The 110,577-nt window shown below is 40.3% G+C and overlaps 2 protein-coding genes across 21 annotated transcripts in view; both read right to left on the reverse strand.

Moving 5' to 3' along the window:
• Window positions 1-7,358, reverse strand: part of LOC126635764 (uncharacterized) — a 59,743-nt gene extending 52,385 nt beyond the window's left edge. For 7 of the 13 annotated variants that reach the window (XR_007627791.1, XR_007627786.1, XR_007627785.1 and 4 more), the window contains exons 1-3: window positions 4,673-7,101; window positions 887-4,167; window positions 1-194 (exon numbers count right to left, since the gene is read on the reverse strand). The exon at window positions 1-194 is cut by the window's left edge and continues 15 nt beyond it. The gene's annotated coding sequence lies outside the window, so the exon portion shown is untranslated. Of the gene's footprint in view, window positions 195-818; window positions 4,168-4,672; window positions 7,102-7,146; window positions 7,175-7,237 lie in introns of those variants that run through there. The other 6 variants (XR_007627787.1, XR_007627788.1, XR_007627789.1 and 3 more) reach the window with 6 other exon arrangements.
• Window positions 7,359-22,999: 15,641 nt separating this feature from the next.
• On the reverse strand, window positions 23,000-97,218 carry ZNF644 (zinc finger protein 644). 8 transcript variants are annotated; one of them, XM_050307275.1, is made up of 9 exons: window positions 71,665-71,771; window positions 54,885-54,940; window positions 42,903-42,975; window positions 39,828-41,871; window positions 38,831-39,386; window positions 38,056-38,661; window positions 35,385-35,507; window positions 28,043-28,145; window positions 23,000-27,548 (listed from the first exon to the last, which is right to left on the reverse strand). In XM_050307275.1, exons 4-9 carry the CDS (start codon window positions 41,838-41,840, stop codon window positions 27,356-27,358), a joined length of 3,594 nt encoding a protein of 1,197 aa, XP_050163232.1. In that variant the 5' UTR covers window positions 41,841-41,871; window positions 42,903-42,975; window positions 54,885-54,940; window positions 71,665-71,771; the 3' UTR covers window positions 23,000-27,355. The 8 variants fall into 8 exon arrangements, with proteins under 8 accessions (XP_050163232.1, XP_050163227.1, XP_050163225.1 ...); XM_050307270.1 differs by lacking the exons at window positions 35,385-35,507; window positions 71,665-71,771 and adding an exon at window positions 97,069-97,218 and having other exon boundaries at window positions 38,831-41,871; XM_050307268.1 differs by lacking the exon at window positions 35,385-35,507 and having other exon boundaries at window positions 38,831-41,871.
• Window positions 97,219-110,577: the final 13,359 nt, after the last annotated feature.

Raw genomic sequence — 110,577 nt, forward strand, 5'->3', positions numbered from 1 at the left:
AGCGCCAAGCGCTGACACGTCTGTAGAACGAGCGTTTACGTTTACAGTGCTGGGACTGGAGGGACATTTACAACAAAACAGTCCGGATTCCTGAGGACATTTTCTCTTCCAGCTGCTTTCTAAATATAGCACACGGCAATGCACTATCCGGCACCTCATCCTTGTTCTGGCACTTAAGGAAATTCAAAGTCAAGCTGGAGAAAAAAATACGGAGATAAAGACAAGATATTTTTAAGAAAAAATTAAAATTAGCATCGAGTATTTAAAATCCACGTCTGCATTAAGGTCACCCGAATAGCGAGAAGGACCGACTACTCGTATTTTAAAACCAGCTGTCTTTTCCACGGAGACAGTTGCTTGCCTCATGACCCATCGATAGCTTGTTAATACAATTTAATTCTGCAGTTGTTTCTGTTTAAAGAGTGTTTGGAGCGAATTGTTTCTTTTGTTTATGATCAAACAAACGAGGTCTGGTAATCTTATGTTTTATCTTCCTAACATATGGAAAAGCTATTTATCCCAGCCAATCACAATAAAGTGAAGAAAACCCCATTTTATGGAAAGGTATATATCACAAGTTTGTTCATCATTAAAGATATGATTACCAGTGAAAACCCTCCGAAAGTGGCACATTTATGATTCCAGGAACAGATGGGGACATCCATTTTCCTTGCAAATACTTTTGAAATTGCTCTACTGGTAGCAGTATAAAAATGATATACAGATGCCAGTGCCAACGAAGCCGGGACAAGAGGTCCAGATTTACACAGTAAAAGCTTCACATGCGCTCTGTCAGCTTTGATTGATCTGCGCTATACCTCAGAAACTTGTTGACTGGGAAAGGAAACAGCGCAAATAATTCACTGCAACAAGGCAGATAATTCACCCGGCCAATCGCTCCGCTCCGCTCCTCCGGGCGGTGACATACGAGTCCTCCTGCCGCACAAAGAAGCATCATTCTCCAGCGTGAGCAGCGGTCGGTGTCACGGAGAGGGGGGAAGAGGGGGAGAGAGAGAAAGAAAGGTGGGAGCAGTGCACACAAAAGAAGCGAGAAAGGAGAAGTTGCTTTTAGGCTATGGGCACAGCCATCTACCTTTTCCGTGCCGAGCCCAGGCCGAGCCATTCAGCCCCAATTGTCATTATCATATTGATTAAGTTCATCAGAGAGCAATTTTAGGTTTAACGCCAGCGGATTGGGAGAGGGAGCAAAGAATTATCTAAGAACAGCACAACATTCTTACCTCAGGGACGTTTCCCTGTTCCAGTTCATTGAGGGAGTTGATTAAGTTTAAATGAAGCAGACACTGGATAAAAGTAAGGGTATTGACCACTGGGCAGCACGGTCTGCGCTTGAAAAGGCCTGATACATGCAGAAAAGCAAGATTTGCTAAATGCTCTAATCTTCAATCAAATCTTACATCAATACAGACAAAGTTTGGTAATGAGAGATTCAATGAAGCATGCGGGAGAAAGAATTAATCCTCTTGGTCTAAACTGGGTTCAACTTTGAAGCCTGCTCCGAAGGAAAGACAGTTATCTAAATGCTAAATAAGAAACTTATTGTACTTTTCATGGCATGCTAATCTTTTGTCTATTTCATCTCTATTATTTGTATGCTTATAGGCGGCAGTTGTCATGGTGATTATATCAAACCACTTCTGTGTGGATGGCTGCGAGGAATCAGGGCCTCCCTCCAGCCCTCCGCCGAGGCCAGCCCGCCCGCCCGCTGCTCTGCGCGCCCGCGGCAGCGCCCCGCACCCGCGGCCGGCCCCGCACCAGCCCCGCCGCTCGGCCCGCAGGGACACGGGCGGGACAGGAATCGCCTCCCTGGCACCGGCGGCATTTTGTCAGTACCGGCCCCTTCCTCCTCCCCCGCATCACCCAAACCGCAGCGACCTCCCTCCATGAAGAGGTGCTTTTTTCCCCTTCCTTTTTTTTTTTTTTTTTTTTGCTTGCCTTGATAAGCTTTTGATGTCACAAATCAAACACTCGCCAGGAGGTAGATAATGGGGAGTGTGATCTCCTCTGTTTGTACGTAGACAGCGCTTTTGCACCGGCGCTGCCGTGAACCAGTGTCAAACTCCCCGGGCTTTGTTGGACTCTGCCCGCCGCCCCCCGGCCCGGAGCCCGGCCCCGCGGGGGCACCGCCCCGCTCCCCGCCCGGTCCCACCGGGAGCCGCGGCTCCCCCGGGCCCGGGCAGCCCCTGACAAGGGGAATTTAGATTCGTGTTATGCAAATGCCGAGGTGAGCGCAGTCTAATCGCACAAGGTCTGGAGAAAAAGAAGAGGGGCGGGAAGAGAAGAAGAGCGCAAGGATTTATATTTTCGGGGGGGGGTTGGTTTTTTTTTTTAACTCCACGTTGCTTACTCTTGAAGGCAGGCAACGGGCTCCGGCCCAAGGGCAGCGCTGCGGGACGTGCTGGGAGGACCGGCCGCCCCGGCAGACCGCGCCCAGCACAGCCAGGTAGAGCTTTCGTGGGAGGGTGTGGAAATTCCCAGGATATCAACCAGACTCCCTAATTTCTCTTCTGGTACCCGTGAGGGACTAACGGAGCCTTTTTGAACAGCTCCGGAAGGAGGGAGCCAACTCAAATAGGTGGGTGCGGGATAGAGGGAGCCTTCCACCGGCTTGTCCCCTGACATTATAATCTGAGCGCACAAGGGTGGCACCCGAGCTTTTATGTCTTTTACAAAAGTTGCCAAATTAAGGTCGGATTAGGGCTCCCTTCAGGATTTGTGGGCTCTTTAAAGGCTGGGAGCTGGCCGTATAGCTCGCTAGTGCTTATGAAAAGCTTAAAAAGTAATAAAAGGGGGAGTGATCCCGAGAGAAAGTAACATGTATAACTCTTATTAAAGGAGCAGCGAGTGGGGCTGTGAACTTGAATAACTGTTTGAACTTTAATTTGTTCATTAACAGGATTTGCCCCTGACTGTGAATGTTATTACTTCCCTTAAAAGCGAGGTGCAAATGCAAAGCCATAATGAAAGAGTCTGGCAAAAAGTTAAACGCCTCGTAATTACACTAGCCTCATTGAAAACTTAAAGTAACACAAAAGTGAAGAAAACGGGATCTGGGCTGATATTCCCAATGCCCCAGCCTCGCACAACGGTGGCGGCGAGCTCCGGGCCCCAGCTCCCGACCCCATCAACTCCCGATAGCTCCCTATATCCGTATGTGAAACGGTTGTGTTTAAACAAGTTTAAATCACCTTTAAATCATTAAAAGAAAATTCCATGTTTTCCTCGGTGGGGGAAGCCTGGTTTATTCCTCTAACTGTTCTTAAGTCTTGAGTGAAACACGGTGTCTGAAGCCTGATCTAATCTGCATGTTTGTATCCTAAACAGGGCACATTAGCTCCTCTCTACCCCATCACACCGACAGTAGATAAAACTCTGGAGAACCGGAATAAAACAAACTACTACTCCTCTCAAAAGGTATCTGACTTTGTACCGATGCGTTTGCCAGTTAGCTCCGCGCTGACTGTCGTTTCATCTGTCAGTCATCCCTTTCCCGGGCTTGTCAACTGCGTTTTTATAGATTCGCTTGTGATCTGCATCCTTCCTCAACAGGAACATGCAGCCAGGTCGCAATTAAATATACAGATACACGAGCTGTTAGCAAGATTCCACCCTCCCATCCGCAGCCAAGTCGGGGAGATGATTGCCCTGTCACTTCTCCTTTAGACTTGAAGCGCCTTAAAACTCGCCGGCAGAGCGCCGCGTTCGGTAGCCCGGCGCTTGCTTTGTCCGCCTCTTCTCGCCACCGACGGCTCCTTTCAAGTTCTCACTCCAGCAGCTCCCGGCGGCGCCGAGCCCGGCGCTCCGCACCGCCGGCGCGGGGTGCGCTCCTCGCCCGCGGGAGCCTTTGGCCGGCTTTGGGGGTTCCCCACACGGGGAAGGGACCCCGAAAGCGAAGGACAGGAAAGGTAGACATACCCTGGCAAGGCCTGGAGCAGCCGCACACGCGGGGCTCTGCCAAGACCGCCGGCAGCCGGCAACGCCTCCGGCCGTCCGGATTTGCCTTCCAGGTGGACATGGAGACTCCCGATCGAGCCAGGTTTGCAGTCTTGTTTCAGACCAGACGAAAAGCAAGACGGCGCTTCATAAAGAGACCATGTGTGAAAAATCTTCTGCTAGTTTGAAGTACTTTCCTACTTCTGCAGTTGCCTGCACAAAAAGATTACACTACCTTAACACTAATAAGGGGAACATCTTCAATTAGATCACTATATAAAAATAAATGTCCTATTTTATAGGTCTAATTATTTACTTTTTACATTTTCAGCACCGTTATACTCATTTAACAAACAAACAAACAAAAAAACCCCCAACAAAACCCCAAAACCCCAAACCCAAACTATTTAATGGAACTGATACTCAGAAAAAAAAATTATTCACAAAGTAAATAACTTCAGCTCTATCTGTCCATTCCTGCATGGACAGTCAGCGCTGTCACCCCAGGGAAGATCTGCAAACCCAGCAAATCAAGCTACCATTTGAGAAGCAATAAATACAGCCTAGGCTTGACCAAGAAGACATCAGAAAGGACAGGGGTACCATTTTCTGTACATCAGCTCATCAGAATCGTTGTACTAACTTAGAACTGGAAAGAAACTTTATAAAACAACCAGGTCCCAAGACAGTAGCATCTTAGTGAAAAAAACACAAAAACCTTCCTCTGCACCTGGAGATGAAGCAGCAGGCTGGGCAGGGCATGAAACATGGATGGAGTGTGTTTTCTGCAAGAAATAGGGCCAAGTCACACAGTGCCATTCAGTGCCACATCTGAGTGGCCTTCAGCTCCCATCGCCCTGCCACTGTATCACAAAAACTCTGCGCACACGTGACAGGACACTTATCTGATAGTGCCCCTGAAGGAAGAGTCTCAGCCTTCTCACCAGGCAGACGAAAAGCGTTCCTGGCAAGGGTTGCTAAGTAATGCGTACCCAAGCTGTAATCTGGTTACTAAACAGCATGAGAGCGTCCCGGGAATAGGAGACTTACCATGGCTTTGGCCTTGCAATGACCACACACGGTACAGGCTGCTGTGCTCACGCTGCTGTACTGTGATGTCACTGCACAGCATTTCTCGCAGGATCAAGGCAGCAACTACCACTATGTCGTTAGTGCCCCCCATCTAACCTCTGACGATTGCTTTCTATTTGAAGATAATGTGATATAGCTCAGATATATCCAAGGCTTCATCACGCACTGATTAAATTGTCCAACTTGAGCAAGTAGACTTGATTAACTGCAAACCTGGAACTGGATGTCACCTTCACATGAGCACCACAGGCCTACCTACAATAGGAAAGACTATCCACAGGCTGGCAGGAGGACAGCAAAATGAAGCCTGCCAGAGCCCCCCAGAGTCCCCTTGGCTGCAGAGGCTACTGAGGCTTGTCAGAGAGCAACTGTATATGGGAAAGCAACACCCTCAGCAGTTCGTAGGCCCGAAGATGTGTCACCTGCTGGTCAGGAGCTCATCAAAGTCAGAAAAGATTTTAAAAAATGAGTAGGCATCTATTTGGCTCACAGGAGGCATTCTTCACCCTGGGCAGGGCAGGGCAGGGCAGGGCAGAGTGCTTACTGCTCCCAGCAATGCTGGGGTGAGGGTCAGGCCGCAGGGGTTTGTTATCAGGGTACAGGAGTGCTTTGCCACAGCTTCTCCAGGCTGGGGTGGGTTGAAAGATGGACCTTCTAGCTTCTGCTCCGGTACATCACTGGCACCCTCACCTTTGGAGACAACATGAATTCTGTTTTAAAATAAACACTGCAGATCAATCCTTTGTGTATTTCAGATCATATAATGCATGCAATTCAACCTGCAAGACACATGAATTGTAACACTTTCATAAATCAGCATTTTACACAGCACATCCTGATCCTGTGAGCTAACCTTGTCTTCAGAGCTGACAATTCCCAGCATCATCGCTTTGAAGCATTGAGATGGTGAGTTGGCAATCTACTAAGCCAGAATGTACGTCTGAAAATAAGTATATAAATACTGTACAGTGCATCAGGAGTTGATTTATGAAATAGTCAGGAGTTAAATTCTTGATATATTAGCAAAAATAACTAGAGCTTTAAAGCCAAGAGGCCCTTAGGCTGTAGTGAAAAATCATTGATGTAGGAAAAGCATCTGTATTTTGATGACAGTGCTATCTCACAGAAAAAAAAAATCATAAACCTGTTTTACCTTTCCCGTAGATAAAAAATAAAAATGATTTTGCACCAGCTGCGTGAAACGCTTCCTAGTAAAGCGTTTGCATTTTAACTTTTTTTTTTAAATTATTTTTAACTATTTTTTTAATTTTTAACTGTTATTAGAGATCCAACTTTATACCGCCGCATGAACCGCCTGCTTCTTCGCAAAGAAAATAATGAGAACAAACAAAAGGAAGTCCCCGTCCGGCAGGGTCTAGAGCCTGCGCGGGGGTTCCCCGTGCCCCGAGGGTGCGCCAGCCGGCGGGGCTCCCCGGCGCGGCGGGAGCGCTGCCCGCCGCAGGGAGGGAGGCCCGCGGTGCCCTCCAACCTGCGGGGCCGGGGTGGGACGGTGCGGGGCCTCGGCACCGCCGCTCGGCACTTCGCTACAGATTTACCCCTGCGCCCTCTGTGCGTACAGCCTTTTTTTTTTTTTTTTTCTTATATATATATATATATATAAAAATATATTCATGAGGTCGGTTGTATAATTAAAATTCCTTTTATGGGAAATTTTTTATTTCCACTCGGGGACTGCAGTCCGCAAGTAACCGTAGCAGCAGGGTGGCACCTGCGAGCATCTCCGGCGCTGCCTCACCGCGGCTCCAGCGCCGTGGCTGCCGGGGAGGTGTCCGCGGCCATCCGAGTCCCCGGTCTAGCTCAACAGAGACATATATTTATATGCATTTAATAGGTATAAGGAACCAATCCATTTTTCTCCTTAGCAAGGTTCCTGAGCAGGTTGCGGAGACACGGGGAGCCTGGCGGGGCACCGAGCGGCGGAGATGGCGCTCCGCACCGGCTCAGCGGCCGCAGGGAAGGGCCGGGCGGGGCGGGCAGCAGGACGCGGTGCTGGCGCCGGGGCAGGGGAGCGGTACCCACGGAGCCGGGGCCTTGCGGAGGCGACGCGAGGCGGGTGGGGCCGGGGGAGCGGTACATCACGGAGCCGGGCCCCGCCGGGGGAGGGGGCCGGGGAGCGGTACTCACGGAGCCAGCCTCTGCTGCACGAGGGGGCCGGGGGAGCGGTACTCACGGAGCCGGGCCCCGCCGGGACGCGGGGAGGGTGCGGAGCGGCCGCCGCGCGGGAGCAGCGCCCCCTGGCGGCCGCGGGCGGGGCCGCCGCCGCCCCCCCGTGTCGGTGCCGCCGCCGCCGCCGAGGCGGGTCCGTCCCGCGGGCCCCGCTTGTCCTTTCCGTGGCCGCCACTCGTGCCGCACCGTCCTCGGGTGGAGGCGATCAATTAGCGCCGCCAGGTCAATCGCTTCACGCCGCGTCACGGGGCACACGCGCATCAGGCGCCCGGGAGGTGCGCCCGCCGGCCCGCTCCTGTCCCCGCTCACAGCTCCCCGCCGGGATCCCCGTCCGGGCATGGCCCAGCTCACCTGGCCCGGTCGCCTCCCCTAGCTCGGCTCGACTGGGCTCTGCCCGAGCAGAAAGCCGCCCGCTTCCCCCTCGCCCCCCGCATCTGGAATCTGCAATCAAGAGCCCAATTTTGTCATTTGGAAACACTAATTATCTAATCACGCCACGCTGCAGAGCGTACTTGTCTGCCCAATTAGCTAGGACAATTATTAAAATTCGGGGGCCTAATTATGTCTCAATTTAATGCTGGCAAACTCGCGCACAGCGCAGTAATTAAAATCCTCCCCTCGCCTCTGCCTTTAGGGCAGCGGCTGATGGGACCTGTCAGGGGCCGCGCCGCGCCGAACCAGCCGAGCGGATTGTGCTACATGACCCCGCATTGTTAAGTGTGTCAACATATTAACCTGAATTCCCTTCAGCCCCCGTAATCACATTTGGAAGGAGGAAGAAAAGGGCTGAAACATGAAGCATTTTATTAAAAAAACATAAATTCTTTTTAATTAATGCTGTAAGAGATCTGACGCGGCTTGAGCTACCAAATGCTGCAAGTCATATAAGACTGGTGCTTCTAATTACCAGCAAAGGAAGGTTTGCTCTTCTCTGTTAAAAAGACTTCCCTCTCCTCTCATTTAAAGCAAATGATCTTTCTTTTGGGTAGTGTATTTTTTAAAACCCAGCTAGTTGGCTTCCAGTGATAAAGTTGATTACCAGTTTTTTGTTTGATGATGGAGCACAAGCGAATATTGACTTCTGCAAGAATCAAACAGACGACCGGAGGCATAAATAAAACGGTCAGGATTTAACACTTGAAAGAAGTTAATAAAGTTGAAAATTAAAAATCATAATATTGGGATAATTTCTAAATATTTATTTTTGCTCCACTCTCAAATTTGATAGGAAGTCAGCACTAAAACATAGACAAGAACTGGAATTAACCCTGTCATCTGCATTCCTTCCTAATGTGGCACAAGCACCTGCCATGGACAAGAAGTCCTTGAGCTCACATCCCTCAGTGATGGCCACTGCAGACACAAGACCGGTCCTCTGGCCTTGCTAGCAGAAGCCTTCCCTTTTAGCACATCTCTTTTTGGCTGCCAAAGAAGGTGGTTTCCTCATCTCCAGTTAGTGAGTTCTCTCATGTTTGGGAATACGAAAACAAACCTTAATTCCCTGGGCAGGGAAGGCCCGTTTGATGTGTGGGAGGGAGGGAGAGAGGCGGCTTCGTCTCCCACAGTGCATGCCCTACATCTTGGAAAAGGCCCTACTCCCAGTCTCCTCGGATGGTAAACTGAAGTGCAAATCTGTGTTCTGGCTTGTTCCATTGGCTGTCAGTGTGTTTTCTTCTTGTCAGCAGCAATTGACTGGTCAGGTTCACCCTTGTACAGTGATTGTAACAGCTCATTGACAGACTAGTGACCCAGCCGGACCTGATAATGGAAAACTATTGATTTCTCTGGGCTCAGCAGTTCTAAAATGAATGCCCAATATAATGGCATCAGCTGTCTTGGACTCAGATATCCCTTGGACTTGGATAAGGAGACAATTGCCTATCCTGACAATTTACTTGCAAAAAAACATACTGGATACAAACAATGAAGTGGCCTCTCTCAGTTTCTTCCCGATAAACAACAAGCAATCAGTGCCTGGGAAAAATTCAAGAAACTGCAGCCCAGATGTGGTGGTGACTCCAACTGTCCCTTTAACCAAGGAGGCCCATGACTGCCTCTCCAGGTTTTAAATGCTTACCACTAAAGAATAAGCATGTAGGTGAGTGACACTACACTCCACAGCCATCCACCAGCCCCAGAGAGTGGGGAAGGCAATGGGCAGAAAGGCTGCTAGGAGATGTAACCCAATAGGGACCAAAATTAACTCCCACACCTGCAGGAAAGCAAAAAGGTCTGAACCAAGGCCATGATGCTTAAGCTAATCACACCTCCTCCTATGTCCCAACAAATGCTCAGGGCTGAGGAGGATGTCAGTTAATAGTGATAAATTCTGGTTAAGAAAATTTGAATAATGCAAGGTGAAATTTTAAATTTGTACAGCAGTCCTCATACAGTTGAGATGCTTTTGGATAAAAAAGTACTGCAAGTCCAGTTGAAATTTTGGGAGGGAAGAGATCAACGTTTAAAGGTTTGCAGAATTGTATGGACTGTTTGCCGTAAGCAATACCATATATAAGTTTAAATAGAAAGAGACATGAGTATGACAGCCTTCCTGGAAAATGTTTAACTTTGGTGGGAAAAGCAAGAGCTCAAAGATTCAAAACTCAAACAATTTTTTGGTCTTAGGGAGCCAAAGTGTGGTCTGTCCTTCCTTAGTAGATCATTCCACACAGATAAAGCACCTGTCATTTCCATGTCCCTGTGGCTGACTGACAGAGCTCAAACCCCACTGACACACAAGCACATCAGGAAGTCAGTGGGTTGTTTACCAGCACAAGGTCTGTGGAAATGGGGATCAAACAGATATTGGCTTTCTGTGGGATATCAAGAGCTTCCGGGAGAAGTTTTGCTGTGCCTCAAATCTCTTCTGTGGGGCTTGGAGCCTTCCAGAACTTAACTCCTTCCAGATGATCCAAGTTTCCTATAAGGAGTGGGAGGAGGAAACAAAGATACTTAATCTGGCAGATGCCAGCACACATTTAATTCAAGCTCTAACACCAGTGTTGATTAGAACAGCTTTGTGATCCTGGCAAAAAAATTCAAGTGACCTTGGGGAGATGTATTTTTAATTATGAACAACTGGTCAGTTTCATTACAAAAATAACAGCCCTTCTTGAATGCATTTTCATCTTTTGTAGCCTTCTGCTCAGTGGCTTCTCCCCATAACTGTCTCATACCCCTCGCATCGTTGCTGTCCGTGACACGCACATGTGTGCATTGCCTTAGCCTTCCCCTGACAACAGGCCCAGCTCTGTGATGTGCTACATACACTCGTCAAGAGGAAATGACTGCACGGATTACGTTAACATGACTGCCGCTGAGTACCTTTCAGTTTCTACATCCTTTCATTTTCTACACACTTCCCACTGCATAGCCTTGGCTCCCTCTCCTGAAGACAGCTCCTGAACCCACCTATCTCCACTCAAGCTTTTACTTCGTGTTCAATTTCCATATGTTGCTTTCAAGCATTTCTCTTCTTGGCATCCCCTCAGGGCCCGATCCTGTGAGAGCGACTGTGCCGCACCTGAGAAGTGTTAAACAAGGCTGTGTGAATTGCCAAGTACGCTTTGGGTTTTGCTTTTTAAATTATCATTTTGAATTAAATTAAATGTAAATACTTTCAGATCTTTGTTTTGTTTACCCAAAACAACCACTCGAACATTTTCCATTAGCTAGAATGAGGAGCTTAAATCCCTCCTATCCACCTTGAAGAAGGGTTTTTCAGAGCACCAGAACCTCATGGGTGATGCTCAGCCTCAGATATCTTGTCCTTGGAGAGGTTCAATTCCTCTTCCTGCCCAATTGTAAGAACCCCAAATCTCATGTTAAGCCAAGCGCAGATAACATCTCCATACTACTCCCTCCCTAAGTACAATGAATATATTCAGGCCTTCGGATAGAACCTCCTGAGGCAGGGATTATGCTCTGTAGTATTACTTTTGTCATATTTTCCCTGTTGTAATGTTCCATGTACATTTATGTCATTTATAAAACACAATTAACAGACATAGTGGAATCCACAATGGCCCAAAGAAGGGAATAACAGAAGTAGAGTAACCACGTACATTTTTTTCCTACAACTATGCTGGCTGTGGTGACCCACTCCCAACCAGCAAGTGAGTAGTAAAAATGAAACACAATTCTGAATATTTAAGAAGTATGGCAAAGCTATCCATAGTTCTCTTTCACTTAGCAGAGACTTCACAACAATGCTCAGTTTCTCGCTGCCTGAAGACACTGACCCCTCTGTCCTCACAGCACACCTCACCTCCTTCCTGTGAGTGATAATAAGTCAGAACTGCTATGACTTGCTGGCATCCAAACAGGATCCTCCAAAATGAGCTATGGGAAGGCTCGTACCAGGTCATTAATCTTCCCCAAGAAAGGCCACTTCAGCTTGGACCTAGCTGCACTTCCTTGTGGGTCCCTCCCAACTTGGCATATTCTGTGATACTCACTATGGGACCAGCTACCTCTTGTTTTCAATGAAAAGCATCAACAGAACTTAGACTGCCACTTACTTAAGTTTTTAAATCAATGTAAATATATATTTTACAGTATTCAGTATTTAAGTAGCAAGTACACATACCTGTCTACTCGCAGGTCCAAGCCTATCACACCACCTCAGTGAGCTCTGCCCTTCTGGGAGTTATTGTCACTGGGAGGACTGCATTCTGCCAGTATAGGCTGAGATTTTGTAGGCAACTGTCCTCCAAAAAAGCCCAAATTGTGTTTTTTAACATTACAGATTGGTTTGGGCAAATAACTGATTATACTGTAAAGCAACTGAACGAAACTGAAGTGAGGAAAAAAACCCAACAATCAGATCTATCTAAAGTATTATTTTCCAGTTTTCTTTGCTGAAACAAAACAAATCCCATAAATTTTGCAGTGAGGAAAGTGCTTTGTTTCATCCAAAATGCTTCATTTCGGGCACTTGCAACAGAAAGAAAAAAAAATCCTCAAAGAATATAAGAGATTGGATTCACCACAGCTGCTGTCATTCCCTTTTTATCCACTAACCCAGTAATTAGGGCAGTGACCCAGGATGTGGGAGATCCATGTTCAATCCCTTTTCTGCCTGAAGGGATTTGAACCTCCATCTCTGCATTTCCAAGGAGAGGGTTAGAGCCATGGTGCTGGAGGGCCCTTCTCTGCTGTCTCCTTTCAGCTTGGTCCCTCCTGGACAGGTGCTTCACATCAGCTGGACACCGTGTGTGGCTTGGGTGCCCCCTCTCACCTGGGTACAGCCCAGCTCCCAGAGTCCACCGTTACTGTCCTGTGGCTTGGTGAGGGCAGAGATGCTGTGTGCCAGCTGGAGGACATCAGTAGGTCAGACCACTTTCAACTACACTGCACCAAAATGTTTAAGCCTAAATCTCTTCCTACTTTTCTAACCACACTTTGCTACTATTTTTAGTTACTCTCCTAATCAGGTTTTTCTGTTATTGTAAATTGCCTGTGATGTTAGGGAGGATTGACCTAAGAAGAGTTTAGTAGTATGAATTTATTACTTTTTTCTTCCTTTTTTTGTACCTTTTAACCGTATTTATCTCCATAAGCAGCTTGCACTCATCCAGGAATCAGTTGTACAGTATTTTTATATATATATATATATAACTGAACATGTGAAATGTTCAGCCTTCTGCATAACTTTGCAGGCAGGCTTTGGACATAGTAGTTCACATGCATCATTTTCATGTCACCAATGAGATCAGCTTAAGTTCTTTCTTAATGAGGAAAATTAGGCCCCTCAATGCTATATTTTTGCTAATTTTTAAATTAGAATAATTTTAATAATGCTATATACAATTATTTTCTACTACATTTTTCTACTGAAAAGACTATCTTCCTTTATTTGGTTTTTCCTCTGGTGTTTCCAGAAGGTAAATAAATTATCTGTCACTTCTTATGAGCAGACTTTGATTACTGAGAAGTCTCTAATTTCTTGGTATTTGATAACCTTTTATTAGGGGCTGACCTCTTCATGTGGTCAAGTGGCCACATGAAGTCACAGTCAGAGAAGGGGATTCATGCATCCAAGTGTGAGAAGGACTCCTTTGTAATGAACATTAAAAAACCCCCTCTACTTTCATCTTGCTTTAAAAGCCTCTAGCACAGCATATTTACAGAATAATAAAACAGGACTTCGGGCCTTTTCTTCTCATACATCAGTAACAGGATACTCATATCTCGCTTACATGCTCTGTACACTGTGTAGTTTACTGTATCTCACTTCTCATAGCGAATAGTCTCAAATAACTAAAGTAAATCTTCTGCTACTGTTCTCATAAAGGAATTAAATCAGGGCATAAAACTAGCTGAGAATATCCCTGTGAGATCTTCTGTCCCCTCCTCCTCCTGTGACTTACCCAGTCCCATCCTGGCACGCCCGCTTGCAAGGCTCATTTATTGTTGCCTAGAACAAACAATTGTAAGATTACTATTTATTCATACTCTGAAGAAGAAACTTCAAATGAAAATCCCTAGTATCAAAAGCTATACAGATACAAAGCTAAGATGCTTCCCTTCTCAAAGAGCCAATGCTCTAAAGAGACAGGAGGTGGGAGGAAGGAGCAGGGTATTTTCAAGCAGTCATCAGAGCTGACTGTGTGCACAAATAAAGGGAAGCCACTGCTCCCAGAATTAATGTCTCTCCTTTGCACTGATTTTAGAGATTATAAAAAACTGTGGAGTTACTAGAGTTAGAAATGAAAACAGTGAATGAATGGCTTGTTCTGGGGAAAAACATGAATCACAATCCATCAAGGTAAATGCAGACTTTCATCTCAAAAGCAAGAAACATCTGGGATTTTTATACCCACTCAAGTCAGTGGGAAAATGCTATTGCAAATTATCTGCATTTCATGTGTGTATATATATATATATATATACTCGTTTATTTCATTTAAATTGTATATCAGTCAAAAATATATTAAATGGTACAGAAAAAGTAAGTCTTTCTTCTCATGGTTATTTTAATCTGAACCCATGCAAGAGAGGAAAACCCCAAAGTCTTGTGTTAATTTTTAATCTTTAGGAGGTGTTTTTTTTTTATAATGAAGATTTAGAGAGACTGTAAACACTAAAGGAAGTCACCACAGGTCAGGTGCCCTCAACCCAGAGATGCAGCCCCTGCCTGCAGATGCCCAGCACGAGGAGGGTGCAGCACCCAGCTGCTGGCACAAAGCCTGTGGCCCCAGCGTGGCTCTGCGACATTAAACACACCACAAACCTATGAAAACCAGGTTTTCGTGAGTGCTATTCAGTAAGGGAGAAACAGAGGCACTGAGGAGTCACTGCACAGATTTACAGGTGTCCTGCTGCCTGTGTGGGCCTGTGCCCACCCTTGGCCCAGGGAATGCGGGCAGGGCTCCTGCCTCAGTGCTGGTGCTCCATTGCAAGCTTCCCTTGCAATCATACTGCCAAAGGAAGGAAAGCCCCACTTGTTCTCCCTCTTATGTCTCCATCCATTAGCCCAAATACAGTTTTGATGTGATTCAGGGTCATGGCCCAGGAGTTCATCCCAGAATAATGAGCAATGCGTTCATGTGATCCTCCTGGCATCCCCCTTTTGTGAAATGATAACACTTTCATTGGCTGCCGACAATCCCTGTTAGGAACTCCCCTATCCATAACCTCATATGGGGCACTCTTAATTTAGTCTCACTTGGAGCACCAGATGCTCTAATTACATAGCCCTTGTCTTCTATAAGGAGTGTTAGATGAGCAAATGCCACACCTGTAACAGTGACAAGTACTATTTTTAATCACATCCATGATGGTTTTGTTTCAAAGCTCAAGAATCCTCTCCAGCAGGCCCATTTTATGTTTTTACACAACCCCAGAGTCTCAGTGAGGAATTCCTCAGTTATATTCACTTGTATCTGTTTATGGAAACTTGAAGGCACATAAGGCCATAAACATTTCTTGCCCATCTGCTCCATAAATTTTTTTGTAAGGCTTACTGCAGAGCACAGGAAATGAGTTATAGGTGGTCAGCTTCAGCTGTTGCTTTCTGGTTTTGCCGCAGTTGTTGCTCAGTATGCTGCAGGCAGAGCCCATACCTGCATCAGCCTGCCTGAGACAATCCCTATCCCAATGAAACTGTTAGATCCAGCACCTGATGCACTGTACCTGCATCATCTCTTAATTAGTCATCTACCCCAGTTATATACAGGTGCTGGAAATGACCTTGAGGTCTGTAAGTTATTTTATTAGAATATTATTGAAAACAGATGTTTTCCCCCTAATCCTGATGACATGTTTAAACCCAGCCTGGGACAATTAGAAATACAATGCCCTGGAGACTAATTATCCATCACTGACAATTTTCCAGATTATCCTTTTTTGTTCTCACAGTTGATATTTGTATCATTGCCTGTCTCCATCCTCTTGGAGCATAAAGAAAACTTCTGAAAAGCAGTTCTCTACCAAATTGCTTCAACAACACCAGCAGTAACGTCCAACATTATGAATGACTGTCCAGAAATAACTGATCAACTTAATTTAAATATTTAAATTAAAAATATTTAACTTACAGAAACTATTTATGAAATTGTTATATCTATAAAGCATCCAGTTACTTGTTTACTTTACAGAATAATTTGACTAACAAAACTGTGTGGTCCAAATAGAGCCTTAAAAATACAAGCAACATTATGTCTACATATTTATGGCATGCAGGGAAAAACCCCTAATTTTTTTAAACCTAGGACTATCAGAAGGAGGGAGTTGTAATGGAATGATTCCCTTCAGAGCCAAGTCAAGGGCTGACAAGAAAAGCAGGGAGAGAAGTAACTGAAATCCATTCTCAAAAAAATTGTTTCCCAGGAGGAACACAGAGTAGCTTGGGCTGGGACTCCCAAAAAGGGGAGCTGCTCTATCTGCTGTTAGCAGTGGTCTCTCTTTGAGGACCAATGGAAGACAAATTAATCCATGACGCTTTAAAGAACAGCAACATGCGCTCACATCAGACTTGGGGAACAATTAGTAGATGGCACAGGAAGTTAAGAAGTGGAAGCAAGTAAATTACCCCCCATTAGTCACACACTGATGAGAAGAAACCAGATAACTACCAAAAAAAAAAAAAAAAAGAAAGTTACAGTATGTGCAACAGGAAAACTGGTGCCTTTTTAGAGGACTTAAAAGCACAAGTACTCTGCCACATGGAAGCTGTGGAGGAAGCAAGACCAGCTCCTGCATCCTTGCCACTGCTGGGCTTCTGTAACTGTAACGTGTTACGCCTTTACCAACTCTCTTGAGCAAGAGCACGACACTTCTCCACAGCCCACAGTGCACAGCACACACCTCACCCACTGCACTCCAGAGCAATAAAAATATGTGGAGATGTCTAATAATTTATTCAAAATACCCTGTACCTTCTTCTTTAATCTCTTCTAAGTTACATACTCCCACATGAGGTAAAATTTAGGGCCATATTCAAGCTTTTGTTATGAGAAGATGCTGTGCCTACGTCAAAGCAAATTTGGTGTGTCCCAGCAGGTGACGTGTCCCCTGCCGCGCCACTGCAGCCCAGCCAGATGGCCGGTGCAGAGCCCCTTGCAGGAGCACAGCTCTGCGGAGGAAGATGTCACACTGTACTGGGTGACCAGGCTGTCACTGAATGCAACTCCGTCACGGTATTTAAATCACATTAAATCTTTCTTTTATTACATACTCCCTTGGGATTTTGCCTGGCTGTGGTCTAATTACCAGCCTTGCTGCAGCACACGCGGGTTCCACAGCCTGTCCCCCCTCCCGTTTTATGGGAAATGGCTTATCTTGCACAATCCTAATGAAAATATTGCAGAGATAACTCTCTTCTTTCATCTTGCATTTACCACTCTAGAGGGTAAAATGTTTTTTGTGGGGGAGAGAGACCACAAAATATTCAGGTTTATGTGCATTTTTAGAAACAGCAGATACATCTGTTAAGGCTCCCCAAAGTAGATTAATTGCTTCCGCTATTTTCTTACATAGTACCTGATCTTGAAGTATCTATATATTTTTCCATGTCAGATGTTAGCTGAACCCATGTTTCAAAGATTTTGGTTTTTTTCTTTCTTTTTTTGTTCATTTTTTTTCAAACATTTTGCATTTCTTATGCTCCCCTATTAACTTCTAAAATAAAGGAGATGCATCTCACTATCTTCTGATGACTTAGTTTTTTTCTGAGCAATTCTTTTAGCAGTAGGCACAAATCCTCTCTCCTATCCAATTAGCTCCCAGCACTAATCAGGTCAGAGATCATGTGAACTTTAACGGAGAACTTAATAATGTTCAAGAAAGCTTAAAGACTAGGATGTGGTTTAATTACACGTATCCATGTCTCTAGCCTTGGCTATGGCCTTGCCCTCCCCCATTTTCCACTTCAGCAGTAACCATGCCTAAACACCACAATGATTTTATACTGCCTTGCAGTTGAGTACAGTCAAAATAATTTTGACTGTTAACCAAGGCAAAGTACTGCCACAGTGAAAGGTTGCATTTATACTTGCTATTTCATTTGGTTTACCATAACTCCATATATATAGGTCCATAGTTCCTAGGTACAGATCTGGAGATGGGCCTCATTAACCTGCACGCAGAGACCACCTTTGGGTATGGAAGCAGTTCACATCCGCAGTGTGAAGAGGGATAAGAATCTCACCTTTGTAAGTCTCCTGGAATTAAGACAGAATTTGAACAAAAACCTTTTAAGTTAAAAACAACACAACTAATGCTTTCCTGAGGGCAGAGGAAAGGAACTGATAAAGTCCATGCAGGGAAAGTTAAAAAAATATGGAAAGTGCTCAGATTTGCTCTGATGATAAATGAGCTCCCTGTGACATCAGTGAGCATCAGCTCTGGCTGTGGGCAGCATATGCTGCTGTTTGCTGGCAACAGGAGCATAAAGCAGTTGAAGCTCTGAATACATCTGGTTCAATTTTTTGTAAGTGCTCAATTTTTATTGTGATCCCAAGCCTGTCAGAGCTTTTTTTCTGTGCAACAGTAATAACAGCAACAGCATAACAGATTTGTCAGCTTCAGTCAAATTCTCAGAGACAGAAAGCTGAAATAAAGCACCTGTGGTGGGCTGACCAGGCCTGGTGGACACCAGGTGCCCACCAAAGTTGCTTTGTCACTTCTCGACTGGACATGGGAGAGAAACTATAACAAAGGGCTCATGGGGCAAAATAAGGACAGGGAGAGATCACTCACCAATGGGCAAAAGACTCAACCTGGGGAAATTATTTTAATTTATTACCAATCTAGTCAGAGTAGGATAATGAAAAATAAAAAGATAAATCTTAAAACACTTTCACCCCACCCCTCCTTTCTTCCTGGGCTTAACTTTTTTCCTATGAGGACTGCAGTCAGTTCATCACTTGTTGTCTGCCTTTCCCTCCTCTGCAGGGGAAGGACTCCTCACACTCTTCCCCCGACTCCAGCATGGAGTCCCTCCTCCAGGAGACAGTCCTCCATAGAGTTCTCCAACAGGAGTCCTTCCCACAGGCTGTAGTTTTTCAGGAACTGCTCCAACATGGGTCCTTTCCACTGGTGGATCTCCATGGGCTTCAGGGGCACAGCTGCCTCACCACAGTCTTCACCATGGGCTGCAGGGGAACCTGCTCTGGCACCTGGAGCATTTCCTCCCCCTGCTTCTTCACTGACCTTGGTGTCTGCACAGTTGCTGCTCTCACATATTCTCTCTCCTCTTTCTGGCAGCAGCTGTGCAGTTTTATCCCTGTTAAATACGTTATCCCAGAGGCACTAACACCATCAGTGACAGGCTTGGCCATGGCCAGGGTGGGTCCATCCTGGAGCCATCCAGCACTGGCTCTATTGGACATAAGGGAAGCTTCCAGTGGCTTCTCATAGAAGCTGCCCCTATGAACCTCTACCAAAACCTTGCCATGCAAACCCAACAGAGCACCTAAATTCAAAATCAGCCTTGACTGCTTGAGGATGGGGAGCTCTCACAGGCCATTCAGGCCTCTCTCCAAGATCAGGACACTAGTTCAGTGTCTAGCACTAGATAGCCAGGATTGACAGTTTCAGTCCATTAAGGTAGGAGGGAAGTCTGAAATCTGGAAGATGACAGCAAGATAAGCACCCTCTTCTTCAGAAGAGAAAAAAAAATAAAAATGTGTCCACTGTAATTCTGGGTGCTGCAGTAGCAGGTATCATACACACCCAGATTGAAGATACTGTCCCATAACATACTTGCTGCTTTCAATTTCTAAATTTAGCAAGAAGAAAACAGTCTGGGCCATCACACTACTTCCACAGCCCAGTACACAACAGGAGCAACGAGAAAGCAGAGCTTCCCTCTCTTCTCCCCACCCTGTATAAAATGGGTGCCAGCTGCTCCATATTGCAGGTAATTACAGAAACCTGTAGGCTGCTGATTTTGTTTGCTGCTGGCAGAGGAGAGAGCTGCTCACATACACATACGTTTGTACATCTAAATCTGAAATCACAGGTTAATTTCCTAAGAATGTCATGCCATCTATAGCATTCATCTTTTACCAGTAAATGGGCTGAGATTCTTATCTCCAATATGTTTTTACCAGTTTTCAATAGATACCCCTGTTTCGCTCTGCTCAAAGAACCTCACAACCTGCATATTCACAAAAATCATTCAAGTGCTCCATTTTCTAAATACTTCTGTGGTTTGGAAAGGCTGCCAGAAAAAAAAAAAAAGAAAAAAAAAAGAAAAGAAAGAAAAAAGAAATTTCAGAAAATTTAGCTTTATGCAGACAAAACAGAAAGCTGGCACAAAATGTTCACTTTCCCAGGTGGGCTTATGCCACTTAAGGCAACTTAGGAGGCAAGAGTTCAGCTCCCAGCAGCAGCATCAACTCCAAAGTTCTGGGTTGGTACCAGCTGTACAATGGGATTTTTGTTCCATGTAATCCAAAGTCACTCTAAAATCTAAACATCTCCTCCCTCCTCCCCCCACCACTTAGGTACAGACAGCTACTGTCTCTATATAAAATAAATCATAAATCAGGCCATTAGCTACGCTTTTAAGAATACTGAGCAGTAATACAGCTTATAGGACTTTCCCAAAAAGCTTCATCACTGGTAGCCAGCAGAAAACTAAAGTCCTGAAGAACAAGAGAGATGAAAAATGAAGATGAAAAAGCAAATATGGATATAAGCAAAAACTGAGGAAAGGGAAAACAAACCAAGCTAGGAATGAGGATAATGAAAATGGTCAGGTTAGCAGCCCAGTGAGACACAGCCAAGTACCATCCCCAGATGGGAACCTGGGCCTGAGGGCATAGAAATGAGTTTGGGATACTGGAAGAACACTCACATTCTGGGTCGGGGTCTTTTGTCATTTATTAGCACTCACGGTCACCTGCAGTCAGAGTACACTGGGATTAGGAGTGGAAGTTATTTCAGTGAGAAAAGAATGTTTTAAAATGATGGATGTAGTAGAGAATTTCTGGAGTCAGTGAATGGCAATCCCTACATGAGCAGAACCTGGAAAATCAGATTTCAGTACCAAATTTGTGACTGAGGCCATACATGAGAAAAGCAGCTCCATGACTGTACCAAGTGTCTATGGATTTATACGTAGCGCTTAAAAAGCATCAGTAAATGTACTCCAGATGGCAAAGGGAATGGGTACAGTTGACTTTCAACACAAGAAATTGGATTTAAAGCCTCTTTTCCCTGTCACTGCCTATTTCTTTAACAGTTTGGGGTTACAACTTATTCCTTGGCTGTTCAGCTAAGGATAATATTTGCCCTAATCTCCTCTGTGCCAGGAACCCAAGTGCACCCCTGAAGATTTGGAGGCACAGCAAATGCAGCCATCAGCTAGATTTCAGGGACTACAAAACAAGTGTCAACCTCAGGCTTACACTGTCTTCTCCTGTTTGCAGTTTCTCTTTTAACCTATGGGGGTTTTGTTTGTTTGTTTGTTTTTAGATGATTTTTTCCCCTGCTTCTTTATCCAAATAAGGCTGTTTTCTTTCTCCTACTTTCACACAATTGTTTTTTTCAGGGAAGAGACAGATAAAAGCATTATTTCTTGTCAGCAAGACTTGTACCTGGGTGACACACAATTCCTTATTTGGTTAAAACACGGGTTAATGGTGTTAGCTTCCATTCTGCTCCATCAGTCTCTTCTTTTCCGAAGCTGTTTCAAAGAGCACAATGGGATTCAGAGCTTCAGCATTTGTTGCTACAGCAGCGAGGATGGATTTGGATTAGTTTTGCAGAGAGCTACAAACATGATTCACAGCTGCTGCTGACTTAAAAATATATAATCAAATGTTTACATGTGAAGTTGCCAGTTTCCGATAAAGAGATTTTAAAAAAATGGTTGATTATATTTAGGAACACTTACCAGGAATATCATGTAAGAACATTTCATGTTGCTGGTCTCTAACACAAAAGCAGAAGGGTTACCATCATCACTTTTATTACACTAACCTCAGATCTTACAAGCTAAAAGTGTACTTTTAAATCAAAGTATACGATAGAAAGCCCAACAATGTTGCATTTTATACATGTGTAGTGCAACCACCTTGGAAACTGTGAGAAGGCTCCAAGGCTCCCTTCATTCCCCCACTAAACAGTAAGAGTTGTAATTTTGGGGTTTCTGGGCTTACAGTTACCAAGGATACTGTTTGCTTGGGTTTTAATTGTAGTGAAAAGAGCTTGTGGAGCCTGTGTAAGAAAAGTCTTTCAGGGCTTTTATAATAAACTTTGCCTCCACCTAAGGAAAAGCATCCCCCCCTAGGAACGCATTTATTACCACTTTTATTTCCAGCCAAAATAACACCATGTCAGTCTTCAGGTGACCTGTGCAAACCACTGTCACAGCCACTGACACACGGCTCAAACCCCTCCACCTCCCATTCCGGCACACTGGAGCCACCGGCACGTGAGCTCAGGAAGCCAGGAGGGATCGGGTCCCTGAAGGGCAAGCACTGCCACCAGGCACCAGCTACTTGGCCCACCAGGTTTTTCCACTTAATGGACTCGAGTATTACTAAGCAGTTTTATAAAAAGGCTGTTAGCTGACTTATGTTCAAAGCTTAGTACGGGAATAGGGCTCTAAAATTAGAGAGATTTCTTTTGTTTTGATTTTTAAGTACAAGTTTATCAGCCTATAGTGGAACTAGAAAATGAGAACGAGCAGTGCCGGAGTTCAAAACACGGAAGGGATCCCCAGTCCAGCCCTTATTTAAAACAAACACACCCCAACAGTCCTTTATGCTGTATTTGATCAACCTCTACATTTTTTGCTTATAGTGTGTGTGAACACCCGTGGTATGGCTATGAATCCTTGGTCATGCTGCAGGAGGAGACCGGGAACTTGCAGAGTGTTAGGCAGATTGGGTTTTTCAGTGTATTCTGTGTCCAGGTACATGTGGCAGACACTGCACACCTAGTGCTGCAGGGGAAAACTGCTTCTAACTGGGAAAGAAGGCACCAGTGAAACCAGATTGAACAGAGAGAGAAGTGGGAAGACATGCACAGATGAGAGCCATTGTTACTTGTGACTCAACTTCAGCTTTGGGCCCCTTTCTTTGGTGATGTTCCCTCCACCAGCAATTCTCATTCTTGGTCTCCAATACTGAAATGTAAATACCCCCATCTTGCCTCACCTGTGAATTTTCAGAAGGCTGCAGCCAGCAAAACTGCCGTCTTTGCCTCACCACATAATTGGTCTGGTTGGGGTAGAATTCCCTGCAGAATTAAGTGACACGTGCCATGCAGCTCACCTCCGAACACTGGGAAAAACACCAAGAAGCCTGCAGTGTTAAAAAGGAATATTTTATTGCAAGAGATTACAAACCTGGCACTATGGCCAAATGTTTCCATTACATCACAATTGCTACCCATGTATCAGGCAACAGCACCTACAAAGCATGGTGGATTGAAATATCTGAAATCATAACGCAGTCAGCTTTTTTAAATAAGTACCACCCTAAAAAGTTTGTCTTTTTTTTTTTTTTTTTAACAAAATCAAAACTATATAAACCAAATTTTAAAATATGAAACTGGTGTTTAAGTATCCAGGCATTTAACTACTATGATAAAAAGTGGAAAAGTCTGTTAACCATAGCGTTCAACTAAACAGACTTCATTCACAGCACTTGACCATTAAGTTAAAAGCCAGTACATGTTATCTGCTGTTAATGTTTCCACATTTGTTCAGCTCAATTTACCTTCTGTAGGTTTTCAGAATCAGGTAGATTTAATGCATAACCCCTGTTTAAAGCACTGCAGGAAACCCAGAACCATAACTGGCTCAGAAAAAGCACCATAGTCAAAAAACCTTTGCAGGAACACATCTTCCCGTCTCAGGCCTGTGACGCTGACCTTTGGAACTTTGGGTGCAATTCTCTGAGCCCCAATTCATAACTCACGTTCCTCCTCTGATCTACTTACCTCCAAGACCTTGCTGATTTCCCTGAGCATGGCTGAAAAGGCAGGACTCTGTGCAGGTACACAGCTCAAACACAAACCATGTGGCCCAGGACCTGCACCCGACTGTCTCAGTGCCCATCTCTGGCCCGCCTGGCCCTCGCTCTCCCTCCCCGCAACTCCCGGTACCTATCACTGCTCGGTGCTTCCCCTCCACGGAGGAGTCAGCAGCTCATTTCCTGACACTGCTGGCTGGGTAAGGCGTGCCCTGAGGAAGCAGCAGTTGGATCTGTGGGCAGAGCTGGATGGCCTCAGCTCACAGGAGCAGTGCACCTCATCAGGGTCATCCAACCCACATGCAGCAGTGCAGGGCAAGCAGCAAGAAATGCCCAGGGGTCTCTGTGGGCCAGCACATGGTGTCTGCTTGCCTCTATTTTGCATGCACAGAGCCTGAACACACTACCATGAGCACTTTAATAATATCATCTTTCCAACATTCTGCAGAAATGTCTTTTTAGGAACACTAACAGAGTTTTAATTTTTTAAGGTAATTTGAAAATATCACTGGGATTAGGGAATATAGGCAATCATTTTACACAGAGCATATAGGGGTGGTCTTCAACAATTTCCAAGGCTTCTCTAAGCATTCTGGAAATTCTTTTGTAATTTTCCTGAGGTTACTACTTAAGAGACCTTCACCAGAAACTAGGATAACTTCAGAAACAAGTAAGACTGTGATAAAGAACCAAAATCAACCAAACAAAAATCACTGCACCACTGCAGCCTTTACCCCAAAGCAATCTAAGTCAACCTGAACAGACTAACACTTGTGTTTCTATGTGCAACTCTGGAAGTCCAGCTCTTTAACACAGACTGCCATAGCACCTCTCAAGCCACATAACATGAGTTTGGTATCACAAAGCAATTGATTTAATTTACCATCTTCTAACACATTAGTTAGAATTTCTTTAACTCTGGAAAGGGGGATTTATATTTCCTTGTAGGTAGTCACAGATCTGTATTTCCAAACAACAGAAACCAAGAAAATTAACAGCCCCACTTGAGGACCAGAGGCTAAAGACAGCTAAAGGGTACTCTGATTTTTTTTTTTTAAGTTCATTTAGTTTGTATCAACCATATATGCAATTAATTTAATAATCGAAGAGTTCTAGAACTTCTGCATATATTTCAAACTATATTGCAAGGATCTGATGCAAGTCAGGCCCACAGCTCCAGTGCACCCACTTAGCCTGTCAGTGAAAACTCCCTCATCAACAGAATCTCATTTTGGAAACTTATCAGCCCTAGAGCTCCCTGCTCTTCACACAACCTTGCATTTTAGCATTACACAAAGCAGCTCACTATTAGGGTTTAATGAACTAAATACAATTAACTAGAGTTTTATTATTATTATTATTAACCTAGTAAGAGGTTTTTGCTAACGCGAAATTCCGCACAGTATGGCTTCACCTGACAAGCATTCTTAACAATACTAGATAAATATCATTTGCACTTCATTGATTTGCTCATTTGTTAAACAGCCACAAAATATGGTGCTCTCACAAGCACTTTTTTTGGTGAGAAGGGTAAACAAGCACTCTATTAAAGCATTATAAACATTCAAGGTGATTTGATCACTTCCCTCTATTCTGCTTCAACACATTGCTTTAAATCTTCCATTTTCACAGCGTATAAAAAAATCCCACAAGCATCCACAAATTTAGAAATTTGTTAGTCTGCATACACATAATTTGTCTCAATACACTTCAACATCCCAGTTATCTTTTCTAAAATCTCTAAAGTATTTTTTCCTCCAGCCTTTAAACGTAACAATGTAGATTTTCCAGTTATAAGAGAATAAATTCTGACAAGAAAGCTAAACTTAGCTATAGCAATTTGTACAGTTAAACACCTGATAGCACTAATTTAACGACAGCCTCGAAGAGCTACGATGGCCTTGTCTGAGGACTCTGTCCTGTAGAGCTGTGCATTTTTAGCCCATCTATTTTATCAGAACATTAACAAGCCTCATGTGCTAACTCTGAACTCCGTGCACCCAGGAAGACAGACATTTATTCATATTTTCCACCAATCAAATGTAATGCGTCTGTGAACAATTCAGTTTATTGCAAGTAAATGTACTTTTACTTAAGATCATGTGAAGATTCTAATCTCAAGCAGGACAAATCAATTTCACAAACTTAATTCACACAATGCAAATAAATGCTTCACATTATAGACATTTAGATTTTCTTTAAACCTTTTTATTTAGAGATTTTTCTGGTAAGGAGATATACCATAGGAAAGCAATTTCACTGGCAGTGAGGTATGTATATACTCTACCAAAATACTCCTCTTGCTTTAACTGCTTTTAACTTTATTTACATATAAAGAAAATATCAATGCATATCCTTGGCTTAACTACAGTATGTTACCCTATATGAGTAAAATGAAATGTTACTTGCATACAAAATTGATTTGTAGAGGAATCTAATTGGATTTAAACAAAAATCATGTTTTGAAGACAGTTTAAATGAACAAACACAATTCATCATGACCAAGACACCTGCACCATATTTCCATCCTCACAGCACATTTATTTCAATAATTCTGTAAGTAGGTCCTTAGCATGAGCATAGTGTTACAGTTTTCATACATATAATCACATCCAAAACAAGCTCTAAAATTTAAGTTGTAAACATTCTCTTCATATGTAGAAACAATTCAATTTGTGTTTGAATTTTCTAAAATGATCAATCTTTTAAACAGAATTATAAATGAAAAGTCTACTCTAACTGTGTAGTGAGCAATGCTTATTAGTACATTTCTACAGTGTTAAATAAAATAGTAGAGGCAAACTTCTGTAAGCAAGTCAGACTTTAAGTAAATCATCATAAAAGTAACAAACTTGTTAACAAAAAGATGCTTTGTAATAAAGAAAGTTGGATTGAATCTACTATGATACAAAAACATAAGGGTAAATACCATCTTTGTTGACAAGTAGGAGGTAGCATGGATGCACCACTTTATTGTCAGTGAGAAATGCAACTGAAGTAAAGAATATTTCCTTACCACAAATTTCCAGTATTATGTACATATTTCTCTTAGAAATTTGTTGTTTAAACAAGTTTCCCTCCACTTTTTAGTACAAAAAGCCTCATGTGATTTAAAAAAAACACTTACACACCTAGATAGAATAGTACTAATTGCCCTATTGGAACGAAACAGTCTCTTGAACTATGAAGTACATGGTATTTAATGCCCTAAGTTGAGTAAATTGTATTAGCAGTTCTTGGTATAATACAAAACACTACATACATACAAACAAAATATAATAGTATCTTATTTTACTATGTAATTCTTTTTGGAATAAACAGAGCCTTGATTTGGGTAACACTGAAGAGAACGTGGTTTCTTTGTTTTATTAAAATCTGTCTTTTAAGTACCCATGTGCAACAATTTAAAAATGGCTGCCATACATATAATGGTCTTGTATTGATAGTGAACACAGTAACTGACAAAAACATAATAAACCTTAAAAACACATCTTCCACCCTATATAAAATATAAAGACTACTTACTGTAACTGTTAAGTATTCAATTTCTTTTGATGTTACTGTAATCCACTTCCTCTATTTTTCTGTCTTTAGCATTTATAAACATAATTTAGTGTAGCAATTTATTTTAAAAAATGATGAAGTATTTCAAATTTACACCCAATTAAAATTTAAAATGTTTCCTTGTTCTATGATGCTGCTTCTGCCATCAGTAAAGAAAATGAAGTTTCAGTAATTGAAGCAGGCTTTTTAAGTAGTGATGTGACTTCAACCATGCCAGCTCCAGTCCGTGGAAGATTTGCGTTGACAATGTGTCGCTGCAAGTGCTTTATCCAGTCTTCTTGAACAGACAAAGGTCCTCGAAAGACCAGACCACAAAACCTATGCAAATATTAAAATTAATCCATCAAGATATATCTAGCTCTACTGAAAAATTATAAAAGACAGACAGTAAGTGGGAAGTCTTAATTTTCTTGAAGTTTATTTCTATATATTTTAGCTGAAAAACTTCGTAATTGAGTTCATTAGCAGTAACTGTGAGCACAGAACCCTGCCGTTTATACAACTCACACTCTCACATTTTTAACACTAGCAATAACAATCTGTTGCTCTTATGTAAGGTTTCTTTTGAAGGAGGGAGTATTACTTAGATGTGACCAGTAAGGTTTTAGCTAGAGAAGCAATTGGCAGTCTAACACCCGAGTATGACCGAATCAAATCCTCCTGTTCAATTCAATGAAAATAGGCAATTGCTTACCCTCCATATTATTCAGTTTAATCACAAACATTTATGAGATACAATCCTTTATCTTTTTATGACTAAAATTAGCAAGCTCTTAATAATGTGTTCTTTCAATGAAAATAACACTGTGTACCTGCATCTGAGTATGTAAACTTCATCAGCACTATGAGGTAATGGCAGCATTTTCTTCTTGCTTCCAGATCTTGACCTTGACTTCTTTTGCTTACAGTCTAAAGCTAAGAAGAGAAATTTCCATATGTGAAAGTAATACTTCAATGAGTGTTAACCAAACAGAGATATTCAATAAGTATTCCCTATAGCAGTAGTGAAAAGACATCTACCTCGTTATTCTACGTTTAATTATAATGTAAATCCAAACCAATTACAGTGTATAAGAAACATACTGACAAAACACATGAAGCTAATTTTTTTAGTTTAGCATGGTGCTTGCTCTTTGAAAGACTAGATAATTGACATTCAGCACTAAATTGTTGTTTTAGTATCAGGAAGCACCTACAAATCTATTGCAGAATTATACAGAAGCAAAGCACCACTGGAAATTCCCTTTCATGAATAAAATGCCATCAAAATCTTAGAACTTGTTTTGTAGTTCAAGTCCCATCATAAGACCACTCACATTCAACCAAGCTACAACTTCATAAAGTTGTAGCTTTCAGCTACTACAGTCACGAATGTCTAGTTTGAGTTGAACACCTATTTCAACATAAAGCAAAAATCGGTCTTTTTGTTCTAAGAATTTCAAATGAAGCTTCCCCCTTGCTCCTGTCTGAATTCTAGTGCAGCTTACAAAAAGTATGTATTAGTCCTTGGCAGTGGCAGTTCTTATTAGGACAATCAACAGGGATGGCAAGGTCACTTTTTAAATTCAGTCTAAGCATTTGAAATTATGTATGAAAATAACGTGTGAGAACATGAAACGCATAGCAAATGTGTTCAGTTAGCTCTGAGGTCTGTACCTCCTATAAACAGATGTAATGGGAATCTGTAACAAAATCTGGCCATTCTAAGAAGCAGCCAAAGTGGGGGATGAGTAGATTAAACTGAGTTAATATTGTTATGATGAAAACAGCTGATAAAGCTCAAGAAGTTTGTGACTGCTTGAACTGAGAAGTATATCTAGCTACACTCTTCCAAAACAAGACACCAACAATAAAACTATAACACAAATACCTTTTGTAAACAATCAGTTACACCACTTCATGAAAAACTCAAAAGACAGTACCAGGTGGTATTCTTGATACCAAGAAAGTATAATGCTACACTACTGAAGTATCTTAACAGTAAAATAATAATAAAAAAAAATTGTTACACTTGTCTAAAGTTTTAACTCCTATAATATAAAACAGAAGAATTAACCTCTTAGTGTTCTGAAACATAAGACAACATCTGGCGAGGTAAAACACGTTGTTTTAAAGAACACAGGTCTTGACTGCATCCTTCATTTTTCTCATTGCCTTCAAAGGAACACCTCTCAAGCTTTTACCCTGTAGCCCAGCTTTTAACTTGGTAGATATACCAGACATTTCCCAGTTCCATCCCCAGATTTAAAGATTCCTACAGTATCTAAAATTTTAGAACGAATTTCTGAGGTTTGAAGGCATCAGAGAACCAATAAAATAAATTGAAAGCAGACACCAACCTAAAGAGACTTCCTTCAGACCAAAATCAGGAAAACAAGGCTTAACAGCATTTTTTTCTGGCAGCAACAATGAAAGCAGTCTGGATATAAAGGCAGTAACCCAAGGTGGTGGAGGGAGAGAGAAATGGCCAAGATAACTTCTGGAAAATTATTAAGGATTTTTTGATACTTTATTCTCTCACCAAAAGCATATCTTCATTTAATTAGGAAGAAAAAACCTAAATATTCAGGCTGTAGGAACTACCAAATAGTATAAATATTTTACATACCACAACTTCAGTAACAACATCATCAGAAATGTAAGCAGATAAAATACTGGAACCCAGACACCCATGCTCTGAAGAGAACTATTTGTATGAGGGGTGACTTATCTGAAGCAGTTATTACAGCAAAAGCTTTGCCTTTGATGACTTTGCAGAACATCATGGGAAGAAGGGAAACAGAAGTCAGTATTATCCAAATGCAAAAACGTCCATGAGTTGTATCTGAGGACAGTTAGCTGATGTCAGTTGATATCAGTAAAATAAAAGAAGCAGTAGACAACAGACTACTAGTGAGGCCAACCTGCATTTTAAACAAGAACTGGTTGATTTACTTCATGATGGCAAAGACATTAATTCCCATAAAGAAATTTGATTGTGCTCACACACATCCAGAGCATTTCTCTTTCTTTTTAGACTTGGATTAGTCTTCTGCAACAGAGTTCCCGAAACCTAATAGTTTTGTGTGTGTGTATAACCTACTAAGAAAAAAACCCCTCTGAACTACTGTGCAACCAAACAACAGCCAATACTGTCAGGAACTGTACTAGAAGAGATAGTTTCTGCTTCCTTGAAAGGCACCTTTTCCATGAACATTGAGAAAACAAGAAAAACAAAAGAATGGGCATCTTCTCTGAGCCATTTATGATGGAGGCTCTAGATAGAGAAATTAAAAGAAAGGGCAGAAAATATCACAGTAAATGACATCAAGAAAAAAATATTCAGATTACTCAACACATTATCAGAGCAACTTAGCTAAATTTGAAAGTAGATTTGCCCAGGTAATAAGCTGTTACAAAAGACAGAAAACACTAAGAACACTGAACCCGTGTTCTGTAAAATATTTTTTTGTTCCTTTTGTCTTTTGAGCTAGTGAACATATTCTGTCACAGTTTAGGGAGCTCAAAGCAGCTTTAAGTAGATTTTGAAGTTACTCCAGTGAAGCTGGAAAGTGAGCAGAGAAAGAGTAACATCTGTGTAATTCCAACAGCAGTTATCAGGCACGTGGACCAGTAATTGTCACATTAGTTTCATTCTGTCGATCCAGAAAGCAACAAGTTTAAATGAAGTCACATGCACACACTTGAGTACTCTTGATACAATGCTTACAAGTGGTTGCAGGCATCAAGTAAGTCACTCAACTGCCTCACCCATTGCCTACCCATAAGGTAGCCATGTTCTGACCTAACTCAGTTACTGTTCTTCCTATGCCTTTACTGTAACAACAAAGCATGAACTCCTCAGAGAGTACGTTTTAATCGCTTCCACAAAGACACCAAAGGATAATTGAGCTCCGGTAAACTGCATGGAAACTGCAGCAAATTGCCAGAGAAGCAGGAACTACCTACCTACCGTAACTACTTTGTAGTTATAACAGCTTCCAAACTATCGTCCTTTGTTCTCCATAAAGGCCTACTCCTTTTTGGAAGAAGCCTCCTTTCTTCAAGTTTGGCTACCTGGTGTTTCCGAGCTGCTATTCAAAAAAACTTGTAAAAAACCAGTCACATCACTTCATCAAACCACTGATACAACATGATGGAGAAGCAACCCATTTAAAAGAAAAGACAATCAAACTCTTGGAGGTGCTCAAGCTCAATTTCAGAGCACGTTATTTAGAAAAATATATGCTAGGTAAAAAGGCTGCATATAAAAACGTTCTTTATCTCTGTGGCCACTTACCAAGAAAGACTACAAGTAGTGAGAGATAACAGGTTTAAATGAGCATGCCTAAGACAACATGAATTAGGCAGGTGACAATTGGAAGCCTTTCATGCTATTACATTTGGTCTGCAGTTCAAAATTAAAATGCTCTGCTTCTTGATGTCCACCAACATGGAAAGTTTCTTATTTCAGGAAGACTAGAGCTGAGTCTTTTAATCAGACTTTATGAATTTTGTCATAGTGCATGTAAGTTAACACAAGTTGAATAATTGCACACATGAATGGAGCTAATTAACCATTTGAAAACTGCCAATTAAAAACTAAAAAATAATGAATTATCTTTCTTGTACATTTAGTCACTAATTTTTCAAATTCAATCCCTCGCTATCTATCCTCATCATTACTGCACAGTAAAGTGCATTAAAAAACCCTCCAGTAATGTGTTCCCTGAAGGATTTTATAGGATACTGAAAATTAGCACATTGTGATGGCTGATTGGTTGTAACTGTAACTGCATAGAATAAAGACACGCAAAGCCAGTGGACCTCAGATTTCTGCTGTAGCTGGGTATGCTTCCACCACAAACGTCCCAAAGCTACAATTTTGACAAAACGATATTTGAAATTATTTGGACGTGTAGTGGCCTCGTGAACTGCTACCTCAGGCACACTGTTGGCTTGAAGGCCAGACTCCTTGTTCTGTACTTTATTGTTCCCTCCCAAACTTCTGAAGAATCAGTCTCCATCCACAGAAGCAAAGCCCAAAGAATAAAGTGGTGATTCCCAGAACATGACAGCCCATATGAAGAGACTGAATGTGTGAAAAGAGTCAACAAAAAGAAGATGTAAAAAGCCAGAGTGCAAGAGAGTATCAAGAGACTGGGGGAAAGAGGGGCGGGGGAAGGAAGAGGGGCCTAGAGAGAACAAAAGAAAGGAAGCTGAACGTACAACTATAACCAAGAGGAGTGAGATGCATTTTGAAGATTTTGTGTAGGTCTGTCCAATGCTCTCAAGATAATCAGGAAAAGAAACAAGTCTGCCACATGCTTGGAGAAACACCAATGTGTTGCTATTCATCAAAACGTGTATTAAAAGAAAATTAGCATCTACTCAAGATGAGCAATTCAATAATTACATTGCTCAAAGTTGGACTGAATAAAGGAAAAAAGTTCCAGCCAGTGATCTGAAGATGATTATGCAAGCAATAATACAAAAGCAACTATCAAGTGAATGTAGACAGGTATTTGCTATACACTGGATCTATAATGCATACCTACAGGCACAAATCAGACGTAATGAAGGCTAACCTCAAACAGCCAACAGCCTAGAACTTTCACTTCTAGGATGCTTTTCTTGAGTCCATTCTCCAAAGCTACCATTATGCGTAACTACGTCTACTATACTGCCAAAACCTCAAGTTGCATTTGAAAAAAAAAGAGTAAGATTTAACTAAATATAATCAAATTAATGACTCTGAAGAAGCAGGGCATCTGCTAAAAGAACAATATGATAACAGTCAGTATCAAAACCACGTGTAAATAAATGGAAAATCTGAGAAGACTAATACGTAAGCTGCTGTAGCACTAGGAGAGGTCTCACTGGTGATATGTAGAGATTATTGTATTTCTCTCACTAAACAGTAATGCTTCGATAGTTCCCATAATAATTGCCAAATAAAAGAATCACAACATTCATGTTTACACAGAATTGTTTAATTACAGCAAAATATTGAGAAAAATATTCAACCAATTTGGTTTCTTTCTGGTAGTTATGTTTACTTTAGAAGATCTAAGAAAGGTTTTGTGAAAACAGAAGAAGGAACCTCTATAAACATATCCTCATTGTCTTGATACAACAGCTGAAGGCCATTGAAGGTTCAGCTGTGGCTGAGGCCAAACTGAAGACATCTTGAAATTGCTCTCAACTGCAACCATTTTTTAATAATAAAACCTGAGATCTCCCCAAAACAACACTCATAGCAAAGTTTAAAACTAGTGCGTGCTAGTGAAATCTTACATTAAAATTGTTCTCTTGCTTTATAAAGTGAAGTATCAAATAAAACCACTATTTAAAAGTATGTTTTCTGGTCTACAAGCCTTGCATTGAGCTTGCTTGAACAAAAAGTCAAGGAGCAAAGTTTACAAACTTCACAGAGTTACAGCAGTATAAAGACTAAGTCAATACAAGTATACATTGGTTGCATGTTATAGCTGTAACTTAACATTGACTCTTTAAGTCAGTGGTTTCAGCAAAAGGCCTTTATCCTAATGGTACAGGCTATTCATCTGGCTTAGCTCCAGCTTCTGAGATAAAAGGATTTTTTTTCGAAGTTTTGTTTCTAACCTTTTATTGAAGCTTTGTTTCTAACCTCATTTCATTTCTAACCTTATTTTAAACCAAATTCTAGGTCCAATAATAAAAGACTTGAGTTTTCTCTCAGTTCTTTTAAAAATACGGCAACTGCTCTGATGAGAAGGTAAGTACTTTACTAGTAAAATACACTTCTTAAAGAAAACAAACAAAAATCCCTGAAAGCACCTTAACAAGCTTGCTTCACTTTTCCCATTTAGCAAAAGGGAAGTTAGGTACAAACAGCTAGTCCAGGATTCAATCTCTGTGTACTATCCTGTCTGCCACTGTGGTTCTTTCATTGAATATTAAGTTCTCAATGTCCAATTTAAATAGTACAGCTATTGAAAAATACTTCACCAGTAGGTGTGTAAGAAAAATAATGTATCACAGGGCTAGAGTATTAAATCACAGCAGTGGTAAATGAAGACCACTACCATCACCTTTCTACCCAGCATATATGAAAATTTTCAGAATCACAGACTAAAGACATATTCTCCTACCCATTATACATTACTGCATCTGCTGACTTCCTTCTAAATCTGCTTTGTTGTAGCACTGATGTAGTGTAGCATAAGACCTGGCAGCCAGAGGCCCATTTTGTAAAAATATTTCTTTTAGCTTTCTGCAGAGAAGGCCTGCAAATCAGTTTGTCATTCTTAGCCTAATGAATTACATTTGCAAATAAAAAAAGGACTATGCATTTTCTAAGAGCATTATGTAAAAGTCTGTGCTTGTTAACACAGAAAACTGATGGCTGCCCTTCTTAATTACAGAATATTCCATACTTCATATCTGCCAAATTTCCTCACTATCTCTACTCCTCAATTTGCTGTTGATCAGTGAAGCCCCACTAATCTCAGCAATAATCCAAGTAAATTCAGAAATTTCCTACAGCCAAGCAAGCTGCAGGCCTCTGGAAACAAGTAAAAATATGGAATATTAGATGAATTTCAAACGGAAGTGTGTTTTAATGAAAAACATTAATAGCAGTGCCAAATGCTGTACTACACCTAATGTCAGAGCAGGTAGGTTTTGGGTTGTGAGCCAAAAAAGAAGTGAAACCAACTACATACAGTATGTTGTTAAAAATATGCAAAGTGTAAAATTACTTGCTTTTCCTATTTTACTACAGTATTCTTCATAATTATATGTACTAGACTGTAAAAATTACTCATTGTTTTGTTGCCTTTTTTTTCCCCCGCTCTCATTTTTGAGATACTTTTAAACACTTCATTTAGAAAGCCAATTATCTGGTTTGGAAGTTGTGATATTATAGGAGAACGAATTTAAGCAACCATCTCTTAGTTTTGCTTACATACCTTAAATGTTGGATCCAAAATCAAAGAGTAAGAATGAAAATCAGACATGAGAGTGGACAACAGCAACATACCTTTTCTTACAAGTTGCTGAAGTTTTATGGCAAATAAATTGTTTACCAGCAGAAGCTTCAAAATTATTTTGATTTAACATATGCTTTTGTCCAGTCTGATGAAGAAAATGTATCATAGACAGACTTGCTTTTACATCTGTAACAAAACATACCTGTCCCAGTCAAAAGTCCAGCACTCTTCTTTCGTGCATAAGCGCGTAAGTGGTTGGACAGGCTAACAGCACTTGTAAACGTCGTATTGCAATGCACACACGTTCTAAGCTTCACAGGCATACCTATCATTCAAAAGAAAACTATAATCCAGTTCTCTCTTCAAAAAATGAAATTCTCAAAGCGTTGTAAAAAGTTTTCTGCAATAAAGATGGTTTAAAATATATTCACTGCATTGACGCAATTGTTTAGTATATTAGAAGGATCCATGTTAACCATTATTAGTTTTCCACCTGGTGCTTTAAGCCAAACCATGTTATTGGAAAAATAACAGAAAGGAGGCAACTTGAGCCCATTAGGCTACTCTGCATTTAATACCAACTACCAAGTTCCTACAGATCTCCACATTATGAAGCTCTAATCCAAAATACAATCCTGCAATTTGGGTAGCACAATTCTGTTGAGAAATTTCAGAGCTTTCAACATTTCCAATAGAGAGAATTTGGAAAGTCAAGTTGACAAAGTGGTAATTAAAAGTGTTTCACCCATAAGACTGAAGAGCTCTGTACTAAAATTAGTTTGTTGTTGAAGGCTTGGAGAAAAAGGTGGTAAAACACACCACTGAACAGCTGTTAGACAAAACGTTTTGTTCAGTGCATTTTCTGTTCTTACTTTAGATGCATAATTGGTAACGAAAGTAAATGAAGCTTTTTGCTAAAATCTTTGTGCTAAATAAATGATCAACAAAGCAACATGCTATTTATCACAGGAAAACAGTGAAACAATACTGAAGCCCTCACTTACAGACAAAGAAACCGTTATAACTTATCCCCTGCTCACTTCACCATAACGTTTCTCCCTTCATTTTACGACAGATATATGGTTTTGGTCAACTAATATTTCAGGTTCTCTACAAATAAATTATTAGAAGAATAAATAAAAAAGCTAAAACTACTCAGCTGGAAAGCCTCTGTTTGCAGGAAAGAAAGAATGCTATTCTCCAGCAGCCACAGAAGACATGCTGTTTTTTCAGGCAAGTTGCAGAAGAAGAACACCTGGTTGGTAAAAACCTTTTAAAAACTAAAACCAGAATTAGAAATATTTGCCTTTTATAGGAAAAACGGAAGATTTTCAACCTCAGGTTAAATATTTTTTTATTCAACTGGCACAGTGCGTTAGTTGTCAAATTCTGTTACCTCAGCCACGGAAAACTATAGGGCCCCATTCGTATCTGTTAGTACTATGCAAGCGTATGTTTATATTCACTTGGTTGTTCATCACAACCAAACAGGTGCTACCTAGTATTGAGCAGTAAACATTAAACAGAAAGCAATACACAGTGTCAGGTTTGGCAAGCTATTCCTTGAGCATTGTTTTCCAAATCATTAAGCCTGTCAAAGATACACCTCCTTTATTATAAGCAACCTCCTGTCTTAAGGGACAACCACAGACGTCCAGAAGACATAAAATGTAACTCTGTTCCACTTCTACTATGTCATTTTAGAAAGCCACCTTTGTTAAGAAATTGATTGCCACACTTTTGTCGTCCCCTAAAAGAACTTCCGAGCATGTCAGATTATTGTTTTTATTTGTTTAAAGGAAGAAAAGAATATAGGTGAAAAAGTACTAGGCACTGCCAGTTTTACTAACTTGGGTAATAACAAGGAAAGCAACAGAACAAAAAAAGTCAGGGGTATAAAAATAAGATCCTGCTCCTCAGTCTAAAGAATCCTGCAGCATTATAAGGTGGTGTCCAAACAAGAAACAGGTAAATGCAAGCTCTACATACACATTAAACAGGATGTTGTAAGGGTTCCCCAAGACTAGAAATAACTCTTATGTGACAAGTAGGTTAAAAACATCACTCTAAAAGCCTGCTCTATTAGTATACAGAGTAGCTAGGAAGTTGATTGTAGAATTGTTTCATTAGCACAATCCTCAGTGGAGGGACAATCTAGGTCCTTATCAGTTAGAGGCCGTGCATTAGAAACCTGCTGGCTACAACTGTATTCCAACAAAGCTTGAACCAGCACAGGTCATCACTCAGGATAGAGAGGCCCTAAGCAAGCATGAGTTTCTCAGAGCAGCCGCAATTTTGCAACAAACAGGAATTAATATACGTTGTAAGAGTATGTTTGACTAAAACCATCAAAATTAGTTGACAGTGATTCACCAATTTGCAATATTATGCATTTATAATGGTATCAACAGTTCTGTTAGTTTGAGCAAACGCTGCCCTGCACATATCTCAAGGATTTAAATGCAGTAATTCCCAAACCAGCTGCTTTAATGCCTGAAAACAGGGTTACAAGCCCAAACATTTCAGAACTGTTAGTCTACCAAATGTGCAGGGACATTTCAACTTGTTTACTGCAGGATGTGTCTTCTTCCTTATTGAGGCTCACTTTGTGTCCACTTTGAATTTGTATGCCCAGTCATATGCAGAACAGGAACTATGTTCCATGCAAAAACCCCCCAGTGATGCTGAGGGGTTTTTTCACTTTAGGAAAAACATGTCAGAAAAATTTGCTGTGCTACCTCTCGCAGTCAAGTGTCCTCTGGAAATGAAACAAGAATTAAATGAACAGAATCCCAAATAAAATACTTTGCACTTGTATATTTTCTCTGAATTAGAGGATTCTTTGGAAATGTTGTCAAGAAACACCTTCTTACCTGACTGCATAGTCAAGTCCATTTTTTGTGGCTGATACATCAATGGACTGTCTTCATTTAATGGAAGAACACATTTCTGAACAAACCTCTTTCTTGCAGTTTGATTATGAATCTTTTGAGGGGAAATATCAGGATTCCTTTCTTCTCCTAACCTCTTGTTTTTCAGGAGTTCTATCAGTGTAAGTGACTGATTTTTTTTGCCATCATGTAGTACTCCTTTTGTTTCATGACATTCGTTTAGGAAACTCAGCCCTTCTTCCTCTGATGCAGACACAGATATATCTTCAGTCTTTAGGCCATTATGGTATGCTTCAAGAGGTATAACATTCTGAGATAAAAAGTCATCATTTGATGCAAATTTCTGAGCAACAAACGGCCTGGGAATAATGCGGCGACTGTTCAAAGCCTTCAGGATTTTTTCATACTTCTCTTCATTTTGCATCATCTCGTTCAGAACACAGATCGGAGACTTGTGTGCATCCCACTTGGTTTTGCCAAGCCTCTTCAGGTGTCCTCGCACATGATTAGACAATCCAATTTTAGTATCGAACCAGCCTCCACAGAGCTGACATGTATGCTCAGAGGAAGTTTCAGATTTTTCAATTGCTACAAAGAAAATAATTATAATGTTTTTTGACAATTATATATAGTTAAACATGACAACAAATCATGAGAGGCTTTACAACAAGATAAAGCAAGTCTTGTATAGTGCTCAGTAAATCCCTTTGTCCCCTTTACTTTGTACCCAAATAATAATAACAAAAAAAAATCTTACCTTTTCTAACACGTTTAACAGGAGTCCCTGTTCCAGCTCTTTTAAAATGCTGCATTTTGTCACTTGTTGCTATCTGTTCTGGTGAGACAACATGACGGGCTTCATAGCTTAGTCCAGCTCTGTGAAGATGTCCTCTGACATGATTGGACAAGCCAACACCTGTTTCAAAGGTTGCTGGACAGTATGGGCAGGACTTCTTTTCAAGCGACAAATCAGTCCAGTGGAAAACTGAATTATGCTTTGGCAATGCTGATCCTACATTTTCTAAATTCTGAGGATCATGCAAATCATGCAAGAAGTTACTACCCTCAGCATCTTCATAATACTCAAAATAAAAGCCATCATTCTGCTCATAACCAAGTGAAGATTTATCACCAGCTTCATTATCTTCCATTTTACCTTTGAATATGGGGAATAGGTTTACATGCTCCTGATTAATATCACTGTAAGATTCATCCTCCACAGACTGTGTAGTGTAATCACATAGTTCAACATTGTCCCATGAACTTTCATCCTCCGTTTCATAGCTGTCTTTTTTTTCAGCAGAGTTAAGTTTCTGTAAAACAACAACAGTCATTTTATGCAGAAAATCTGGATAGCAATCCAAATCATCTCCTGTAACAGAGCCTTCCCTCTTGGATTCTTTAATCACTCTTTTTACAGCTACATGCCTACGATCTTTACAGCCTTCTGCCCTTTTGCAATCAAGGCTATTCGAATCCATGACAAAACAATTATTACGGGGACTACTTGATGAAGAAAATAAATGTAAAGCATTGACAGATTTGGACTCTTCCTTTTTTAAATGCAAAGGATAAGAGTCACTAGATTTTTTAATCATCCTGTAGTTTTCATATTTGTGTCTATATAAATAATTACCACTTTTTTTGCCACTAGCTTTCTGCTTTGCTGCTTGATGAAAACATTTACGTTTTTGGTCAATGCTATTTCTAATCAAAAAGTTCTTGTTTGTAGAATTTAGATTGCACACACTTACAGATGACTGTGAAACGCTTTTCCGAGCCTTCTGTATCCTGTAGGGTCTCTTGTGAAGTTTTGTGAAGTTACTGGACTGTGAAGTAGAGCCAAATGATCTTTTTACATCCTGTTTTAAAGCAGAGTTCTTTGGAAAAGTAGAAGAATGTTTGATCAACTGTTTCGTCCTGCTACCAAAACCTAAAGACTCTTCTATTATGCTGCTTTTTCTCTTCTCTAGTCTAAGATGGCTACCAAAGGGATCAATGCATGATGCTGGATGCAAATATGCCATGTGTTTTTTCAAAATGCTTCTAGCTGAAGTAGCAAATGGACACATCTTACACATATACGTCGACGACTTTCTTGAGGATCCTAAATAGGGACCTTTCAAGGATGCCTTTTTCTGGGTTTTCCTCTGGGATATGTCGCTACCAATAATTGAACATTTGACTACTGCCCCATGAGCAATCCCTCGATGGCATTCCAGTTCATTTTCTGTCACAGCCATGAAATTGCATTCCTCACAGCAGTAATATCTTTTATCTTTTTCATGGGTCTTTGCATGCTGCACAAACGTTTTGGGACAATTGGTACCAAATACACACTGTGGGCATTGTAACCGTGCACTCCTACCCTCATCCTGAAGTTCTTTCAGCTCGCGAATTTCTTCCATCAGTTTCTGCCTTCTTTCCTGGTGAATTATCATATGTTTAAGAAGTGAATTACGATCTCGAAATGTCCTTCCACATTCCCTACATGCATAAGGCCTGGGGACATTGAGATGTCGGAAATGACTGTTCCCATCTAAATGGTACATCATATGCCTATGCAGATGTTTCTTCTCTCTAAAATTCACATTGCACTTTGTACAGGGATAAAATGATGGTTCATCAGTACTGAAAGTAGATGGTGGTTCAGAATCATCCTGTTCACATTTGTTTTTCAAAGTATTGGAAAGAAAAGTGCTAGTGTGAACAGGAGAAGTATCTTCTGCACAATTACTAGCGGGACTATAAATGAGCTGCTGGATAGCATCAACAGTTTCCAGCTCTTCATCTGTGGATTCAGGCTTCACTTTACTCAACGAGTATTTCTGTGGTTCTACTATTTGTAGCTCCTCATTCTGCTCTAAGAATTCAACATTTAATAGTTTTGACTTACTAGGAATACAACTGGTATCATCAAAACAGTCTTCAGTATAGCGTGTTATTTTACTAACATCCATTTTCCTTTTTCGCTTTTTTTCTAGCCCTACCTTACAGTGAATGGGAGACTTCTCTATTGTTTCTTCATTTGTCATAAGAAACTGTATAAACTCTTTTTGTGGATCCCAGCTGGGATCACATCCCGATCCGAAACCACCTGTACCTGAGGAAATGCCTGCTAATGTATCACAATCATCTTTTAATAGTACATTTTTATCATCCTCACAAACTTCTACTTGGCCTACTAAAGTGCTATCTACACTATTTCCTACTGTTTTCTGTGAATCACAACCAATTGAAGCAGAGGTAGGTAGATTTTTAATGGAATGAGTCAGGTTCTTAGCATGTGCTACATCAGGTAACAAAAATAAAACTTGGTGCTGATTTGATTTCTGTGTTGTACTCTTTGCAGGCAGCTGAAGATCATGAACCACTGTCAAAGTTGAGCAGGAATCTGTGTGGTGACCTCCAGGCTGTCCAGTGGTTAATGAAACACTGCCTTTATTCATAATGGAAGTCTTTGTTGAGGTGGAGTGTGAAACTGGTCCATTAACAGCAGTTCCTCTAGACAACATAAAGTTTTCACTAGAAACAGTAGGAGCACCAGTGTGCATAAATAGAGAAGCCTGGCCTCCACTTAAGGCTTTTTCAGATCTGTCCCTTGATAGCTCCTCAGGCAGAGTCAATGTGTTGTTCTTCTGAAATGACGTGTCGCTCTCTTGTGGTTTAGGAATGCCACCTTCTTCCTCAGATATGAAATTATCATCACATAGGATTTCTTCTTCTTTAGCACCAGAGACTTCAGTATTTATCTCTAAATCATCCATATTGCTGGTCTGTCCATTAAGTATATTTATACTAAAAAACAAAGAAGAAAAGAATCAGGTAATCACAGAAGTAAATAATGGCAATTTTAATCTACAGTTCTCTTCAGGATCACTCTTGTTCACACTGCAATCTAAAAAGATGTTTTGAACTTCTTAAAAATATATTTTTTATTTAGGATATATTCATGACATTTAAAATTCATTGATGAAGCAATTAAAATATATTATTTTTGCTATGCAATATTAATAAATATACAGTAAACTAGTCACTGCCAAGTATCCCAGTTCAAAGAAGCCTGAAGACCTTGCACAAAAAAAAAAGATGGAGAAAATTAGATTGTCAAAACACCTGTGAATACATTCTGCATGTACATAAACTTTACCTTTAGTTGTTTTCTATAAGTAAAACACGTAAGGAGCAGAGGTTACCCAGACATCTACTAGTAATTTTAGTTTGTTACTTTTTTTAAAAACATACTTCCTTTAGCAAATGAAAAACTAAAATAATCTTTATGTTTCTCAAGGTAGCACTTTTTTCAAAGTACTTGCATACAACTGACCTGATGCTACATGGAAGCCTGCAGGGGTGTTTACTTTGGTATTAAAGGATTCCAGAGCATGGCAATAACAGTATCTACTAGTACAGAGAACAACTACATATAAATTCCCTATGGGAGCCTTTATTTCTCTACAAGTGACTTTTATTCATACACCAAATTATCTACCCAATACTTAGTGAGCACAAAGGAGTTGCCTACACATGAAAATCAGTGTGTGACCAACAGGAATGTAAACTTCAGTCTACCCTGCCATTCAGCTCTTACATGGGTCCTCAGAACACAGTAAGCATAAGGCATTAAAACATTCATCTAGGAGCCAGAAACATCTATCTGCATTTTACAGAAATCACATATTTTACCCTTAAAGAGTACCACTTGCTTTGATCTTCTGGGGATTTGATTCCTGCCATCACATAGTTTCTGTTACTAATTAACATTTTGAATAGAGTTCAGTTAAAAGGAGTCATTACTTAACTCTCTAAATTAAGATGTTATAACTCACAACTAATATCCATGGCTCCCTGCAATGGTCCTTTATCGAAATCAAGGAAGACCACTCTGGACATCCTTTTTTCCTAAGGAGAGAAAACAACCTGGTTAAACACAACCACTTTAATCTTCATATGTCACACTCTGAAGTAAGTCCAGCATTTCTATTATTTTTTCAATTCAACATTAAGATAGCTATCCACACAACTCAAAGCTAGCTACGGCCTCATGGAAATTCTTTGTTATTGTACTTGTTTTGTTTCAAAAAAAGGACAAAACAAATATTTGACATCCTTTTAGCTGGTAACAAACAAACCCTAATGTATGAGGACTTACTTTTGTAGATGAAAGTAATTCTATTTGGAGTAGAAATACAACAAAAAATAAGTCATCAAAAAAAGTTTCCTTTGGTACTCCATCACTGGACTAGCCAATTTAGAAATAAAGCAATGCTCATGTCAGAGGCATAATAAATGCTTAAAGCGCGTGAAATATTTTGTTGTATTATTTATCTATAACACACCTTTATGAAAATGTTCTAGTAGACACCCCAGTTTCTCATCTTCCCATTTCTTAGATTTCTGCATTTCTTTGCTGTTTTGAAATGGGTCATTTTCCACTGTAATAACGACTTCCAATAAGATCATATTCAAAGCTATCACCCTAAAATGGTGATAATGCACCACCCAGCAGGAGTCTTTACATCACGTACACAAGTTAGAAATGGGCAGTGCAAACATGCACTAAGAATCAGTAATGCAAAAGTCAATTAAAAGAAGTGAAACCTCCAACACAGGCATAACAGCTGACACACAACAGCTCCAACAACTTGACAACTCAATACTGTAGGCTTCATATAGTATCAGGCAGCAGAGTATAAAATCATTCACAAAAAGTTTTTAAGAAATTGAGTAGGTCAGTTTTGCCTGGAAGATGTGTGTTTTCCATGATTTATTATTGCAGAGGTAGACAAAAGTGTGCTCAATCAATTTGAAAGCCTGTATTAGCTTTTCTCAACAGGAAGCAACGTTGCTAACGAAGTGGTAAATTCAGTGTTAATGAGTGGCTTCACTGTTACCACCTCTGAGGTAAAACCTTCCACGTTCCAAGTTCCACCCATCTGTTCTGGTGTGAGGGGTTCAGAGGAAGAACAGACGCTTCCCATTTAAAGCAACTTCACTGGTACCCCCTGAACAGCAGGGAGGCAAACTGAGAATATTGTGCTGCTTGGAGACCACAATCCTCATTATCAGAGAGGCTCCTGAAAACTTCTCACAGGTTTACATGATGAAGACAAAACCATACTGATGCTAAATATTAGTGGTAAAGCTTAAGTTAAAAAGGTGGGTAGAACACCCTATGATCACCATTAAACACAGATTCTCTTCAGAGTTATCATGAGCAGTATCTAAAACATTACCCCATGCAATCCTGTAAGAGACTCCTTTCCATACTGTGTATTTATGGAGATTGTGAACTACTCCATATGGATCTGATTAGAAGTCTTCTATGGTAATAGAGCTGTCCCTACAGATCCAGTCTTTGAATCAAGCCTGAAACGCTTATCAATAATATCACTGCTACATTTTAATAATTTCCTGTTAATTACCACATTTTTTTCCATCTATCAGGATGGTACAGTTCACTATTTTTTGTGCATGAAAACGAGAAGAAAGTTAACAGCTTTAACAGTGTGGCATTAGAGAAAACATAGAAGATAAATTTTTAAATTACAGTAATTCAGTCCTGTGATGACACTGAGCCAAGGCGCAATACTTCAGTTACATTATCTACTCCATGTGTCCAAATTTATGCAGTAACAATGATAGGTACAACTAAAGACATAATGCCATGTTTTTGGAGGAAATGTTATCATCTAACTCATCCCTAGGGAAAAAAAGAAAAATCAATCATTGTAACTAAGATGTAAGCAATGTTACGCAGTATTTTTGTATGCTTCCATTACAGTTTTAAAATTATTGTTCTCTTTATCATATCAGGAATACAAAATTATTAATTCTGTCAAAATATACAACAATTAAAACTTAGTGTATTTGAAAAATTAAACACTGAGATAAAACTTTATATTTGCTGAAATAATGCTTCTCATATCCTCTACCAGGTACTACCTCAACTACATGGCTGAGGAAATTTTTATTTAAGCACATAGTGCAGTATACCTAGGAGATACATAAAAGTAAAAATGGTGTTTCTCAAAAAGCCTACACAAGCGTACACAATCCCAGGCTCATACCTTTGAAACACACTTTATCTAAACGGCTAGGCCAAATGGAATTATTTCAGTTAAGTCGAGAATGACTGTAGTGCACTTAACAGTGTTGTTCCTGATTTACATGATATGTTATTTATTATATAGAAATTATTTCATATTCAAAAGTAGAAAACAACCAATTATTTAGCCAACTAAGCCACATTCCACCACTATTACTTAAGTAATTAAAATTTACATAATTTAACATACCAGTTTTTAAAATCATAATGTGTTCTGCAGATATGACTGCCTGTGGCCAGATAGTCTAAGCATTAAAAAAGTATTAGGTCAGATCTATCTTCAAGCTGACAGATCATAATTTAAATGCCTTAAGGTGATCTTATTGTCTTAAAAATCTTGAACATCAGTATTTTTGCAAACTATCAGCACTTGCTATAACACCCTTACTACACTACATCTTGAGGTTACTACAGAAGAAATGAGGTGATAATTGCATATTAACATAATTATTTGGTAATCCCTCTGAGCAAGCTTCCTAGGTCACTCAGTAATTCAGATTAGATGCAACCTTCCTGTCATCAGATCTATGCTGTCCACTTTCTGTTCATTAATAATTCTTTCTGATAGGAATGTACTTAATTCCATTGTTCTATGTACATTATTAACTGTATTTATTACCAGTAGGTTTATGACCTTTCCAAGTTCTTATTTCATAACGACAACCTTTACTACAGAACAGGATCCCACATAAAAGTAAGAGCATTGCTTTGGTCAATTCTACAATGCCAGTTCATTAAAGCTTACACTCCAGTGCTATGTATACTATGCTGCTGCCCACTAGCAGTTGTAGGCAAGAGATTTGTCAGCCTCTATTGCAAACCCCATGTTATTTTATAGGGGTTTACAGATTTGAAAGCACACTGGAGCTGAAAAATTAAGATGGAAGAATTTGGTTGAGTTTCTGAAAAGCATGAAGTGCTTTTATCTGTTCTGATATCAAGTCTCTCATTAAATTCATAAATATGAGACAATGAGCTAAAAGCAAAGAGTGACTAGTATGCAGCACAAAAACTCAGAAGCCATCCCCTAAATGGATTTAATTTAATCAGCCTAGTTAAAGAAACTGAAGAAATACAGTGTCTTTCAGCAGTGTTGTAATGAAGGCAAAAATATACTTGTCCTGTGCTAAGTAACCCCTCGTAAATCAAGTTCTTTAAGCAGATATGTGAATAGCCAGGACACTCAAGGGATTATTCAAATATTCAAGAGACAGGAAAGGTGCTTCAGGTTTGCACCGTTCCCATTTAGATTTTTCTTCCAGACTTCATTATGTAAATATAGAAAACTAACAGAACCTATCATTTTATCAAACGTTCCAGTAATAAAGCTTTCTCAAGTGACAGATTATATTAAAGATGATAGAACCAAAGTCTCAGACTTTTAGGCAACAAACAGCAGACTAGAGAGAGGTTAAGTACATCATGGCACAGGACTAGAGAGGCATTTCCCTCCATTCTGACCCATTATGCAGTCTATGGCTTTAGCAACTTAATCATGGAAAACATCAAGCACAGAACTTCTGCCAAAAGTGAAATGTTTAAGCACCTTTGGGAAATGAAGGTTTGTACAGAGCAACACAGGAACTAATAGTGTATCAGCACAAACCAACCACATCTGGAGAAAAAAAAAAGGTGCAAATTTATTTAGAGGACAGCTGTACAATATTTTTGCCTCTTCCATACAGTAATGCGCACATTTTACACCTTCGGAGCTTTGGATGTTATCTAGCAATATGAATACCCAAAATCAATACATTGCAATACTTTGATCATTAGACCTATTACTTGGGTTTCCAGTTTATTTCTTCTTAAAAAGCTATCCTGATCCACCCTTCAGAATCACAAAGTCTGACAACTAGAGATTGAGTCAGTGACTCACCTTGCTTTTCTCTAGCTTCTGTGTTGGCAAATTAAGTTGCTGAAAATACATTCCTTTCTGCACAGCAGAAACAATAACTAGACTGCCTTAGCTTTGAAACCTACAAATTCACCTGAATACTCCTGTGTTTTTTTAAACTTCTGCAGTGAAGAGACAGCTTGTTTAATATGCACAACACCATCAATACTGCCCCTCCACACCTACTTTACATACACTACATAGTTATTAATCTAACTACAACATGAGGAGTTCCACTGAAAACTAGTTCTCTTCAACACAATTCAGATCCACAGCAGTTCATATACAAGCACAAACATTAGAAAACTCTCACAGCTAACAAGACTACCATATTAAAAATTTTTAAAGCAGTAAGAAACATTACTAATACGACATTTGTTTTATGCCTACAGAAATACAAAGTTACTGCCACCCACTGTATAACCTTTTGTTATACTGTTGAAGATTCACTGAGTGGAAAAAGCTGACCAAAGAGAAACTCTGAATTATAAAGGAGCCATAGCACAAAAATAGCCCATCTTCTTGATTGGGAACATCAAACTTGAACCACACTTTTCCAAAAAGTTTATTTTCCTGAAACTTAGTTCCTAATAAAATAACATCTTCAAAAGTTGCCTGTCAGAATAGTAAGTAAGTAAAGTAAAAGATTTCCCTAAAAATGTCAAAATTTCAGAAACTTGATTTCTAGTCTAAAACGTCTAAGAGTGGTATGTTAACATGTGAAGAGGAACTGAACACAACTTTAGAATGACTGTCTTACAATAAGAAATCAAGAGAACACCATTACTGCCACCGACCATTCTTAACCTTACTCCTCTAATATTGATTTGCTTGGGAAAATAAACCAGTTTGTCACAATGGGGGGCATCATGCTAAAATTCAATACTGAAATCAATAAAAATAAATGACAATACCATTTAAGTGTCACAAGAATCAGACCTGTCACTATAAAAATGTACTCTTCTAGTTTCAAGCACTCATGCAGCAGTTTAAGATGGTTTCATTGGTAGATGTTTTTCAAAATGAACTAGGTATTTCTAAAAGATGACTAGCCAGAACAAAAAACCCCAAGATGTTGAATCTGGTAACTTAAGAACAGTCACATATTGTGTGACTCCACAGCCTTCCATACCTTCCCCCAGCACATCCCAACACTGTTCATAGGGTTGTGTTCATATCCAGTTACTTGAAGCCCATGTTCCTGCAGCTCTCTAGTTTGGATTTTTAGTAATGTGATCTAGTTTGACCTGTACTGCCATTAGTTTCTACTAAAGATGAGAACTACAATCAAATATTGAATTGCCCTAAATGCAGACATACCTGGTAATAACTAGCAGCATTCCAGTAAGAGACACAGAAGAATGAAAAATACAGAATGCTCTGTGAAATACATACTATTTCTCTCCAAAACCATTCTCTTACTTTTACATACATAAATTCCCTTCCTTGATGCCATCTCACATGCTCACACATTCTTCCTCTCTAAAGAAACTAAATGTTTAAGAAAACATTTTTCATCTCTTTCATCACCATTACCTGTGTTTTTCAGTGAAAAGTATTCTTAAGCTTCAAGTATGGTCCCAAAAATTGCTTTTATCTAGACACAATACAATAATTTTATTAACCACCAGCATAAAAAAAAAACCCCAACAAACCAACAAAAAACCAGAAAGTTTTTTCTCATTACAGTCTATAAATAAAAGTCCTGTTCCTAATCCCTGTTGTAAGACATCTTTAACAGGCTGACAAAAAATTAAGGGTTGTCATCAATGGTACAAAGTGCAGTTGTCCAGGACCTAAAGCAGTACCCTGGGGTCAGTACCATGTCTCACACTGTTCAACATCTTCATTAATAAACAGGATGATGGGCCAGAAGGCACCCTCAGCAAGGCTGCTGAGAACACACGACAGAGCCACACCTGATGCACCACAGGGTTGTGCTGCCATTGAGATGGACCTCAATAGCTGGACAACAGAGTTGGACAAGAGCCCTGCAGGTCCCTTCCAACCTCAACTATTCTGTGATTCTATTTTAGTATACTTTGCCACACAGTATCCCAATTCTTGTTTACTTTAGTCCTTTATAGAATGCTCCGTGTGCTCACACTATCCACAATTTGCCAACTTCAAAATATCATCTATATAGGCATAAGACTATCTTAATTCAAAAAAAGTTTCCAATCACTAACTCTGAATTGATCTTTCTGACAGCTTAAGAAAATGACACAAAAACTATTAGGTATCCAAAAAAAGTGCATTCTCTCTATGCCAAGTTATGTAGAATATACTGACAGCAAATTTATAATTTGATGCCCCTCTTCCTTCTCTCTTCCAGTGATCATGTTTTATTGAGTTCTTTCAACAAATAATATTATCACCCTTAAATTTATCAACAAAGTTTGTAAGTCTCACCACATTTCCTATTCGTATTTCTACAATTTTAGACTTTACAGGATGAATCCCTCTTTTATGTCACCGTATTCTTAGATGCCTTCCTGATGTGTCACATCTCAGAGGGGTCTAAGGACACCTGGCTTCTCAGTGTCAGCTCTTTGGGCAATGCAGTAAAAATATTTCCTCCTCATAGAACTCACTGCCACTAGCAAAGCTCTGTCGTGTCTCCAGTCCTAGTAAGTGAGACATTTCACAGGAGATCATGTTTAGAAAAGTATCTGCACTCTTCCACACTTTAGTCTCACTACTACAGTCCTTACATGGGGCACAGTACTAATATTAGAGACCTGCTGACCATTGCAGAAGATTTTGGCTTGCAAAGAAGAGAAAGCAGTTTCAACATGCAGTCATATACTGTCAAATTACTGTGCTGTACATCGGAATTATGCTTTTCTTTGCAGCAAAGCCAGTTTAAATAACTGCTGCTTTCTTCCACTCCCCCAGGTTCCTTCTTTCACACTTTACCAACCATTTCATTATCCAGTTTAAAAGGCTGGGACCCAAACGCTGCTGAATCAGCACAACCGAGAGGCAGCAACTATGAGTAAGGGCACAGACTTTTACTAGCTTTGTTGACAGAAAAATCTACTGGGGAGTATTTTCCTAAAATTTATATGAATAAATAAAAAAGTGAAAATGCAGAGAATATTTCAGAAGGCAAAAAAGCAGTTTTGGCAGTCCTCCATTTAATGTTGCAGAATGCAATACTATAAAGAATACTACCATGAAGCAAATTTTATGCTCTAAAATTGCTTGAACTAAACTACTCAATCGAAGCAAAATGCTAGAAGTAAATGCTAAAATAATTCAACTGGGGAACATTAAATACATCTTCTGAGAATACTATTAACACAAGCAATTCTTTTAAATTACATATTAGACACGATAGCTAGATTTTCCATAGAGACATACAAATGCAAATCCTTCCAGTAGGCTAAATAAAAGTATTTTCATTTCTAAAATACAGAACTAACTTCTAGAAATTTTAAAACTAATCTACTCCCTGTTAACCTATAGCTTTACAGAATCAGTCACCTTATCTGCTTAGAAACAAGTCCTTTTGAAGCCAGGTACTGCCACCAAGTGGCAGTGAAATTCTGTATGCAAATCTAATTATTCCTCACATGTAGAGCATACAGAACTGGCAGTTGTCAGATATGAGCAGGGCTGTGCTAACTGAAAGACATTTAAAATCAAAGCAGAACCCACAGATTTTTCATTTCCAAATCTAAAACTGATTTTAAATTTAAAACAAAGGTTTTTCCTACCATTTGGTCTTTTTGTTCAGACACCTTTTGTGAGCAGATGGGTAAAGAACCCCTTCTTCCAGTACAAATAACATAGGTATCAATAAACCAAGTAATCATTAGGTTTTATTTTTTTTACGTAACTCTATGCAAATCCCCAGTGATTACAACTACATGGCCAAAGAGGTCTTACTTCCACCATAACCCCAAATTTCAGGAAAAAGTGAATTGAGTAACTGATGAGAAAGACCTCTTAAGGTATAAACATGCAGCTTGTTATCTGGATAAGCTACTCAATCTGCTTTCACTAGGAGGTAAAGATCTCAACCAGACTGGGAAAGATTTTTAGAAGTCAGGTATATTTGACTATTTTTACAGGAATACTTCTCAAGTTAATTAAACTATATTGTTAATTATCTGCATGAACTACTTGTGAAGCGTCAATCCAGCAGACCACAGATGAAAACTTGTATGACAACAACATGATGCTGTAAATGCATTTACAGTGCAACTTCCCTAAAGACAATATTAAGAACAATCTTATTGGGACAGATCTTTGAACATAACACATCTTTCAACTTTGGAACAATTCTGACCTTATTTCCTGTTATATTAAATACAAGTTGTCATTCTTTTTATCCAGCATGACCTGAAACACATATAGCAGTTTCTCATGATTTTTGCTTTTTTGGCTGAAAACCACTTGCTGTACCAATTTTAATGTTATCACAAATTTAAAATTTAAAATCTCCTGTTAATGAAGAGATATTTATTTTTTTAATTCCTAAAGCATGCCATTTTCCCCCAATTATAAAAAGACTACCTGAGACACACACTGTGCTTTTACTCATTTAATTTAGAACCTTAGAGTAACAAATTACATTAGTGATACTCATTCATTCTTACCAGCAAACTGACTCTCATCATCCTCTATGTTCTTTCAGTGATCAAGGATTAAAAAGCTAGTAAGATTCTAAGTAGTAGTACCAGGTAAGGCAAAAAGAACCATCTTGTACCTCTGCAGATTAAGAACAAAAAATTCTGTTGACTTGGAGAAAGTTATAATGCTTACTGATGAACATATGAAATCAGAGTTTTTAAAAGACCTAAACCTATATAACACATTGTACAGAACCAGAAAAACACAAGTGAGAAGAAATGCTCGCGTCACCCCACTCATAACTGGTGTTTGTTTCTTTATTTTTTTAATTAAAAAAACCCCAAACAACACAAAACACCAGAAGTGATTTAATGGCAGAAAGCACAACTTCATATTACCTGGATAATATGAACAAGATTAAAATTATATGAGATTCCTGTCTGAACCAAAGAAACACAAATCCCACTAAAATCTATCCTGTGCAGAATTCTGTATATAACCTATAATTAAAATGCTTAAAATATGACCTCACTTTACACACTAGTACAGGGAAATTCAGCACAAGCATCTACCTTGTGCTACCTTTTCTGCTACACAGAAGTGCAGCCCGTTGTACTGTTAACACATTGAGACCAAGCTTATTTTTTCCTCATTCCCCTCCTTGTTTAACACAAACAGGTCCTCCTGTGGAGCTCAGAAAATGCAGTCCGTAAATCCGAAAATTTAAGAAAAAAATACTACAGTTATCCCAATAAGGTACACTAACTGCTTGTAAAACGTATCTTATACCTGTGTGTTTTTAACTAGGAACAGATTTATTTCCAAAAGTCAGGACATTATACCTTTTATTTTTGCCTTAAGAAAGTGAATGATTCGAAATCACAAGAACAAAAGTCCAAACCCTTTACCGAAAAAATAAACCTACATGGAAAGCACACTAGCAGAAGTCATTAGGAAATGCATTCTGGTCAAATGTTCAAGAAAAATGTTTGAGCAAATAATCAAATCACATTTTCAGTTACTGCTTTAAAAGATGTACCCTAACACAAAAGGACAAGTCTACACTGAGCTGTGGGAGTTAAGTTTATTGTTTAGAAGTCTACGAGATGCTGCAGCCACTGCATCCATGAGTGGAGGCAGAAGAGAGGCAGCTGGGAAATGCAGGTTGTTCTTGAAAATGAACTCTTGCAGTCATCTCTGCTGCCCTTCTCTGAACAGTCTCCAGCTCTGCTATTTTTCAGTCACAGAGCTGGACCACTACTCAAAAAGCAATATATATTGCAATGCAGCTACAGTACACCACAAATTTGTGTAACTGGATCTGTTTTTTGTTTTGTTCCCAAATAAAGTGTAATATTTTCACTGATTTACTGACTATTCAGTTGTCATTGGTACAGAACTGTCAGAACCTCAAGATCTCCTCTAAGCAATAACAACACTGATCTAACATCATTACACTGTTTCTATGTATTCTTTTACACATTTTTCCTGTCTCCTTGTTATGTATGCAAGAGTACAGGCTTTCTCCTCAGAGACCAGCTGTTTTCTACTATACACAGCCAAACATAATTAAGTCAAAAGGTCTTTGGAGTTTCATTCAGACCTTATGCTTCAAGAACAGAGTCAGTTATTTATATATTAGACTTTTCAACTAATTTTTCTGTATTTAAACCAGTTATTAGACAATACACAAATTAAGAAGAGACAGAACAGAAACTTTAAGCCTTAAGTAATGAAAGCATGCATTAGAAGGCACAGGTAACAGTTTCAATCTTACTATCAATTTAAGTCCCCTTTGTAGCCATGACTCTTACTTTACAGTCATCCTCAGATAAAGTATCTTCTTTTGCAGAATTATCTTTATTCCTTTTCTCAAAGCAGCACATTTTAGAAACCAGCAAAGTCAGGCTAAGGCAGTAAGCTCTGTGCTTAAGTGTATGCATAATACAGCAGCAGAGCTTATTTTTAATTGTTCACAGTTCAGAAGACAATTCATAATCAAAGTCCTAAATCAGTTATACATTATACAAAGGATCAATACTCAGAGTTATTTTAAATTCCCCACAAAGCATTCTGCTATAATCAGTATTTTAAAGTTGACAGCAATAGCTCTAAACAAGTCTTAGCAGAAAAGATACAAACAAAACAGCTCCTGTCTATTTTAAAACTTACATACTACAATTTTAAAGCTATATTAATACATATTATTTGGAGATTATAAATGAGGAACAAGCTCATTTAAGCAAACAGGGTCTCCCTCTCACCTCTTCAAAATATCAGATCACTGCAAGCAGGTACATTCTGAGATGGAATATTAGTCAAATAGCAAGAAGAAAACTTGAGAAGCCAACTTCTGTTTGTTATGGCAGCCTCTGTACCAGAGTCCATCATGCCCTGTCTCCCAAGCAGAGTAATCTACTGAACTGGGGAGACTTACCTAAAGATACTCTTGAAAGACTCAAAACAGATTAAAGGAAATTGCTCTCTGTTAAATGTTTCACATAATCATATGGAAAATTTAATTTAAACAGACTAATACAGTTCAAATTATTCCTGAAGTAGAGTATCAAGTAAGTGGTAAAGGAAAAATTTGGGCTTATCTAAATTCTTATTCTCAGAATAACAGAGGAGGGGCGTGGTGGAAAGGAGGAGAAATGCCAAAGTTACAGAAAATTTCTCCTAGACGGACACTTTGCAATTGCAAATGAACATTTCAGTTCTACTCCCAAATGGGTTCCTAAAGAGAAAAAGGGGAAAAAAAATTCCAGAAAACAGAATATCGTTATTAAAAATTTGAAATGCTATTCTGACAGCTGGTCAAATTTCCCAGAGTTATTTATTAATACAGTAAGTTCAAGTTTAACATGCTGCTTTGACAATGCAAAGTACACTTTCAGTATTTTGAAACCAGGTGGATAATATGTAGAGAATGAAATTAATTTAAAGTACTCATAATTTTGGCTCTCAACAGCTAGTTGAACACTTGATAGCTTTTTGACTATAATAACTTACAGAAGAAAAGTGTAATTATCATAATATTAAATAATAAGGGGGGGATCTTTTGCTCCTATTTTAGTCTCGTAGAAGTAACACTAGATTCATAAATTCCAGTAATCAAGATATAAATTTCAAGAGAATTTTCACTGACCACTTTTCTGCAGGTTCAGCAGTATATGCTAATGGTATTTGGGGAAAAAAACCCGCCAACAAAAAACTTATACTCACCTTTGCTTGTCTGATTTACATTATGCTGTAAGATCCACTTCCACAATAAAACAAATCTGCAAAATAAAAGAAGAACTTACTGTACAGCTGCCATTTTCTGCTTGTGTCCTAGATTATCAGACAAGACAGGCGAAGCAGAGAGAAGAAATCCACAGCCACAAAAGTATTCCATGTTTTTGTCTCAGGGTAAAAATAACAAAATTCCAGTCATCTCTGAAATACACATGTAATTTGCAAGTAACACAGATGCTGGTATTTTAATTAAAAAATCCACTAAGAAATCATGAGTCAAACAAGGAGAAAAAAGTTGCATGGCAAGAAAAACTGCTGCATTTTCTGCTAGTGCCTTCAAAGTCACCTATCTTGTGCTCCCTTGAACGAGGAAGAATGCACAGAAAGGAAATGGTTACAAATGAAAGCTTTTTGCAAAAATGATCAACATAGCTACGGTTAAGTGCTGAAAGGCTTCAAGCCTGGGCCTTGCTAATTCCTCACCTTTTCTAGGGCACAGTCATGTTATTATTCTAAGGCTAGCTGGTCCATTTTAAAATCATAACTTGTTTGCCTTCGTGAATGCTGATTAATGTCAGATGAAATAAATGCTCTATTTTACTCATGGATCTTTCAAACTATACAAGGGAATTTTTCACTTCCTATTTGGAGATACCAGACTATATAACACTTGGAAGAGACTCTGAAAGTCATTGAAATCTGCACAAAAACAAGAATGGATTTGGGTACAGTATCTCTACAGAATTGGGTCTACTTCCAGTGAAGACACAACAACTAGCACACACCTTCACAGAAAGGGTTGGTTATTCGTATCTAGACCAAACTAATGCTCAGTCACCATCAAAATTAACTCTGAACAAGATACCTGTCCCCCACATACTGGCTAGGATTCCTTCCCTCATTTTGTTCACATACAGCTTATTGATTTTGAGTTCCCCAGTCAGACTGCAACCGTCTCAAAGCCACTTGCCTAAATTACAAAGACAGAGTAAGGGAGGACACACCTTTCAAAGAAGTTTGGCTGGGCAATACAAAGCAACAGAAGATAAGTATTTGAGCTCCTTTCCTAGTCCCAGGATCATTTCCTTAGTATCACATTAAACATTATGCAGCCTTAAGCATGAATGTTATTCAATGCATTATGTGCTCATTTCTCAAATAAGATTTATTACAGAAAAAACCCACAATTATTTAGTTAGGTTTTAGGGTTGTATTCATTCATCTAGAGAAGCAAAAGTGTTATTTTCAAACAGCGGTGGAGCTCTTCTGTAAGTTACAGAAGGTAAATGTGAAGCTACAGTTAAAAATGCCCACAAAAATAAAAGCCTTTATGTACAAAGAGCCAAATTAACATTCAAAAAATGAGAAAGAAGGTCTCTGCAGGCTTTACATTATCAAACATCACGATCAGCACTAAACCAGACATCTCAGTAAACCTATGCACTTTGGCTGGGCAGTGACAAATCCCAGCCTAACACTTCTCTCACTGAAAAATTACACCATTGACTCTGCCCTTGTGCCAAATGCCTTCAACACATACATCTTCTAAATACTGCAATTAACTAAACACTACCAATAACTCAGAATTAACTCCCCTTTTCAATCCCTCTGGTGTTCAAAGCTCCACCCCATGAGAGATAGTACTTGCAGTGCTACAGTCACGCAGACATCTTGATGAAGGTAATGCAATCCACAAGACATCGGATTTTAGCCCAAACTATCGATAGCACTGAGACTGTACAAAGCTACCCGACCTATCGCACTTAACCAGCACTCACCTCTCAAAGGTCCGTCTGCTGTCAAAGAAGATTCCTCTCACTCCAATACAAACAATCAAACTCTAACACCTACTATTCATTTCAAGGGTGATGACATTTGAAATAAATCAGTGCCTGACATTCCCTACCAGCAGATGCAAGACAGGTAGTTCTCCAAAAACTCCTTAGGGAAAGGCAAAGATTTCAACATCACAAATGCTCTGGCTCAAATTTTCCTGTCTTAATTCTCATTATCAGAAAAAGAAGTGAGAATGAAAGTTACTCTCCCTCACCAGGTAATACAGCATCAAAAGGGATGCAGAACTGGGTAAGAAATGTATTTACAGAACATTCACCTCACTATGCAAAGAGTGAAAGGGCACAAGCACTGCTTTAAAATGGTCAGGCTTCTAAGAAGCTGCCTGTTCTGATAAGGGCAGCAAACAGGAAATGGAAGAAAACTGCAATAGTGGAGATGGGCACAAGCTCAAGTGCACCCCCAATGCTACTAAACAAGAAAAGATGTACTGAAAGCTCTTTTTGCTATAATGAAGTATCTCCTATTAACCTGCCCTCTCTCTGGGAAAAAACGCTAGAGAAACACTAGAATGCAAAGGCGTACAATGACTAAATAAAATTTGTTGTAATCCCGCCAAGAGCTTGGATCTGTTTATCTACTACCTAGCCCTTATTTCCTAACAGATCTGCAATAACGGACATTTCTACATCTATCTGAGAGAAGACACTTTAACCATCCTTAACTATCACCTTCTCCTGGAACAGTTGCAGCCAGGGACATAATTCAGAGGAGTTTTTTAGGTGGTTTGTTTGAAGTTTTTGTTGCTGTTGTTGTTGTGTGTGCGTGTGTGGGAGGGGTTGTTGTTGTTTGTATTGTTGTGTTGTTTTTTAAAAGACTCATAATTTAATATAAAACTAGCTTTTGCCCCTATAGCTGATTATGCTTATGTGGGAAGGATAAAAGAGGAAAAAACAAAGGTTAGAATGACTATATTATACAAACTACTTTTGTTGGTATAAACTGTGGCTAAACAGTCCATTCCACCAGTTTGACATAAAAACACAGTAAAAGGCTGGCAACTGTAGTCTTGAATTTGAGAAATTTGAAAATTTGATTAGTTAGTCAGGAGTGGCATTTACATTTATTGGGATATGGCCATCCCACCATTAAAATCTGCTAAATTCAAAAGAAGGGGGTGGGGTGCAGAAGAAATCTCATTCTAATACCTGATGCAGTTCTGGAAAACATCTACAATCTTACAGAAATCCAATAATCCTAAATATCAGTGTGAGAAAAAAACAGCCAGCAGAGAGCAGAGATTACGCTAAGAAAAGTCTATTACAGGAAACACAGAAAAAGCTCCAGCCAAAACTGTACACACAAGCATCAGGAATAAAGTAATTTCATAAGAGAACTGAAAAAGCAAAAACTTCACTGATAAGAGTCTCCTACAACAGTTAATACAGTGAAAAGCTCTTGAAAGGCAAGCCTATACTACCATCTTCCTAACAACTAGTCAGCAATGACCTTGGCTGTACTGAATGTAGTTGCCTGCTTTCTGTTTGCAGAAGGTGCTTTGATTGTCTTTGATTCCTATTTAAAAAGTATGAAAATAACTTACTCTATATTCAGTACCCACAAATACCTAGAACTAACATTCAGTGTAGATTAAATAATCACTTGAATTTAAACATGAGGTTTTTAAAATCACAAAATTAATTCCCTTTGAGAATTTGTAAAACCTCTCAATCTATGCTATTCCAACTGTAGTTTAACCAAATGAATCATAAATGCCACCATAAAATTTACTAAAATTAAATTTTTAAAGGAAAAATAATAATAATTACTGTTCTTACAATAGTTAATGACAAACGATATTTAAGAGCAGGTACTCTACTGAAGCCTGAATTATCCAGAAGTCAAATTAAACAAAAGCTTAACACTTTATAACGTGAAGAGACAAAATTTAAGTCTTTTTACTGGAGATGCTTCTGACTTCAAAGAATCTGCAGTAACTGAACAAAAGCAAGCAAGCAAGGGACTGCAAGAGAGAAGACTGCCTCCTGCATTTTGAATCTCCTGCCAGATTTTGAGAATTATCTGAAAAACAGTTCAAAGAAGTTACAGTTCTTCCTTTGTCTGTTCATCACAGTAAAAGCCACACGCACAGTTCCCAAAGCTGTGGTAGGGCTTTCACGTGGAAGTGCTGAAATCTCTCATTTTTCTAATCGTACAAAGTTTTGCTTTTTGACAACAACCCGTATGGGACGGTGAAGCACTTCAAGGAAATGTGTGACAGCATAGGAAATGAACACAACTGATCATACCTCAGACTGGGAAGATGTTTCAGTCCAAACAAAATTACAAGTAGTTGAATGCAACATTAATAGGAGTATCACAGTAGGGAAAAAAGAAGTGAGAGTGAGTAGCCCAATTGGAAAAAAACCCAGAACCTGTGTTTACAGCATCAATTAGGTCAAACAACAAGACTTTATTATTACTTCAAAAATCTACATTACATAAAGAAAAAAAATTGAAAATACATCAGAGGGAAAAGTATTCCGGGTACACAGGGGTTTGGACTAACAAAATATATTGCCTGAAATGGTTACTTTTCCACTCCGTGACTGAACAGGTCAGAAGCAAACATTAAAAATGTACACAACAGGCACACAATAAAGATGCAAAGATGTCTACAGAGAAGCAAGGGAAACGAACATAATTTACCAGCTGCTTTGAGTGTACATTATACAGTAAGCAAATATGTAACAATCAACATACCAAAAAAAGCATACAAGTACTAAACTGAAGCATCAGTTTAAAGATGGGAGTTTTCAAGGCCTTAAGAGAAAATACTAATATGTTGTTTCTAAAGGTTACTTTCTAAGCATCATTGATATTTAATAAAGAAGTTTACAGTCCATCAATATCCAACTAAATTGAATGGTATTCTATAAAATGAAATTTACCATAAGCAATAAGCTGTTGAAAAATAATTCATCTTCTTTGTAATTTCTCTACCTGTTAGAGCTACAGATCAACATACCACTCACATAATAAACACCTGCAATTTTCAATCACCCTTCAGCCTATTTATCTTGACCACACAAACTAGCTGTTTTCTGCACTTATATACCATAAATGTAACAGCTTTTCTCAAACAGGGAAAGCTTAAAGCACAAAATGACATCATCTCTCCATTCCACTCCAAAGTACTAATGGCACTGTACATATCCTTGGCATCATCCTTGACACTGAACACTTTCATTATGCTGTCTGCAAAATCTTGTCAATACATTATCCGTGCAGGAACTGCCTCTACCCTTCAGTTACAGAATCACTCTCTGCTCCAGTCTGCATTTTTATACATATATATGTGTATATGCGTGTATATATATGTGTGTGTGTATTTCTACACCATATCATATAAGCTTTACATAAACCACCTCAAAATACAGTGACATACCCTCTAACTATAAGCACTGCACAAAAGCGCTCCACAAGACTGTCAGTTACATGTAAACTTGCCTACCTCGCAATAAAATTGATTATGGTTCCTCCAAGTTTGTACACCCTACTTTTCAGCTGGAAATAATTAATTGGAAATACAAAACAGGAAAGCTTTATCACTTTTCTCATCACAATGCTTTTCTAAGGAACCAACAGCCTTAATTAAAAAAAAAAAAAAAAGGCAAGTTTTAAGAAATATCTGAGCAGCTCATTTTTAGAAAAAAGCCTCTTATAGTTCAAGGTTTGTTTTTAAAATACCCAACTACACAGTGGTGTTAGACATTTATAGTGTTGTCCTCTCTCTTCTCCAAAACTATAGAATTTTAACAAAAGTATATTTAACAAATGTGTATATGGCACATATTCCTGTAAATAATTTATCAGCTCCACCTCTACTGAATGAATCCAGTGCCTTTTCAGTTGGGAAGTCTGACAGAGAACTTCACCAAAACCTCCTAAAAGCCAAAAAAACGACAGTAAAATGAGATCTTCTTTAGGTATGGGACATCTTACACATATGGGACTTCGATGAAAAGCAGATACAGTTTATTGTCAGTCCATACCAGCCACCAGTCTGCCACCTGTAGAATCCTAACAGACACAGAATCGCATCAATTGATCTTAAAACATTCACTGAACTTGACATACCCCTTTCCTGATGCACTGCACTACTCTGAAATTCCTCAGTGTAACTGCACTATATAACAGAAAACCTGCAAAAAGTTTACTACACAATGCATACACTTACACCCTTATGAAATAAAATAGAGTTCCCAAGTAGATTCCACTCTATAGTCTGATCCTTACTTATAAACCTTCAAATAGGGTGTAGGTTGAGAATATTTATTTCAATCCCAAAATACAGAAATATCTTTAAAAAAAAAACTATCCTGCATGCAGAAAAACACATAAAGGGCTTAGTTTCAGAAAGCCAGAATTATGTTACCAGATTCCACCTATTTTGTTAAACAGTATCTCTAGATTGGGTTTTTTCCCCTGCAAGTTGTTTTGTAAGGACATTTAGATTCATTATTAAAATTTAAAACCATCAACCAACTTTTTGGTGTAGACAAAGCAGTAATGAGATTCTAAAAAATATTTACTAGAAATTAGTTTCTCTAATAAAAAGATTGGCATTCTAAAATAAGAAGCCTTATGATATCCATTAATATCTAAATGGATGAAAATATCTGTTTCCATTAAGGCCACTTTAACTTAAAAGCGGTATCTCACACAACATTTCTAACAGTAGTTAAAGCAGCATATTAATAATCAAGCCATGTTGTTACTGTAGCAACAATGATTTCTGGTAGCCATTTTCTTTTCAGCTTTAACACTGTTCCAAAGTCAACAGCCCTTACTGCAACCTGTGTATAAAACCCAAAGGCAGCAAAGTGCTCAGCACTTTCTCTGGCTACGCTCCTCGGATACCTCCCTCCAGACCGTCTTCAGCCCAGTGTACTCACCCATCAGTATTTCCTAAAGCTGGTCTTGACACAATTTCAGTTTACACTAATGAAAACAGAACAGTACGGCAGCTTGCTTTTCAGAAAAACCCAAACAACCAAACTCTACAACCAAACTTTCCATTTGGGAGACCAGCCAGTCTGCAGGGTACTGAAGAGGAGAGCAGTGCTGCAGTTCATCATTATAACCTGCAGGTGCTCAGAATCCAGCCTAATACAAGATCACCCGGCCACAGGCTCAGCCTCGGTCATCACTGAAGCAGCCACTGAGAACCCCTTCCCAGATCACACATCACAAAAGCAAAGCAAGTGCTAGAGCCAAAAGCAATTTCTTAGTAGACTGACACATCTCTGAATTTTCTACATTTACAAAACTGTTTTATGACAAACTAGCATACACATTCATTTTCAACTCCTGCTCTACATTTCTGCAGTCTTAAAAATGTCAACACTTGAAACACTTCCTTGACTTAAGACTGCAATGCAGTTTTTAAAAAAGATTGAGCCTAAAATCCTACAGTTCAAAATTAGTGATAAGTGACATTATTTTCTTCTTTCTTTAAAAAAAATTTCTCTTTTCTTGTATCATGACAATTTGAAAGAAAGCAGTGGTGAAAGAGCACTAACAGAAAGTGAAATACATAAATATTTGTAACAGCAATGGGAGGAAACAGTGACCTGGTATTAGCACATTCAGTACCCCCTACAAAACAGGATCCTAAGTCCAAATTCAGTTCCTCACAAGTTTGTTCCAGTTGAAAGGGTAGCTATGCTGGGATCACGAGCTCTAATGCCTGCTGTTGTCTGTCTAGACAGTATTTCTGATATTTCCTGACCATGGCAGTGGAGAGAATCTCCTGTTCCTAGCCTCAGAGGAAACACATTTTCTGCGCCCATGAAAATGTAGAATCTAACAAAAATTTCCTAGAGATTTCATGCACACTTAGATTTTCCTAAGTATTCGTAAATCTTTGCTCATATATAAGGGCATACATTTAAAATGAAGGTAGGTTTATGCTGAACCCTGAATTGATGTGGCAGACTTTATTTTGATATTCCTATGACAGTACCTTCCAGCAGAGGACAGAGCAGACACTCTAGAGTATTAGTCTCTGCAAACATCACCGCTAACTCCCAAACAGCCTGATTCCTTCGCAGAGGAGTAAGCTGTGACTTCAGTGAATGTTCCAGTACAAAGAAAATAACCATACATAATAATCACTTAAAATATAAATTTCAGTACTGCCATTCTTCCAGCAATAGTTTTTCCCAAATAAGATACACGTGTATTTTACACAACAGGATTTAGCTACTGCTTATCAAATTTGAAGTGAAGCTACAAAATACTTTACTCACTAATTAGGTTGATACACAAGCTATAATCTTCATAATCTATGAAAGATCACTTTAGGGAGTCACATATACCTAACCACTAATATGGATCCTTTCCTTCATTTTGCAGGTGCCTGCTTTTTGGTGACAGAAGATTAGTTTTGGTGAAGAAGTTATAATATGCTGTCAATGCTATCACCTTAATAGCCACTGAAAATGTAAAAATCCATCCCTCACTTTGCTGCTCAGTGTTGACTTTTGGTTTGGTGACACTAAGTTTCTAACACTGTCCATCATCTACATAAATAAAAACTATTTCCTAATTTAGATTAAGCTGTAGTAATGCAACACAGTTTAACCAACTGTGTTTTATTTTTACATCTTCACGCCAGATAGCTGCATTACAGGTTTATTTGAATAGGAACACCACATATCTTACAACCCAGGTTATACCACCAGGCCTGGGAAGCAAACTGGGACACATGCCTCCACATACCTCTTTGAAATGTAGTTTTTGATCATCAGTTACCATTGTGAACACTCAGTTGGACCAGTCACACATCACCAGTACCACAACCACAGAGCAGCTCTGATACAACATCCATTAGTAAGCTCCTACTCATGGTCCCTGTGTTCAAATGGACAGCCTCGACAAGTTTTCTTACTAACACCATCACCATACAGGATTGTTTCGTATAGTATAATTTCCAAGTGCTTTGTCAAGTCACTAAGCCTTTGCTCCAAAATTATTCTACAAAATTATTATCTATTCTAGATGTTTTCAAGATCTACCCCAAGGTCTCTACTCAAGTTATGCAGTACCTTGAGGTCTGATATCTAAACTGTTTAATGAACACCTATGGAGTTTCCATGCTGAATTTCAAGAAGGCATAGCAGTCCTACACAGGCTTCACTTCAAGATTAGGGCTCCATTAAACTTTCTCTTTTCAGCCTTGAGCCACTTAAATGCTTGTGAACTTGGTTCCACTGTTCGCTTCCTTTTGCTTAGCTATCAATCAGGCAAAAGCTTTTAGTCTTTGATTCTTTTGCTATTTGAATTAGTTCTTCCAAACAAATCAAAACAAATGGAAAAACTCAGTATTTCTAGCACGCCACATCAGTTATCCTCACCTGTGTCTATCCAGCCCACTGGCTATCCTTAGACACCTCATCTGGTTGGGGCTAAAAAAACTATATATGCTTAGTTGGTCAGTTTTCCTGACCAAAACAGATTCCCCAACCAAATTTTCAAGAGTAGCTCAAGAAACAGAAGAGACAATACACATACTCTAAGCCTCTTTCATACATTTTACACTGGATTACCAGGATAGCACAAAAGAACTGGATCTGCATGGACTAAGGTTACATAAAATCAAGAAGTTTTGACATAAATCCTTGCTAGACAAGTTATCATCATCTCTGCTCACCTCACTGGGCTAAAAAATGGAAGGCAAATTCCCGAGTTGTTTTTAGTGCTTAAAAGACATTTCTAAAAATGAATTACCACAGTACCTGTATGGTATTTTTAGAAATAGTGTGACGTTTCAGTTATATAGGAACCTGAAAGGTTTCTCCCAAGTACCATTTCTATTTTTTGCTCTCTCCCTTGTGCAGAAATGTGTTCTGCCTTTTAGTGCTCACTACTGCTGGTAAAACATTGAAAAGCAGCAGCAGTCTTACAATCGTGGTAGAGAGATACCTGAAGAGCCATTTTTTTCTAGACAAGCTGTTCTTCTTCCTCTCCAAGCCTCACATATGCCAGGAAAGAAGCTGGGCCCCTCTCATCTACCAGCACTTTCAGCCACATGTATAGGAGTGAGAATCACAGTGAACTTCACCAGCAAGTCTCACCATCTAGAAAGTCTGGGAACAAGGGCTTGGCATTAAGGGCAACGTGGCATTGGACACTAGTGATGTACTAACCTTACTTCAGAACACTAACAAAAGGAAAGGTCTGTGAGAATCTGTGCTAAAGCAGCTCACCAGCAAGTCTACTACTTCTCGTCTCTTGTGTCACTGCAGTTCAACACATTCAAAGCTTTATAAGGACACAGAAACAGACAATCGCTATCCCAAAGCACTTCTATAAAAAAAACCAAGTCAGATAAAACAAACCTTCAAAGGTTTCCCCAAAGCAAAGATGGAGAAAGAATATACAATAAGCAGTACCTACTATCTTTGTTTCATGTACCACACAAGCAACCTTTCCACCTCAGTTTCTTTAGCATTTCAGTTCAATTTGCATTCCAGACATGCATGCTCTACTCCCTCCCATCTGTAATTGCTCCAAACTCTCCCAATTTTTTCACTGCAGCTTATCTAGGTTAATTCAACATCACATGTCCCCCAACCTATCTTTCCCCTTTTACCCCAGCAAAAAAACTGCCACAACATATTTTTTGTTAGTAAGAACCTGATTAGGGAGTTCTGATATTTTATTCCCAACTTCCTACAAGATGAAAAACTGTTTTTAAATTAACTTTCTAACATTTCTAATGTTCTAACATTCACTATATGTACACAGTGCAGTTATTTTCATTACATTCCACAGATTCTCGATTTTTAAGTTTTGTTCAAGAATAGAAAAGATTAGGTGATTTTAACTGATGCCAATATATATGTTAAGAAGTAGGAAGTAGAGGAGGGCAGAGTACTCACTTCACTATGGGAGAAGCCAGCTGCCCAACTGTCACTTCCCACTCCCTGTGACAGGACACACAATCAAGACTCTCTCACAGAAAATACACTCATAGTTACAGAGTTAAAACAAAAATCCCAGCACTTCTGTGTGAAGGAAAAAAGTTATTTATACTGGAACTTTGCAGGCAGAGCCTGTCTGCTCTTGAAAATATTGTTTCTAATACCAAGCTGACTTAATAGCAACAACAAAAATACAGCTGTCGGAAAAAAATACTCCCCTTCTCAGTCCTCCCCACCAATTATCACAAAGAATGTAGTCTCTTTGGTGAAGGCTCCTAAGAACATTCATAAGAACACATAATTCCTTTGCAAATAAAATAAGCATAAACACAATAACCTGCAACCCTACAACCACTGTTTTGATTGCTGGGAGCCTAATTTTAGGATACAAATCCTCTAAACTTCCAAACTCTTCTGACTGAAAAACATAAATTTGGAAAATTAAGTTAATATCAGAGACAGTTTCTGAAACTCTACGGCCACAGAACTGTTGCATATGCATACATCTGAAGATGAAGAAAAATATCAGCAACAAATATTATAACCACTAAGTGCTTTCCAAAAGTAGTCATCAAAAACTGTATCACATAGTGCTCCTAGGAGAGCCAAGTGGAAGCAGAAGGAAAAAACAGAAACATTCAGAGAACAGCCACTCCAGGAAAAAAGCAAGCTATCAGCCAGAACACTTGCTGAAAAGCAGCAAAACAAAAAAAACATAACCAAACCAACAAAAACCCTAAACCATAAGCACCACCCATCATCAGCCCACTGACTGCAGGCAGACAAGAAACAGACACCTACCACTTCCTACCAGCAGCAGTAAGGAGCAGCTTCAGAGCTGCCATGCCTCAGGAGCAGAAATATGTAACAGTTTTCCAAAAGCAGTCCCCTGACCTCCTGTTGTATGCCTTTTCTGGAAAACCCATCCCTGTCCTCTACCAAAGAGCCCCACTGGCAAAGTAGCTGGGATAAAGCACAACTCAGTGCTATCAACGTATGGAATTATTATTCCATGAAAAGGCAGGCAGGATGGACTCACTGACATATTGATACATTTCAATTATATATTTGTTAAGGAATTCCTTATGTCTTCTACTCAAGCTAAAAATGGATGCATCAGGTAAAAGCTTGTAAATAAAGGTAAATTACACAAGAGAGATACTTTGCTGTGGAAAGTACTTTCACAAGCAGGTGTTAACAGCTGGTGCAGAAACAGGGAAGGTACAAAGATCTTGATTCATGTCTTCAGCTACAACTGCACCAATCAGTAAGGCAGCTGTAATTCCTGCCATCCTGTTTCCCAAGATGCATCCTCTTCCCTGCTCCAGCTGCTTTGTGAAGAGTATAACATTATCAAGTAGTCACTCAAGGTAGGCAAAAAGTACAAACATTCAAATACTCACAAAATAATGTCCCTTTACGAAAAAAAAAAATCTGATTAAGTATGGTATTTAACTTGCAGTGTTCAGCATACTGAAACGTTACTGAACACTAACAATAGGCCTGAAATATTCCTAAGCCCAGCAATCTCACCTTTATTCTGAGTTGAGCGTGAACTTCACATAAACTGGAATAAGTTTCAAGAAATACTGAATTACTAAATAGCCCATTATCCTTAAACTAGTTAATTATTTGTAATACTAAGCACTCAGTATGAATCAATAAATGTCAACTAGAGAACTCCATTTCCAGAACCTGGATTTAGAATGAACCATCAGTTCCCATACCAAGAGTATTTAAATTACTTCTATTGGAGACTTCTCTGCATCAATAAGTTTGCTTGGAAGTATCAAGTCACTTAATATTTAGAGTAAGCAAAACATGAATATTCACTGTTAAGCCACTGTCTTCCCCCCTTTAACTTCACTGGCAATGTAAGGGCATTGCTGCAGCATTTTATCAACAGCTGCTGTGTACAGTTGAAGTGTGACAGAAATGCACAACTAAATACTTTTGTTATTTTATTTCCTGAAATTCAAAAAAATCTTGCTCTCCTTCAGTGAGGCACCACCACTTCTGAGTAAATACTTTGGATTTTGGGTAAACTTTGTACCAAGACGGAACACTCTTCACATGACACCGTGTTGCACACTAGGTAAGTAACATGACTGGTCACCTGACTACCACGCTTTTTCCATTTTTAAAAAACCCCACATATTAGAAGTTTATCCAAACTCATTACATGGTCCTTCTTGATGGAGAACTGTGGTTTGAGCACCAAATTACATCGCACAGGATTACTGCACTGGAGAGGTGCACTGTATTTGTGTCTGTTTTTACGTAACAGGGGAAGTCCAAGTGACCATTACATGACTTTTCTACAGTTCTGTGAACAACATGGGCATGACTTTCCTACCATCGCTGCTTGTGTGAAAGGCTCCTATTCCTGAGCTAAGGGACACAATGTATACAGGTGTGGAAGCGTATGTGGGGTTTCTGTTTGGTCTTTGGGTTTTTTTGTTTTAATTAGGCATAAAAAGGGTATTTTTTTCATACTACTACAAACTACAGGAAATCCTTTAACTCAGACAGTCCAATAGTATCTTTATGTATGTCAGCCAGAATGACCAACATTCACAATTTCCTCAGGTAACTTAAGCTCTTTATGCAGTACCAATATGAACTTTGCATCTACATTGAAAAAAAAAGGAAGGAAAAATGTTAATTATCAAAAATCAGCTTATAGATTTAGTTTATAGGCAGAGTGCTCAAGAAGACAAATTAACTTATTTTTAGAGAAGACAGACCTGTTTTGGTTTACCAGGGATTCCTCTACACTCTGAAGTTGGGTGGGCACTATTTTCATCTGAAGGAATCAGGTTTTGGAAGTTATGCCAAGTTAACTCAGTCTCAAAATGAACTTAAGTGAGTGCAACATTGTTTAATTGTATTATTTTCTTCCCAATCTCTGAATACGTAATAAAAAGTGCTGTGCAATCCAGAGCACAGAGGAAAGTAATTCAATTTGGCTTAAAGTAACTAACATTAGAGAAATACATAAAACAAATATCTTAAGGTAGCCCTCTAACAGCCACATCACTTGAACTTTGCTGAAGACAAAAAGGTACTTGAAAATGTAAAAATATGAAGAAAGTGAATTATTGACATAGTGAATCAGCAACTGTTCAAAGCCCTTTAATTCAAATCAACTTCAGGTGAAGTTGCAGAGTAAGTGATGTAACTATCCATTATTTTTTCCAGTTTTAAACACTCAGATCTTTTGCAAGCTGGTTAAAAGTCTGAAAGTATTTGAAACTAATAACTCTGCGTGTAAGCATGTGTGTGTTTTATTACAATGGAGAATTTTATTCCTTTTTCAGTTCCTTTTTCTCCACAAGTGACTTAAAAAGGCTCAAACTAAAAAGTATACACACCAATAGGCTGTGCTAATACTTGCAAGTATAAGCACAAACTATTGCTCAATAAATTCCACTGATAACCCTTGACTTCAGTGTCCATATGACATTCAGTTATTTTGAAGTGGAAGGCATTGCCATTCTTGTTTAATATCCTGCTTATTCAGTTGCTGATTCTCCTATTTCAATCAATAGTTTCTGTACTAAATAACCTCACAAAGATGCTCTAAGTGGTCAGTGCCTTTACCTCCTGCTAAGCCAGGTCACCTGTTGAGATTTCAATTCCTTTTAGCATTCACTTAATAACTTCCATACTTTCCTAGGTGTATTCCTCCTAGAGTTACTCAGTATAAATCAGAGGCTGGACATCATGAAACTTAAAAAAAAAGTCAAGTAGTACACCTATGCTTTTTTTTTTTTTTTAAGCAGTGATATTTGTCCAGGTCTTTTTAATTTAAAAAATGTAACACAGACTAAAAAAAAGAAAAAAAATGTATGTATAAAAAGAAAAGTCAAGTCACTTTGGTGACATTACAACTTGTTTTTTCCTCTACGAACTCCTGTGTCTTGGACAGATTATTAGAAAAAATCTCTTGGAATGAATACTCTAGGACCAGAAAGAAACTATTTTAAGACTATATTTTGAGGATTATTAATTTCAATTCTCACTGTTAATTCTTGTATAACTCTGCACCACATCCCTCTGCAGTTACATTAGACAGGTTTGCAACATCAGCTCTGATTATAAGTCAGTTAATAGGATTGTCACACTGCACTGCTCTTTCATGCACTCTACTTAAACTCCCCTCCAATAAGAAAATTGCTGCATTTTCTCTGCACCTAAGTGACCCACTAAAAGCTTCCCCAGATCTATTTTGCATTGTCTAATCAGTCCATTTATTCTGCCCTCAAATCACCTGCCTTGAACAAGTCAGGTAATAAAGAATTCTACACAGAAGAATCACATTAAGATACAAAGACTCCGAGGTACTTCACTCTCCACTATGAACAATCTTCTCTTGAAAATTTGGTTTATAATTTGAATCAAAATATATTTAGAAATTTATATAAAAGAACAACATATTGCACAAATTTTCCAGTAAAATGTACAGTTCCATAGCAGAATTCCAGAAATGCTTATCAGCCTCTTATGAGTGTTTGTCCCATGTGTTAATTCATTGATCTGCATAACATGAAATGGCTTCTTACCCTAAAATCTGGTGCACATTCATTCCCCATATGCGTTTGAAAGCAAAGTTCCGTGACACAATCTTCATAATTAAATTACATGCTAGAAAGGGGGGGGCAAGAATCAGAGTATCACTGCAAATGAGGTTTTGCTTAAAGGGCCAGAGTTGTATGACACTGATGGAAACCTATTTTGATATATCATGCTTATTTTTCATTACCACAGTGACTTGTCAGTTTACAGACCAAACTACCACAACAGAGGTATTTCCAACAGACTTAAGGTTACACATAACCTATAAGAAGAAACCAAACTTTCTGCATTTCATGTAAGTTACATTTGTCAAGATGATGTTCACCACTGAAACCTGATGGAACACAAACTTAGTCAGAGAAGCCACCAGATCCTGAAGCAGCTCGGAGCCCCAGGCCACAACTTCGATACCTGATCTAATAACTTTTCCTTCGCTGATGTAAACCACTTCTGCTCCGGGAGCCCCGACACCGCTCCCGGTCCGAGGGCACACCGCCAAGCGCCACTCGCCAGCCCTTTGTACCGACACCGTGCGGTTCGGAGCCGCTGCGCTTCACGGCAGGCAGGAAGGGACCGCAAGGCAGAAGAAGAGCGCGCATTCCCGCTGTCCCAGGACGGGAGCACACGGCCCTTCCCGGGCGGACCGGCACGGGCGGGCAGCGCTGTGGGACCCGCAGCCCGGGCCGAGCGGCGACGGGCCGGGGGAAGCGGAGCGCGGGCGGGCGGCAGGAGGGGACGGGCCCTGCGGGGCCCCGCAGCGTGACCCCGGGTACCCCAGCCCGCGGGGCGTTACCTGGCTGCCCCGGCCCTGGCGGCGCTGCCCGGCCCCGGGCCCCGAGCGGCGGCCCCGGGCGGCCCGGCTCCTCCGCGCCCGGCAATGGCGGCGGCCCCGCTCCCCCTCCCCGCTCCGCGCTCACTGGCTGCGCCGCTTCATGTGACCGCACAGAACCCTCCTCGGCACAGCCCTTTGTGTCCCGCCCGGCCGGGGCACGGGGGACGCCGCTCGCCGGCCCGGGGAGGGGGCGAGGGGCGCTGACGGGGCCGGAGGGAGGGACGCGGCGGGCTGGGAGGGGAGGGCCGGGCGAGGCAGCACCGCCCGCGCCCGCCCGAGCGCCGCCGCCGCCACCCCGGCCCTGCCACTTACCGCGGCGGGCGGCTGCGGCCGGGCCGCGGTGCCGCACCGAGTCGGAGGCGGCCGCCATGTTCCCGCTGCGGCAGGATGGGGCAGAGCCGCCCGCTCCGCCGCCCGCCGCTAGGGCGGCCTGGCCGGCCCGGCCCGGTGCGACCCGCTCGGCCCGGCCCGGCCCGTGCCCCCGCCCCGCCGCGCCCCCACCCCGGGCCCCCCGCCGCCGGGCGGGGCCGGCGGGGCCGCCGCACAAAAAAATAAATCGTAACGGGAAACTCACGGGCTCGCCGGGCTGTGCGTCACACCGGGGTTACGTCCTGCGCGCGCCGTCGTGACGTCATCGCGCAAACCTCCCGACCGCCCCGCCACTCCACGCGCGCCTACGGACACACGCGCGCGCGTGCACGCGCCCCGAAGTGGGCGGAGTGCGCACGCGCACGGCCCCCTCCCCACCCCCGCAGGGAGCGCGCGCCCTTCCCAGCCCCGCCCGGTCGGGTGGGGGCGCGCGCCACCCCCGGCTCGGTCGCGCTCCGGGGGCGCGGAGGAGACACCGACCGGGGGGACGGGCCCCGACAGCCCCTGTGGCCTCCCCTCACCTCCCCTCCCGCCCGTGCCCGCAGACCTGCGAAACCGGGTCAGCGGCGGCGGGATCCGCGTCGCGGTGTTCCCTGCCGCGGGAAGGCGGGCGGAGGCTGCTGCGGGCGCTGCCGGCGGTGCGGAGAGCCGAGCGCGGGGGACACGGCCCGGGCACCGCCGGCCCCTGCTGGGGGCGGGAGGCCACGAGTGACACCGGGAGAGCGGAAACACCCGGTGCCATTCTCTCCTCAGATTAAGGCTCTGAGGGAAGCCCCAGTAAAGGGGAGGATGGTAAATGCGCACAGACTGCTTGGATGAATTAGATTTCTTCCCTTCAGATTTGCCAGGCCCGGAGGATTTCACGTCGGAGTGAGAGATAAAGGCAATGTCAGAGGTGTGCAGTGGTCATACAGCTCGGGAGGACACCGGATTCCAGGAGAGAGGAAGAGGGAGAACACGGCACATAAAATTCCAAAGGGGGTGATAGGTCAAGAACTGTCAATCAGTCCAGCCTCCATTCCCAGAAAAGTACTGAAGCAGATAATCACACATCTTTAAGTACATGGTTAGCTAATGAAGTGATAAGCTACAGCCAACATGGGTTTGTCAAGAAAATCACATCAAGCCAAGCTCATCCCGTGCTGTGACAGTGTAACAGGCCCTGGATATGAGCAGCCCTCGATCTGTTACGGCTTGACTTGAGTAAGGTTTCTGACACTGTCTCAGAGAACTCTTAACTGAGCAACCAAAAGACATAACATACTGAAATGACTGCAGTGGTACAAAATTACATCAGCAATGCTCCCCCGTGACAAATAGTGGGAACAGGAAATTCCTGGAGGTGGGCATGTCCTCAGTTTGGTACTGAGTCTAAATATATGAGTGACAGAGTACAGTTTACACGGAGTGGATTTGCCAGCAATGCCAAATGGCAGAGCTGGAAGCATGTTGCAGCACAAGAAAAGAATTCAAAATATTCTTGAAAAAGTGGTTGCAGAAATAGGATGCAATTGAATAAATACAAGTGCCAACTTCAGCATTTAAGCAGGAAAATAACAATTGCACAATCGCAAGACTGGGGAACACATGAATAGACACCGGGTTTACAGAAAAGGGGTTGGGGATCAGAGTAAATCACAAACTGAACATGCACCAACAATGTCACACTGTTGTGAAAAAAGCTGCAGTACAGAGAGATGTGTAAACAGAACTGTCATATCTAGGACATATGAAGAATTCCTCATATTTAATACTGTTAAAGGCTCATCTGTATGTTCAGATTTGGTCTCTGCATTTCAAGAAAACTTACTTTCAAAAAGTCCAATAAAAGATGGTACAAGGAGGGGGGGGGAATCAACATTTTTAAAAGATGTGACCCTAATTGAAAATAAAAATGTGTCTAGTGAATAAAAGACTATGGGGAGAAAAATACATTTTCCACTAAGTCCATTTAAGACAGGGCAAAACTTAATGGTTTCAAATTTTACTGAAAGAAATTTCTGTTAGACAGTCATGGATAAATAAAACTGGCATATATTCTCTACAGGGTTCTGAAAATGTTATTAGTATATTTTTAAAGAAAAGATAAGAAAAATTTACATAAGAAAAATTTAGAAGCATTTGACTCTACTGTGAAGTAATGGAGGCAGACTAGGTAATAATTGTTTTCAGCATAATTTTCTGTAACTGCTGTTACTATCCAGGTATCTGTTCTGATCCTATTTTTTTCTGATAAAAGTGAATCACAGAGACTTTAAACATCCAGTGTGTTGTTGTGATCTTATGCACAGGTGTAGATATCCCCTTTGGGAGTCTTTGTCGTGTTACATTCAGATAGCTGTGTGCCAACATACGTCACATGCTCAGCTAATTTGCTAATTTATAAACTTTATATATCACTATAAATTTCACATTTAAAAATAATGTGTTTGTTAGTGCTCATGTAACAGTGTGTATTGAGGCTTTTGCTTTTCTTTGCTTTTTTTTCATGGTACCAGAGAGTAATTTTCCCCAGAATCCATTAAATTTGGGGTTTCTCTAGAGCTTGCCAGTTAGGAGAGAGCAGTGTGAATGGTTTATGTTGTGGGAGTGAGACCTACCAAACTCAACTCATTAGAGATGACTAAAAGGCCATTAAATAGGCCAGTTTTTAATCTCCACTGAGTTAGACTGAATTCAAACTGATAGCCCACAGGCAAAAGGCTATGAATTTCATTAACAGTACCCTAAAGCACTCAGTCCCCTAATGAGTGCTAATATTATTCTTCTGAGAGTTAAGCTTGTTTTCTGAAAATATACATTTATAAAATCGAATTCTGATATTTTGGAGCATGTATGGACAGTTTTTCCACTGCTTTTAAACACAAGAAACATTATCATCTTGTGCAATCCAAGGAGTTCTTGTAAGATTCTCAGTCATATGTGCTCCATGCTAACTAAAACACAAACAATAAAAACAATTAAAAAGAAAATACTACCCCAGTGCTTCTTGCTAAATAGCATATATTTTATTGTATGTGATTATTTGAAGGTCATATACACTTACTTAAGTATATTTTGTCCCCTAGCAGATAACTTTTAAGGAACAGCAATTCTCACTGCAATTCTGTAATTAATAGTTAAAGGAAAACACCAAATTCCATAAAAGCATTAACTTCTAGAGGATGGAGTGTTTTATTACATTTCACATCTATCTGTGAACAGGTAAAATGCTTAACAAAAGGAAATCTGAACTTTAGTTCTAATGCTGCCAAATCCCACAATTTATTAGGAGTGTAAAGGTATCTAGCAATCTTTTTAATCTCTCAACTTAGCACTTGAATTAAAAGGCCCAATTCCATTAGCAGTAGTGAACTCTAAAAAATACTTATGATTCACACAATCTGTGGATCAAAAGAAAAATCCACATTTGCATGAATGGAGAACATAACTGCAATATTTCATCAAAATGGCAGTGTGGGAAACGATTACGTCCAGTGGTGTCAGAAGTCTTGTATCAGTTTCTAATTCTACTTCTATTGACACTTATGAAAAGTAGTAGATGATCTTAAAGGTTGTATGTTGGATTAAGAAGACTTGAGAAATATACACAAAATGACAGAAAATTGGGATTGCATGTGTGCATGAAGTAGAAATTTTGGGACCAGCCTCCAATGAGATGCTCTAAGACCAGTGAAAGAACAGGTGTGGCCAGTAAAGAACCATATAATAGGATTCCTGAAAATCAAGCCAGATACTGCACAGGTGGTTTTTTGTTTGCAGGAATTCTGGCTGTGGCCTGTATTATTTCTCCACCAATGCAGACAAGGCCTAATAATGGTTTTACAACCGCATTTGAAAACCTCTTGAGAGAAGGTTGTTACCTAGTTCCTCCTGGCCTTCAACATGGCTAGAAAAAGTTTAGGCCAAGACAGGAGTTTTCAAGTTAGCAGCAAAATATGATTAACTGAAACCAATTTAGAAACTGTTTCTTCATATAAACATTTTTGTAGTTGGAGTTGCAGAGGGAGGGTTGGAACAGGTCTAAGCTGAAGCATTTGGAATGAAAGACTGCAAATGCATCCTTGTAACACACAGCAAAATCCAGAATGCCTGGAGGGAAAAACTTTTTAGTGATAATTCCTTACATTTATATAGCACCTCTGATTCCCTAGAACCCCAAGCACTTCATTAACTCTGTGCAAAAAGCTTCACAATGGAAATACAGCCACTATACGCATCATTCTTTGAAAATTTTGTTTTCAGTTGATTCATTTCTTTCAATAATAACATATTCTGCTTATCCTGTCTACAGCAACCAAAACAATAACAGATAAAATATTAAACTACAGTTTTCAGTTGTAGAACAATTTATGCCTGTATGGTTTACAAAATAGAAATGCACTCATGTAATGGATACATTGCATTTAGTCCATCCATATTCCTTCTCCTTTTACCACTCTGATCTCATCTTTATACTATAGCACTTGGTAGACAATTTTGTCTTCCATAAGATTTTCAGAATTGAAATGATTCTTGATATCTGAATTTCACACAAAAATGGGCTTTATAGGAAAAAGTAGCATCTTTTATTAAATTTGCTACTATAAATTGAAAAAGTAGAGAAGCTTTTGAGTACCTAATATATAATGTTGGGGGAATTTTTAAGCTAAGATGGTTGTATAAATAAAACCTCTCATTATACCTATAAAGTTTGTCTTGTCTTTGCCTTTAGAGCATCATAACTACATTAACATGCACCCAGAAACATAATGTGAAAGGTATCTGTGTGTTATTGCTCAACTTGCTACAGAGTTTTTCTTTTCATTTTACAGTGATGTTTCTGGTTTCTTGGCTTTTCTTACAATGACATAGTACTGATTTCACTAATATCAACAAATTTAGGAACTCAAGGTACTGGTTGGTTCAATGAACAGTAATCAACATTATTTCCATTGAAATTTTAGAAGAACTAACAACAGAATTAATTGGACCAGTTTGATTTATTTCAACATGGTAAAAACTGGAAGAGGGAAAATGACTTTTCCTAACTTTTTTGCTGTTTGAGCTGTTGATTCATGTTTTGGTGGCTTGCTTGTTTCACAGGTTCTTTTGAAATACAGTTGTCAACGTTAATTAAAGAGGATTGTCTAGTCTTGTCTATTTTTTAGACAGATCAAAAAATGTATTTTATTTATAAATTTAGTCTCAGCTATAAATCAAGATATTCTAGTCATCTTTGTCAATATGAATTAAACTTTTAGAATTGTCAGTAAAACAATAAGAGGGCAGTAAGAATGTATAGGTAAAATTATAACCATTAGCCATTAAATCTATGGCTCTCTTAACAGTGATCCCAAGGTAAGGTTAGTCCTGAAATGAAATACTTTGCAACAGAAAGGTATTTAGAAAGTGTACTTAGGGAAATATTACTGCTTGCCACTGTGAATTGCCTTTAGAACTGTCATGCCTTATATGTATTTAAAATCTCTCAGCTAGATTTCCCGGATTACATAATTAGCTGCCACTGTTTCCCACTGCTCGGCTTCTGTCCATAGGCAGTGGTACAAAAATCCCGTGTCTGTTGCTCAGACCTGCTCCCCTTGGCCAGGCCTGTGCTGGCAATCACAAACCAGCTTTTGACAGGGAACAGCCTCTCTGGATCCAGCCTCCCACAGCTGTCTCCTGTTCTTGGTCTCACCACTACGGAGTGTTACTGTCATCTACCACTGATCAGAGAGGGGCAGCTGCTGGGGCAGCGCTGCCTGCCTGGCACACCAGGCTCCATTCTTAGCTCTGTTCCACAGGTACCACCACAGTAAACATTATAAATTACAAATCCTGGATTCAATATCAATAATAATTCATTAACCTTGGTCTTTATGCTTATTTTATTTCATCTTGCTTTATTCTAATTCATCCCACATTAAAAAGACACTACCCAAGCCTACATCTTTGTTCTCTTTAGGAGGATCTGACAACTCTCATATCTGAGTTACTGATCTCAACTCTCACAGAATTCAAAGATCACAAGAAAGCAGATTACTGTAGGAAACACCACCATATATTATAACACTGACCTTCTTAAAAAAAATGTATTGCCTTGGAGGGTTGCCATTTGCATCACACACAGGAAGCATTAATATATGAAAATACGCTATGAGCAACAAAAGCATAACAAATTTCTTCCTGAGTCTGTTGATGAATTGTAATTTAGTGTGAGAGTAAGAAAGCAGTGGCAATAAGTTGGCCTTCAACAATTATGAAAAAGGACCTAGATCTAATAGGTATAAATTCTCATAGCTCTGCTTAACCCAGTCTGATGATTCCGTTCATGTTATAGTGCCAAAATGATACATAGGGAGAAGACAGAAATAGTAATTTCAAGATCCTTGTTTCAGGTGTCATGCTGGTAGCCTTAATGTGCCCTTGTAGAGGACACAGCATAATTGACTCCAGCTCCCATCACTATCAGCCACGTGCCTGACCTTGACCATGACTGTCCTGTGCTGGGAAAGTGTAAGCCACGAGAAGGAAACTGCACTAGACCTGTGGAGTGCCATGTTCTGGTCTCCTTCAGGTTGTGTCACCCCCACTTCTTCTTACATCCACCTCTGTGACTAGCATCAGGGTCACACCCACGTCTACAGCACATATTAGAGACTGGAGCAACATTAATGTGGGGAATTAGTGACAATAATCCCTTCAGGCACACTCCATCTCCAAAGTTGTGACCTCTACATGTCCAGTGAGGGACAGAGGTGGCACAACATCGGCAAAATCTCCTCCCCCAGATAAACACCATTTCAACACCCTCACAAAAAGGAAAAGGCTTTGCTAGCCAACCCTCACCACTTCTGTACTTCAAAGTCGTATAGGCAGATGGAAGTCAGGACAAAAGTGGCCAAGTGAAGACAACTCTGACTTTAGAAGCAAGTTCCATATGTTTTAGCAGTTCTTGAAAAATAAACAGCATCTCTCAGTGGTCAAAATCATTGCCAGTTTACCAGTGTAGCTACACACCAGGCAGAATTTCAGAACAACTTCTCTCCATCCCAGTTTCCCACTGTTCTGCCTGGTAGGCAATTGCTACATCAGTGATTCTGATTTCTTTCATTGTCACATGGACATACAACCTCTCGTCCTTCAGCTTGACATAAACAATAACAAAAATCTTTACTATTGCTTGTTTGTAAAGCACCAGAGGTTTGTGTATGGGAAGAAATAATAATCATATTTAAAGAAGAAATAAAGAAAGCAAAAAAGCATTTTATTACTATTAATGTGGAAACACCGAGGAGCTTATTTTGTGTTTAGGTAAGATCACAGCAGCAGAAAGTCTGTTTGATATGCCATACCTTCTGTTTGTTTCTTAATTGTAAAGAGTTTGGTTTTGATCAAGACAATTAATTATGAATATACCTGAGTTTTCTAACATCAGAGATAAAGCTTAAACAAAAAAACTACAAAAGCTTTTTTAGACTATACTGTAGTGTATGGATACGTATATATCTTCAGGGCATGAAAATAGACACCTTTGTAATTGAATCCTGAAAAGGAGGGGGAAAAAACAATATAAAACTGTGATGGTTTTACACAGTCTTAGAGTTAATATGCAACTGTGAAAAATTATTTATTGAATTCTGTGGTTGTACAGAATCAGTGTATGGCGTGGTATTTAACAGAAATGAAAAGAGCAAGTTACAACCTGGGGTTATTATAATGAGAGTTTTGTTACCCAATAACTTTTTTCTTTCCAATGTCTCTACCAATCTTTTTCTATGCCAAAGGAAGAGAAGCATCTCTTTAGCTCCTCAGCTTGACCACATACATCATCAGTCATCTGCCAAAAAGTATCTTCAGTGCAATGATCAAGGCTATATTAAAACTTTTACTTCTCTCTTGTTTGTCCAGTATTTCCAGATCACATCCCACCTAAACTCTCAGTTGAATTATTTTGAATAGCAGTTCATTTGCCATTATCTCATTCAGGAAATACTGTCTTAGGTTTGGGATTTGCAGGCAGATCTTGTCTTACACTACTACCGTTTTTAGTGTGAAGCTCATAGGGACATGAAGTGTCTCATTATAAGCTCAGTGAAATAACTGGGAAGACTTTAATGAGCTTTCAGCCAGGCTCAAAGAAAGAAAATTCTAGCACTAATTTTGCCACTAACAAAAATCTACATATTTAAAGTAACTGTAAAATATTTATCCTGAAATGCATGCTAAGTAGAGGTTTCTCAGACAAAAGAAAGAGTGAAGAAACCTAGAAGAACAGTTATGTTCCCTTTTAAAATTTGTCCCAGTTTCACAGCCCTTGGCTCTGGATTCCAACAAAGTATGTGAAAATGAACTTAGGATAAGGCTTTGGAAGTATATTTTTAGATAGACCACGCAGACAATTCATACAGTAAAAATGGGGTATCTGTAAAAGCAGAAATAGTCAGCAGAGTAGTTTAATTTTTGGTATTTCAGCAGAAGAAGCTATGTCTGAACACTCCCAGGAAGCACTCAAATCTATCTGTTAGTGTATCAAATGTGTCTCTCTAATTCCATCCAAAGCATAATAGAATTTTTTAAGAAGTTATGTGTGAATTGTTATTCAAATATACCTCTGGCTTTTACTTACCACATTTATATTGTCCTCTAAAACAGCAGAATATAGTTTTTACTTACTTGGTACAAGAGAGAATCCTGATTTTGAATCTTAACAGGAGCCAGATAATGGTGGTTTAATATTTCATGTAGATGTCTTAATCAGCAAGTCATTTAACCCAATCAATGTGAGAGTACTTTTTAAAGTATCCCATTTACGAATAAGCAATAACCGTGTTTTTGTCACATTATATCAATTATGCTTTCCAAAAGAGGAGGGTGTCATCACATTTGTGATAGTACATTAGGAAGCACAGCTTTCCACAGTGACTGTTAAAATGGCACATGCTGGGGAAAACAGTGCTTATTAGGATTAATTTAAGACAATGGGTACTCACTAAGCCTGAATTGTGTATGATCTCTTTCATCATTAATGTGTTACAGTTTATCTCATCCTTTAAAAAGAAATAATTACATATTGAGAATTCCTTTTTTTTCCCTGGCAGAGCTGACAGAATTTAAATCCCAGGCCCGAGGAAGGAGACGAGTGGCTTGAGGCATGCAGCCCTCCTGTGCTGCAGGAGGACAGTGCAGAGGGCAGTTCAGGCCAGCAAGGGCTAAAAGGAACAGTGACAGCCCATCCTTTCAGGAGTTTCAAGTAGTAGGTTGTGGAAAATTAATGATGCCTGACTGTCAAAGCTTGTGTTGATCAAACAGCTCTGCAGCCTGCTGAGAGCAGAGAGGCTGAAAATGTCGTTTGAGACAACATACTGCTTTTGCTTTTGCCTAGGACCCAGCAACAGGAGATCACAGTGCTTCACAGTAGTTCAGGAAGCTGATGATACCTGATGCTAACAGGAGGCCAGGGCTGGAAATGATGGGGAACATTCAGGACACAGAACCACCATTTCTAACCCCAGGCATCGTTAACTTTGGCCCTTTTATACTCCTGCTGAAAAGGGTCACTGTAAAGTACAGCCTGGGGCAACAGCAAGTAGGGAAGCTCCTGAATGCAGAGATGTTGGGAATCAAGGTGGGGGCTAGGAGTCGTGGTAGGTGCACAGGGGCTGTTCCTACACGCTGCGTTAGATCTCCAGGTCTCTTAGGCACATCTATCCCACATCAGCAGCAGAATACTTTGTGAGACCTTTCTAGTACTCATGTGACATCAGTACACATGTACCACATACAACTCACACCCTACACCCCCCCACACCTTTATGTAAAAAGCCTCATCAATCTCTACCTTTCTGATCTTGCTGCAGCAGCCTGTTGACTCCCCTCCTGGGATAGCCAGCACCTCTGAGGTCTTAGTCCATTCCGAGATGACCCACTCCGGCCTTCACTTCAGAAACAGAATCTGTAGTGCTCTCCTTTTGCTTTGCAAACAATATAGAAGGTGGTCACTTCTCCTTCTGGAAGGGAGGTGGCTGAACCTCCCCTGGGTTAAGAGATGCAAGAAAGGCATCAAATGTTCATATCTTGGCTTCCAACGACTTGTAGCTGTGGCCTCCCAAACACAGAGGAAGATTGTGAGAAGGCCAAAGTGTTTGCAGATGGCAGCCTGGGGCCAGGTGGAGGGGGCTGGACTAGGGATCTGATGAAGATAATGTCACTATAAACCAGTGAGTCACATGGCCAGGTGGTGCTGAACAGGTGTTGGGTGGGTGTGACACAGACAGCTGCAGAGCTGTAGTGTAAAGGCCAAGCCATATGGCTCAGCTGAGCAGGTACAGGGGTGCTCCAAGGAAAGGAACTGAGGAGTGGAGATGGTCCAGGTTTTATGTGTGTGTGCAGGAAACAGAGAAGGTTTCTGAGCAATTTTCCTGTAGCATCCTAGCTGGAGCATTGCCAGGGAGCCCAGAGGGCACATGATGAATTGTAGCACAGAAGCACTTCTACTGGACAGAAGGGACAAAGCTAGGTGGCCTCCCTACACTTGGCAGTTCTTTGTTCTGAGCAGGATGAGGATATTTTAATTGCAGGGAGGGGAGGCTGACTGAACAAATCCCATTTCCCAGTAGGAGCAGGAAAGTTAAATGGGTTAGGGAGTTCCCCACTGGAAATTCCATGTGAGTGATTACCTGTACACCTAAAAGGAAAATAATCTGATATAAAAAGTAGTATGTATCAATGTCAACTTGCCATGCCTCCTAACCATGGGATCTCAAACAAACCTCACAAACTCAAGTCTTGTGTTTGATTTAATTTAGAAATTACTTGCTTTCTTTTTTTTTTTTTTTTTTTTTACACTGGGCTGGGTTTGAAAAGAGGCTATGGAAAAAGGAACTACCATGAAAAAGCATGTAGAAGCATCCAAAATTTCTCCTTATTTTATACTTTACCTCAACGGAACTGTAAATGTAAGAACACTGGCATAGTCCAGATTTCATCATTCTCTTCTAAAGCCTGGGAGACTTGCAGAATGAGACCCTCTGCTTTACATTCTGCTTCATGGGAATATTGTTTTGATTTTTATTTTACTATTTAAAAGTGTTCACTAGAAGTTCCTGCAGCTGTTTGGTCACATAATAACAGACAGACTCTAATTTCTCATGCGTGGCACTCAGCATGATATAATCAGAAAAAAGACCCCAAACCTGCTACTGCATTCTAATAAGTGTGTGTGTCACTTTGTAGGAGATCAGAATCCTGTCCAAATTCTGCAAAGTCTGATAGAACAACAGTTGCCAAATGACAAAACCTATCAGAAGAAACAGAGTAAAAAGGCACATCTTTGCTTCTGATCTTTACAGCTTCAGTACTGGCAGAAGAAATGTCAAGGTTTCCAAAATAAAGCCATTTAACCTCTCTAACAGCTATTACATGTAAACAAAGACATAGAGTTATTGGAAGCCAGGATATGAACATTTGAAACAGTAGCTATGTATACAATGACCGTTTTGTTAACATCATCTACTCCTGGAGCTGTGCAGCTCCACTGCCCGTGTCTGTGTTGGGAACACAGGCAGACACCTCTGGGGCCTCCTGCACGTAACCAGCAATGGGGAATCCCAAAAGCTAAATGGCTGTGCAGTCATGCTGCGGCAGTGGGAGGAGAAAAGGGACTGCAGAGAGGTGCAGCTTCCTCCCCTTTACTGTCATGCAGGACACATTACACAAGCAAGTAGCAAAAGTACCTTCACTGTCCTCCTCTCCAATAACTTCCCTCACCTTAGTAAAGGCAAGCAAGTTAAATTCCTGATGGCAGCTGGTTGTTTTAAAGGCTCTGCCACTGTGGCAATAAGACTGCACTGGCAGCCTAAACCAAGGTAGCATTGCTTGAAAGATCATATCAAAGTGAGAACCTAATGGTTAGTGTGTTAAAAACATCACCATTTTTCTTGCATAAGACACAGTTGTTCAATAAATGCACTGCTCAGCGCTGATCATCCATACTATATGGTATATGAAGCTGGCATTTTCCTAAGTAAAAATTATGGTCTTGTCTGTACACAAAACCTGTATCCATTTAATTTAATCAGTAAAGAAATGGGTGCAGCACAGTCAACATGTAGGGGGTAAAATGACATTGCATGTGTCTATTCGAGACTTATAACTTCAGCAGCCTTGTTTTCTGCAGGTACAGTGCTGGCAGTTTTTCTCTGAGCACAACATATAATGATCCAGACTCTGGATGTGAGGAACAAGACTGTGATCCTCTATCCACTGGAGTCTAAGCTGGTCTTTTGGGGAACTGATAAAAGAAGCCAAACAGGATTGTTTGTGCAGAATTGCAGTGAACTGCTATCTGAGACTGGCCATTATTGGACTATTCCTGGTGCTTCAGTATTACAAAAGAAATACACAAAAATGATTATTTGATGTCATTAAACTACTGTGGTGTTGAACACATATTGCACTCAAACATATTGAATGTTGACAATTTATTATTTCAGGTTTTATGACAATGCCTCTGTGATGATATTTCTGCAAATCCTGTCAGATATAGGAAGGAGAAGGCTGCACACTATAAACTGCCACAGAACGGAAGACTTGTCAAAATAAAATGAGCTATAAAAACAATAATACTCAGGCAACATCACTCTCATTAAACACCTAATGATGCCACAGGCATATTAGTGGGAAAATGCTCATGAGGCTCATGAGGAATTAGAAGGAAAAAAAAATAAAACCCCTGCTCCTAAAACCGCTTGCCAAGCTGTTTGTACATTCTGCCGCAGGCAGTTTCTTGAAAAAGATGGAGACGTGAATGGAGACAGGCAGTGACTATTAGATGCTGATGATGGTGAGGGCAAGCACAACTGATGCTAGAGATTAAGGGCTGCATTTTGCTTTCAGTTATGTCTCAGCTGTCTCAACATTTCATAGTATTTAAATGAATCTGTTACATAAGGCATTTCTCCCGTCTACGCGGCTCAGCAGCCATATTCTCCTTTCTGGTATGGATTGTCTTGGGAAACTTGCCAAGCTGTGACAGAGCAGTGCATAAAAGGAAATCATGCTCATAAGCTGGGGGTGGGGAGAGCTGCAGGTGAAGAGATTCAGTGCAGCAATATATATGCAGTCTCCTGCCTCGCAAAATGAGGGTTTAAATGAAATGGGAGGCACAATGATTCTTTAAAAAAGTGCACGGGGCTGCTAAAGACCCCAAACCATCCCATTCATTTGCTCCAGGGAGGGTGGGAGCACAGTGCAACAGAATTGCTCAACACTGCAGTGGCTGCTGCTTTGTCAGATTGGAAGAACAAACAAGTATTTTCTCTTAAGAAGCTAGTAAAGCCCTATCCAGTTTCTGAGCCCATTCCTGCCAGATGCCAAACACCTGCTTTATACTAAGGACCTTTTAATTACAGGCAGAGGCTGGACCCAGCCTCTTGTAGGAGGAAGTTACTACCTGCCTGCTAGGACCTGCCTGCAAGGTTTGCTTTTTCCTACAGAATTCAGGGAATGCACTCACTGTTGTTAACATTATTTTATTTATTAATAGTCAAGCTCTCAGGTGAAAAGCTGTTGGCTTTTCATCTCTTTACCTCAAAGTGCTTTGCAAAGGAGATAATTATCAACAAAGGAACATACACGTCTACATTTGGGCTTTGGCATGTAAGGAGCATCTCAGCCCACCTGTAAAGTAGATGTGCCAGGTGAGCTTTACTCTGCCCTGGAAACCATATCCAAGTCTTAAATGACTGGGGGCAGGTGGGAAGATTTTTATCAGATGTTCAGTAACACAGACATCTATAGAGGATTAGGCAATCCTGCACAATGCTGTGCCCAGCTGTGCACAGGAAGATGTGGAGGTCAAGGAGACTCTGGAGCTTGAAGACACTGGAGCAATCTCCAGGCATCTCCAGATCAGATGAGGATCCATTACTACAAGGTACTGGTGTGGATTACTGCACTGAGCACTTTTAACTGCTCCATCCCTGAAGAAGATTTACTGTCTTTTCACCATCTTCAGTTGTTATGTAAAAGACAGGTAAAAAATGTGTTTGGGCTGATAAATTTTTTGGCAGTTTTGTACTGCACACAGACAAGAATTCTTCATCTTAATGACCTGCAGCTGAAACAGATGTTTTGGTTTAGTGTTTTAAAGCACTTCACAAAACTTAACACTAATTTATTCTTTCACAGTGCAGGAAAAAAACCCCATGCTTGATATCGTTACTCACATAACAGAACAATGTGAAAAATGGAAACAGATGTTTCTCATTTAAGCATGAATAAGAAGGAAGTGAAAGAAAAAAGATGATGTAGTAGTAGTGATTAAGAGAAATATGATGGTTTGGTTAAGTCAAGACTTATTTCTTCTGGATCTCCAGTGAGTCCCGAAAGATCTTTCTAACAACTCGGTCCCCGATTCAGCAAGCACGTGGAAGTGCTTAACTCCAGCTGTGGAGGTTGTCTCACATGCTTCATTTATAATGTTTTTAGAAGCTGTGTAGCCAAAGGAAGGCTTTACAGTTAGGAGCTGAGGGATCAACAGCATTGTTCCTGTAGACAGTAAAGCACTGACTGTTTTCACAAACTACAGACATCAAAATTTGAATATCAGAATAGAAATAAAGTCAAACTGAAAATACACTGAAACATGGAGTAAGTGTTCTGATTTTCTGCAAGTGCAGACAGAGCATTGCAAAATCCAGAAAAAGCAAGCAGGGACCCACTGAGAGCTCCAGCTTTCCCTGAGGGATGCAGCTCCTGGCAGCAGGGATCTGATCCTCTTTGGCAACTGCCTCTCACCAGAGACTGTCCCTAGAGAAAAAAGGTCCAACTTCAGTTGCAGGGCCTTTCCTTGTAAAAATCTTTTGGAAACCTCCAGTGACAAGAGTTTCACTAAGGGAAAAGCAACCCTTTACCAATCCACCACTGAGAATAAAATTACTTGCTAGGGGATGCACTGAACCTGGGCAAGGGCTTGTATGTAACACGTCCTTCTGTTTCTGTGTCTGGTGGGATTTGGGTGCAGACAAAGAATCAACCCATCTATCACTGTTGGTACTACTTTTTGTCTTAAACCTGCCTTGGAAGGTGAAGGATCCAAGGCAGACCATCAGGCTTATACAAGATAGTTCCCTCCCTCCGACCCTTCCCTCTTTCCTTCCATAGTAAAGATGAGGTGAGAGATGTGTCCCTGCCCCAGACCCACTCCCCACAGCTTCCACAGGCCCCCACAGAGCTCTAGGGCTCTCGCCTCCATGGAAGGCAGGTCAACCCTACCCTGTGCTCGTGGCCAGGAGCGAGGTACAGAGATTTTCTCCACCACAGAGGATTCTCCTGGCATTTCTGTTTCATCAAATGCCTGCTCAGACAGTTTTCACTCTTTGTTACCCCAGAGAAAATGATCCTCTCTCCAGCCTAACTGAATTATTTTTGGTCCATCTGCAACAGCACATTCTGCCCCAACTAGCAGAAGTGTAGCTACTCCTGATGTTCCCAAGGAAGGAAGGCAAAAGAAATCTTCAGATTCCCCATGGATTACAGCACTGTTAAAAAAATTAAACCCTTTTGTTTCTAGACTGTACTGATCTATTAGAAACCATTGAGCAGAAACCAAGAGCAGTATAAAATTCCTTTTACAGAGGAATTCTTAGAAGAAAAAAATCAAAAACTAAGCTTCAAATCCTCGTTTGAGTTTTAAAGACAACGTTTTCTCTTCTAGGAAACAGTCGCTTTCCACTCAGAATTTTTAATATGAAAACAATGTTTCTGAAATTGTCACTGATTTCAGCATAGTTGCCGAGGGAGATTTGGCCCTATGTGCAGTCCACAGACTGTGCATGCAGAATTAATACTCTCGTTAGCATTGCTATATGCAAATGCTCCCAGGATGCAAAGAGAGATTTGTATTTCAGATTAATATTTTATGGGAATTTTGTGTGTACATGATAAATGAATAAATGGAGGGACACAAGGGGACATGAAGAACATGTGCATCATGTGTGAGAACTGCATTAATTCTTAAATGTTTGCAATGGCTACAAGATGGTTAAGGAACAAAAAGATTTATTATTGTAATTACATAGGAGGAGAGAATAAGGGAAGAAAAATGAGAGATCAAGGGAGTTGTTTCATGTTACAGTTTCTCCAGCTGCAGAGCTGGCTCGAGAGGTTCTCCAGACCCTCCTGCCCCCACCCTTCCCACTCTATGTGCCTTTCCATGGCTATAGACTACCTTTAATTCTGCCAACTTAGTAATTTGCATGATCAAGCTTTAAACCAGCTCTTAATTACAACATGGAATCACATTCTTAGTCTACTTAGTCTTTCCTTCATTTCCATATTGAGGGGCAATACCATATAAAATCTCAGCACTAAACAGTGCTATGGATATGAAAAAACAGGCATGTCAGGGAGACTGAGATGTCTCAGAATCTGGGGGTTAAAAAGGAGAGTTATATGGAAAAACTGTCACTGATTTCCTGTTGTTTCATCTTCTGGGTCACCCCTTCCCTACCTCTCCAGTTGTCCTTATTCCACTGAAGTTTTATTGCTACTCTGGATAACATGAAGCTTTCTCACACTTAAACTATAAAAAATGTAACACTGTATTTGTCCAAAAACCTACATGAGTAAAAGAAGATCCCTGAGGGGATATTATTAACTGCCTGCTACTTATCATTGATGGTTATTCTCTGAGACAACTCTCCTGTTTAATCTTTATGCTCTCGACAATAACCCTTCTCTCTTTTTGATCAAGTGTTTAATTTTCTTGAAAGATTTTCTCTGACTTTAGTTATTATTGAAGGGGATTTTAATTTTACCCCAACTCTTTAATGGCTAAATCTTGCATATCCACTATTTCAAATAGGGGTATTTCAGTTACTCTAAGTAAATAGTTCAAGGATTTGGTCTTGATAGGTAGCTGGAAAATTTCAAATCAAAACAAAATTGAAATTGCGGTTTCTTTTCCACTTCAGAATAGAGTTTTTAGTCTCTCTAAGTGACCTGTCAGTGTATTGGAATAAGAAATGGATACTGCTAGACTGCTACAGAGCATACACCCATGTCAGCAGAGTTTCATCAGCATGAGTGGCAGCCCTGTATGGGAAATCAGTTAGCTGGTTATTTCATCTGCAGTTGATCAAAGATAAACAAGATAAAAAAGACAAACAAAGGAAAGTGGTTATGTAGAATGTATTCTTACTTTCCTAGCCTTCACAGGCAGTATTATGGCTAAGTTTCCTCTAATTGTTTATAGTAGAACTTTAAAGCATAAAAGGGGAGAAAAATAAAAAAAAAACCCACCCAGAAGAGGTTCAGCAGAAAGCGAAGCCCAGAAACCCTTGGAATCTACTTGCTCTCCCTTCTTGCAAGCATTCCCAATCCTTCCCCATTGTCACTGCATTCCACAGCACAGCAGAAGTCCAGATCGTGGGTACATATCTCATAACATAACAGTCACATTTAGAGCAGCCCATAGAGCAGGGAAAAATTGCACTGTTGGACTGAGAAGTCTTTTTGGGAGGCTTGTTTTGTTTTGTTATACTGGGCGCTCCTGTTTCCAATGACCTTGTTGTCCATGATAATTACAATAGTTTACAACAGTCTTTTGTTCCTAGAGCAAATAAATTATTAGACTGGGCCCATGATTTTGTCTGTATTCCCAGTATTGGTTTACTGTCTTCTCTTGTCTGATCTGAACATTTGTGAATGGAAGCACAGAGTCTCAGTCTGCTCCCCTCCATGCAGCCACTCTTCTTTCCTGGTTCCCAGGGTCAAAATGGGAGCTTGGTACATCCTTCTTGCAGCCTGAAGCAAGACAGTCATTCACTTATCTTCCTTGCCCCTTTTTCACAACAGCCTCCCCTCACTGCTACCCTCCCTCCCAGCATGGATTTGCTCACAGGATGCAATCAGAGAGGTACCAGGAGCTGCGTAGGACACAGCTGCTCCATGATCTGGAATTCAGGTGAGGAAAAGACTTGAGTGAAAGCAAGCAGAGCCAAATGCTAATTAGCAGACACTAGAGTATGCAGATCTAAATCTATACATCTAAGCCTTACATTTCCCAGTCTGTAAAAACAGCATTGAAATACTTCCCTATTTCTCAAGAAAGTAACTAGGCTTAAGAAATTAATGCTCACAAATCACCATACTGTCAGAAAAATACTTTTCTGAAATCAACATGTTTTCAAATATTTCAGTTGATGACAGTCTTTTATAAACAGGTACAACAGACTATAAGTGGTGGCTAATAACCTCAAGACAACCACCTTAAGATTAATCTAATATTGAAAAATCTTTCAGCCTAAGTATTCATTTCCCCTGTTGCATTTCTGTTGAGGCAGTTGGGCTCATCAGCCACATTTGCTTTCTCAGGATTAGATGCCAGAGTACACAACAGTACAGGTGGAAAGAACACAGCAAGAGTGAGATGTAATCACCAAAGAAATGGAGCAACAGACTTAAGAAGAGCATGGCTGTCACAGCAGGTCAGCTGAAGCGGCAGCTGTGCATTTCTGGGCTAGTACCAAGTGTCCACTACCACCTTACATTGTGCTTTAGATTTTATACCAATTGGCTGAAATACATACATATTTTCTAACAGTACCTTTGCTTTTCAGAGAGTATTGGTTCTGCCCCAGCATAGGACAAACTTTCTCCAATACTTAATTTTTCTACCCCCTAAGGTTCAAACAAGAGATTTATAGAGAATCTTTGTGTGCTGCCCTTCACACTTGCGCTCAGATCTTCCCTGCTTAATGAGCCATGGGCTGTTGCTCTGAAACTAAGGACATTAACAGTTCAGAAAAAATAAACCCCTGCAGATTAATCACTTGCCTTCTTCATGGGCCCAAATCCAATCAGCAGAGTATCTTCATGTACACTGCCTGGCTGATAAAGCATATTAGCTGATCACTAGGCCTGGATTTGACAAGTATACAGCACATGAGTCATTTCATTGTTTATTTCAAATGAATACCAGAGGTCTCCAAATGTCGTTATATTCACAGAGACTAACAATGTGCAGCCATTTCATGATTCTCCTAGTATTCCCTGCTTACCATGCAAGTGAAATAGTATCTATTTCATGCTTCTTGATTTTTAAAGTGAATGTTATATTGCTTTCTGAACAGCACTTAACTGCTAAGTATCATTTTTGAGTCCATCACACAGTAATCCTTGCAAAGACAAGAACCTGAATTCATCTTGAGAACAACACTTTGCTAGAAACTGGCCACAGACTAAGGGTATTCCTGCTCCTTGGTAAATTACTAGTAGCTTTATTGTTACTTAGTCTGACCACTGCATTTGAGTACAGGAGGGATAGTACGAAAAGGAAATGGGATTAAGTCTTGGCCAAAAGTATGGCAAACCCATCAAAAGCCCTTTGCCAAACCCTGAACATAGCAGAGGCAGGACACAGTGCTTAATTTTCTGGAAACACAGAGAAAAGAAACAGCTAAACAACCAGTTGTGCTGTCAGCAAAATTTCCTCCATTCCACTGCAAAGTAAGCCCAGAAAAGACAAATGGGATGTGGCACTAAACAGTTAAACAGACTTGAACTGCTCCAATTTATGTAATGACAATACCCTTCCATCACCATAACCCACCTCTTCACCCCTGCCCGCCCCAGCTCTCCATGGTTCGAGAGACTTTTTGAACAGAGTGATTCTAGCATAACATGAAGGAAATACCAGCTTTATCTTTTGATCATTTCTTACTCATCTCCTTTCTCTTGTTGGGTCAAATCTCAGTCTCACTGAACTCCCGATTTAGCCTATTAGCAGGTAACAGTGAACCCTCATCCTCATTTCATGTTTCCTATGTTTCCAATTTTATAGCCCTTAGAGGCTAGAGGAGCGTGCTGCTTTGATTGCCTTTACCTTATTCTTCCTATAGGTCATGCAGGTCAGTGGCATACCTGGAATAAACTGGGACTGTTATTTCAGCTGAAAGGCAGAGTCCCTTTAGCAGGGAGACTGAAGTGCTGCAGAGCAAAGCAGAGGACAGGAGTGTCTTTGATGGTAACTGTGCTTCAGCTCCCACCGGTTAACAGGTATCCATGGGCACCGCTGCTCCCCTGGCTCTGTTTCCATTTGAACATGTTTTGTTGCTATTGGAGCATTTCAGTAAACAGGCCGCAGCGCAGTGTCCCTGCTCTGTGACCATGCACCACAGGCTAGATCCTCTGCAGATTAAAACTCGAAAAAGCTGTGGTGTTTTCCTGAGCTGAGGAGTTGGCACTATAGTATTAATGTTCCTCTGCCATCAAGCAGAACTCTTTTCAGGCAAAACACTGAACAGCATTTGGTTAAGACCGCTGTGAGTGGAGTGTGCACAGCACCACAAATCCCCCAGAAGTGGTCCTGTACAAGGAACCACCTGGATGCTACAAAAAGAGCCATGTGCAGAGACCCCATAAATACAATGGCACTCCAAACTGGACATCTTTGTAGCCCTTCAGCATCTGCTGGGGTCACAAGCCATGGAGCTGGGCACATTAATTCACAACGTCTTCAGAGGCAAAAACACTGCTGAGAGGGATGCAAACATGTTTGCTTTACGATGACGCATAAAAACTCTGCCTGGAGTCTCCCAAACAAGCCTTCCCTTTCCTTTAGTGGCACATGAACAGTGCACACTACATGCTTTAAATGGGATTCAAGTCACTTTTTCATTGCTACTACAGCAGGTACTGCTGGAGATAAAAGCAACTGTCTCAGAAGAGCAGGTATGACATGTGGTACATAGCACCAAAAATAAATCTTTAACTTCCTCTCATACCTGCCAAACCTGCTCCAAAGAAATAAGCCTGGGAAATATTACAAATACACACTTCTCTCTGATTTCAAAGGAAGAACTGACCTATTTTTTCTTTGCCCATTTTAAACATTTCCTATGAGAAGATCAGTTTGCTAAAACAATAGGTTATGTTTGGAATAACCACAATCATAAAGCAATTCACGTGCATCTGAAAAGGGCCAGTGGCCTGATGTTTGCATGGGAGGTAATTCATGCTAACACCGCTATCTATAGTGCAGCAGCACCTTGGCGACACAGTCATGCTCAGCACACCTACTTGGTACGCACTATACAAACATGAAATCTGATAGTCTCTCCCCTGTACTGTACTCATCACACCTGTGATTTATGAAAACTGCTTGTGTATATAATTTGAGAGCGGTCCTTTGTGAAATTATTTTCTCATGTCATATTTGTGCAGTAAATATTTTCCATATCCTTTCAATAGCAGACCTGGCTTACAAGAAACAAAAGATTTGTGTATTGGCGAAGATGACCTACTTAAATCAGGAACAATTAAAGACCCAGTTCCTATTTACAAGCTTGTGTAAGGAACCACACACACACACACACAAATCAAACTGAAGATGGAAGGAAATGTTTCTCAGTGCTATAATTCTGGTCATACAGGAGGGTCTAAGGCGGGGGGAAACAAAAAAGGAAGTGCTTGTGATTCATTATTAGCAATGTAAATAGGACACATTTGGAAGCTGTCATCATCCTGATCGCTCATCTGCTTTTATTAGTCCTCATTCTTTATTCTCATTGTCTGGTTTTCTGTGCTTGTCGTTAAAGTTAGTTATGTTATAGGCATCTGTTTAGCATATTCTATATGAAAATGCAAATGGAAATAAAAACCACCAGTAAAATAAATATATGCAGCTTCCATGTCATGTGTATATTTTACTGTAGCATGTCAAATACAAAAGAATTATCACTTCATAAGTCTGTGTGTTCATTACGTGCATTACTGTTTTACCAGCAGATGGCAGTTTCCTATTACTTCAAAAAGATTATTTTGTTAATGTCAGATGTTCTAAAGTTCGAAGTGGTTAGTAAAAAGCTTTGAGCTCATTTCAAAGCTAGTTTTTAATTCAATTTCTTTCTGCATCATCCCCTCCAGAAAACGTAATCGGGACAGAGCTATTTGCTTCAGTTTACAGTCATACTATTGACCAAGGCTAAACACTATCTACACAGAGTTACCTGACAGTAAGTTAATGCAGCACCAGTGGATATTATCCAGGCTCAAACACTCACTGCTGCTACCAGCCCCTTGAGGCACACTTTACAATCCTCAATTCCCAGTCTATGCTTGAGTAACACTAGTAGCAGGGGCAACACAAGGGATGTGACTGTAGAAGGAGGGCAGTGGTTTATTTACTGCTGTGCTGCTTTGACACTGTCTGAATTGTAGGTACCAAAGAGTTAAAACTACCATCCAGGCAATGCTGGCTGCCTCCTGCACTGCAGCCGAGGAGGGCCAAGGGCAAAGCCAGTCTGTGCCAGGAGGTGCAGCCTGCAGGGCCTTTCAGAATTCCTGCTGCTACCCAAGGCCATCCTTTAACCCAGTCAGAGCTGCAACTATGAGCCCATCTGCCCCTGTCTAACACAGGGCTAGAATGAGAGCTTTCCTAGTGAAACACTCCAGCAGGGACTACAAGCAAAATGAAAGGATGGCTCTGTCAGTCCAAAGCTGCTTTAACACATGGGCACAGATTTACCCCGGGTATCAACTGACACATACAGACCTCACAGGCACAGCAGTGCCATCTACATCCTAAAACCAGGCACCAGGAAGAGACTCATGCACCAAGAGCCTCACTCTTCACTGACCCTGTGGTGACATTGCTCAATATGTGTCAGCCCATCTTCCCTTCCTGCCCCAACAACTCCCTCCTTTGTGTCAGTACTGGCATGCAGGTTGGCCTGATGAGGCAGTGTGGAGCTTGCAGTTGGATCTGTTCTCTCATCCAACTCGGCCACCCACCTCAGCACACAAATGCTCCCTTTGTCTCTATCAGCCACAGAGATTAGAGCTGGATTAAAGCAATCACATGACTCCTGGCTTCTCATAGGAGCAGACCTCCTCTCACCTTACACCACAGGTGTGCCAGCTTGGCCTTTCCCTCTGGGTGGTATTTCAGGCACACATCCATTTCTGCCAGCTCTCCAGCCACTGAGCACAATGGTAGGTTGAAGCAGATAGTACAGAGGGTGGGAAGGAGGAAAGGACTTCCCCCAGCTGCCCATAGGCTGGGGACAGACTGGTTTTGTGGCTGGGATGGGATTTTGTTAATTTGTTTTTTTGCTTTGCTTACATGGCAAACTGCCCTTTCCCTGGGGCTGCACAGGTCTTTTCAAGTCCTGCAACTTTTGAATTTGTGTTCCTTCTATTCTCACACTGAAATAGCAACCAGGGATCCAGAGATCACTTTGCATCTCTTTAAGTACTAAACAAAGCTAGAAGTTCCAAAACAAAGAGTACTGATACACACCAGTGGGTAACCTATCTTGGGAATGCAGTGTTTTCTTTTACAAGCAGTCCCACATAGCCTCTTTTTAATGATCTGCAGAGAGACACAAATTCACCGGTGGTATTAAATTAGAAGTGGAAAACAACAGAGACAGTAGATGCATTTTACAAATGGGAAAGAGAGATGAAAAACATGGGAATGAGAAAGGAAACGTAACAACATTTGGGAAAAACAGGAGAGCATTGCAGTGTGGGGCACAATAGGACAAGCATACTTGATATCAGGCACAGACTGAGTGGGGGACATCAAAAATGTGTCAAGAGGAGCAGCTCAGCAGTAAGAGGGGAAAGACTTTTCTCTCCAATGCTGAAGATTCCTGACGATGTAGGACACTGGATACCCATTGTGGTGATGTCCTCATGAGTAGAGCTATAAAATAACATTGATATAGTTCCAAAGCCTTTTGTTGGAACAAATAGCAAATGAAAGTATTTAAGAATCACATAATGACTTTTGACAATTCCTAAACGATCATATCACCAGAAAATACATGCTGATGAACTTTTCTTTCTCATGTGGACAACTGCATAAGCAAAGCAGATGTCCATGTGAACCTGACACCATCCTATATACTTTTGTTTCTGAGAAATAGTTTAAATAACATTCAAAGCAGGTTTAACATCAGTTATTACTCTGTTTGATTACTGCATTCCTAAGAAAATGGACTTCAAAATTGTCTTTTGTAGTTGAAGGTTAAAGAGCTACTTCTGGGCTTCTTACCTTCTTTAATAAAGTAAGATTCCATCCAGTCTCAGAAGCTGAACATTAATATAGATGAGATTTGCTGTTATCTTAGTAAGTGTTAGCAGCAAACATTTAGCATTCCCATTACTTTCCCAACCAAACTTCACCTAGTCACGTTGAGAAGCAAACTGGATTTCTGATACCCACATGCCACCTTCATCTTGCACTCAGGGATATCTGCCACTGTTGGACCCCAGCTTTTCTGCTCTGCTTCACAAAGTGAAAGCAGGTTTGTGCCTCAGGGCAGAAAGAGGGCAGCTTTTCATGCCTGTGATGCACAGGTACCCTGCTGACCTTCTAAGCAGCCTGCTTCCCCTCCAGGGAGGCTGCTGTGAACTGCGGAGAAAGCTGCTGCCTCACCGCGTGGCCAACATGCAAAGAGCAGCCACCACATTTGATGCTGTGAGATACACTTGGGATTGGAAAGCAACACACATTACTTCAGAGTGCAAGGAAAGAAGGGAATCTTTTAATTGCACCTCAGCAAGCAGCAAAGTCCATTCATTCACCTGGCCTTGCACTTCTTACATACACATCACCTTCATACTGCAGGCAGGGTCACAGCACTTGCCTATGACTACAGCACACATCCCCAGAAACAGGGGTGGAAGGAAGAGGGAGAGAGAAGACAACCTCTCAGCAAGGGGCAGAGCTGGGCCCTCTCGTTCTCACCTTGCAGAGCCATGAACAGGTTAGCTCCTGGCCACGCTGACAGAGAAAACAGAGGGAAAATCCCGCATCCTGCTGAGAATCCAGAGCAAAACTATGCCCTGTGAATTCTGTCTGATTTAACAGCATTTCCTAATCAGGTCTGATTGCCACACAATATAGGACGAAGAATCTCTTAATTCCCCAGAATCTGTCCCAAAGGCTGAGCACTCTTAGTGCTCCTAATCTTGTGCACTGAGTCATATTAAAGCAGTTGCAGGACTCAGCCTAGGTTTGCCACACTTCCTCCAGCACACTGCATTGTGAGAAAGGATGTCTGCAATCTGAGCCTAAAGCCAGGGTATGTATTCCCTTCCTCCACTTTCCCCAGGCTTTATACCTAAAACAGAGCAGCAACTAGGTGACTTATCTGCTTTCAGCACCTTCTATATTTTTCAGTTTCTTATCAGGGCTCAGAGAAGCCATAATGCTGAAGAACTACATTATTTTACTTTGCATCACTTTTTCCACCTCCCTCTGTGACTTACCATGCCAAAATCTCTGCTATTTGAGTGATATGGAAAGCAGGAGATGTAGGCTCAAAACCTGAAATTTTGTCTAGAATATGCAGCAAATAGAGACTAATCAGAAATTAATATTTATGAGCTATGTTCGCCTAACATGATTTCTTCTGCCCCAAAATGCCACTGTAGTGCCACTTAGAAGACAAGAAGGGGTGAGGTGAAGTCTCTTAATAGAGAAACACAGCAGAATTCCATGTGGGGAGCAGCACAGACTGGAGGCTGACAGGACTTGGCTCTACAGACATGCCGGCCAGCAGGACAGGGACAGCGGAGCCCACGGACAGGAGAGCTTCAAGACATTAAATACCTGGTGGCTGAGAGCTGGTGCAGCTGTGCAATAACCAAGAAGGGTTTGTCTTCATGTGCTGAGCAGGGCCGTGGGCTCCTTCCCGGCGGAGGCGGACGTGGGCTCGTCACGTGCAGCGGTGTCCCTGGAGCCCCGCTTCCTGCAGCGTGCTCTGCAGAGGGCAGCAGCTCAGACGGCGCAGGAACTGGAGCCAGCGGGAAAGAAAAGCCTGTCTTACAACACATCTCACTGTGAGGATGTTCCTGAGCAACATCCCTGCCTTTGTCCAGTGGTTTCTGGGTAGAGCTAAGTCCTAGAAATGAGTGTCCCAAACCTGGCACCACAAAACGGAGCTTCCACGTAACTGGATGCAAAAAAAAAAAAAAAAATTGCAACACAACGTTATAACAAAGTTGGGAATTAAACAGACAGCAGAAATTCAGGGTTTGACTGTGTGTATATCCCCTCAGAAGTCAAGGGATGACTAAAAGCAGGAACAAAGCAAGGCCTGAGCACCCAGAGAACAGAGAATACCACTGAATGAAGCAAACAGCTAAAAAAACCCCATTAAATTCCTTTTCACCTCTTAACAGTATGTAAACACATTCATGCTAAACTTAGATAGAACTGTTGGTTCTTTGCAAGTTTTCTCTAAGAACCCGTGTTTTTAGTCCAGCATCTGAGATCTTTGGACAGGCTCCACACTGCTATACCCTACAGTTCTACTTGGCTGGGGGGCGTGGGGCAAACACAAGACCAGTTCTTCAGCCAAGACTCATTTAGTGTGGCAAATACAATTAATTAAGAATACACTCACTATATCAGTGAGTCATTTAAATTAGAAGTGTTGCAAGGGTTAATAACAAACGAAATGGCAGGACATACTGAGTTTCATTTACAGCTTATGTATTGAAAGTAAGGATCCTTACCCAGGAGTGAATTTTACTCAGTGAAACTCAAATTTTAAGTAAATGCAAATAGCCTACACTGAAAATGCGAAAAATAAACAAAGTATCATTTAATTTAATTTGAGCACCCAAGCAAGTCATTCGCAAGTCTGTTTAATGTTTAGGAAGAAAAAGCCTTAGTTCAGTCTTTACAAATGGTTTTAGTTACTTCTGTGACTTTCCATCTCTTGAGGATAATCTACTCCTAATAAGGACAATTGCTCAGATTTATTACCCCACTGAGGTCTTGTTAAAGATCTAACAAAAATCCTATTTAAATGAAAAGGACAATGGAATCTTTAAAGTCAGTGTAGAGTTTAATTAAAACCTGAAACAGAATCAATGTCTTTATGCATTAGAAAAGCAAAAACAGATTTTGAAGCTGTTAAACTACATGTAATTGGCATAAACTATCCATTGAGCCAAAGTAGAAAAAAAAAAGGCAGACTATCATATGGAAATTGGAGTCTATTAATAAGTAACGAACCTGATACATGTGCATAACACCATATTTTTGCATGCATTTTTTTTTATTTGCCTAATTTGCTAAGCATATCTTAGAGCAAACATGAGACACGCTAGCTGTTAAATTGAACAAATCCAAAAGGGACAAAAAGAGACTGATAGAAATCAATGCATTAACATGCAGCAGCATTTAAAAATGTTTCATAATGTTCCCAAAGAGAGCATGTAAACTGCAGAAGTCTCAGTGCAAAACTGCTGTAATCTGTGTTCCCATGTAGTCATTATTCATACATGGGAGTATACAGTTCCTACAATCATTTTTCATGCATGAATAGTTTAAAACCCAAAATCACTGACAAAAATACACAAGGGAGACCTCTCTTTTGAAAGTTAACATCTTGAGAACTCTGGAAAGGAGTATGAAGCCAGATACTGGTCCATGTTCTGACACGTCTCTCCTTTAGGGAAGGGTCTGTGTGCCACCTTCGTGACCATAGGCACACCCAAACCTTCCCCAGCCCCAGAGTCACCACCAGCCACTTGGTCCCCAGCTGCAGACCCAAACCCAGCAAGGTCTGGACAGAACAGAGCAGAGCAAAGCCAAGACTCAACACTTCTTTCAGCATTCCCCCCCGGCATGCAACTGGGACCAGCGTGTATGGAAGGCAAGTCAGCCCAACAGCTGCTTTGGACCCAGTTTCCTTTCCAGGAGAAAATAAATTCTGAGACAAAACCACCAAACCAAACCCATAACCTACTTCTGCATTAAGGAAAAGGCACTTTTCCTTCTCTTCTTCCCACATGATGAAGGGTGAGGGGCTGGCTGGGAGTGGGCAGACACGCAGATGCGCTCAGCGCAGAGAACAGCACACCAAGACCCTCCATGCAGCAGAAGCTGGAACATGGTGCTTCAGCCTGGCCTTCCCCTCTGGCTGGCCCAGTTTGCACCAGAGAATAACAAAGCAAAGCAGTCATGAGGGAACTGCAGTGCTGGGGTGGGTCACACGACCCCCTCCCCTGGAAAAAAACAGAGGATGGTATACCACCTTCCCTCTGCAGCAGGTCAGTCCTTTGTTAAAGATTTAATCGGTTTTGTTAGAATACATTGCAAGGCCATAAAAGTGGCCACCTTACTTAGGCTTCTCTCCTTTTAAAATTACAGCTCTTGCCAGTGCTATAGTATAGTCGGCGTCTTTGCTTTTAAACTGCATTTTTGCACGACTGTTCAGTATTTAGGGCTCCCTTTTTTAAGGCCAGAAGCACGTGCCCGAGGCAAGGCCGGCTGGTCCCTTCAGGGCGCGGGCAGGCGATGGTGGCGGGTCTGTGTAACCCGCCCAGCACTTCCGAGCCCGAGAGCCCTTTGGACAAGCACGGTGCAACACCACGGCACGGGCCGGGTGCGGCACAAGCTGTGCGGTACCTCGGACTCACCTTGCACCCGGTGCCAGCACCGAGGGGAGCGGGCGGTAACACGGAGTGTCACCGGCCAAGGCACCCGAGCGCGGCCCCGCACCGCCCGCGGGCCAGGGGGCTGAGGGGACCGAGCGCGGCCGGGAGGCGGTAACGAGCCCCGGTAACGACCCCGGTAAGGAGCCCGCCGGGCCCGGCCCCGCGGTGCCCCCCGGGCGCTGCGCTGGGGCCGCAGGGAATGAGGGCTCGTCCCGCGCACGGCTCGGGCGCGGCCGACGGGCGAGTCCTCAGTGCGCCTCGGGCCGGCGACTGCGAGCGCGGTAACCGAGAGGAAATGTCCGATGTGAGGCCTGTGTGAAAGACAAATTAAAACAGTGTGCGGTGCATCCTGGGGGTTGTATTCCTCAATGACCTTTTTAAAGAAGTATGTTCTGCAGTCTCTTGTCAGAGTATGGGGGAAGGCACAGCTGTTTACAGATGTCAGCCAGTACTTGGAATTATATTACCCATCCCACTTGCTGGTAAAGAGCTCCTCATTTCCCATTCCATCCACACAGGGACTAGAAATGTAAATTTCGTGCTGCTCTTTTTTCAGCTCTTTCACTAGAGATACAAACCCCCGTACAGTTTCAAGGCAATGAGGAAGGCTGTGAAGCTGGGATGAAATCTCGGAGCATGCCAAGCACTTTCAACCACCTTCATAGCTAACAAGCAGAACTACATCTTGGCGAGTTACAACTAAGCTCCAAATAAAAAATACAATTGAAAATTAATCACTGCCAATGGCAATTTCAAGCAGGATTTAGGATCTCTGTTTCATTAATGTTATGTAGTTCACTTGTCATATACATGAAACAAAGGCCATTTTCCAATTCAAGAATGAGTGAAATACAGCTGTGGAAGGAAACATTTTAGGCTGATTTGATCTTTGCACACATGCACTCTTTTCATGCAATAACAGCACTGCCAAGAGATAAGAGATAGGCTTTTCAAAAGGAAGGAGGTGGCAGTGGTGTGGAGATTACACATTTGTTTTAGCTAATTTCACATAAACCATCCTACAAAGCAAGTGGACTGGTACAACAGCTGAGTGGCGTGGAGCAGGAGTGGAGCTCAGCACCATCAACAAACTTTTCTGCCAGAACATGCTTAACACAGAATTACACTCAGTGAGTGTTTTCATTACTGATTAGGTTCCTGTGTCTTCACAAGCACATTCCAGTCATACTAACTTCCAAAAATATCTGGCCAGTCAGCACAACCTTGTCTAGCAATAGAAAAGATGGCATCTGCATAAAGTTTTTCAGCAGGAGAGAAAAGAAAAAATACAGGCAGTGAAGGTGAGGAATGTCCATAACTTAACATTGCCCAGAAGCCTCAGTGCTTCACATAAGCAACAGGTGGTTCCTAAAACTGTGCCTATGAAGGAGGCAATACCTTGTACAGTATTTTTCCTCCTACTTTTCTTATCTAGTTACAAGATCTCACAAATTAAATGTCTTCTAACAGATGCCCCAGTCCCACATTAAAAGTTATGGGAGAGGCTTTTTAATAAATACACATCTATCACAGGCTTCTTTAGTAAACTTATCCTGCTGTGGTAATGGATTGTTGTCCTTGTCCTGGGGAGATTGCTCTGAGAAGGCTGATTCTGGACATGTGGCTGCTCTGTGATCCAGAGATCTCCCTGATCCAGAGCCGTGGGCCTCTCCTTGTAGGCCTGTATCATAATGTTTTCATGTCTGACACCAGCTCTACCTATGGGTGCAGTCACAGATTTTTCAGTGAATACTTACACAGCTACAGCACCTGACACAGCATCTTCCCAATATAAAGAGTATGGAGGAATACATATAAAGTACTTCCTTCTGTGCATTATCCCACTCCAGTAAAGGAAATAATTTCTCACAGGGCGTAAGAAAGCAAAAGGTGTGTCCTACAACTAGCTGGGGCCACAAAACCAAACATTTTAATAATTACCTCAATGGAGAGGTAAATGTTTCAGTGCTAACACCTGAAAGCTTGAAACTGGGTGACACATTTTATAATCAGCCTCACAGTGACACAGGAAAATATATCACTACTTTGGGAAGTGTTAATGCAGATTAAATCCAGTCAATAGCATAAGTCAGAGTTACTCATAAATTCTTCTGGTCCTCAGATCTGCTCTTCCAGAAGAAAAGCACTTTAAGAATGCAACAGATGTTTTGCTTTTGAGCACACTCCAGCAGATCTCAGTAGAGCTCATGTATCCCTGAGTGAGCAAGAGTTCACTTAGGTGAGTGAACAGACTTGTCCCACATCTGTTACAAGTTACCCACTTGCAGGACCAGCACCTTTGTAAAGCTAAAACCAAACCAACAAAAATGGAAAGAAGCAACATTTAGAATAGTTAGCTCTTTTTCATCCTATCCACACAGACCTTGAATTAGCAACTGTGTTTAGGTAAATGCTTTTCCTTTTGACAAGTAAATCCACAGAACACAGATTTCTAAAGGCAGGTATTATGAGAATGGTAGAATAGAATTGTTCTTTAAATCATGAGAATTCTGATCTGTTGGAGATCTTGCTTAAATAATAAAGCTTGAAAATTAATCTTCCCATTGTGTCACTGCAAGGTAAATATTTCTTTCCAGTCTTACTTCCAATCTGAAGATTTCCAGAATGGTTCACAGAGCACCACAGACACCACTCAACCTGCTTCAGGAAGCATTCCTTTCTCCTGTCACTTCTAACGCTTGGCTCTGTACCGCAAGCAAAATCCCAGCTCCTCCATGACACTGCCTACATGATCTTGGTCACTGCATTTCTCTACCCAACTTGGGAGCATAAGCTATCCCCACCCCTGAGCACTCAGTTCCTCTCAGAGGAGGAGACATCTGCCCCTTCCCCCCAGTAATCCAAAATGCAGGAGGGCAAACAGGTGCCCTCCTTGTAGCTTTCTTCGCACCTGCAAAAGCCACAGCAAGAGTATAACAGGCAGTACTCCTGCAGTGAGCTAAATGTTCATCACCCACACAAGCAGGGAAAAGAGAGGACATGGTTAACATGAGGAACAACTGAGGAGGGACATGGATTTTTCTTTGAGATAATCCTTTTTGTTTACGCACACTGTAGAAAAGTCAAGTTTTCTTGACTTTGTTGTTTTTAAACAGGAGGCATTTTCTTTGCTCAAAATTCAAAGAGGCATTCAACGGCACGAGCATGAACATACTTTTTGTATTTTATTAAGAAAGCCGCTTTTACTGTCACTGTGACTAGTCCTATCCTACCGTCATCTTTCCCCGGTTACTCACTAGTTCTGTATGAACATGCAGATACACCCATCTACTAAAACAAAATGCAACAAAGCCTCTACCCAACTTTGGATCTGCTTAAACTTACAGTAAAGTCACATGTCACACTAGGAACTACCTGTAAGTATTCTCAAGAAACTACAATAAAATAAAACAACAAAAACAGAAAAAAAAATACAGCAGGTCCTATAAGAGTGTTCAGACAAGAACTTAAAATAATACCTGATTTCTTTTCAAGTTATCTTTTGTTTTGCACTACCTTTAAATACTGAAGAATGCTGGCAGGAAAAATACATGATATTCTAGTGTTTCTTTAGGCACTGTAAAAGCCATTCTGCAGCAAAACTTCTGTCGAGGTAGGCTCTGGTGACAGAACGCATTTAGAAACAATGGCCAGATGGTGGCACGGTAAATGCCCTTGCTTTGACGGGCTGTACTTGTCTATTAGAAATATTCCTTGTTCCATATGCATGTGGAGTATTAGACACATACACTCCTCACACAGAACAACCACCTCCCAAAACACGTCAGCAGAGTATTTACTACCAAATCCAGAAGGAGTTTGTGATTCTAACATTGTCCCCATTAATGAGAAAAATGTCACTATACAAAAGCTCTTTTTTTTTCCCCCCCTTCGTATCAAATCATTCAAACAGCTGATAACTAGCTTTTATAGATTGGAGAGTCAGATAGAATTCTGAATCTATTATTTTACTAAAACCCCAGGGGTCAACTTATCACCTGAAAACCATTTTACATGGACAATTTGACTTTCATGTGGAGTGTCAGAACACACCCTAGATGGAAATCTAAAATAAATTATATGGAATACTGCCTTCTTTGTGCTGAAATTTATTGGTCCCATACTACAATAATTTTGAAAATTGTATCCCTTAAGCTACAGTGCTGAGATACTATTAACTGCTTGAACTGAAAGAGTGGGTCTGATAGGCTGCTATAAAGTCTATGAACAGAGACTAATTTCTATTGAACCACATGCTTATCTGAAGTTGTTTTCTACCATTCCAAGCTGCCAACTTTATTTTCTTCCATAATACACTGCCCATTTTTTTACCATCATCCTCAGTATGCACTGTAACTTCAGTAAAACCATTCCAGAACCCAAGAACATGTCTAAGCTTCTGCTAACATGGTTGCCTGAGACAATCACACCCCAGAGAGAGAGGGAGGGAGAGAGACCCACTCCATCTCCTAACAAAGTTTATTTTCCTCACTAAGCAAGCCTCCGGTCTCCGAAATGCATCCCTGGGATATATCACAAGATAAGGAGATCTATTTCATGGCTGGCAATTTCTTAATCACTTCTACCGCCACACCTTTGAATTAAAATTATTTGATAATGTGCTGGTGCTTTTGTCAATGCACTTTTTACATCGGTTAGTACAATTTTTAGAAACCAAACTGACATCAGAGCCTAAAATCTTCATAATTGAGGAGATACTGAAAAGGTAATGATCCAGCTGCTGGGTGACTATTCTTTGAGGAAAAATTCCTAACTAGACAGAAAAACCTTCTCTAGGCATAACACTTAAGACACAAAAATGGAGCTCTGGGATAAATGAAGGTTATTTCCTGCACCTAGGAATTCCAATAGCTAAAATATTACACCATAACCAGGAAAAAAAAAAAATTCAGGATCCTAGTAATAAATTGTACTGACATATTTTCTTTCCCATAAATTAACAGACATTACAAACTGAAAGAAATTGTTAAAGAGGAAGTTCTGATCTGCACATCCAAGCTTCTAGATAGCACTACTTTCACTTTTTCTTTACTAGACAGCGTCAAGCTCTTGAAGAGGCATTCAGACTAATGACAATTCACTGTGGCAAATCAATCTCTCTTGTGCAGTGAGCTGGAACAACTGGGATAAAATAGATTATATAGATTATAGCATATATAGATTTAGCTTTGAAACACTTGCTTTTTGTTTTGGCCAAGCATCTCAGTTTGTCAATGGTGGCCTATATTAAGGCAGAAATTTTAGAAGCATAAACTTAAGAAGATAACCTGAGAAAATTATTTAAGACAGTAAAGGTAACATCCATGTCTACTTTAATTATATCCTACCATTTATTAAAGTGACTAGAGCAAGTTAGCAGGACGTTTTCTGTCTCACCCAAACAACAGGAATTCTCTCACATCATGAATTCACAGTACTGAAGATAAGGAAAAGTGCCAAGTTTGGAGTTTTCCCCTTGTACTGATAAATATTCTGAGCACTTTTAAGTCCTTAAACCGTTGAGATAAATATTTTAAAATCTATTTCTATAAATTATAGCTTAATTAACTCAAAAGAAGAAATCCATAATTTCATAGTGGGTACAATTGATAAAGCCCAAATCTAGCTGGAAGTGATCAGGTATCAACATGCAGTAGCTTAAAAAAAGTTATACAAGCTGACCTTAATATGTGTGAATATCAGGTTTGCACTGTAGAAATATATTTTTCAATATCCTTTTCTGAGCAGAAATCATGTCATTTATATGCAAATCAGACTATATTCTGCAGCTGATTCTTCTGTGCTGAAGCCATGGGAATTATTTGCACTTAATAAAGCCTCATAAATAGGTTTTGCCTCTAAATGGGTGAGGGAACAGCAAATATATCATAGCCATTTACAGTTACAAGCATCTTTTTATTTTGAAAGTTATATGCATCCTTTAATAGGAAGTTTCACAGTTACAAAAGAAACATTGTTTCATTTTTATAAACAAAATACCCTTACAGCCTTCAAAACAGAATGTTTTGCCTTATTCCCTATGCTCAGCTATCTAAAACACAGAAATTGCCATCTAGCATCAATCAGAAAGACAGTCTGTTTCATCGTTACAGGCTGGCTCCACACAGTACATGTTAAATAAAGGAAGAAATTTTTAGTTATTCTATCTAGGCACTCTTATTATATTTGAAAGGGCATATACCTTCTTTATACAAAGTATGTCCACCCGGTATCATCTACTGCATTTCTGCCAAATGTTAACCCCTTTTTCACGCACCACCAATTAGATATGCTCCTCAAGTCCTGTCACATGGAAACCATCTATTTAAAAAGCACAGGAGAACAGACTCAGGATTAGCCAAAAGCACATCCCACAAGACCAGAATGCACGTGTAGTGCTTCAGTGTGGTAGGTAACACACTAAAGCTCACTGAGAAACAGCTCTCCCCTGGTATAAACTGCCTGAATTGGGACTCTTGTTAAGAGAAGGACATGCAGTGCAGACTGCAAGTTAACAGTAGCACAGCTTCTCCTGTCACTTCACAACCAGAGGGAATCACAACAGTGATCAACACTGCCTAGAGAAAGGCAGTAAAAGGGCCCCACGGGCCCATATTGCTTACCAAGATGCAGCCCTTACTCCAGCCCATTCCACCTGAAACACCTGTTGAGAGCACATGGAGACCAAGAGCTACAACACTGAGAGAAAAGTGAAGGCTTACACTGATACAAGTTAATCTCACATGGGTTTCAAGAACAAATATAGAAGCATGCTCAGCCAGGTTGACCCTTAGCTGAACAGGGGCAGCCAAAAAACCCTGCCCTTTTTCTATCTGATTGTTTTCAATCAAGCTGAACTTCATCACTGAAAACACCATATATGCCTGAATTTATTCTCATGTAAGTCTTCCATAAATTCAATGTGTTGTTAGCTTTTTGCTGGAAGTGAATTTCACCCTGATTAGTACTTTCTATTTCCTTGTTAAGCCAAGGAGCTAGGAAAAAAACCAGGCATTCATGGATCTAATTTCAGGCACATAATTTGAAGATTCTGGCAGTAAAATGACTGACATAATACTGCTCTCTTGCTTCTACATAAAAAGCACAAAGGGTGACTTAAAGAGCTAACGCAAGACACACTCCCTTTTAGAAGAGGTACCACTGATACTGTCATAATGATGCCTTAGAGTTCTATCATTTGTGTTCTGCAAACTGACTGATTTTAACTATTTTATGCATGTTAGTTTCATAAGGTGACTTCTGTTCACTCTTTATCATTATTCTGACTGCCTTTAAGAGGACCAACTTTTATACCTCAAGTAAGTATTCTGTGAAGGTATATCTGAGTAAAAATACACCCAAATAACAAGAGCCTGACTTGTCGCAACTGCTGTTATTTTAATAATTCCTGTAATGTTTAACTTGTTAAAATCTTCAAATACATGAATAAAGTCTACATAATTAAAAAGTGTGCAAGACACGCTGCATACAATTAAAATAATGTCACAACACATTTACAGTATTCTATATGCTATGAACATACCTTATACACAACTGTGTCTGGCAACATGTTTAAACACTATACTTATTTTTCCACTAACAATTTTTGAAGACTGTGGGTTTTGAGTGAATATTGCTTTTTTTTCGGGCACAGATACAGGTGACCTCAGTTTATATTTTGAAATCAGTATGTGTGATAGGACAAGGAAGCATATAAGGAAGTTGAAGTTAAATTAAAAGCAGGTATAAGCATGTATTTTATTATGGAGAATAAGACAAGTAAGATAGTAAAATCTGACTTCTTGTCACATTGAATTTTCTTTCACTATTCCATTATAGAAAACAGTATTTTTATAATGTAAATTTTATAGAATCATCCCCAGACTAACGTCTGTGACAGCCTGCTGTATCCCCAAAGAATTACTTATACAATCCCACTGATTGAAACTCAAGCCACTCATTTAATGTTACAACTCTATGCAGAATTAAAAGTGAGGATCATTTTAGGCTCTAACAATGTTTTTATGTATTTTAATCTGTATTTTATTTATGGGTAGTAGCTTAGTGAAATTGTCTGATGTTATCCTGTTGAATTTAATTAGTCTGTTTTATCATCTGGGCATCACCTGAAAGGAAGCGCAGCCATCTTTTGCTGTTTTATTCACCTTAGGAAAGTTAGATCCTTACGTGGATAAAAGAACTCTGGCATCTCATGTGCATAAGAAAGGCAATATTCAGTGAGCCTGGCTGTGAATTCACAGCACACCAGCTTCTCCATGATAGCTGTGCAAGGCCACGGTCATCACAGGTAGTTTGGCGAGTTCCACCAGAGAGCAATTCAGCCAGCTTACAATCTGAGTTATCTTCTGACTAGGGGAGTCCAGGTAAAGTAGGTTTATCACCTGAGGTGATTTAGTTAAATGACTAAAATTACAGCTCTTCGTAACTAAGTCTTATCCTTACCTTCTGAGGCATGACCTGCGAGTTCAGTCCTCTGGTCATTTGTATAAAGCTTCTGTGGAGAAACACCACTGTGACTGCCTGGGAGCCATCTGCTTTCCATGGAAATCAGAAGATGGTGATGGGCAAAAGGTAAACTCTGTATTCTTAAATCTTGCCATGACATGGAACTGGGAGGTGACTGGGATGGACGTGCCCAGGACTGCTGGGCTAAACACAGCAGTAGTACAGTACTTCTGACTTACCTCAGTTTGGAAGACTGACTTAAAAAATAATTCAGATTTGATTAGGTTTTTCTAACTCTGCAGTCAGTCTTCCAGCCTGTATTTGTTCTGAAGTATAGTTACTGTGTATCTACAGTTAATTGTTGCCATAGAGACCTGCTCTGGGTATCACTTTTGATCTTGCAATTATTCTGATTTGAAAAATGAAACAATAACAATTGCTACCATACAAAGTCATTCCTTCTCCTGAGATAGAGGGCACATCTGCATGGAAGTTCTAAAAGTGATTTAGATTTTAAAGAGTCATTCAGCTCATATGAATAATGAAAAAAAAAAAAGCCAAATAAAGCACTTATCTCTAAGAAAATGCTGTTGCACCAGAGGTTTGATATTAATGTAAAGATATTGCAGTATTGAAGTATTTACATTCCAAAATCTGTGTAATTTGTCAGCAGCAGTAATACAATTTTCCAAGCGTGATATAGGATTCTGATTTTTTGTGAAAAACAGAGACCAGAAACAACCTTTTAGAACATCTACATGAATCACCTTGAGAGTACCAAAATGTATTTGCTATAATGTGTTCTGAGTATAGGATATTAAAGCCTTTTAAAAATCAAAAGGAAAAAAATTTAATACAGCAGCAGAAAATTAATCAGCCTGAATCTTGAAGAAACCCAATACTTACTGAACTCCTGCACTGGAGAAAACTAGGAGGAAAATAAAATACATGCCTGCAAGGATAATTTTCTTTGAAGTAACAGTCTAAATATAAACCTATTCTTATAAACTAACTAAAAACAAGTGGTTATATTTAGACTATACAAAAAATGAAGCAAAAGCGGCAATAATGTCAATTACTTTTTAGACATTATATAAAATACTTCACAGAAAAATGGAAATACACCTTCAGTGTAGAAATGGGGCCAAAAAACATCTTGAAAAGGTACTTCCTTAGTTCAGAAAAATAAATAGAAACTTATTCATTTTTACGAAGCCCTAAGCACAACCAGCTTCTGCTATTCACTGCCTCACAGTTCAGAACCTTCAGAAGGAACTCCCTGCAGACCAGCAGGAAGAAATGCAGCACCTGCCACCTGAAGCATCCTCAGACTTGCAAGTGAGGCCTGAGCAACCAGCAGATAAGTGAAATTTTGAAAAGTTGCAAGTAGTATAATCACAACATTATATAAATTAAATTATAAAATCAAGATTATCTTGATTGTTTCCTTCCTCTCCTGTTTTCCAAATTTGAAGGTCAGCTTTGAGTAAAAACTTGTGTCAGACTTAAAAAACTGTGGAACTGCTGAATCAGTTGTTGTAGGCTAAAACCCCAGGGAAAGGCAGGATACAAATGTGATTAAAGAATGCTGTGTAAATATGAACTATAAATTGAAAAAAAAAGTTGTGCATTTCAAGCAGCAGGTGCTTAAATGTCAGCATCAAGTACCAGTTCAGATGCCCTAGAGGACCTGAAATATCTCCATGTGAGAGACCTGTGCTCCCCTGGCATGGTAGACTGAGCCAAGAGAAGACTCTCTGGGGCATCTAAAATGACATTTGTCACCCTGCATTCTTAAAACTTACCGTGACACAGGACTGGAAAGTGCATATGGCTAGGATTGCTGGGTTAAACATAGCAGTAGTATAGTAATTCTGGGTTACATCAGAATCGGAAGCTTAATTTAACAAAACCATCAGACAAAAAGAGACCTGACATACTACAAAATTCCAGATGTGATAAAATACTTGAGGTGCAGGAAAGGGAGTAAGCTTGGGCCTGCTGGAATTTGCATAGTCAAAAACATATCGAGGGGTGAGCAGTGAGGCTGCTTATGCTGGGTCACACTTACATGTGGAGAAAGAGTTATACCAGAAAGTAAGTCAAAAGTGTAAGGAACCACTGGAGTCAAGTAAAATGTTTATTGGCTGATAAAATTACAGCCTAGTAGTGCAGCAAAATATGGTTGCACCACAAACAGTGT

The sequence above is a fragment of the Myiozetetes cayanensis genome, unplaced genomic scaffold, assembly GCF_022539395.1.
Source record: "Myiozetetes cayanensis isolate MyiCay16 unplaced genomic scaffold, myiCay2020 scf12, whole genome shotgun sequence".
NCBI lineage: Eukaryota > Metazoa > Chordata > Aves > Passeriformes > Tyrannidae > Myiozetetes > Myiozetetes cayanensis.

What these genes read in the sequence shown, in the direction of transcription:
- ZNF644 (XM_050307270.1), bottom strand. Translation starts at nt 41,840, where the DNA reads ATGGATGATTTAGAGATAAATACTGAAGTCTCTGGTGCTAAAGAAGAA. An exon ending in TGTTAAACGTGTTAGAAAAG is followed by an intron (nt 38,662 to 38,830) that starts GTAAGATTTTTT and finishes TTTTCTTTGTAG; the next exon opens with CAATTGAAAAATCTGAAACT. An exon ending in GGACTTGACTATGCAGTCAG is followed by an intron (nt 28,146 to 38,055) that starts GTAAGAAGGTGT and finishes TTCTCTTCTTAG; the next exon opens with CTTTAGACTGTAAGCAAAAG.